The following is a 144179-nucleotide window of genomic DNA, read 5'->3' on the forward strand; positions in this document are numbered from 1 at the left end:
TTGCTGCTACAGCCAGTCCCACATACAATGGCCATTTGTCCACCCTTCCAGGGAGAAGGCAGTTTGCTGCAAAGGATTGCCCTGGGAAGACTGCTGGCTGCCCAGAAAACCCAGACAAATGGCCAAGTCTCTCTTTGCCCCCACCCCAGCAAAGTTTCCAGGAAATAAAAGTAAGATACTATGGACATTTTTCTCTGGTTGGGTATCTAATGCCCGTTTGTTCAGCTGTTTGATGCAGTGGCACAGATACTTGGTTTCATTAATCCTGAACCAGGCCATCTGTCACCCGTGGAACAGGTTTCAAGGATTTATAGCACAGAAACACAGTATGTGCAACTGCTCCCAGTCCATTAAATAGATCTACTCACAGGCTCAACAGAGACTCCTTCATATGTCCCTTCTGAAGTAGAGTGGTTCCTGATGTGAGAAAAAAATCAGTACCAGGCAGAAATACTACCAAAGAAGCCTAAAGGGGTTAACAGCAGGCAAAAGTGGGTGTTTCTTTCCTTTTTCTTTAATTTGGTCTTTTTACAATTCCTTTCAAAAACTAAGAGGCCTGCTGGGAGGAGCATCCTGTTTCCTCATACCTCCTTCCTAGCTCCAGATGGAACAAAGGTGGCAAAATACTCTCAGAGTGAGTGTGTCTCTGTGGCAGGTCCCTGCTACGCTTCCATGCCACAACTGGCTCCTGGAAGAATTCACTCTAAATGAAAAGAACCAGCACCAATGTACATGTATGCATGTTTATCTATCTGTCAATCTGTTGATCCTTCAATGGTTCAGATATTCTGCAATTCCTTGTCTAGTCTTGGCCATCAGCAGTGAAGTTCCTGGACCCTCCTGGATCTCGAGTTTTAGCTTCTGCGGTCAGCTTTTTCACAAAGTGACTCCCTCATTTGCAAAGCTGCAGACTCTATTAATTTTCTTGGTATTGGAAGGATTTAAGTACTTCACATTTATGGCTGACAGTGTTTATATACAATCTGACATAATGAAGCCTAGATCATTATGGAGGTCCTGCTGGGCTATATGGGGACATGGAGACAGAACCCAAGTTTCCTCTTGAACTCAGAAGCAGAATTCTCATTAACCAGTGTGGAAGCAACCTGATATATAGAACTGCAATCTTTGGCTCCTTTTATTACCATTGAGATACATTAGCAGATGGTATTAGAAATATAACCTTTAACGTGAACCTGGCTGTCTGAAACCACTTAGAAGGAAGGAAGATTGAAACACCAGAAGTGTCCCTGCTGAGCAGAAGCCCCACTTGACCGCCTGGTTTAACTGACCATTACAGAAGCCAAGGGCAGTTGTATTTTGAGCCACAGGACCACAGACAAACTACAGAGCCACAGCAATGCTGTTCTGCATGCTGGACCAGGCACAGCTAGTGCCACTAATTATATCTTGCATTTTGACTTTTGCAAACTTCCTGTCACTGTGTCCAGGAGGCTTTTATTATCTTTTTCTTAAGAAAGATGATAAAGTGCTATAATTACTGCAACCAAACCTGTGTTTTGAGTGCAAGTGTCACAAAGTTCTGGTTAAAAAACTTTATACAGCTTTATAAAGCTTTCCACTGTATAAAGGAAAAAGTTGTCTAGTCAGAGTTTTTGAAGAAAGTAAACAGTTCAAATTTAGGGAGTTCTCATTTTCATTCTCATTTCCCCTTGTTCAGTTCATCACTGTTCTGAATAATTCTTTGGGTCTAACAGGCTTTGTGTTCTCTGCAACCTGCACCCTCCCAGCCTGAGGAAAATTATATTCAACCCTTCTGAGCTGCAGCAGGAAAGAAGCTGCTGTGTGTCATACAGGTGGAGCAATGCCCTATTTGTTTTTGCAAATATTAAGAAAAAGGCTAAAACTGAAAACATGGCTAAGCAGAAGAATGCAAGTGTCCTTCCTTAAAGAGACAGAAGAGCATACATGTATTGGGTTTGCATGGCGAGGTTTTGGTATTGGGGGGGCTGCAGGGGGGGCTTCTGTGAGAGGCTGCTGGGAGCTTCCCCCATGTCCGATGGAGCCAAGGCCAGCTGGCTCTGGGATGGACCCAACGCTGGCCAGGGCCGAGCTCATCAGCGATGGTGCCTCTGGGATAACGTATTTAAGAACGGGAAAAAAACCCTGTGCAACTGCAGCCAGAGAGAGAAGTGAGACTACGTGAGAGCAACAGCCCTGCAGACACCCGGGTCAGTGCAGGAGGAGGGGGAGGAGGTGCCAGGGCCGGAGCAGAGGTTCCCCTGCAGCCCCTGGTGCAGCCCCTGGGGAGTCAGGCTGTGCCCTGCACCCAGGGAGCCCCACGGGGGAGCAGAGACCCACCTGCAGCCCGGGGAGGGTCCCAGGCCGGAGCAGGGGGTGCCCGAGGGAGGCTGTGCCCCCGTGGGAAGCCCACGCTGGAGCAGGCTCCCGGCAGGAGCTGTGTCCCCGTGGAGAGAGGAGCCCACGCTGGAGCAGGTTTGCTGGCAGCACTTGTGACCCCAGGGGGGACCCACGCTGGGGCAGTTTGTGAAGAGCTGCAGCCCTGTGGGAAGGACTCACGCTGGAGAAGTTCGTGGAGGACTCTCTGCTGTGGGAGGGACCCCACGCTGGTTCGGGGGAAGAGTGTGAGGAGCCCTCCCCTGAGGAGGAAGCAGCAGCAGAGACAACGGGTGATGAACTGGCCACAACCCTCATCCCCTGCCACCCTGTGCAGTTAAGAGGAAGGAAGTTGAGAAAATTGGGAGTGAAGTTAAGCCCAGGAAGAAGGGAGGGGTGGGAGGAAAGTGTTTTAAGATTTAGGTTTTATTTCTCATTACCCTACTCTGATTTCATTGGTAATAAATTAAACTAATTTCCCCAAGTCGAGTCTGTTTTGCCCGTGACGGTAACTGGTGAGTGATCTCTCCCTGTCTTTATCTCAACCCATGAGACTTTGATTACATTTTCTCTCCCCTGTCCAGCTGAGGAGTGATAGAGCAGCTTTGGTGGGCACTGGGCATCCAGCCAGGGCCAGCCCACCACAATACATTTAAAGGAGTGGAGACGGGTATTTGAGAACAGGTTTAGCTCCCATGGAATCAGCATAGAAATCAGCAGCTGAGACTCCTGCACAGCTATTCGAATCAGCAGATTTGCTCATCCCTTAGATCACTCCTTACTCCTTTCCCTTAGGACAGCCTGTCACCAGGTGAAGGCCATTGTGAGTCTCTAAAAAAAAAATCCCTAAAGAAAGTCTTCCAAGTCCTGGTCTGAAGAAGCTCCTGGCCTTTGTAAAAGAGGAGTGCTTTTACATGAGGTACGATGTCCTCTAGCTTACAGTACCTGACTCCAGGCAGTAACTACCCCTCTTCCAGAACTAAAATCAGTAAGAATATAGCTCCTGAGATTTAAAATAAACTTGCATTTAAGCTCAGTTTGAAGTGAATTCCTTATCTCCCGAAGTCAGTTTTACAGCCTCTGACTTCTGCTTTCCCACCTCACTCAGCTGCACACACACACAAACTGGCCATTCCCCCACCAATAGTCATGGTAAGGATGAGCCTCAGGAGGCTTCAGATATAGGCTCTCATTAAGGAATCTGAATGTTAATGAGCACCTCATGCATGCAGTGGTTTCACAAGCCTTGTTCCTTAGCCAGCTCTGCTTGTGAACAGGCTCCTTTGAATAACTTTGAAGAGGTTATGTTCCTATTGTAGCAGTCTTTCCCACAACAAGCTGTGTGGGAAGGCAGCAGGCAAGTGCCACCCAGCGATCAGATCTCTGAGGGGATAGAAATCTGTTCTTGTGCCCCTCAGGCCTGGGCCTGCCTGCCCTCCCCAGCCTAGGTGAGCTGTGATGCCAGGGTTCCTCTTGCATCAGCCTGGCTGGCAGTGACGACAGTCCAGGGAAAGCTCCCACTGATTTTAGGGAATAGGAAACTGTCCTCCAGCTATGGCTTGAAACTGTAGCTTCAGGGAGCGTGGGAAGTGGGAGACCCAATAACACCAGGAATTTAAAAAAAATGGTGAAGAATTGCTTTCAGTCTTTTAGGCGGGCAGTGGCTGCTTCAGTGAGAGAAGTGTTCCATGTATCACAGACTCAAACACAAATGAGCTTCCTTGAAAATCAGAACAGCAAACCCAGCGTGCACATCCTCTCCCTACACCGACCCACAGTGAGCTACTTCTGCATTAGGAGAGAACACAAACCCTGGGGGGTGGGGGGGCTCAGCAGTTGTCAGCAGGCTGTCCGGAAGCTGATCACAGACAAAAATAACCTTAAAAGATCTTTCCAAATATAGCTCCTCATTATTGGTGTTATATCAGTTTCAAGTTGTGCCTGTTCCCTTTAAAAGAACACCAACAGGTCCTGAGGCACCAGGGCCTTTATCTAGAAGGGGACAATGGAGGAAACATACTTTAAGGTCATGACAGACAAAAGGATGAAGAATTCTTGCTCTCAAATACTGAACCTTGAAGGGTACCTAGTTAATCAATCATAAGCAGGGTGAGCTTACCAGGGCATGGTGAAACACACAGGACACAGCTCTTTCAAGGCACCGCTGTACATATTTTAAGACCACTCTGCAGCTTGCTTTCAGCATGGAGAAAAAATGGGGAGAGAGAGATCTGAAATGTCTGATTTTCTTCCTTTTCGTGTCTTGAAATTTTTTACTAGCTTTCATACAATGCTGGCAAAATCCTGCCATTTCATAAAGAAAGTGAACAAATTTATCCAGTGCAGTGTCTGTGGTATCAGCAAAAAAAAGCACAAAGCTGTTGTCAGAATGCATCAGCTGATTGCTTGGAGATGCAAAATATGCCACAGGGGCAGGGCAAGCCTGGTTAGAGACTGAGAAATGGCCACAACTGCTTTTGAACCATCTAGGAAATTCATGAGACCTGCTAGCCAAAATATGCTATTTTAAGGGATCCAATACTGCCTTCAAGCAACTGAAGACAAATCTTGCTAACTTCAGAGGAAGACAAAGTCAGAGTTAGGCTGGTTTTTGGATGTGAAGGTAAGTTCTTATAATATGGCCCCTTCCTCTGTGGACAAGGAGGGGAGCCAAACCGGCCCAGAGAAGTGTGATCCACAGTGCCAGTCCCAGTAAGTGCACTTGCCCTGGAAAACAGCAGGGTGTGAACTAAGACATGAAATCTATGGTTAATCAACCTGGAGGGAATCACCCCCAACAAATCACAGGAGCTACCAATCTGACTTGCCACAGATGATCAGCTTGGAGCTGCAAGTTGTAGAGATCATAAGCAGACAGGTGCTACTTGTTGAGTTGAACCACAACTTAGACTTGGATGTGATGCTAATATTGCCCTTGTACAGGGTCACTGTTGGGTGGGGGTTGCTGATGAAAGCACAGCTCATGCAGAGTCATTGCCGTGACTCATGCTCTTGGGTTGGGGGATGAAACAGGAACCATAGTCCTTCCTGGGATACTCAAAGTCAAAACACTCTGCTGAGTGGACTGCTTTGCACTGCACTGTCTGTTGCACATGCAAACATGTAAACACAGAGCTGGCACCATCAAGATAGAGAGTCTTCTGCTGCACGAGTACAATCCAAAGAGCTCAGGTATGACATTTCATGACCTGGGCCGCCTTCTCCACCAGGGAAAACTAAGGGAGGAGGATGAATGAACAATACACCACATTACACTCAGTGTCTGATCAGCATACCTATCTCAACATGTAAACAAATACAAACTGAAAAGCAAGAGAGGAAGGAATCAGAAATCTCTTTCTCCCATTAATCTGCTATGCAACTGTAAGCAAGCAATTAATTTCTTTGTTTCTTGGTCTGTAAATAAGGTCTCAGGGTTTTGCTCCATGGGGATATATCGATGCCTTCTCTCACTAATGCCAATAAATTGTAAAGTGCTTTTGGATATTTGGCTCCCAAGGCACTTTAGAAATGCTTGATTAAATTACACTCAATTATAAACCAAAGCAGGTGATCTTGTAAAGGAAGGGATATTGTTCTGCTGGTGTTGCTCTGAGGCATTAATAGTCTACAGAATGCTCTAGGGGAAATCAAGGGGAACTACATGTGCAATTTAATCACCAGTGTCTGCTGTAAATCTTCCATTTTCAGCCTGTATTTAAACATATTTCTTGAAATCTTTATCATCTCCTTTTGCACTGACATGGGGTCCCATCAGGTAAATCCCCCGGCTCCTAAATGTAGCACTGTATGGCAAAGTTCTCTTATGAGACCTCACTCTCAGAAAGCAGCTTATCTCCTCAGAGTTTTTCTACCATCTCTCAGGTTTGTGCAAATAAACCTTGTGACTTGCCATTCATAATGAAGAATAGGAAATCCGTTAACATCTGCTCGTGTCCTGCTGTCCTGCCTGAAGACAGGCAGGCTGCTAGCAAGGGAATATTCAAGGGAATGCACTGCTCAAGGCACAACCAACCTCACTTTCCTCCATTTATTTTCCTCCTTTTATACTTGCTTATACAACCAGAAGTTACTGAAGCTATTTCAGACTCTGTAAAACCCAGGCCTAGATTACTTCCACACAAGAACACAACTACAGCCACGTAACTGGAAGTGCTCTTTCTCAGCTCCACAGGCAGCTGAAGTAACATACCTATGGCCTAGTTATACTGATCAAGGAAGGCTGATTGTTAAATACAAATACACAATTTGACACCTGATTACTCCTTTTAGTGTACCACTAATTCTGCTATTTTCATGTATTACTCATTACTCTTAATGGAATTACGACCTGTAGCAGCATATAGATAGGTTTCTGAAGAAATATATGCATCGTCCGATAATGTATGTTAATATATTAATATCTTGTAATAATACATTACATACATCTCACTATTCAGAGTAACTGCATTCTGCTTTGCCCCAGACTGGGCAGAAGGATCACTTACCATTCTGATTTGAGCTGGTGCATGTTTAGGTTTGTTTGGGAGTACTGCTAATGAGACACCCTTACCACTGATTAGGCCTGAGCAGGGAGCAACTGAACAAAGGAGAAGGTGCTTACCTGATGGGATGACCTCTGAGTGTTCAATGTGCTTTTAAGGACTTCCTATAGCTTCTGGCTCAGAAAGACTGTCACACAGTCTTCTACATGTGGCAGATTTTTTTTGCTTTTTGTCTAGGAAACAAATCCCAGTCAGACTGGAAATATGCTACAAGTCAAATGACTTGTAATTGCCAATCTTCTGTTATGTCAAGACATGATAATATCACTCTCCTTGTACATGGATAGCCCCTACTGTTTTGAATTTTAATTTAAACAGCATCTGTATGAACTGCTACGTAATGTGCTACACATATATGTAGTAAAGGGAAGCCTGATCCTGAAGAGATTGCCAGCAAATGGATGGGATAGGACGGGAGGCATCCTTGTGCCTATTCCCAGGGTGGGGACCTGAGGTGCAGAAATGGTTAGTGATATACCCAAGGCCACAAAGGGACGCTCAGCTTAGTCCACAGACTTGTGTACAAGAACACTCATTTTCCTCCAGCACTGTCTTGAATTTTTATGCTTACCTCTGCCTTTGGAGATGTACCACTGCTCTTATGAATCCAGAGGGTCAGTGTCCCCAGTGTCATTGCAGGCAATGACTCAGTAGAAGTATTTCCTCCCTGGCACCAGCCCTGTGACAGTGCAGTGATTGATGTAGACTTTCTCTGCAGCTGTGAACAACATGGCAGTAGTGACATCACATTTCAGGTCAGCATAATCAGTCTGCTAGTCATCTTCTACATCTGAGAATTAGGGTCACAGTGTTTGGGACTTCTTCAGCCAGCTGCAGATTAGTGGGTGGTCAGGGGAAATCTAAGAATTAATGAGCACATTTAAGTATTGGTCTCTTCTGTTTGGGACCGTCCCTCTATCCTTTACTGGGGCAAAAATTTTTTCACTTCAACTCCTCTCCTCCCATTCAAAGTCCCTCTGTGTCTAGGAAAGTACTTTCCTTAATTTCTTCTACCTTGAGCAACCTGAACATGAATTTGCCCTGTGTGTATAATTGCCTTCTGATGAAAAAGTAAGGCTGTTAGTTTTAAAAAGCACTCTTAAGAGATGACAAACACAAAATGCACTACAAAGGTCCCTAACCCCCAGCAGATCATTACAGTAATAGCAGTCTCTCCAAGGAGAAAGCCAGTCTGCCTCCACTTGGCTGTCACAGACCACCTGCAATGGAACTGATATCATCAGACTTCTGAGGGGACAGACAGCTGTGTTAGTACTGTTATAGGGATTTGCCCGATCAAATAATGGCCTGAAAAACAAGACAGCATTTGGGGATGGCTGGAGCAGTAACTGCTTCACCCTTTCCCTCCACATTGGACAGAGTGAGCAAAGCCCTAGTAGTACCTTCCTCATCCCTCAGCTCTGAACTGTGCTGCTCCCCTGCTTGACTCAGCTTGAAAGTGGAACTTGGGAAACACAGTGACAAGAGGTAGGAAAATCCTTTATGGCCAGGGACTCTTTCTCCTTTTGACTGTAAACATAAGATTTTGTCCCTCTCCTGTGGCATTTTTTGGATAAGATGTTTGTATGATTGGGATTGTTTGTTTTTTTCAAGGAAATTGTGTGACATTTCTGTCAGCAGAGGAATACCTCCTCTTGATACCCAGAAGTGACCAAGATGCTCAAGTTTGCTCTATACTGTACCTGCAACTTGCATTTGAATGTCGTAAAGGGCTTCTCCATAACTGTTCTTGAAAATGATCTGGTACAGATCAGAAACAAATTGCTTAGTGCTGTGGATAAGGACTGGGAATGGTTCTTGCCCTCCCTCTTGTTGATATGCCTTCTTTTTGCCAGGTGATGACGGGGAGCCCTGGCCAAGACAAACATGCAGCTATAATGTTCTGCTTCCTAACTTGGGTGGCAACAGAAACAAGTCATCCCTGAGCACAGAAGGGGTATCTGTGTCTACAGGAGCTACTTTTATATGATCTGCCTGATAGAAAAATATTTCAAGGACAACTAATCCTAGAGATTTGTTCAAGCTGTAAAAGCAACAGCAGGCTTTGTCCCCAGCAAAGTGCATAGAGCTTGGCTTGGCTTGGGAGATGCCACATAAACCTTATGCTCCAGTTCATTACTTTGATCATCTTGAAAGCTGAGGGAAAATAGCTGCTGTGATACAGATAAGTTTGTATAATTTAGACTGAGACATTCTTACACTGGGGCTGATTCTGCAAGGCACATCAGAGCCTCAGCTGATGCAGTAGTCTAGGCTTAAAAAAAAGGAAAGCAGAGAAACTGCCCTTAGCCTCTAAAGAAAAGAGCTCAACATCCATGTTAATAGAAATTGTACCTCAAAAAGGACAGTGCTGGGACCTCAAGCGTTGTCTTTACAACCCGATCACTCCCCTAGGTCACTCAAGGTTTAATCAAGAATGATTTCACTTCAGTTAGCACGAACTGTAGTTGCATGCTTGAAAAATTCTACTTCTCGTGATGAATCAGAGATGTTCCCCAATGTTTTATGGTTTGCTGAACACTGTTGTGCCAGCTGTAGAGGGCTGGGTTGTGCAGCTGACAAACCTGCGTGCACAGAAGTCCCTTACCACCACAGGGAGGCTTATAAAGATGAGCCATAAAAACTAGTGAGCAGTTATGCAAGACTTTGTGAACCTAAAGCACGGCATGAGTTTTCTCTAACAGTCAACTTCTTTTAAACCAAAGTGACAGCTCATGTGATAAAGGCCAAAGGACAACTACTGCCTCCGTAGCCCTGCAGTTGTATTTCACTGGATGACCAAGAAAACTAATTGCAGGATTTCTCCTCTGACAGGACACAACACAGAATCTCACAGGGAAAGCTGTATGAATGCATGGTGCTGTCCCAGCACAAACCACCATGTGGCTCTTCAGCCTCACAGTCGGATCAAACCTATGGGGGGAATAAAAGAAAAACAGACAGAGAGAAATTTAAAAAATTGAGAGTGAGAGACGGCACAGAAAAGTAAAGCAATTCTTCAGTCTGTTGAGTCATGCCTGGAGACTGGAAGAAAAAACCTTCAAACCATTTCAGCAGAAGGCAGTTAGTGTAAGGGTTGCAATGTTGCCAGCTCTTTTCCTAATGCCTGTACCACCAGAAGAGAAACATTAATGCCTCAGTGACCAACAGCTTAGTGATGAGCACCTATTAAGGACAACTTCAGGTGAGGCAGGTGGAACCATAACACTTAAAAATACTTCACGTAAAAAGCAAATAGGAACAAAGAAAAAGAAGAGGCAGCTTTAATGCCTCAGATTGTTTTACCGTCCACCTTCTGTCATGCACAATTTTGTATAATGCCCGTTTCCTATAAGACTTCTCGTCAGTACAGTACTGCATGTTGCCATTCCACACCAAAGAAGTTTGGAGTCTGCAGTCTCTCTGGAATTTTTTGGTGTTTCACTATTTGGAGATGTGGTAACAAAGCCATGCTGCACAGATGGGTTGTGTAATTACAAAGTGAAGACTGAGAAGAGAAGGAACCATTTTTTGTATCGGTCACCTAGATGTTGCTTTCTGAAACTTCCTCAGTCAAGCCTGAATGTCCTTCTACTCTATAGGAAACAGCGCTACATCACGACTCACGAATCATGCATCTTTTCTTGCTGGTGTTACTGCTACTGAGGGCAGTCAGCACCATGCTTTGTTACCTAAGAGTATCTTAGACATTAAAACTTTGAATTTCCTAATTAATAATTAAGCAATCTAAGTCCTAAATGATAAACATTCAAATACTTTAGTACCTCAGATAGTAAGCTCTCTAGAGAGGTCATGACACCTTCATTCTTAAGACATAATTACTGTCTTTGAAGCATGACTGACCTCTGATAATACCATTTCAACCTTAGCGTGCTGGCACCTCACTGTTCATCCCTTTCAAACCAAGCGCCTGAAAGAACTACAATCCTGCCTCAGTAGTACCATATTTACAACAAAATGGTGTTTCAAACACTATGATTTGCTGTAGTACCTACCCTCCTAACCCATACTCAAACCATAGTATCCATGACAGGAACCAGAGAATCTTCCAACAGTGACCTCTGTAATCACACGTAGGATGTGATGTGAGAGGTCAGACGGTGGAAGAAACAACCACCATTATACCTGACATTCAGGGGACAGCTCAGCAAGAAGGATGGCAGAATGATTTTAATTTGGCCCAAGGACTGCATAGTTTGTGCTGCTCTCCATCTCCTCTCAGCACCTCTGAAAACTCAGCAAAAAGAAGCAGAGCTGTGATGTTAAGAGTAATTTGATAACGCTTTACAAAACATGGTGTATGTTAAAAAAAAAAGAAAGAAACAGATGTTAGATGGGAGTTCCAGCTGGACAGATACTGCAGGTCTTACCGGAAGGTGGCACTGCTAGAATTCCTTCCTGTAACTCCACTGCTTCTCCCATACCAGCTTCATCCACAGCTCAGGTTCAGAAGTCGTATTTGTCTCTCCCGCAAGCCTCCCGCAGTTTAAATGGTACTAGAGGTAGTCATTATGGTGTGTTTTGTCCATTCTTTGGTGTCCTCAGTTCACATTCTAGTACATATCCTGACAGCACGTCTCCCTGGTCTGGTTCCTGCCAGGCTAATGATGTGCTGGAGTTGGAAAAATCCACCACCTTCAGCAGTCCCGGAGGCTCTGTGACAGCAGGAGAGCTGTGACACACCACTGTACCCGCAGGCCTGTGCTTGCATATGCGAATACAGAGCCGTTCCTATTTCAAGATGCCAAACCTGCAAGGTTTTAGTGTACAAGAAGACTTAATAAACATAGAGCAAATTCTGTCCAGCAAAACAATGCAGTTCCTAACATGGCACATATGTGTGAACCCTGTTCCAAGGTTGACTGTTTAATAAAAATCCTCCCAACGTTTGACATGGGACCATTTGAATTCAGCTTGGAAAGGGCACCTTCTATGAGCACTGACCATCACTCATTCTCCACACTTGTTTGGGAGAGGTGGCTATCATTAAAGATTTACTTCTGTCTCTTCCTAGCTAACGGGTGAGCTCTGTAGTACATTTCCTATGTGTCTTGTAGGGCTTTGACCGGCTTGTGTCTCTTATTGTTTAATAAATGTCTCTTAAGAGTCCTGTGTGAAGTGATCAGGTGCTATTTGGACTGCTTGGATTAGAGAATTTGCTTATTGGCTGAAATGCTGGGGCTTCAACCCCAAGCCCCAAATTAAGGTTGACATATGGGTGATTCCCACAGCCCTTCACAAAGGGGGGTGAGTTTGCCTTCAGGCTTCCCTCCAGGGTGGTGCCGGCCTGGCAGACAGAGCCATTGGGTAGATGAGCCCCGGGTGACTGCATTGAGTAACCCAAGGTCAGGTGTCCCACTGAGGGATAAAAGCTGGGAGCACTTGCAGGCAGGGGCAGTGTCTGTGTGTGACGTGGATGCCCTGTGCAGAGTTCCCCGTTGGGGAAGGACCTCCCGCCTCCCTGGGACTGGGCTCCAGTCAGGTCTGGCTTTTGTAAACGTGGGCCGTGTAGAGATTCAGTATGTGGCTTCCTTGGTCTTATGTGTTTGGCTTGTTGACCTGGTTGTCTCCTATCTGTCTCCCATCCCTTCTATGGGAGACTGCATTTCACCATTTATTCCACCCATTGTTGGTCGTGCAGTGTCGTTGTTGGGATCATTGGGATTGATGATGATTATGTATAACCTGATTGACTTGTTTGTACCCCCAGCACTCACCCATGTACTGACCCTTTTGTATCAAATACAATTTGGTTGTTGGTTCATCCTTATGCTGGCTGTGTCCTTTATGCTAGGCCTGATAATTGGCAAAACACTGGCTTGCAAGATCCTGTTAATGTTCTTCAAGTTTATTTGCCAAAGATTACAGTACCCCTAACTAATAGTAATTTTTGAAAATACAGATCTTGCTTTTTGCTTTTTAGTCCAACTTTCAGCAGTCTAGTTAGATCTCCATAATATGTAAGAAAAGCAAATGATATATTAAAAATCTGTATGTTTTTAATCAAATGAATAGCGAGTTGTGTATCCAAATCCATGTCCTGCTCTGAAAGTCTCAGCTGAAATGCAACGACCCTCCCCCTGCTGCCCCAAACCAAAAAAGTAAACCAGTGCAGCATGCCGTGACAAATTTGATGCTAATGGCTTTTATACAGAACACTCATATAAGCACACCAGGGTCATAAGGAATATGGTGCATATGGACAGTACATATCTGCCTAGGCCTGATGTGAAATAATGCAAAGTCTTCAAATAGGAGAAGAATCACAGCTTTGGGCTTTAAATTGGTTTTGTGTTGTCTTCTGATGTAAAGCAACATAAATGCTTTCCCATCTGAGTAACTATTTAACCTCAAGGCTCTTGTCTACTATATAGAATTCTCTCACTTTTAGCTATACTGCCTTTCACACTTGGCCTGTTTATTTTCTAAGTTATGTGCAGCTACTAAGGCCCACTCCTGTATCTATTACAAGATTCCATAGGTAGTTAAAGATACTTATTGATGGCCTCTGACAGCCTTTTTGGTTTTGGTCATATAGACTAAAAATTCTCTATAACTAGCACAAAGTAAGATCTGCCCATTTCAGCGTTTCTGAGGCTACTGTAATCCTTTGGAGTTTGTCTGTAATTTTGATCAGAATTAGGCATGGAATCTTTACTACTAAAAATCCAGTATTCAAATAAAAGGATGTAAGCAACTTTCATGAATTCCACAAGAGTTTTCTCTTCTTTTAAAAGGGCTGATGAGGGACTGATGAAAGAAGCATAGTAACATGTATGAGAAATTATTTTCTTTACCATATATTAGGGCCTTTGGCAACTTACATGTGTACATTAAATACTACATATAGTATATAGATATATATACATCTGTACCTCAGAGCACCTTTATCATGTTGATCTCTGCTGTTTGTATATATTCAATTCCCTATGGGTGGGAATCTCTTACTGTGTCCTTAACTTAATAGTAATGCATTTTAAGAGAATAATATCACACTTTCAGGCACTTAAAATGTAATTACATTTATAACCAACAGTATTAAGGCTTTAGTTAAGCTGGAAACATAATGCACTCCATTACATTGAGCCAGACTGGAACTGCCACATTCCATTAAACTCATAAATGCATAGAACTATCACATACATGTTTAGGAAAACTAGACATTAAACAGTGAAAGAAACATAGTGATGGGATCCTTTGCAACAAGAGGTTGAGGGCATGCTGAGAAGTCCAGGGCCTACATGGTTCACAGCCATCACATGGAACTCATTCTGTATCCTCCAGAAAACCACCCACTTTGAATCTGGTACCTAGAGACACACATGTTGCAATACCACAACTCTCTAATCACCCATAAAAATGTTCCCAAGTGGTCACTATTTTTTTTTAATTGCTTTTGGACTGAGATAAACCAAGAAGAAACTTCAGCTCACAGACTGCTGTAGAACAATATAAATTTCAGGGGTTCAGGGAACCCCTTAACTAGGTCTAAACCTTTACTTCGCCAGTGGTCTGCTCCCTTTTCACCTCTCTCATCCTAAGGAGGAGACGGAATTTTGATGCAAAATATGCTTTTTTTCTCTTATTATATGCTTTCCACTAGATTATGGTATATAGCCTGGTATAATCATACATGCTGGGAGAAATATCTTTGTGTCTTGCTCTACTGACTTCAGTGGGATTTCCCATGATGTAATGAACTCCATAGAGTGGCCAAGCCTTCCAAAATCTAGCCTTCAAGCAAGGTTAAACTTCCAATTTTGAAAAAAACATCAGGAATTGAATAATTTGCCTTAAGAAATGTTTCTATTATTTACCGTGAGTAATATTGGTGCTGTAAGAAGCATATTTTTGGATAGTGTCAACGATCGTAACTTAATTAATATGGAAGTCCAACATTTTGAATGAGACAGAGGAAAGACTCCAAAAAAGAACCAAAATATTAACAGAAGAGGAAAAGCAAAAGTCTCGTTAGTCAGATGCTGCTGCTGATAGGAACACTCCCATGTGTCATACAAGCTGTGCTAAGCATGGATCATATGGTTGCTATCTGATGGATACAACAAAATCAGCCACTTGTTCAATTCAGTTCTGGCCTAAGTCAGGGAAAAGCAGTCACATGTAGATAGAGGAAAGTAAAATATAGATGCTTGAAACTAGGCACCCAAATCCATAGGTGTGACTTTCAGAGGTGTTGAGTGTTCTGCCCTCTCATTGTTGCTCGTGGGTATCAAGCCCTTTCTATTGAGGGCTGAAAATATCACTTTGAACAGCATATGTCAAAATGTGTATCTTGATAGATGTCATGATGAAATTCTCCTTGATTAATCAATACTTTGTCAGGGGTTTTTTCCATTCAAAGCTTATCTAACTTTCCTTCAGCCTACACAAAACAGATAATCGTGCTCTGACCTTGGACTGGCTCCTTGGTGGTTAGGACACAAAGATTGCTGCCCTTCTTCCTTTTTTCTGTGAAGAACCTTGCACAGGGGAGCCTCCATTCTGGGCTGGGGAGTTCCAGGTGATGGTGACAGCTTCTTTAGTGATATCTACAACTTCAGGCTGGGGCACCTTGGAGGCCCTACACAGAAGAAAATCAAATTAGCACAGTACAATCATAATCCATTGACTTCAAAGTGTATGTGTTATATACGTGTGTATAAATATATATCTATGTATGTATAGCAAGAAGTCAAGGAGGGTAATTTGTATGTTTAGGTTTATTCGTGGCCAAAACCTTTTTCTACAGACTTGTTCTTTGCCATCTACTTCCCTTTGTCATTTTGAATGTTGAAACATTTCAATTCTTGCACTTACTCTGAAAATGAGCTCCTTCTGCAATGACATAACAGAGCAGCTCAGAAATGCCTTCCCTAATCCATAAGAAGTTTGGACAAAAATGCTGTTTCAGATGAAAAATGATGTGTTACTTCAAGTTGGTAATTTTCTTCCTGAAATGTTTCAATAGGCCAGACTTGATGTTTGCAGTATATCTTCTGTGAGGGTCTTGGGGAAAGGGGACTTCAAATCTCCTTTCATTGGGGATCCCAGTCCATAAAAGAAAAATAGAAACAAGAGGTACCTGAACTATAATTCCCAGAAGAAGTTCAGCAGTATTTTCTAAGCAAGTTAGGTTTTGGTTGATATATTTTCTTTTTTGGCCACAAAACAAAATGGTTTTAAGCATTCCCTTTTAAATTATCTTTTCTACTCCCCAACAATATTTTGCAAAGAAAGCCACTTTCCATTTCTGCCGTATCCCACTAAGCTTACGTAACTGACACCAGAACAGTGTGCTGGTCAGTCCTCTCTTGTGGCCAGTCCATGTCAAGGGGTTTCTGAGTCCACAAATACTTGCAGTAGGAGGACCTGAGTATTTGTTTGTTCCTGGTTATCAGCCAAAGCACAAGGCAGCTTCTAAGCTCTGTCCTTCGAGTTTCAGGGGACAGTGTTCTTTTGGGGACTGGCAAGGAGGAAGAGGACAAAATGATGGGAAGTGGGACTGTGAACCCACATTAAAAGCAGGTTTTCCAGCAAAAATTTCTTCTGTTTCTAGGGGCTTAATGAGGCCCTCAGAATTGATGGCATGCATGTTGAATTAGGTTTTCCCTTCCTCCACCTTCTCCATAGCAAATATGGCTTAGTTGCTCTCTGCCACCCCTGCTTTGATCAGCAATTTTTTTCTCCAACCATCCTCCTCTTGATGACAAAGTGAGTCACCTGCTTTCCTCCACTGCTTTTGGGTGCTTTTTATCTCATTTTACATTTTCCCTGTGTGTTGCAGGAACTCTGCTTTCCCCTGTGGGGGTTCTGGTTTGATTGCAGCATGAGCAGCTGACCAGAGTGACAGGGAGGGCTATTATTTAGAGGGTCACATCCACTCACAGTGTAAATCAGTGTAGATTACAGCAAACTAAACTGACTAGAATCACTTGATTTGATAACTCAGTCTGCCTCACTGCAAGATTTTTAAAGAGAAAGTCTGAATTACAGTGTCTGTAACCAAACATATGTACCAGTGATTGTCCTATTATAAAATGATTAATTTAGGACCTACCAAAAAAGTTGAGGTAAGGATTGTCAGAAGCTGAGCCACAGTGAATTTTCAGGTTTTGATGTAACACAGTCACTGGTTTTCTCCATCAACACTTTTTCTTCCTCTGCCACCTCAATACCATCTTTGAACCATGTGACTTTAGGCACTGGCTTTGCCTTGAAAGGCACCTTGATGCTTGCTGTATGCTTAGTCTTCACAGTAACGTTGTGTGCAGCAAAAAGCTCGAGGACAGATTCTTCAATAACAGGAGAATCTGGAAAGAACAGAAGACATTTGAAAGCTGCAGCTACAAATATAGCTTGACATCTTTCCCATGTCTGCGAGTTCCCAGAAAAGGTGGTCCAAAGCAGGGCCCTTCATACACTCCTTCATGTTTTTACTGTAAGAATTCTGTATTTTGTGAAAGACTTCAGGGACACTCAAAATATTCAGTGTGTTTTGATTCAGTTAATCTAGCTCTGTTTCTTGTACAGGGAGCTGGCTGCCCTCCTTTAGCGGTTCAGCTCAGCAGAAAAAGAGGGACCTCTGGGAAATAGCAAGCCCCAAAGCTCCTCATGTCCCTAGGGCCTGGAGATTTGATTCCAGGCAGTTTCTCAGTTTTGCAAGGCACAAGAAGGAGCCCTTTGTGCTGTTCTCCCTCGGCCACTCTATGATATGTATCTATGATCATGATAAAGATAGCAGAGTCAAATTAGGTACTGCTTGTAAAGAAAATGCTTGCTCAATTGTTACAGAGTGATATGGGAAAATGATAAGGATGTCTTGCACCACAGTAAAATAAATAACTAGGTACCTAAAGATATTTGGTGATTTTCCTTTTGTCACACAACATGTATATTTAGAAATTATTATCTCCTGCTGAAAGTCCTAAAAAGGCATTAAAAAAATGTATTCTTGAATGCAGGAAAATCAACCTTCCCTATACCAAAGCTTTGCTGTGGATGGGTTTTTACCGCAACACAGGTGTGATAAATACTCAGTGTTGCAGGCACAGCATCTTTACTGGTGTGTCTGCCCTGCTGTCGGGGCAGCGGTACCTACCCACCTTGCCTTGATGCAGCGGACAGGAAGGTTTAGTTCCATGCTGCAGACGCGTCCGAAAGCCCATCTGGCGCCATCTGGCTGCCAAGAGCCGAGTAATACACATATTTATATATTTCTATATTTCTATATATAATGTCAGAAAAGGTGTTTTTCTTGTTGCTCATGACAACGTTTGAAGTAAAGGCTCAGACCAAAATTCTTGATCACTGATTTATAAACAGAGGAACCTAAGCTTAGTCACTTACTGTCAATTTTCTCCCCTCACGGAACAAAGCAGCAGAAAGAAGAGGTTTTGCTCATGCACATAGATAAGCCTGTAAATGGTACAGGCCCAGGTGAGGAGACCTGGTGAAGCAGTGGTTCTGCAAGTGTTTGTGCACACCTGGTAAAGAGCAGTAAGTAAGGAGATGGGGTGGCTACTGCCAATGGCAACTGTTGCTCCAGTCTCTGCCCCCTTGGCACAGAACGTCCATCTCCCTTCACACTCCTCTCCCATTCTGTCATTGATGAGTTTGCGGATGACTCCCTGCTTCACAATCCAGATCCTTTTCATGTCCTTAATGTGCCAAGAAGATTGAGGCAGGAAACAACCCCCTTTGCAACAAACACCATCTCCAACCCTGTCTCTGAAATCCCTGACCAGAGTTTCCTGGTCTAAGATGACCAAGCTGTCAGTATTTCTAGCTCCCACTCTGGTACAATGCTCTGTGATCTGTGGACAAAATGAATTCAGTGTTATGTGGACAGAGTGATCTCTGCGTCTGCCTCGATGAGCCACATGGCATGTATCAAAGGGTGTGTATCAGCATGCAAAGGATATGTTTACTGATTACTCTGAAAATCAGAGACGGGGAGAAGGAGAAGGGTGAGTGGTGAGAAGCCAACCTTGTGGGAAAGAATGTGAATCTACAGGCTGAGAAAATGGTTTAGCAAACATGAAAGCATCTTTACAGAAGACTGGGAAGGAAAATTTTGAAAAAGCCAAGATCCAGAGCCAAAACTTAGCCAAAACTGAGACTGTACTACACTGGGAAAGATTAGATGTCCATCTGTCTGTGCATAGTCAGAAGCCCTTGTATCAACACCCGGCCAAGTCCCACAGCAGTTATTTGGAGAAACTTCCCACTAGGGTTTTGCAGTCTTTCATTATACTGATGACACCATGGGCATTTTATCTATTTACCATCCTTGAGCCATATTCCTTCCACCTTCACATCATTCACAACAGCACAGCATTGGGCAGGATCCCCAATTAGAGTATGAACATCACACACACACACACACACTCTTCATGATTGGAAGTGTCTCTGGAAGAAATCCCAGTGGAAGCATGTGAACAGAAAAACTGTGCAGAATGATTGTCAACTGAGCACTTCAAACACAAAGGAGGTATTTAACGGCAGGGAGACCTCCTAACAAAATGGACAGGCCCTCAGGATGAAAGCAGTTTAGTAAATTGGACATCTTGGGAAGAAAGTGGGATGGAGAAAGGCTGTTCCTAAGTAGTTTTTGTTCTTCTTTATGTGTGTTCACTGAAGGGAATACAGCTATAGGAATCCAAAAGCTGAAGCAGAAAACAGCCTCTTGGCACTGCTCCAGACCTTTAGCTGGTCCAGAGGAACTGTCAAACCAGCCAAACACTTCCTCTACTGCCTACATAATATTTGTATCCAAACTCCACATGGGGAATGATGCATCTGTAACTAAGGCACCAAAATGCAATTCCAGCGTGCACAGGAATCAGAGGCAGCTCAGCCACGGCTTTCCAGGTTACCTGTGCCACAGAAGTGGTTCCTGTCCCAGAGGAGTGCTCAGAGAAGGCGCCTGCCCCACACTGTCCCTTCAGGCCCTCCCGGCCCCAGCCCACAGAGGGCACTCACAGGCCTGGCACCCATCCTCCAGCAGCCAGGGCTTCCTTGCCCACCACCAGCCACTCTCAACCCTGGCCACAGAATTCTCACCTGGCTGCACAGCTGGGAAGCCCAGGGTTGGGGATGCCATTGAGAAACTGCTCCCTTCTGGCCTGTTTTGGGAAAACAAAATGAGAAATACATGGCCAACATGGAACTAATGGAGTGGCCTCCACCTGTCTGCACACCAGGAAAGGGTTTGTGGGGCATCATCTGACACGGAAAATGCAGAACTATTAGGAAGAGACCAGCCTCACAGAGACACCTGTCGGGGATGGGCGCGACGGCAGATCAATCCTCCACATGAGAAAATCTATCTGACCTCACAGCTGAGCCTCTTTTGGCCCCTGAAGTCTCCTTACTGTGCTACCAGCTGAATACTCAGTTGTTCCTGAACCTGTGACAGATGCACTAATATAATTTTATCCTCCTTCCATGCAGTTCATTTTACAATGGTCTTAAAATGCTGTACTTTATATGGAAGGCACCTGGGCATATCTCAAAGCTGGTCCACATCTAACAGAAGTAATCTAAAATACTAACAGCCACTAAAATCCATACTCTGAACTTGAAATTCTTCTCCAGCCTAATCTGAGAGCATGTAGCTGAGCTTTCCAATTCTTCCTCCTGCTCTTAGCCTTGTGTCTTTCTGTAAAGATCACAGACTTAACTTTACAGCATTAATAATGCTACTGCAATATTAATTCACAAATGTGATATTACATATTTACCAGCCTCATATTGTGCTGCTGGTCCTCAGCAGACTGCAGTCAAATGTCCCATGGGTTGCTTTAAAGAATCAGGATAAGAATTCATTAGGACATCTTTGATTAAAATAAAAAAAACATGGTACACTTTTTACTAGGCTGGTTTAGGTGACATGTACAAGGACTTAAATGGAAGATATACTGCTTTATGTTTCTACCGCTTTATACAGCAAAGGGAAGTCCTTTATTATTACCTTCATGCTACCAAGAGGGGGCACAGACTAGTGGCTTACTCCATGTTAAATAATAAATAGACTGCAGAGCAGTGTTATTTCTCAGCAGTTTCCTAGCTGTTATAGCAAAGCAGCACTGTTCCTCAGCAGAGTTCACTGAAGAACAGTGTGAAGACTACTATTCCTCCTCCTCCTCCCTCTCTTGAGCTATTCACACTTACCTGCCACAGTTGGGCTGGCACTGCTGCACTGCTCATTAGAGTCCCTGCCTGCCATCGCTGTGCAATCTCCTGAGTCGCTCAGCTCGGCAGCATTAATGATAGGCTCTCTGCTCTTCCTTTCATGCTTCGTGGTGTACTTAGGAGACCCCTCAATCACATGTCCATTCTTCATCCCCTTCAGGGTGACATCTTCAGAAGTCAGCACATACTTTGGCAGGCTTTTGTCTTCTTTCTCACTTGGGTGTTCTTAAGATTGACAAACTGAATTGGAACCCCGGGGAAAGGGTTGACAAGCAAAAATGGCACATGCCAGCAAGCACCTTATAAATCAAAACAAGTGGCTTTGCCTTTGCAGGATAGAACACCGGCTCCTCTGCAGTAGAGATTTCAGGCTTGGGACTTCACTTCCAGTGTGAAAAGGAGGTCTTGATGCTCCTCTGCTTGCCCATCCACAGACTAGCTTTACGAGACTGCAGCTCCCAGTTTTCTCAGCCCAGGTTCTGGGGTTTTGTGTTTTAGCTTTATGATTTTGCAGCTCAAACCCTGCTATCTTGCATTTGATACACCCACCGCCCAAAGAGGCTTACTTTGCATTACTTACGATCAATGAAGAGCAGAGTGTCCTGCACTAGATCTCCAGTCTGAACACTGAGTTCTTTAAAGTCACTGGACTGAATGCCTTTTGTTTTCACAGTGTGGGCCAATCCATCATCAGATGTGGTAATTTTATCCTTGACATGATGCTTCAACTCCTTCCCATTGAACTTCTAGGTGAAGTTTTGCATTTTCGTTGGCAGGTGGATTTCAAATGCTGCTGTCTGTCATTCAGTCATCTTCAGTGGTTTCAGTTCTGTCAGGAGTTAGGGGCCCACCTGTGAAAATATCAAAAAGACAAACATTCATTCTTTTATTTTTAGTTTCTGATCTCTAATTTCCTACACTAAATAGCAAAACGTCAGTGAAGTCATTTTGGTTTCTTTCTTGAGTGGCAGCAAAAAGATCAATTAATTCCTTCAGCTTCAGTAGAAATTAAGCTAACTAGGGTTCATAATGTTCAGTAAAAGTTGCATGTCATCCTATAAAGCTGATTACCAACAGACACACTGCTTTTCTTTTCAGTTCTTCTGTCTTAGCTCTGCTTTTTTTCCTCTCCTTTATTGTAGGTCATTGAAAAGTAAATGGTTTCAGGCAACTGCAGATAACATCTACCAGCATACCTAGAACCACGTGCCAAACTTAAGGAGGACTGGCATTTTCCTGTCTTATCTGTCAAGAATGCTGCAGTGCCTGGCACAGGATCACTATTTGGCTTAAGGTAATCTACCATGCTACCAAACAGCATGTGCCCAAGTCCTGCTAAGGCCCTTATCAAAAAGCTAAGTAGTATACTTAAAAAATGGTACTTATGGCAAAGCTTATCTTTAAGAGATGGTCCTAGTGCAATAAAAGGTAAGGCAGGTGGGCAGCATTGCTTTTACTGAGCACTGATTTAAAGAAAGTTTGCTGTATATAATGTGGTTGGATTTCTTTCAAACAGCAGACATACATTTGGCTGCCTGCAGGAAGCACAGGCAGATGAAAAAAGATCGTTCTCATTATGCCCAGGCCCATCCACTCACTCCCAAGCCCTGTAACATTGAGCAAAGTTCACTTCCACCAAAAGGACAGTGCCAAGGTGCATTTTATCATTTCCATCTTTTCCACTAAAACTGGTCCAAATTCAGTAGTGACTCACACCCCTGCCACACTGACGTCAGTGGAGAATTTGGCTTATTATGTGTAATAACTAGGCTTCAAACTGAAATCTCCTATCTCATGAAAGGTATTTTCACATGGGTGCTCTGGTAATTGTGGGTTGGTTTATGACTTCTACAATGTTAGATTTCTGTTTGAGCCGAAAAAGTCCAGTGATTGTTGCTAAGACGTGTAAGAAAATAAAGTAGGTCACAGTTTGGTCCACCAGTTTTGACCCTCAAATTTGTCTGCAAATGCTGACACTGTACACAGAACCTTGTGTATCTGAGAACAAAGACTCCCTATCCCTCTCAGCGAACAGGGAGTTTCTTGTTGGCCACAAGAGGACTGTAGGTGCCTAGGTCTTTCAAATTCACACTGCTGATGGACAGCAAATAGTTCATACCCATATGATTCACAGCATTTTTTCTCAGGGAATACAGGGAACACAAAGGCTTTTCCCCAAAACAAGCACAATGTTTGCACCTTTGGAAACATGTTTGCAGTTGACAGAGAGGGCAAGGCATAAAGTGCTCAGTATAAAGTCAGCAGGGGGTAGATTCTTTCATCCTGCTTCACCCCACTCGCAGCAAATCTGTTCTGCAAAGACTCCATATTTAACTTGAAAATTCTTCCAAGCTTAGTTGTTAGTAACTGGTCTAAGTCACTAGTCAAGCCATACCCCTAGAGTTGTGATCAAGGATAGTGTGTAGATGACATCAGTGTGGGTATTGGAAACTACACACCTGTAGTTACCTGTATCATCTCAGGAGAAGCATTCAGATTGGGGAAATAAAAAACACCATAGAGAAAGCAGTAAGAAAAAGCTCCACACAGGTTGGGGTAGTGGGGAGTGGATATGGCAAAAGTATTAGTGGATTCCTCTTTTTATTTGTGTTTAAAGTGTTTTGTTTTGTTTTAATCACTAACAGAATTGACCTGTTGAAAATGCAGAATCTCTGAGGGCAGAAATTTTGAGGCCAAATCCAATGCTTCCTCCTCCCCTAACGATCCCTCACAACCTTCCCAAAGCCCCAGAAACACACAGAAGTCTTCCCATTGACAGTGATGTAATTGGGATCAGGATCATTCTTGCCCTAAGAGAGCAAAATGAAGCAACATTTCTTCTGAGAGTCATCCTTTTATTCTGGTGCTCTGCGCTGGAAGTATTACCCCTGAACTGCATAAGCAATAGAGAGAGCAGAGGAAGGTGAATGGAAGCTGTTGGACTTCAGAGTACTGTAGGAAAAGACAAAGAGAGTTTGACCTGCCCCAGCTGGCAGACTTCTAAACAAGGACTGCCTGAGAGAAGAGGTGAATTAGAGTGGACTGAAAATTAAGGAAAGGGGAGAGAAAGGGACACAGCATGGGAAGCAAGGAAAAGAACAGAAGGGGCGAACTTCTGCAGCCATGGGACATCACAAATTAAACAGGCTTGAACTGGGACACATGGCCTGAATAATATTATGAATTATTAAGATTTAGCATTGGTTTTGCCTGAATGACACACTCTTGTGTCGTATTAGGGCCTCCCTATGCTAAATACAAAACTAAATAACAAAAATAATGGGTCCTGCTGAGATACTCTTTTTCTGTTGAACAAACACTGCCCTATAAACACACAGTAGCATCTGAAAATAGCACTACTGCAGTAGGTTGACTGCAAATGGAGACATTTTTATTGCTGCTATAGTGCATAAGTTTTTCCTTTTTACAGTTTTTATTGTGGGAATAGAAAAAAAAAGATAACGGCAAGAAAAAAAGGTGTTACCTTAGAACATACTTCTTAAAAATACTGTCAAAAACATTCTGGATCCTTCTATTGGTACCCACTCTCCCTTTTCCATGTTACATTAGGCTTTGGTTTACTTTTAACTTTAGCTCAGGATATTGCTTTGTCTCCCAAAATTCCAGAAGAAACACTGGAATTAATGAATGAATGAGTAAAGTGGGACAGGGGCCTGTTACCTACTTTCTCTGTTTGGGTTTATTTTAAATGCATGGTTTCTTTTCCTGTCTGCTTTATGGAGGAGACTAGATTAACCTTGTTTTACTTTACTCACTGTACTCATCACAACTTTATATCCATCACCATTCTGTGAATGAAATCTGTTCACCAGCAGTGCTCTGCACACTGACAGGATTGATTTCTGCTATATAATGAAAACTCATATGATCTTTCTGTCACTTTAGATAGTCACAGATCAGTCATATGGGAGAGATTATACATGACAGAAAGGCTTATTTACTTATGCATTAAAGGTCACAATCTTCCAGCCCCAGCCAAATCATTCCATCATGAGTTTTGCATAAACAAGAACTGCTGTATTTAAATCATTAAGGACAAATTTCCAGCAGCTAAAACGAACAGTGCCTTTCCCACCGATTTTGACTGAACCATGACAAATCTCTAAAAACAGTGAGGATGGGTATAGGTAACTGCAGTTTGCACCTGTTTTTGTTTACCACTCTTTCAGTTGTAGAAGATGATGGACTGTTATTTCCTTCCATGAGGTGGGCAAATACAACTAAGAGCACCTGAATATGCAGTCAATTGTTGCAGGTACTAGGTAAAGAACTGTCTTTCACCAGAATTTGTTGTTACTCACCATCAGGTGTTGTCAGTAGACAAGGTTTTTCCACAAATTCAGGAATGCTTTCTCCAGCAAGGATCTCAAAGGAGCACATCACCATGCTAAAAGACTCCAATAAGGCAGAAGACTTCCTAGAAACAACTTGTTTTGTTGGGGAAAAAATATGTTAATAAAGCAGAACAAAGAGGTACTGTTTGAAGTATTTATTTACTGGGAGTGCGAAAGAACAGATGTAACAAGAAGCCCTGAAACATAAAGTTACATGGAGAATTGCCCTAGTTAGTTAAAACCCTTGGGAGGGAGAGGTTTCTGCAGCAGGGAAGTGCCAGATGTCCATAGGAGAGTCCTTGCTTCTTTTGTCTTTCTGCAGGCTTTTGGGCAAGTAATTTGTGCTCTCTGTACCCATCTTGTCATCTACACAATGCGAAAACTGGTCTGCCTTGCTGCACAGGGGTTAGATATCATTCAAGAAAGGTATCAAAACTGGATGTATCAAAGGCCCAGTAGGACTTACTCTGTTCTGCAAGAGCTGTAGTAAGCTCCTGAGTGCTGCTTATGCTGTATGTCTTGACAAAGTGTAAGACTAATCCTCCTCATTTAAACTGTTCATTTCAGGAGGCTCCAAAGAGCTGCATTTTTCTATTAGAATGAAACCATTCAGTTTGCTTTTATAAGAACTAGTTCTTCAATTCAGGTAAAACTATTTTTTTTTCCAGCCAGACTAACTACTAAGAAGCTGGCCCTGAATACTCATTTCTAACAGCTTCATGCAAACACCTCACTGGAACCGAGATATTTTTCTGTCATTAAAAGGTCTCTGTTCTACACCAGGAATATCAGTGGAAACCCTACTAGCAGCTTGGATTATTCCAGTTTATTAGACTATTTCATTTCACTTTTACCTAACCAAGGACCACCCCAGCTCCCCAGCTCTCCTAAGTGTATCACATACAGTGGGATATGGGAATGCTACAAGGGCCTGTGCACACTGCGCATCACCGAGGGAAGCAACGTGACCATACTATGGGATAAAATTTGGTCACCATGTAGCCTGTTTCCAGTGGGGCCTCTGCTGCCTATAGCTACGCCAAGACTGGTCCGAGTATGGGAGGCAGTTTGGAGAAAAGGGACTATTCGATTCTAGTCCTTTAGGAATGGGTGCTGGCATCTAGAATTCTAGCTCCCTAGTTTTAAAAGGTTTTTCGTGGCAAGACAGATACAGTAAGGAATGGTAGTCTCTGACACAGTTGTGCGCTGATGAAGGATTTTGGGGCAGAAGGAAATCAACCTGAAACACAAGCCTTTCCAAGATTTGGGGGCACAAATGATAAAAGCTATAATTATGCACTGCAACCTAGAATATAGTGTCACAGGGACATATGACCTTGAGACTTTGCTTTGTTGCCAGCAGAAATTATAGCTATGCCAAAAGTGCTCTGTTTTGGGCATCCTCCCAAGGAGATCCTTTTCCTTATCAGAAAATATATACCCTGGTCTCCTTGCTGAGCTGGCCTTTGTCTCCAGTATGTGAGACAAATGTTCTTCAGCTCCTTATGCACAGAAGACAAGTGAAGAGTCTCTATCCTAGACTATGTATCTCCATATACCCTCCAAATTTTTACGGAGGTATCATACATCTCTAGACCCTGTTATGTCTTACCTCTTCTGCTCAGAAATTTTCTCCCAGAGGCACAATTTTTAAATGCTTTCCTACAAATCAAGAAGCCATGAGAAAGAGATTACTCTTGCTTTTGCCTGGTCTGCTCAAAGGTGTTCCCCCCACCACACACTTAACCACCCTCTCTCACTGCTCTGTTCTTACTCTCTGACTCTTGCACTGCTGTTGCTGATAGCAATGATAGGGGCTGCTTAGGAAGAGACCAGATGTTACTCTGTAATCCCAAATGCCCTAGAAAAGAGCCTATTTTGCCCTCAGTCATTATGGTGCAAATCCACACCAGTAGCACCAAGTGCTAAAATGAAAAGGCATATAGCATGCTGCTTTACTCACCTACTCCACTGCACAACTCTCTGCATACCTTTGGATTTATTTGCATTTTTAAATCCTGCAGAGCTCACAGTGATGCAGTTTAACAGCCATCTCACCATTTTAACAGTTCCTCCTTTCACCTTAAAAATGGAATTCCCTTTACTTATATTTCTTTTGCCTGATCAAAATTTTTATCTTTGGTCACAGATTTTCTAAACATGAAAATGTTACAGGCAGAGATCTAGCAGCCTGTGCCAGCTAAGGAGCAGAAATGGCTGGTAAGAAGCAGATTTTTTCTAAACTGCCAGGCTATTATCTTTTGTTATCCTTCAGTCAGGAGAGCAAGCACTCTCTTAGAAAAATTGCCCTTAATGATGAGCTTTTGGAAACCATGACAGATGACAAGATTTCCTGTTTCTTGATGAGACTGAAGCCAACTTCCAGAGCCCAAAAGGTTGCACTTGAAGGATGTGACATTGTCTGTTACTGTCCATCACCATGACTCAACTTGCCCATACCTTGACTGTGGGCAAGAAAAAACCCAAAATGATAATACAGACAACTCTCTGTGCTTAGGAACACAGATACACCATGAATCAACCCATGGGGGCTCTGCAGAGTGATTAATTCACTCATCACATATAGTGGGGTTATCACACTGTATTTACTATGGCTGCTATTAGCAGATTGAGCTCACATTTACAAGGCACACCAGATCAGGAAAAGACCTGTCAGTACCACTGAAGTACACACAACAAAGACTTGGTGCAAGTAAATGGTAATTTTAGTTTCCGTTACAGAAGACAAGAGTTAGACAAGTTCAACTAATTCTGTTGTAGACAAATGAGTCTTCCCTACTCCATACCTTCCCCAGCTCTTTTACTCCTGATTTTAAGTGTTTCAAGGAGTTATATATCAGAGCGGTACTTCACAAAGTTCCTTTCTTGAAAAGGAAAGAGAAGGAAAGGAAAAGCAGATATGAGACTGAAGCTACTGATCCCACACAGCCAATTTCCACCCTGCCTGCCCACAGCCACAGAATACAAAGGACGAGGATGTTACTGAGAATGTATGTTTATGTTTATTTTACCTTTTTTTCCCCAGCTGCTAAGGTCCTGATCATTCCTAGTAAGAGACAGGAGCTTTCAAGACCACCACGGAACCTTCTGTGTCACATGAAGTCCCGCAGATTGTTGCCTTCCTAGGGAGATGCCTGCATCCCTTTACACTGGAAAAATACGGCTTTGAGTAGTTCAAAATTTAAATAATACTGGCCTCTTGTGGGCTGTGGTGTTACATCCTTTACACTGGCTTCAGCAGTTTCTCATTTTTGGAATAACAGGATGATAAAACTTCAAGTATGAGGCTAAAAGGAGTAAACCTTCTGTAGGCCAAAAATACCTTTTTATTTAAAAACAACCATTACGTCCCCAATCCCAGGTTTTCTTATGATTGTGACACCATTTCAAAACTTTGATCAAAGCCAGACTATTAAAACAATTTACCAGTCTTGTTTTTTATGTTAAAAACAAAATAATGTAGGTCCAGGTTTCAAACAGTTACAACATTCCAGAAATCCTGCTTCGGTGTTTAGGTCAGGCTCCAGTGCTCCTTTCAGACCTCAGTGAAACAGCTAAGCTTTGGCTTTGGTTATTTTTAAGTTATACAGGCAGCACTTCCCACCATTTATTTCCAAGTCCAGCCAGTTCATTACTCAAACAGGGACTAGGCTCATTAGAAAAACAGTTATTTCTAACTTTAGATTACAGAGATCACTCTTTGATCAGTTTTCTACACCTTAGTCAGTCTGAGATTGTCACCCTTCTTCATATGGAGAAGGACTTCATTCCTCACGTGTAAGGTACTTTTCAAGAAGAGAATGAATTACAGATCTCAGCCTGTGTATTTAGCTCTCTTATTTTATTAGTGTTAACAGCATCAGAGCTGAAATAGTGCAGGTACAAGAGGCCATTTTACATGTATACGGATCTATCCATTCTGAAGGACACAATCTTGCTTGCAACAATGGCTGAACTAGTGGCAATAAACTGCTTAACTGACCACATTTGATTTCCATTTGGAACAGACTGCTGTTATCTAGTCTGTTGAATTCAAATGAAAAGGAAGTCTAGTGCAGGAGGCACCTGGGTTATGCTTTGCAAAACAAAGGCACTTAGAAAACCAAGAACATCAAAATCTAGCCAACTTCCAGAGACTGACATGAATAATTCTAGGCATAAACTCTGGAAAAAAGCAACAGCAAAACCTTGCAGGAATATGATACCTTTCCTGATGATTTTAAGATGATTTCTGCTAGTCTAGGAAAGAAAGAGGAAGGTAAAATTTTAACAAAAATCAAGAAAAACATGTGCAGAAGTTGAAACATTGTCAACTTTTCCAGTGAGCAAAACCCACCATATACAGACAGCCAAAATAAACACATGCTGTAGTTCGCAGGCTAAAGGATTCCAGCAAGTCAGAGGCTGTGTGCTCCCATCTCTTGAAGTTAGTGTTCTTATTAACACAGATGAATTTATCAAATCAGAAATGCGTGGAAATGGGATCAGTCATGCTGTAAAGTAGATAAAAGTATTATTTATTGCTTGACTAATAAATCTATCAAGGAACTAACCTCCACTTACCTCTTGAATATTCTAATTCAGGTACAAGAGCCCAAGACAGATACAGAGAAACCTAGTATCTGGGCTGGAAGTCACATTTTCCACAACAAAACCAAAACACTGCCAACCCAATCCAACCCCTCCCACCTACCCAAACTGACTCAAAAACCAGGCAGTCCCTTTCTGAGTTCATTCCACAGTGTTTGTGAATCCTCCCTCGTGCTTCTGTTCTTTCACCAGCTACTGTGGCCCAAGTGGGCACCTGCATATGCACAGACACTGCTGTGGGGGAAAACCAATGCATGTGAGTGAGAACTTTGAGTGTAGATCGTTAAATCTGGCCACTCTGCCAGACACAGGCCTCAACAAGGAGGTGAGTGACTGAATGATCTCTTCATTACCCTGACCTTTGTGATGCTTGAGTGTCTGCTCGCCATATTCCTCAAAACAGCCACAAAAGACCACAAAGACAGTGAATGTAGTGAACCGATTTCATCTGGTTTTCTTTTGAGACAAAAGGAGTCAAAGCTAATTTACAAGGGGAGGTTTGTGTTGTTCTATTTTTTTTTTTATTGTTAGTTTGACTTAATTCCTGACAGTCTTCCTTGTGTCCACTTCAGAGGCAAACAAGTTAAGCGTGCAAAGGAGAAAGAGCAAAAGGATCTATGCAGGATTTTTTTCCCTGGAGAAAAGTGTTGCCTTTGCTTTCTCAGAGGAAAGAAGATACCTTGCAGCTGCTGCTGGGACTAGAGGAGTTAAGGTCAGACATAGTAATAAGACTTTGACTCAGGCAAACACTACTGTTTCCCAAAGGAGAAATGCCTTTAGTAAGATGCACAGTACTGCAGACTACTCTGTCCCCAAAATTCTGAGATGTATTGAGATCAAAAGGTAGTCAGAAGGGTCTGATCCTTCTGAAGAGCATTTAGCAAGACAGGCTCTCTCCAAGGGAAGAGATGATCCCTGGAAAACAGTGGCTGTCAACATACTGGATTAAAACTAGTGCAATACAGTGACTCATTTAACTCTATTTTAAGCCTAAGAAGCAACAGGCAGATAAGAGATAAAGAAGCAATAGGAACACAGAAGTTGAGTAGCACAGTCCAGGGAAGAGAAGGGGGCAGGAATTGCAATACCCGAGTCATTGGCAGACTTTATCTTCTTAAATGCTCTGAGCCATATTGCCAGCTCCAGTGCCAACACGGCTTTTGAGTAAATAATTTAGCCTTTCTCTGCATTCAGCTTTGCTATCAACTGAATAACCCTGACACTGCTGCCCTGCTGGGGATTACATGGTGCAGAAGCTTGGGCAGGTCTTCTGCAGTGAAGTTAATCGTACCCCCTTCTGTGACTTTCACACCATGCCATGAGAATGTGGCATCTGTTTTTATCCGGGTGCTGGAGCCTGATCTGTATCAGTACTCAGGGGAGAGTGGACTCTTCTCTTTCCTTGTGTCTAACAGAAGGAATTAATCTCTTTTTGAGTATGTGAAATCTCTTCTGAGACATTAGAAATCAACGCTTGTGTTGAGAGCATGTAGTTCTTTTGACTGCCTGTCCCTTACGCACAAAGCTGCAAAGGGGGCTTTGATTCACATATTTCTTCTGTGGTTTTGAAAGGAGCAGTATTTTTTCTTGCAGAACTTCTGAGCTGCCCTACATTGTAAGTTGACAGTCACTCGCACTCTCACAGACATCGGCAAATAAACATCTGCAGACTCAGAAGAAGAAACAAGGATATCCCCAATGTATCTCAGAAAAAAAATGTTCTGTTTTTCTCTCCCTAGCAAATGTATAAAGTATGTTTCACATCAAAAATAGAGACACACAGTTATGATTAACAAATTGTAAATTTACCACTTCCCTTCGTTTAAAATGGTTTCCAGGGAAAGAACACACCAAAAATAATAGCACAGGTCCACTTCTAAAACCTGACAACTCACCAATCAACAGACACACACCTTCTAAGACCACCTGTGTGCACACCGCATGGTTTCTTCACTACAGAGACAGCAGGGAAGTGACAGGAACCAAGATGCCCTTTAGTGATCTCTTCAGTCTCAAGCCCTTCTGCAACTGCAAATTCACAGGTTAAGATTTTCCGAAGTGAACTAACTGTAGAGGAAAAACCTCGAATTGTTAACTACATTTGGAAGTCTTGTAAGTAAATGTGACTACTGGACATGACTGCTAGGTAGCTGATGTTTCAGAATAATTTGATCAAGTCATCTTTATCTCAGTCCTTCAGAGAGTCAGACATGTGCTTTACTTGGGGATAGCTCTCGCTCTGAAGTGCAATCTTAAGTTTTTATTGTACGTAACTGTGTATCTGCTGATCTCAGATTACCTACAAAAGGATAGAGTGTGTCATTAATATGTTACCATCACAGAAACATAAACAGGGTAACACTGCTTAAGTGTGATAGTCAATAACCAAATGACCAGCGAACAAGCGAGGCAATGAGCTAGGCCTTGCACTGTTCACTAAGTGTGAAAAAACTTGTGAAACAAAAAACATCAGAGTTGGTTCTAAATAAAATAATCTCAAGGTTGTTATATGCTAACCCACCTGGAGAGAGGGCTTCAGTCCTCTGGAAACAACTCTGTTGTAGGTATCAATGCTGTAGTCTCCAGTACAGAGGCCTGGGTGGTGAGCTGGAGAGAGCAGGTAAGTGTGCCAGGAATTTTCTTTAATAGAGAAAGAGTGTCCAGTAAAAAGAGAAGTCTAGTAAGTGACATAGCTGAGCTTAGTTCCTATTGTCAGCTCAGTTTCAAACCTACTGATTACAGAAGCAGCAGCCCCACTCATCTCAAGTGCTTCTGCATGGCCAGAGCTCCTTTCTGCTAATCCTAAGTATTTTTTAAGATTACCTCTGCCATCAGAAGAGATCAGAACAGGTGATATAAGGTCCTTCAGACCTCAAATTCTATTTTTTAAAAGAGAGAAAGAAAAAAAGTTAATTACAGTAAGGCCAAAGAGTAAATAGGAGGATTAGCTCCAAATCTCTTAGACAAAATAATGTTTCAAGAGGCATTTGAATATTTTGATCCTGACCAAATGGTATGCTCTTGCCTGGTGTGAGATGGCAGCAGTGCAGCCCTCATAACCAGACTCTGCAACTAGGCTGACGTTTGCTTTGTATTTGTGAACTGATGCAAAGCAGCCTGATTTTTACCAATGATCACTCTCTCAGGATATTTCACAGATGTAGAACGGAAGTGGACAGGCATGCTAGATTTCCTTCATTCACTTTTACTGAAGTCAGTGAAGCACTGACAACTAGTACCTGCTGAAGGTGTGCACAACGACCTTAAAGTCAGTATTTTAGAGCCCTTTTATACCTTGTTTGCCGTAAAACAATTCCCCTCTAGAAAGTCTCCTTGTACAGGAAGCAACTTGTACATTGAACTTCACTCCTATATGCACACTCCTATCAATAAACAGATATTCTTTAGCAGATGCACAGGAAGCTCATCACAGAACAAGTAGTTTTATTCACTGAGTCAGTTTTGACACTGAAGGGCACTGAACAGCTGAAAACATTTAAAGGGAGTTCCACTTACAATGTTATTCAGATCAGTGGTGCTTTTGTTATTTCTAAGGAGTGCTCAGATGGAATAGTGTTACCCCTATGAAAGAATCAGTAGCAGTGGGGAGAATACAGCTAGCAAGTTTACATAAAACTAACAGTCATGTTATGCTCAAAAGCTTAAGTTTATTGCTCTATTTAATGACTACCACCAGTATTTTTAAAAAGAATGCCAGTTCTTCCTGCTAGTTTCTCACTGAAGGAAATATTTTAAATACAGCAATAAAATCAAGTGGTTTAAAGATAACACATTTTGCCACACATTCATGCAAACCCTGCTGACAGGATTTTTTACAGGTTCAGGGATACAGAATAAACACAAAGGATGTGTACTGAAATACTGGGAAACTTTCCCCACAGTGATGAAGTTGTAGGCATAACATTTCAGGCCCTACCCTGCACCTACTGATGTCAATGGCAAAACCTCAGTGGGAGCAGGATCAGCCCTTACTGTTCCGAGAGCTGCTTTACCTTCTCCTGATTAGGAAGTGCAGTAAATTCTCAGAATCTCCTGCACTAATAAAAGCAGTGGGTTTTGGTTATTGTTACAAATAAAGAGAAGCAAAAATATTTTTAGTAGATCATTACAGCTTCTATTCACAAAATGCTCATCTTTCAAGTTAAGGGTCCTGTGTACCTCCATTTTTGTCTACTCAATAAAGCACTTAAACATGTGCTTACCTCTAAGCATCAAACACAAACTACAGTCTTCACAGCCTGATTAAAGTCTAAGAAGAACAGCACTGGCAGCAGTCTGTATTATTGAAACACTGCTGCCTGGACTAGTGATAAGAATGGGCTAATGATTGTCTAAATTTGATTTGAGGGCAAATTTATCAAAAGCAGTGAACACATTCAGACTTTTTTTTTTTTTTTTTTTTTTAAAGCTGCCTATAGGCTTTGTGTTAATTTTAACAAGCACTGGGCACCCAGTCCCCCTCAAAGCTTTGAAACAAGTTTAAATTCATAGAAGACAAGTGATTTCATTATTACATTTTTAATAAAGATGAACTCAACTCACAAAATTCCTCACCTGATTTTAAACCTCAAATTTCAGGGGAAATTGCATTCAGATTGTGGTCTGACTATGTAAAAAGAGAAAAATCAAATCTGGTTGCAGAGTAAGATGCCAAAATATTGACAAAGAAAAGGTAAAGCATGAAGAATTTGTGTTCAAATTAACTTCTACTATTCACCTCAGACTGACCCAGCTGTCATGATACTGGGATACACTGCTGGTTAGAACTGGAGGTATGAAGTTGACTCACATCATTGAAATATTTTTTCCCCTTAGTTCTGGTAACACTGGTGGTGACTGCTTTAGAAAAAATAAACAAGCAAACATGATGTGTGAAACATCATTTCAATGTGAATCTACTTGAATCTTTCAATGCAGAGGCTCAGAAGGTTTACGATATACACAGTATTCGGTAATTTTATATGTAAAAACAATCAGAAAGAGGCAAAAAGTTACTTTCAAAGCTCAGTCAACATACGGCACATTTCAGCATGACAATTCAAAAATTTTCACACTGTTATTTGGATATATTAGCAATGATCTTTTAAAAATAGCAAACTGAAGACAGTGGATTTTTTTCTGATTTTTTTCTTGCTTTTGTAACAAATGAAGCTACTATTCTTATTTACAGTATAAATAAGCCTTTTTTGGTGAAGATTATGTCCTGTCACGTATGTTTAAGACAAGGCGTACCTCAGCTCTTAAATGTCAATGCAAACAAGAGCATAAAAGCAATATCAAAGTAAAATAATATATCTTTCTTTCCAGCTAAGACAGCCAGGTTACCATGTATGTCTTATCAGATCTGAAATATATCTGAATGCAGTCAGAAGTTCTCTTGGTTTTAGCCTTTAGGAATGTCATGAACACTTATTCTTCTGCTGCTCTAGAAAGCTGTTTTCCGTACAAGCTCATGACATGATGGACAAATTGATACTGTTCACAAGTCTGGATCATTCCTCCCCTGAAAAGGAAAGAAAAAGAGGGGAGGGAAACAGCAGCCTTATTACATGCAAACATATGAAGAAATGGCACAGCTAACATAAAAGTTTGTGTTACACACAAAAGGTCTATTCAAAAGCTTCCTGAAATAAGTGAAAAGTGTTCAATGATTGCAACCAGCTCACAGTCTGACCTCGAGCTCCATTCTGAAAGCCTCCACTAAGGAACAGAGGCAGTCAGGACAGGAATGGGCCTTACCTTCATTTTTCTTGGCAGAGACCCTCATTCAGTAAGGCAACACCATCATTTACACTGGTATTACTGGAGTACCTCTACTCCAAGCAGCATTTTAATCACCACGAAAAGCAATCCCCACCCCAAAGCTCTAGACGGAGAGATGGGAGCAGGGGCAATAAAAAGGGGAAGCAGCTTATCCAAGATGTCACAGCTCTCCTAGGGACTGCATCCAGGGCTACAGAGTGCCCAGCCAGCCCAGCCCAGCCACCTGATGCAGCACACAACTTTCTCATCCTGGAATGAGGGTTCCTTCCTCTGTGCCATCCCATGTTGTGCTTTTGGCAAGTTCACCAGGGAACTAGGGGATGGCCAGCAGTTATTTTGGAACTCTAAGACAACCCAGATTTGAAACTGCCATGCACTTTGATCACTTAAAGACTCCCAGCACAGAAATCTGTTTTGGTTCAGCTTTTATTTCAGGTTTTGCTGTTCTGAAAGGAAACGCAAGCAGGAGCAGAAACTGTTTGCTTTTCCGTGTATCATTCACTTGAGTATTTCTGCAAGTAGCATATTAATCAACATGAGTACTACAACTGGAGACAGAAATGAACAAAAAGAACAAGAATGAATTTGTCCATTTTAAGCAGATTTTACTAACATTTAGAAGTCTGCTAAGAGTACCTCATCAACAGCGATACATTCTCTTGATAATCCATTATGAAAATAATTAAACCCCATGGCTCAGATTCACAGGTGTATGCAGAACTGTGCCAGCACTGGTGCTGGTGCACAGATCCCAGGAACACTGTGCCAAAAGGAAATGACAAGGGGGGGTTGAGGAACATGGGAACCCACAGGTGGCCAGAGCCAACCACACTGTTTCAGTCTGAGGAAACGTGGTGCATTCCCTCAGAAACCTTCATCAGAGGAAACTAATGAGAAGTTGCTTCCTCTCAGACAAACAGAGCAGCCTGCTAGTACCCTCCCTCTTCAGGGACTGCCCTCTTCTATGGGGTCCAGCTTAACAACTGTGGGTCGCACGGTAACCATACCAGTAAGGGGTATATGAGTGGGCAAGACTGCATTTGATTTCCATTTGGAACAGACCAGTGTTATCTCTTCTGTATTTATGTTAAATTAAAATGAAAGGGGAGTCTAGTGCAGGAGGCACCAGGGCAAGACAACCTCCCCCTTGAGTCTCTTGCAGTTATTTTGTTAAGTGACTGCTTGAAATAACACTTAACAATGAGCAGGGAAGGGCAGGGACCCATGCTCCAACCTCTCATCAATAAGCAAAGGTGGGAAACACACTGTGTTTCTAAAGAACCTACTTCCCAGCTGAGCATCTCCTACCCATCTGGTATACTTAATGCAGGCTCACGACCGACCTGTTTATGAGTCCTTCTGTGCTGCACACAGCATTGAAATGTATTTATGTCAATCCATGACACACAAGGAATGTTAGTCATATCTGGCAATTACTCTCTGTGCAATTCCATTAACAGTGAGGTTGCTCCCTGAAGTTGTAGCAACAGAAGCACTAAGGTGGCCATCAAGTTTCAGACCACAGGAAATTATTTTCTTTTTTATCTGGCTCCCTGCTATGTGGTGGCTTCCTCCTCTTCCCACACACATGCACACCATGACATGTGCTTGCTGTCCAGGCTTTGGCATAGAATAGAGACATTATGTTTTCACCCCTATTTGCCACAGAAAGCTTTCAAATCTCAGTTGCATTGTGGGAAAGGACAGCAAAGGTCTCTCAGCACTGTGGGAAGGATGCAGGAATGATCACTTCCTCTTCTTAGTCATACGAGGTTATTTTAGGAACAACTTCTGGCCACTGGTGCAAAGCCCAGTGCATAGGATTTTTCCAAGGGAAAACGTTTCTTCCCAATGAAGGGGAAGAAACATTTGTTCCCTTCACCTGCACAGCAACCTCAAATTGTTCTCACGGTTAATGTCCATCTCTCCATGGCTGTGAAGCAGTGAGGTGCATTATTTACATGTCTGCTCTGGCCTGCATCCAACCCTCTTCTCCCTAAGTGCCTAGTGACTCCCACCTGCCCCGTTTTCTCTAGCCAGTAACCACCAGACAGACAGGGTCTTCCTTCCTATAGCTGCTTGGACACTGTCTCATCCTCTCATGCTGCTTTTGAAGTCACTGAGAGCTCTTGTGGCAGTGCAGTGACAATGACAGTGGATGGCAGCATGACTTCCAAGAGACTACAAGACCCATTTTTCAGTCCTTGAAAAAACCATGCTCTTCTGTAGCAAGGATGTTGCTTTGACTGCTTTCCATCTTGAATATTTTCTCCCATGACATTTAAATGGCTTTTTCCTATCCCATCCCATCCCACTCCTAAGAGGTAGATGGCAGCTACAGAAGTCCCTGCAGTCTTTCTTTCCCTCCACGGCATCCTTGAAGTGTGATCTCCCTTCAGCCTCTGCAAATGACTGCCAGTTCCCCTCTCCCTGCAAAGCTAGCATTTTTAATTGGCCTTCTGTACCATACACATTTGTAAGCAGGTGTCTTCAACCTTCTATTGGCTATCTTCCTGTGTAACATTAGTCACAGAGACAAGATATTTCAGATCCAGCCAGATATTTCACTGGGCCATGGATAATCAGCACTCACTATTCATATTCTAGTTCTCTTTTTCTCAACAAGCCTTTCCTTGTCTGGCCTGAAATCCACTGAAATAGCAAAACCGCCAAGCCCCTGCAGGTCCCTGTCTATCAGAGCCTCAGCAGGGCAGCAAGTATTTTATTTTCTGCCTCCCACTGAGCATAATTTCTCCTCTGAAATAAAGTTCAGCGTGGGGTTGAGGTTCTTTTTTTTTTTCCTCAGAAAAATCTTTGGTATGTTTTTCGTGACATCTCTTCCCCCGACTACATTTATCATTATCATTAGAGAGAGCACTGAGACATGTTTTGATGGCACTTGAAACCAGTGGGAGAGGAAAAATAACATCTCTGGTGCAAAATTCAAGTCTGTTTACTTCATAATCAAACTCAAGGTGATGTGTTAAGAAATGCTTAACTGGAAACCATCGAATTTCTGGAGATTTTCACAGCTCCTTTTGTATGTCTGCAAACACTCCAGAGTGTGCATACTCTCCCTCTCCCCTCAACGTCCCAAGCAGCCATGCTCTCCCAACAGTGCTCCCAGCTCCAAGTATGCAAGGCCAGTTTTCCTTACTACTCCTGGAAGCAAAGTGCTGATCTGTGGCTCTGAACTTAAGTACAGCAGACCTTTAAGCCTCTGCTTCTGTATGAACATGGGGCCAACTCCTCCGCTGGTGAAAGATCATCCCTGTGCAGCTATGCAGATTTTGATGCCAGATGTGAATCTAGTTCTAGGGCTGTTCGTTAAGGTTTACTGCTCATAAAATAGGCAAAGATTACAAGTCAGAATGACTTAGAACATGACAACTTCCTTCAAAGCACGTTCTTCTCTTGGCCTGTGCCTTTGTTCCTCCTTTCTTCCCGTTTGTTTCTCCTTAAATAAAGGGAAATATTATGATTTTTATTTTTATTTTTCTGGAAAGGAAACAGGGTTTCTTACCTGTCTAACCGTAACTGGCAGGCTGTTCGCAATATGTCAACTATGCCCTCGCTCTTCAGCTGTTTACAGCAGACACTAGTTGCAATAAAGCAGCCAGTCCTCCCGATGCCTGCACTAAGGGAGGGAAAAGCAGAGAGAGGCAGTGGGGATGTTAGAATGGCTTTGGAACATTCTTGTTAAACGAACACCATTAAACCAGTAATCAAACCCCATTATCCCTTTCCTCCCTCCAACCCTTGCCAGGTGGGTGCTTCCGAATATAAAGGTGTAACTAGGAAAGATACTAACTTCAATGGGACAACACAATTAAGTGTGATCAACTCACAGCAAAAGTGTGAACATTGCACATATAGTGCTAAAAATGGTACCGTTTGGCCCAATATGTCACTGAACCTGTCACTGGACCATTGACAATAACCAGTTAAACAGTATTTCTTAGTTAGACTTGGTTTGAGGGAAACCCTTGCTTTGAAGGCAACCTTTGCTTTGAGATTCTTAAACCTAATAGCTTCTTTGCATATTTTCATTCATAGACACAGTAAAAATACCCCCCTGCTTAAATAATTAAAGCTAAAAGCAGTATGGTAAGTGTGATGCCATTTGCTGATCAGATCTACAATCTACTAATTCTCTGAATTAGTTCTGGATACAACAAATTCACTATTAAAGAAATTTCTTTGTCTTTCCTGAACACATTTCTATCTGATTCAATCTTTGCTTCACGACCAGAATTGATTTTATTCTCAAAGGTACAGTGCTATCGAAGCTGTGAATTCATCTTATCACCTAATAAAAAACTAGCAGCAAAAGCTGACAGCCCTTCTGATGTGTTAAATAATTAAGTGAGCATACTCAGGAATAATTACTTGACTACTGCAAGAAATCCTGCTTCCATTTAGACTGCACCAAAGTCGTAATACAAAACCACTGGCAACAAACGTACAAGCAACAATGGAGTTTGCAGTTAGCTGCTGCTCGCAAAGTCCAAATACTGTTTCTTTGACTAAACAGACAAGTTTCTTACTCTGAGTTTATGCTTGCTGAGGAAACAGCTACATATGAATCACTTTAACTTCTATTACGGAATAATCAAGGCAATTCGATAATTTGGGGGATGGTTTTACTCACTAAGAACTCATCTCAGTCTTCAAATAACTGTGATGGAGGTACCTACCTGACCTAAATTTTTTGTCCCTGGAGCTCTCTGTACCTCATTGGCCTGACTTCTCTTTTCTTGACTGTATCTAGTTTGTTCATCAAGACTTCAAATATATCATGGTTTCAGAGGACTCTTTGCTGCTTATGGATGGACATCAATGGTTAAAAAAAAGGCCCTTCGCCATCCAATTGGTGCCATAACCAAACAGGCCACAGTACACAGCTCTTGCATACTGTTTCCTATCCACAGACCTCAGTCTTTCACAAAGGGAGGAAACACCCATTTTTACATAAAGCAAACAGCACCACTAAGCCAGCACTTGTCCCAGGGCAAGCTGCAAGTCTCTCAGTGGTTGAGAAAAAGTCATAATCCCTCCAAAACTGCCCAAGAGTGGCACATTATCCATAGGACCTTAACAGGACTGCTAGCCTGCCTTTAACACGAAGCTGCTTTTAAGAATAGTTTCATGATTAGCTTTGTATCTATTTTTTCTTAAAGGTGCATTATTTTACGTCACTAGAGGCCAAAACCACAGTGATTATGTTCTACTGAGGATCTCCCATAAAGGTCAAAGGAGCTACAGTACTCAGCTAACACAGGCCTTGGCTAATGGGTTGCTACATCTAACACTCTCAAATAGAGGCAAGGTATTAAATTCCTTCTTCAGATAAAGTGACTGCAACTGGGAATAATCTGAAACAGTTATCACATAAAATACTTTGTAATCCTATCACCATGTCTCTTAGTAGTTATTTCAAATAAAAACGCCCCATTTCCCCCCAAATTATTACTGTGTCATGAGGATGACACTATACAAGAGGACAAAACAAGTATGCAAAGCAAGAGTGACATGGTGACCAGAATCTTTACCTGCAGTAAATACCATAATACTTCAAGAAGCTCTTAGAGAGTCACAGATTTCCAAGGACAAAGGGGACCTTCTTACAAACCATTTCTTATTTTTCTCTGAACTCTCCCCAATTTGTCAAAATCTGTTTTAAAACACAGGCAGAAAAACTGGACATGTGGCATCACACGAACATTTCACTAGTGATTACTCCATATTAGCTTATAGGTGGATCTTGATGACACCAGGCTACCAACCATTCATGCCAAGAGTCTCTTTAAAAAGATTCCCATTGTATAATAACCAATTTACTATGACTTCTGGATAGCAACCATCTGCCATTTCCTAGAAAATGTTATGCAAAACTAAGTGAAATCCCTCAAGAAAACCCCAAAGATCAATTTGGCAAAATGTATTTTATTGAAATTATAGAAGATTAACCTGGCAAGATTACTGCATTGCTTATCAGGCTTTCTGCTATTTACCTAGAATAATTGTTCTGAGAACTGACTTGTAGTTTTCAGGTAACCACATTTAACCTTTCTAAACACTGGCAAAACATGACTTGCTTTTAGACCTCTAGAATTTATCCAATTTTCCAAGAACTAGAATCCAGCTATACTAAACTTTAATGCTTTAGAGCCTATGGACCATTTTTTTTAAACACTCTTGGGTAAAAATCATCCAGTATAGCTGATATAATAATGGTTAGTAGTCGTTGCTTGACATGCTCCCTAGTTAGCAGTGCAAAGGAACGTACTTCATCATGCCTACAAGTGATAAGTACATCGTCCCACTTCTTTCTGAAGACAGAAGAGAAGTATCTACCCTTCACCTATTTATTCTGTTCTGTGATTGATAATTACAATTTTCTCATCAGGCTTCAAGCCACTGTCAAGATTTTGATTCTTCCATAAAAGAGTTTTTATCCTCGCCAGGGGCTTTTCACAGATACTTCAGGTTTACTATCAATTGTATACATTTCCTGTCTGTTAATTAGTACGTGCTGCAATCAGCACTGTTTCATTTGGGTTTATGTATTAAACTTAAATTATTGTCTTTGGCCTAATAAGGATTTTTTAAAATCAAAGAAGGAATCTACAAAATGGGAGCTTTTGAGGATTAAATTTGAATGTTCTTGTTTTCCTGCTTGCATGTGCCTTCCTACGCAATTTCACTCACGGTATGTTAATCTTTGGTAAACTGGACCTTTCACAATCATTAAAAGCATATATTACTGGTAAGACAAATTAAATGACTGTTCTTACAAGTAACTGAGCCACCACCAGCTTCTGTGTTCATCTCTGTATCTGAATGCAACACTTGGTAACAGAAAATTACTGTCATTAAAGTTTAGAAGTTCAAGCACATTTCAGAATCAGTTGGGCAAGATTTCCCACGTCTGACTGACAGCCAGTACAACAGTACCTGCACTATGCCACTGTATGTGAAGAAGCCCTTAGAAGTCAGATACAACATTTATTTACCTGCAGTGAACAATCACTGGTGCATTCTTCTCTTCTGCACTCTGCATGGCCTCTTCCACTTCCAGTACAAGCTGTAACAGAGGTGGGGCTTGATCTGGTGTCTTCTGGTCTGGCCAAGATGTGTACCAGTAATGTTTCAGGTTTCTGACTTCTTCTCCTTTCTGCAATTCATTTAAGACAAACACCGCAGTATTTTAAAAGAACTTCTGGTTGTAAACTGGTATTGAAACCTGGTCTTCCCTTTAAAAATGAGATGAGTAAATCAATGCTAAATGGAACATGAGATCCAAACGGCAAGCCACACAACACAGAAATCCGGATTTCAAATATTACATCTGCACTTCAGTAAACTGCCTTAAAAAAAAAATATCCCCCCCCAAGTATTCTGCTCTTTTAGTGCCAAGAGCTGTGTGCTAAACACTCCAGGCAGTCTGTTCCCTCCTGACAGATTCATTCAGCAAAGCCAGAGCTGTGCTTGTGACATAATTGCTTTCATAATCTATTTGACAGACAGAGAGCCAAGAGCCATATCTCTGTCTCAGATAAGATAGATAGATAGATAGATAGATAGATAGATAGATAGATAGATAGATAGATAGATGAGGGAGAGAGATAGAAGATTATTTTTCTATCTCCTCTGACAGAGAGACTGATATCAGTTTCCTGTCAACTCTACTTTTCTCTTAGACATGGCGGAAATTCAGAGACACTGTGGAAGGTGGGAATTGTATCTAGACTCAGTCCAGGGCTTTTTGAGAGACACAAATTCCAATTCTCTGTCTCAGCATGGCTATGAATATAGCAAGTGTGCCGTTACCTTCTCCGAGTGCCAAGTAGCACTGTGTGCTTCTGATTTTGTGTGTTCAAAGTGACATCCTTCTGCCTGATTTCTAAAGGTGCCAAATAGTAACATGGAGCTCAGGGAACTGGCCTTACCCTTTCAGCCATTACATAAGCCAGCTGGCAAGGGGCTAAGCAAACGTCTTCAAAAGGTCTGGGAACAGAAGTGTTAGCTTCCACAACCCTCCCTTAAACACATGTCTGTCTGACTTTAAGAGGAGAGGAAAAAAAAAGAACAAATTTGTCTCCTTCTAAAGAACCAGACACAAAAATCTGGAAATAGTTTCTAAACTCCTAAGTACCTATGACTGTCAGTCACTGGATGTTAAAAGTGCTTTGTGGTTGTGCCACTTTTCAACCTTCTCTTTGGTTGACAAAACTTTTGCATAGCTTTACAGTGAACTAGACTGGGGAAGTGATCTAGTTAAATCTTTTTTCTTTCTCATGCTGGATTAATTTTCAGATGGGTCAATCAGTTTCCCCCTTTGGCTTATCACACAGCCATATAAACACTTGTGTGGGCACATGGGAGATGGCACAAGGGTAGGAACAAAGGGAAGCTGGGCTTCACTGAGTGGCTTGTTCTAGCTTCTACTGTGTTTAAAGTGCTCATTGAAGCACAGCCATAGGAAACTTAAGGGCATATATCTAGCTCAGTTGAGGAAAAAAGTGTCTTATTATACTAGCATAGAGCCTGGCCATAGTTATTTTACCCTAGAAGATATTGTGGTTAAGAGAGCATAACTAGTTGTCATGAACAGTGAGCTCACTACAGTAAATCTGATCACCACTGCTCTGAAACATGAACATACACAGTTGCTTTTGAGTGTATGACTACGTGTGAGCCACAGAAGTTATGAACACTGAATTCTTAAGTGGGTTGTGAAAAATTATAATAAAAATGTCAGTAATACTGAGAGAAAAGCAAAAGATAAAGAGTCATCTGAAGAAAAACATGAATCACTCCATAAAGTCACTCATTTGACAGAAAAAGAAAACAGCCACAGTTCTAATTATGATCTTAGATTGTCTTTAGTTTTGTCTGTGTTGTTGTCAGTTTTATGCTTCTGCTTAGAGAACCCCGACTTCTGTGGTTTGACTTTTGCTTTGACTTTAACAAAATATTCTCTATTGGTTCTTCACTGAGAGCGAGAAGACTTGGGAACACCTAGGAGGAAGCAAGATTTAACTGATGGTTTGAAGTCTACCATCAGGTATGCTGTAGCTGAGGCTGAGATCATGAATCAGTGGCTAGAGACTGGCAAGTTCCTTTGAGAAAGGAAAACAAGCCTTGCCCTACTGCCTGAGTATTTTCTAAATTCCTAAAGCTTGCCAAATCCCATGTTCTGAGAGAAGTATGACAGTCCACCCTGTAACACATGCAGTAATGCTGCTCGTGGTGGTATCACATATTTCTGACCACTCCTGTTTTAGAGAAAAGAGGAGCCAATTCACTGCTTTTCTAGTTTTCACTCCCAAGTCATTTAACATACATAAGGTCTGGAGCTGCTACTCCACTACTGCTATTAAATGACAACTACGCAGCTCAAGGCAATGGTAACTTAACAAATGAAATATTTCAGCTCTCAAACTCAGCAATTCACCTTCTGACTTTGGGAGTGGGGGAAAAGAGACACTGCCGCACTAGTACAGAAAACAAAGACAGTGTTTAACTGAAAAACAAACTGGGATGAGCTTAAAGAAAACAGCCAAAATGATAAGTCATTTTGAGTAGCAAAGGAACTACATCCTTGGAGATGTTTATATCCAATAAAGGCTTCTGTATAATTTGTGATAGGAAAGCACTTGTCTTTCTTGGCTATGATTAGGGAAAATGTGTGGTATCTATACTTCTTTACTTATAACTCTGCCGTACTCTGCTATCCTAGCTATTCTTTTTTTCTTTCTGTGAGTGCCTGAATATACAGGATACACCAGACCTGACAAATAACTTAGCTTTCAGTCTGCTGCTGGTTGGGTTTTTTTTCCCTTGTGGGATCCACAGTTATATATACAGAAAAGATATATTCATATCTGGCTCTGAATTCTGAAGCCCCTTCTCTAATACTGAGAGCTTCACCTAAGGAATACCTGAGCAGGGACAAGAGAATTTGGGAAAACACTGAGAGGGTGGTGTTGGAAGAAAACATTCTGCAGGGATGAGTATTAGCATGAAAGGTGTTTGTGAGATGAGAGTATGGCTTATTATGCTTGAGTTGTTGTATATAAGCTCTTTGGGACTGTTTCTTTGTTTTGTGCAACGCCTGTTAGTGCAATGGGTTTTTGGATATGTGAAAGGAACTGGAGGAATGCCTCAAACATTCATCAACACAGAAAACCCCAAGGACAAGCTGTGGCCTCTGTGATTAGTCTAAGGAATGTCACCTGAGGAAGCACAGAGACTGTATCAAAGGGTGCACTACCCACACCCTTGCAGTTGCATTGACAAAGTCCTTAGATAAACCTCAAAGGGGGGAAACATGGACTGAGCGAAACCAAATGTTTCTCATCAAACACAAGGACCACTAATCACTGGCTCCACTGTGTAAGCCCAATACTCTGTGGCTCTATTGTATATAAGCCTGACACGATGCAGGCCTTGCTAATGACTTCACCATTGAAGAGGTGATGAGGCCTGATAAGAGGTGAGCATTTCTGCCCCAGAAGCCAGATGACTGCTCAAGAAACAGGAAGTCAGCAAAAACCTGTGGGAACTGGGGGAGAAGTAAAGGTGGCAGGGCAAGCACGACCACTGACAACTGGACAAGGGCATTGGTGCACCCCATTCCCCCTCACTGCATGCACAGAACCCATGCTCCATGGTTTTTCTTATCTCTCGTGGAATCAAATCTGTGGAATATTTGCCTCTCCTTGTCTAGTATGCTAATCAGCTGATAAAATGAACTTAAAAGGTGACAGAAAACTTTGCCGTGTGTGCACCTACGGCCCAAGATTACTGGACTTGACACAATGCTGCATCCAGGGGTGGTGACTGGATTTCTTTGACTCTCTCTCCTTTCTTTTTCTTTCTCATAGATGTGTAAGACACCACAGTGCTTATTATCCTTTCCAAAGTTTAAGTTGTTTCTACCAAAAGTTAAACATTTTAACTGGTCGTTTAGTGTTGTTTCACCTTAGTTTAATCCAAGGGGATCACAGAATCTTTATGACTCTCTGGGCTCCCAGTCCAGGTCATGACAATAAGCTACTGCAATATTGCTATTAAAAGCCACTCCCTTGTAATTCCCATCTGAAAATGGAACTAGCTATTACCTTCCTGAGAAGAATTTGAATAATCCTTCCCCAGGGAGAGAATCAAATTTCTTTCCATAAATACACAGGCAAAATGTTTTTTTACTGGGGGGCGGGCAAAAGAAAAAAAAGAACATTTCAACCTAAATGTCTAAAGTTTATGTTAAGCCTAAAAAAAAAAAAAAGCAATATTCACTAATACTAAAATCCTGTATTTAACAATTTAAAACAATTATGAAAAACTCTTCTGGCAGACAGTATAGTTTTTTATTGAAAAAATTTTGTTTTGTCACTGTAATGAAAAAATGACTGGTTCTGTTAGATATCAGCATTCCAGCAGAATTAATCTGTGTATTATTCTTGCTGCTGCACTGTACTGTTTAGGATAAGTTGTACTTAAGACGTCTGCAAGTCTGCAATATACTTGTAAATATTCTTTACTTCCCACTTGTCAGGGAGTGTGATTTTCTCCTTGCTGCCTTTGCCAAAAGCATGAGTGACAGACTTTCCACACTCTCAATCCAGACATGGGATTTCATATGCTGGCTTTCTGCCTATTAGCATATGGCTGAAAAGACTTGAAACTGGTTGGATAAAAGGAGAGTTTTTTCAGCTTGGAAAGAAACTGGTGTTATACTGAGGTCAGGGGTAGATCTGGTAGATGAAAGATGTATGAAGTTTATGTAAATAGACTGTTCTTATTAAAACGTAGCTTGAGATTCTAGAACCTAGCAATGAAAACAGTTGTAAAGTAGGAATCTGTTACTTTACACCAAGTACTTAAAAAATTAAACCTGTGTTTAAACTCTCTATCCACAAGATGATAGAATGGCTACTGGTATGTAAAACTACACATCCAGTTAGTCAGAAAGATACCAATGTTTAGAAATATAAGCATGAGAATGCTGTGGTGAAAGTGTTTTTAAAGGTCATCAACAGTTACAGTGTCTTGGAGTGGAACAATCCCTTAAAGCATCTCCAAAGTCAGCCACATAGCTCGAAGAATAAATTAGCATGGTGCCTATTAAAAGGGGTTCAGCCATGGTGAACAGAAGTGGTGCTACCACACCACTAACAAGTGCCAAGTAGATCAGTAGTACCACTGCTGAGAGAAATTGAAAACAGGTTAAGAAAAATTAAAATGCCTTTTGTTCAGTTCTCAACTCCCCAACTTCTTGTTAGTAGCAAGCAGCTGGTGGGTATCCAGCAGTCTGATAGAATTCTAATAATGATCATAAAAAGACAAGAAGCACAATCTGAATTATTTCCTAGAGGTGTCTGCATACTACAAAATATGTAAGACGCCATGCAGGTAAAAGTGCCCTGTTAGTAATCAGTAACCCTCTGCCTAAGCCCATGGCCCAAAGAATAAAAAAGCCTTTGAATTTTACAGAACATCATCACAGAGTCTAGTGGGTTATTCCACAACTGCTGTCTGTAGTATGACTTACAAAAGGCTGGTAAGAAGCTATCCGTGAGCTAACATGTCACTAAATGACCAGTGAACACAGAGGGGACAGGCACAGAATGAGTCACTGGTTTCTTCCACTGAGTGAACCCCGTACCACTACAACTGGCCTGGTAGCTTTCAGACTGTACACATGCAGTCTCAATCTCTGATTGCTTGCTTTACTGTAGGCTTTGTATGTTGATGAACTGGGCAAAGCTATAATGACTTCAGTAACGAGAAGTGGTATTCGTACAGCAGTGCAGATGATTTTTTACACAGCTCACCATGAACATCTCCATTTAAGGGTTCAGACAGCTAAACTACTGTAAGTACGCTGGAATGATTTACCTTTAGGGTGATGAGCCTTAAACGGTAATCGTCTGCTTGTATGACTCGGTTAACTGTGATTTCTATTCCTTCGTAGGTGACCTGTTCCTCTGGCCAATATTCTGTGCATTTCTGTATGCAATATAAAATAAATCTAGTTAAGCAGGTATCAAGGGAGGTTCATTTTTACTCCTCTGAAATTGGATATAGCACATGCATAGATGAATATGAATAAACTTTGTTTCTATAATAAGTACAAGTTTTCACTTTCTAAACAGGGACCACATTTCAGGTGATTTCTGTTGCATTCGTAATAGCCTGATTGCATGATTAAAAATGCACAAGTCAAGTAATGACTAACCAATGCTTTTAAATACACACATCCTTATTTATCTTTATGCAACAAATGTGCATTTTGAAGGTTCACTGAAAAGGCCAGTAGCAATGTGCTTGTGTTTTTAGATTAAGCCTTTTCTTAAGATAATAATGATTAGTATAATATACACTAGTAACCAATATCTCTGTGGTGTGTATACACTGATAGGGAACCACAAAATACATCTTTATTTTTTTATAAAAGGTCAAGACTCTCTGAATGCAAGATAATAATTTTCATAAGCTTTTGTACAAAAGAACATGACTGAGGATGTTTTAGGAATTAGATTATGTGCCAAAATCCACTTTAAATGGACACTGGGAATCTTTCAAAGCTGAGGAACTAGAAGGAAGCAATAGCTGTGAGAGCTATTAGACTACTACATTTGATTTTGCCAAAAAAAACCAGAAATTCAGCCAGCACAACCTGACAGTTAGAGAAACAGTAACTACAGTCCATTTGCAAATCTACATTGTGGTACTAATACACTAGAGATGAGTAGGCGAGATGAGAATTTGTAAGCACTCCTATTTTGGAAGGAGGACTGAAAGAGACTGGTTTTTTGTGTGTGGTGTCTCTTTAAACTAATCAATATGCAAAGGAAGAGACAGGCACTTCAACATGGTGCATGAACTAGTTCACCGACAAGGAATGACGTGAACAAGGCAGGGTCTGAGAAGAAGGCTCCCTTGTGATAATGCAATCTCATTATCGCTGGAGATAAGAATCTGATATTGGACAAACCCAGTTAAAGATGATGCTTGTAAGCTTCCTCTTTTACATAGCTGTACACAGTCTTGAAGGAAGCAAGTTAAATTATTTTGCTCTCCCCCACAGAAAGAACTCCACTTCAGGAGAAAGGCTAACAACAGAAAAGTATCTTGCAAAGTTTCTGAGTCAAAATTTTTGTGTGGGAGAATCAGTGTTGTTCCATCTGCGTAGTGCATCAGTTAATAACCCACTGGGAGTGTGGCCCACTGTGTCTCTGTAAAACTATTTACGCAGATTGCGTTTTTTCTTCCTCTACCCTTAAACTGCAGAATCCATTGTAAAAACTGTCAAGAGTGCTAGCAGCTATCAATAGCACAGACGTTGCTCTGCTTAAAGGAGTGGAGTAAGATTGCCCACTCATTTCTGTGGGCTGTCTGTCAGTTCAGATTAGATGTGACAGAGGGCTGAGATACAGAGCTTTTAATACTCACATTAGCAAAATCACTGCACTGAGGAGGAACACAAAGCCTCTGTTACTAACATCATTGCTGAACAAAGGTTTTGGTTTGGATCTATATACTTCTGAGTCCTGTTATTCATATATTAATATATGTGTTATGGAAGAAAGGGAATGAATGTAGAAGACATTTACATGAAAGGACTTACCCTATATTTACGAATGAGATCCCTGACACCATTTAATTTTTGACACAAAAGGTACCGGAAAAGACTCAGCAGCTCTGTTATGATATATAGACTGTAGCAAGCTCCAGTTATACAGTCTATCAGCACTGCAGTGCACTGCTTCCCAAGACTGGTATGATGGGTGAAACACTTGGTCAGCCAGGATAAGAGGAAGTTTAGATGTAATGATTATTTTACATTCCTGTTATACAATCTTGCTAGGAAAACTACAGTGGAAGAACTTATCACCAGATGTCATTCAAGACCAATATTTCCTCTGCATCTTCTTTAAACCTCAAAGTCCTTAAATGATTCTGGTACACTATGTACGACATTTTAATGTCTTATTTGCCATACACTGGCAACTCTGATCAACAAGAAAGTTATTACCTCAGTGGTGCCTCTCAGAGGCAGATGTGAGTTTAAAATGTTAGTGCAAATAAAACATTTAGACCAGCAGCATACTGTATTTTGCATCAGCAATGCCCTGACAGTATGTGTCCTAACAGCAGACTGGCTATTTTTAACTTGCAAAGCATGATAATTCTGTGTCTGTCTTGTTCATGTCTTTTTTCACTAAAGTTCAAGGTTAAATATATTTACTTCACAACTGGGGAAAGGTAAAGGTTTGTGCACATGCATAATTATGAGCACAAAGCTTCCACAGCTAGCAGTTAGGCCATTATAACTCTGTGTGTATGATGGAGGTACGCCTATACGCTTGGGCTTCTAAGTGTGTCTAAAGCCTCTTCTCCAAAGGAAACTCACCTAAATTACTAATAAGTTCTCAGGGACAAGCTTTGACAAATACTGCTGCTGCAGCTTACGAAACACCAGTTGGATCTCTCCACTACATCTTGCTGCTAGTGGTGAGGGGGTAATGCAGAGCCCAACACATGCCCAGACCACTTTCTTACATCTTACACTGCCAATAAAGGTCGATGTAAGCTCAGCTACCGGTCTCTGAATTGAAGCCCAGACACATGATTCTTGCAACTCTGCCATGGGGCAAATATTTCAGCAGATAAGTAATGAATAGCTGGAGGGCGGCAGTATTTTAAACTGTAAACAAAAATCACATTAGGTGGATTAGCAGAAACACAATGACAGTTTAATTTCTGAAAGTAGGTGGTGGGTAGTAAACTTCACGATTTTGATTTCAGTATTTCAAAAGCATTTCCTAGATGCATTCAAGAAAAGGTACTCTATATCCAAGTCAGCTCTAGTTGTTGATTATTTTAACTAGCATCTTTCATAAGTCATGTACAACCTCATGAAGTGTGGATATAGACACTGAATCATAATAAATGCAAAATGAAGCCACACCAGTTCTGTTGACTAAAGATACTCAACCTTAATAGTTATGGAATTGTTTTTGATTCTTTTAGAGAGAACTTGAAAAGAGAGAACTGCAAATGGAACTGGGTTTGGAGAGGTTTCAGGTCAGCTGGCAGAGGAAAAATGGCAAAACCAGCAGTAGGCTATCAGACAGCAAAACAAGACTTTCAGTAAACTGAACTGAAAGAGAAGCCCACATCTTCTCCAAGCCTGAAGAATTTAATGCTAGCTCTGACTGCTCAGGCCACCAAGCTAACTTCTGTTTGCTGGCTTAACATCTATGCTGAAAATATCTGCTAGAGTACAGACAAAAATACAGACTATATGTAACACCATTACCTCATTCATCTCTTCTATATTGGTAATCATGACAATGATGGGAGAACGCTCCTGCCACACCATTCTCCAGAAATCACTGACAGTATTAACTATCGGTCCCTGAGTAGCAATATATACCTTTTCCTCTCCTCCATAGCCCTGCCAACAAAACAAGAGATCAGTTTTAACAGGGATGTCCAACACAACCTTGAAGGTTCAGTTCTTAAAACAGAGAGCTACCACTGGTTGAAATGGTCATTCCATGGCATCACTTCTTCCCCTCTCTCTCCTGCACATATGTACATGGAGCAAAGGCACAGTATGGACTCACATAATTCCAGCAATCAGTGTCCAACAACCTTGAGGTGACTCTGCCTAAATCAAGAGCCTTATTCAGGCTTGCTTGTCCGCTGGCACTGGATAGTAATTTGCATCAAGAAGTAGAGAGGTATGGTTATGGTCTGAACCTGTACAGTTGCTCTCAGATTTGGTTTTCAGTTAATGTAAGCAGGAGAGAAGAGCAATCAGTTCAGCTAGGATGCCTTTAAAAGCCAGTGGATGCTGCAATTCTGTTTACGTTGACAGCGGCTGATAAAGGCTAGGCAGACACATTGGACTATTGCGTTCTTACCCTGATGTAATTAGCATTGATGTAAGAGCTGAGGGGGTCGTCCTGATCAGCTGAGGTAAGGCACACTCTGCTGTGAGGATCTGAAAGGTGTAAAGGGATAAGTAATAGTTTATGAGTTGCTCAGAAGAGAGAGACACAAGATTACTTTGTACAGCAAGACATTTACATGCATTCACGCCCAAAGAGATGTGTGGCCTTGGAGAGCTCCCATATTAAAATGTTATCATAAAAATGGGGCAAGAATGGTTGGGGTAATTTGGCTTCTTCTGATAGTTTTACCCACTCTCTGAAGCCTGCTTAAATGTTCTTGTTGCAGTCAGTGTCCCAGAGTGATTCTGGAAAAGCAGTTTTCTGCTCTAGGAAATTATTTCTCAATTTGTTAGGTCAACAGACTCATTCTGACTTGTAAGACATTACAATATTATTTGTGAAATGACAGCAAACACCTTTTCTCCCAAACCATAAACACACATTTCTTATACAAAGGCAAGCCAGATGACAATAACTCTTTCCCTGTTTTATCTTGCAGTGAACTAAACTCCAAGATGTGCTATTAACAAATATAATGGTTAAAAAGAAATTAAAGAATATTAACAATCTCTTGTACTTTGCATGAGTCTCTTCAGTACTTGAGTCTCCTTCATTGGGACTGTTTATGAAGCATGATTCTTGTTTTAATAAGACAACAAATGAAAACATTATTCCACCTGAGTAATTCAGTCCAGTTCCCACTGAAGTCAATGGGAGCTGTTCCACTGATTTTGATGCGAGCTGACACAGGCCTGTGTTCATCCACTTTCACCAGTATTACACAGTTTGTTATCACTGACAAGAAACATTCTCCTGACAGAGGCCTCAGCAAACAGCAACAGCATGTATCACCAGAAGAATATTAAAAACAAACCACAGATGACTTCTTCATAAAAAAAGCCAGCCTGCTTAGAAACCAGAACAAAGTAAAAAATATGCAAAAGTAGTGTGATATTGGGTAAAGGACTAAGCACGCAGTAATTTTTACACTACTACAGACTTCGCATGAAACTGTCCTCAGACAGAACAGATTCAAGTTATCTATTATGTGATAATATAATCAAAATAAAGATATTAACAAAGATACTGCTGTATAGCACAGAAGTACAGAAACCAGCGAGTGAGTTCCTCTCTAACAGCTCTCTCCTGTTCAACTTTGCTCATGTCTCTAGTACTGGGGAGATGGCGAGACAAGAGATAAAAATCTGCTTTTTAATCAGTAATTATGATAGCCTGCAACATGTCACACCATTATAAAGGAGACATCGGTTGCCAGATGTCTATTTAAAAGTCACCGGACTGGGTAGTTAGACCCCTTGCATGAAGTCCCTTTGTCTGGGTTTTATGCAGTCATCCATGGAGTCAACCAAAATTTCAGTAACGATTACATGTTTTTTCCCTACTAATAACAGCAATAATACTGCATTGTCCATCTCATGGTGGGTCTTTAGGGAGAAATAAAATGGATCTGAAGAACTCTATCAACAGGTGCGACAGACTTTTAAGCACAGGCTTCTTTTAGTATTCTTTAACTGTAGTAGAATATCAGTTACTATTCATTGTGGATTTTTTTATTGCTGTATCCACAGATATTAAAACATTACTCAAAATATGCTTTTACTTTATAATACTTGTCTTGAGATTTTTCTGTTAATGTAGTATTTTACATTTGTCAAGGTAGTATATTAGTGAACAGTTTCAACCTTATTTCATATAAGGAAGGCCTATTAATGCACTGCTGATACAGAAGCATGCACTGTTTTGCAGAATGCATAGCTGAAGCTCAATTGCATCTCAAAAATATATAAACAGGAATAACTCCTTCTTAAAAAAAAAAAAATCCTAAAAAGACTGTATTTAATGTAAAAGTTTGATGTATGAATTTCAAATTTTCAATAGAGAGGCATTCAAGCAAACCCAAATCCTACTCTCAATGAGAACATTTCTCCCAGGACAAAATAAGTGCACAGGCCAGGTTCAAGAAGACACCACGCCTTTAAAAAAGCAATGGTAGTCTGTATCAAATGATATGTCAGCTATTTTTTCCACAGTCTCTTTGATGGCCATTTTGGGTTAACACTATGTCTGACATTTTACAGAAACTTGCTAAACTGAAGTGTTCTGCATAACTTAAAATGGTGTAAAAGCAATAGAGTATGTAGAAATTTTAAGTCTGTTGTCTAGACATTCTCATGAGAAAAGAATTCTAAAAGATTGATATAAAACATGCTTCAGTAAGTTCTTGCCACCTCTGAAATTCTAGAACAAGAACATCCTTTTCTATGTATTCAAAAAGTGCCTCCAAATATCTTATAGAAAAGTTATCATTTTCCAGGAAATGCCATAGGAATCATCCCCAGAAGAGGACTGTCTGCAAACAAACAAATTCATAGTTAGGAGATATCCAAATCAACCTCCTTAGCTTGGCATTTTCCCAAAAACACCCTTCTGCCATCAAAAAGGCACCTCCTAAGCCATTTTACTACCAACAACAAAACTGGGAGAATCTGCAAGAAAAATTATTACAAAAGAAATATAAATGAAATTAATTACAGACTATTATCATGTCTCTCACTTACTAGAATCAACTGTAAGGTAACAAATAACTGATCGTTATGTTAAGTGCTTACCTTTTAATGATAACTGCCTAGATTGCTTCTGGCGATACAGCTGGTAAGGGAATTTTAGTTACTTTTTTAAATTCAGATTTTGGGTTTGACTCTAGTTTGGTAATCAAGCATTTCCTATTCCCTATGATAATCAGTCATTTGAGTCTGAAGTACTGCAGACTCTTCAGCAGTTCCTGCCATTACTGCTTTCTGCAGCTAGAACTTGGAGGAATGCTAGGGCGATACTCAAGGCAGCACAGACACCACTTGGTCAACTGAGAAACAATTCAGTGGATGATCATAGCCTGAAAAACACCAGACTCTCCCTCATCTTGCCTCTGGTTCCCCCTCCTGTTTTGAGCATGAATCGTTTTCTGGAACCCTTGGCTCTGAAGCATAAAGAGGATGTCTAGCTCTCCTTGCTAGCCTCTTTACTGTCAGCACCAAGCCCTTCAAAATGGAGGCACTTGGATAAAAGTGAACAGTCAGCCCTCTTCTTTCCTCAGCACATCAAGCCATCCTTTGGTCACATCCAGGGACAAAGCTGAACAGAAGTTACTAGTTTTGGAATTAATTCAGAAAAAATATCCATATCACAATGAGCTTGGAATAAGCTTGGTAACCCTTGGAGGCATGGAAGGGCAGAACCTAGTTATCTTACCTGGAAAGGTCAAAGTGACAACAATGGCTGCTAGAAGATATTCATATGGCTGAAATGAAGTTTCCAGCAAATAATTAACCCACTGAGTGATCTATCTTAAAAATACAGGATAGCGGGCCAACTGGCATTTGTTAGTCTTCAAAATGGCAGCAATTCTGATGTTTCAGTTTAAACATCCAATGTGATATATTTAAAATGGATCCAATTCTCAAAGTACACATTAGATCCCAAATTCAGAATATACAGATCACTTTAAAATCTAGCAGTTCGGGTATCTGAAATCACTAACAACTTTTGCAATCCTTCATTTCCGGCAAAAACAGTGAATTAAATTTTCCAGCAAAAACTTGAACGGTTCACCTCAGTCATTAGCACAGCAACAGTGAAATGTGGCTGAACGTTTCTACACTTCTAGTCTAAGGTGAAATACGAAGTCGTTAGAAGGGTTGTGCACACTGGATCATTGGCTGCAGCTGCTAGAGTTGTAAGTCTAGATAAAACAATCTCTTCTGGAACCATTTCCAACCCAGGTTCATTGACTAAAATGATAGGTATAGCTGAGGACATTTCTGCACTTATCTTTGCTAATGTGACACTGAACCTTCTGGGCTTTGCAAATAGAGCTACTGTGGCTAGTGGTGGCATCTTTCAGCAATGGCTTAGAGCTAAAAAAAGAGGCAAGACATCTAAACGTATCACTTTTCAAAGTAACTTTGGGTATGGCAGTGGGGAAAATGATGACACGTGTAAAAATTTGTGCCAAAATGTTTCTCAAAACTCCTACTCCTGGCTACAAATAAAGTAGTGTAATAGGAAAGGATTTTGATTTTCTGTACCATCTTAATGCCGTCAGGACAGTTCCCAATATTCTCAGTTTGCATTCAAGGCATGACTCCAAGAAAAACATTGGTCAGGAAAATAACATTGCTAGAATTTAGTCCTTCTAAAGGAGTTCAATCAAATAAACCACTAAGTATTATCTGAACAAATACATCAAGTTCTTCAGTAGAATTTTTAAGCAGCACCAAATGATGCAAATTCTAATGACTTAAGAACCTAAGTGCTGCTGATGTTTAGTGAATCCCAGGTTCTTCATACTCTGTACCTCTTTTGAAATTTAATCTACGCTGCATGGTGCTTCATCATATGGGCTTTGGACAATACACTGTGGCGACAGCACACTTCATGCATTCTGGAAAGGGAAGTGCAAAGCCCTTCAGCATGTGCAATAAACCACCCTGCCTCAGTGACTTAAAAAGCAGAAACTTACTTGGGAGAATTGTTTTGTAGCGATTCTTGCGCACTAAGCCTGGAATATCATATTCCTTTGGGTCAACAAAGTTCATTGGAATTTCCTGTTAAAAAAACCACAACCAAACAGAAAACACAGTAGGTAGCATTATTAGATTCACGAAAGGAATAAAAATCCCAAGCCCATGACGTCCTGCCTGTGAGTGAGGCAAAGTGATGAAGTCACCTGAGACATATGGCACAGTACTTCTAGCAATCTACCACCAGAATATGATTGATGTTTCCTTTTACTGTCACTGGCTTTCTTTTCTGAAATTCTTAATATGAAAATGCTCACAGTGACTAATTCGTTGAGTAATACACACGACGGTGTTATGTTAGCTCCTAATATTATCAGAACTGAATTGCAAGTGTAGGCTCAGAACTAAGCAAAAGGTGGTACGTAAGATACTCTGCTCCAAAAGCAATGGACCTCAGACACCATACTTTCTGACTCACACTCTCTCTTCCTCTCTAAGGGTGGAAGGAAATAATTTGCTACTGACTCTCACCAGCAACAAATTATGACACATGTTGTGACAGGTTGGCATGCTGACCTGCCTCTATGGAGCCGGGGAGCGTCACTCTCTTTGCTCACCACACTTCAAGGCTCCACGGGCAAGGATAGCAAAGAGGTCCTCAGGGATTACCTGCTCTCTACACTGTTGAGGCAAAGAAGACACAAAGATGGAGGGGCTGCTTCTCCACTACTCATCTCCTGCAAGTTAAGTGGCCAGGCAGGAACGAACAGAAACCTTTCACCACCTGGGGTCAACAGGCATGAGATGAGATGGGATGTGTTCACCAGGCTCAGCAGAGTAAGGACTCACAGCAGCTTGGGAGCACAGCTGGGATGGTCATCCCAGCTGCTGCACACTGGATCTGAGAGGCCAACACTGGACATACTGGTAACAGGAGTCAGGTTGAGTAAGACAAGTCTCACTTGAGGAAGAAATTAAGGTAAGCAGAGCTACGGACTATGTTAAATTCTAGAACTTTAGAATACTGACTACCTACTTCATCTGTCTCTTACACAGCGCTGAGCATACTGTCGGGCTTAACCAGAAGCAATTAATAAAAACATTTTGTTGAATTAGTTTTCTATCAATCTGAGGAACTGAATGGGAACAAAACCTTCATGTTTTCCTCAACTGATACTTGTATTTAGTCACCCAAAACTCCTTCTTGAGCCAAGCTCAAGACTAAAGTCATTCACCGGTCAAGCAAATTCTTGTCAACAGGACTTCTACCTGAGTGAAACCTCTGAATCTTGTTAAGAATTTCAGGACTTAGCCCTGCAAGTTACATACCCTCTGACTTTCCTTCCAAAATGAAATACATCATAGATCTGGACTTTGTAAACCAAGTATAATAGGTTAGACAGACTGAAAAGACATGATGCAGAGCTAGCTGGTGATAACCGTTTCATAAAAAGAACAAACTAGTTTACAATTTTTAATTATGGAAATGACATTTTGATTACACAGCATTTTTATCTATGCTTTTTCAGTTTTCATTAAAGAATGAAAATGGCTTGGGATAGTTTGGCTATTGAATGATCTTCTTAACACCAGGAAAACTAATTCAAAATCTCTCAGAGAAATTAAGCGTATTTTTTTTTTTACTTCTAACATTATTTTCTTTGCTTGAAAGCTACAGTGCACCACACCTCAGAGACTGATGAAACTGTATGTGGACTCGTTCATCAGTCAATTCAGACACTCAGTAAGTGAACATTTCCTCCCTAGAATGGCAACTGATGCTTTACTTTAAAAGAATCAGGGCTTGCCTACACAAAAGCTGCTTTTCTTCAACTTGCATAGCACTAAGTGAATTAAGGACCACAGATACCTGCAGTCTGTTTTAAAACAGTAGTCCAGACTATCTCATCTCCCCCTGTGCTTGTAAACTGAAAAAAAACCTAAAATTGCACGAGGGAGGACAGCAAGTGATAATCAAAGTGTTACTCCTGCCCTTTCAGACACTTACAGGTCATAAAGAGGAGAGGCTGAAAGGGCTGTTATGTTGCAATACATCATCTTCTTTCTCCTCTGCTGAGATTCCATGCTTACAAGAATATTTGACTTGGCAGCATTAACTTCATTATTAGCTCTTGATCATGTACTGTGTCCTGGTTACCTTGTCTTGTGCAGGAATTTACAATCCTGCCTAGCAGACATAATACTCCTAGCCACTCAGCATTTTGCATGTTTTTTTGTTAGGTATAATAAACGTGACAATGCTTATCACATGGACACTCAAGCAATAAGGGAAGAGACTCATAAAATGCAAAGATCTCAAAAGCCAGTGTACTCAATACATTGAAATGCATCTGGCCTTTATCCTACTACTTAGAAATCCAATTTTCAACTGCTTGCTTCATCTGTGTACGTATCTTTTTTCCCAAAATGAGGGGAAGAATTCTTTCTCCCAAAGCAACAGCAGATACAGTAAGCCAAGGAAACATACTTCAAATTCTTAAAAGCAACTGACAGAGCAGCTTACAACTAGTAAATAATTTTTGTGCAGAAAAAAACCTCAGTAAGACATATTTTCTATGGCTCCTGCTGAGTGACATAGCCATCCTGTGCTTCGGCTAACTGGAGAACATTCAGGCTTGGAAAGCAGCTCCATGCCAAGCATTCAACAGCAAAGACTATGCACTTGGAATAATTTCATCCCCAGGGCAACTCCAGACACATTTCAAGAAGTTATGCCTACAGCAAACTTGGCTTTTTTTTGTACTCTAGTGAAAAAGTGGGGGCTTTTTTGTGAAAAAGTAGCATGCAACAGGGGACAAAAAAAAAAAAAAAAAAAAAGACTTGTGAAAACAAAGCTTTTTTTCATTGCCAGAACCAATTATCTAGTTTTTAAGTGACAGTATCACTGAAAGCTTTCAGACACTGTCATTTCAAGGAATGACAAATTTAGCATTAAATGTTTTACTGAGTGGAGTTTGTCTTAATTTTAGACTTGCAGAAAATAATAGCAAGGTTCATAGAAGACAGACAACATTCCATTTTTCTGATGCTCCTCGAAGAGAGATCAGATACTCACAAAGAACTCTGCCTGAAGTATGAAAGGATCCAGTGCTTTCTTGTGCAATTCCTCTTCAGTAAGGATGTTTGATGCCGTCTGGAGGTATTCTCGGGCTGACTGTTCCCGTGGTGACATGACATAGCCAAAACCTTGCTCAGAACAGCCTGGGGTACACATATCCAGAGTGAGTGAAACATTTGAACCTCTCCTGTAAAACACAGCAATGGAAGTTTGCTTACAACAGAACAGACTGACCCATCGTGGTCATCAATGGACATGGTCCCAATGACAGATAAACAGCAACTTCAGAAAACACACAGCTGGTTCTGCTGTGTACATTTTGGTCACGAACTGTGACAATGGGTGATGCTTCCTGTGTCAACAAGACCAGAAGATGACTTTGTACAATGGAATATGAAGGCCAACACTTTCAAAGTGTTGGCTGTAGTGAGGTAACTATACTTCATCACCTAAACAGAAGCAACTTGCTTGTCAAAGGTGCTGAGCAGGCAACTGCAGGAAAGTTTTCATACTTGTGTAAATCACAATATATTTTTGGATGCCTAAATATGGACTGACACTTTAGACATGATAGGTGAATATCATGGTCTTAGTTTTAGTCAGGCCAGATCCTACTGAATAATGCTTCATTGGTAGCACAGACCACATCAGTGGGGTAAGATCTTAGGATAAACATCACCAATTCAACATTAATACAGACATGAGAAGCCAACCATTACAGTGAATAATTTCTCTGTCTGAAAAACTTTCTTTCCACAACAGTACATCATGAGAAGGGTAAAATGAAGGTCTAAACATTTTAACAGTTACATTAAAAACACAGATGTTGCTGAGTGTAGAATTTTTAGTGGCTTTATTGTAAGTCAGCCACAACACAAATCAAGTCAAAATGCCTGCACTGTTTATTGAATGCAGTTTTAAAGCATTTCCGAGCTTCTGTCAATCTCACAGATCACAGACAAAAGTAAGATTCAAATGCCATCAGTGAATCTATATTTAAATATCTTTAACATAATAATAGAATCACATAATATGATGATGATTAGGTGTAATGTTCTATGCATCCACACAGTAAACTTATTTTTGATGACTCTCAACTGGCAAAATCTAGTTAGGAGGTGTTTGCAGGAGCTGTTGAAAAACCATGTAAACATGCCGGCATGGCCAGCTCACTGAGAAGACAGTAGAAGTTGTTACTTGAATCGCAGCCCTTTTCTGGATTCAGGAGTTTTTCCAAAAGAATGTGCAGCCAGCCTCCTACTGTGATTCACAGTCATGGGGAAATGATTTTGGATGAAACATGACCACTAGTGGTAGAGACCGAATCTTTAGTGACACCTTTCAAAATATTTTGACCCTATGCTCCTGTGTGGTATTAAATAGCTACTACACTCCTCCTCAGAAACAGCTGTATTTGATAACGAATGCTTTGGGTTCTTTTAAGGTTAAAGAGGCTACATTCAGCATGAGGAAATGAGATTGTTTCTTCTTAAGAGTAACATTCAGTGCTGTTTGAATTTAACTAGTGACTACCCTTCTAATGGTGTAGGTGGTTAAAGAATGAGAGGGAAGTAAGATGGAGAAGCTGAATGGATGCAAAATAGGGACAGGTAAATAATTCAACATATCACCAAACAAATTAAGACCAATGCTTGGTGTAAATGAAATCTGTCAGAGCACAGCTCAAACCTGAAATGATGGCTTCTCAAGCACACACATATGTTGAAAGTTTATTTTACAGCTTGAGCGTACACATTCTACCTACTGCAAGAACTTCAAGCAATTGCTTTCTTTTTCTCATCTGTACCTCTTTGACAGCTTTTTTCACTGTAATTCATTATGTGAACCAACTGATATTCCCCAACTGATACTCCCCAATTCTCTTGAAACAGTGAATATCTTTCCTGCAGGCTAGCAGCCACCTAAGAAATGTCAGCATCTTTAAAATGAGAGAGATGGGACAAAATCAGAGGTAGTGAAAAGCACAAATAACTGATGCATTTCAAGCCCAATTTTGTTCATAGTGAAAAACAACAGCAAAACTCACCAACAGCAGAAGGTTCAGGGACAAGCCCCAGAGATTACCGCAATCTTATATTTAAAGTAGAATATAACAATAAATGGTAGGACATTTTAGGACAAATGTTGTAGCCAAGATTAAAGTGGCAAAAAACATTCAAAGCTCACAGAGTGCAAATTAAAAGCCTCTTCTGTAACATTTCCTTTTACTGTGTCATGTGGAGCTTTGGAAACTCAGCATCATACTTCTAAAAATCTAAGTTCTGCCCTTTGTTTTAAGTTTTAGATATGACAATTAACTATGGTTACCACTCCAATTAAGCTTGCAAACCTAGAAGTAAAGAAAGGTGATACTTCACTATGTTGGGCCCCTCAGTAACCTCATTCTTATTCGTAACATGACCACCTTTGTAGAATTTCTTCACTGGATTTCTATCATCAAGGTCTTTGTTCTATTTCACTAAGACAACTGAAAGAACACAAAGCAGAGAAAGATCTTCCTTTTATCATAAAACTGCCTTTTCCCAGCTGCCAATCTCTCTGAGAACCTCCACTGCACTGATGGTTCAAGCAGTGAACACCAGTTCACCTCAAAGTTTCATTACTGGATTAATTTCAAAAGGAATTAATTTACTTTTGGACTAATTTATATGACAATTATTGCAGGTTACCACTTGTCCTACGGTTTACTGTTGGAAAAAGGACTCCAGCATGAGTGACAGAAAAAAATTATCAAGATCCATCTCTTTCAGAGGTAAAAGCTTTCACCGCCTGCAGTGGATTACATGCTATGCAGGTGCCATCTTGGGGAATGGCAAGAGGGTGATCAAATACAAAGGGATATTTCAAAGGAAAGAAAATATGTTTATGAATAACACCCTCTGACAGCTGTCTAGAAACGGTATGTTTTTTGGCTAATAAGTTTATATTTATGACTGGACTAAAAAGAAGACAGGAAATAAAGCAGGCGCTTGACTTTAACACATTTTAAAGTGACATTCCTGAAGGCAATAAAGCTTCCTACCAGGCACAGAACTCCTAACCCATGAAATCTGGGACCAGACTTTGCCCTATTAGTCACATCTACCCTACCTTTCTTGCAAGCCCACGGATTTGACCGTTAGAGTAGCTGGATCTGTCTCCGCTTTAATGTCCATTACGCAGTCAAAGACCGGAGTCTCTGGTACAGGATCCAAATCTAGGAAGTCATCCTCATTTTTATCCTCTGTCCACTCCGAGTACGTGAACGAAGGCTGACGGCTCACAGATTGGCGTCTGTCCTCTTGTAGCGGAAAGGGGGGGTCTGGACGGGCTCTGAGTAGATGCCAAAACTGGAGGAAACAAACATTTAAAAAAGCTTTCTGCTTGTTGCCAGCCCTTCCACACAGCCTAGAGGATGGGTCTTTAGGGCAGCATCCCAGCTTACTATAATGTACTATTATTGGAGAGTACTGAAGAGGACAGGAATATTCCATGCAGGAGTAGCTTTGTGGTGCCTGTTACAAGGATTCACGTCTATCCATTCAAACCTGCTTTCAGCCACAGAGGTTTCCACAGAGCTGGCCAGGCTTAACTCAGGGATACAGTGGAAGCGGAATGTGCTTGTGACCATCATATGCAAGCCAACGTGATATCACTGTCCTTTTGTTCAGTTTCTTACCCTTCCTAGGCTTGTTTACAAAACAGAAATCTACTGTACTACTGTACAAATCATACCTCTTCTGACTTAATGGTTTGCCCTCTAAAATTTAGATATAGTTGAGTTAACAAAAGTAAATATGATTTTCCTGAACTGCACATCTCTGATAATCTGGCACTATAACCCAAATTCATATATAAATCAATGATTTTTTAAAGAGGTCTTGATTTTAGTGTACCTGGTTTGAGGACCAGAGTGCTCATATTAGTTTTTAGCCAGTGGCAAAGACTGTTTTGTAATCTAATTATCTAATTTAAACATGGTATAGACATTAAATAATAAATCTTGTGAAGCTATAGCACATAAATGTACTATCAAAGTTTATAATATAAATTAATGAAAGGCTTGAAATAGCATGAATCTAAAAGATTACTGTATTGTATTGGTTTGCACAGATGCTGTGGCAGACAAGATTTGGAGATTTTATCAGTAGACTCTTAATCCTCCACACAGGTCTCAGTTAAAAATTTCAAGACCACCTCTGAACTCCAGGATCTGGACCCTTACAGCTTCAACCAACCTTGGCAACTTCATCCCTCTAGCATTGAACCTGGAGCAGTATCACGCAGGCTAAATGTTACACAAACAATATTGAACCATCATACATTCTTTTGAGAATAAGAAGAACAGGTCGTATTTTCTGAAGTAAAGCCTCTTCCATCCTTTTCTTATATGGCTTTTAAAGGGACAGTTGAATTTAGAAAATGTACCATTAAAAAAGGTCAAATTTATCTTCCTAGGCTACTAAAGCACACTAGCTTTAGGATTTTAAACAACAGTTTTCTTGTGCCTGTGTGTCTTCATGTACTCTCATTTCTCTGAGCCTAAACAATGAAGTGAAGCAAGTTTTAATTTCTGTCCACAGACAGCTTTAGCAAATGTTAGACTCTCACAATCTTCAAACAAAATTGTCTTTTTTTCAGTTAATCAGAGTACACTGAAATTACAAAAGCAAACATACGAACATGATTACTAGACTTACTTTACACACATTTTGGGCCAAGTCTGAACTAAGCCTGTCCTAGATACTTGGACTGCCAGATGACAAGCAAGAAGCTTGAAGATCTGATTCTATTTTCATTCCCCAGGATGACTTCTAGAGCTTGGCAGTCCTACAGTACTAGCCATGGTTCTTTCACATACTGCAAGACTAACAGCTGAGCAGTTCACAGCATTAAGCATCCACTCAATAACTCTGTACTGCTGGAGAATGCTGTTGTTACTAAAAATCAACACTTGTGCTGAGGGCCAATGTCAGGTCTAGGTACCAATTATATGTTACAGATTCTAGAGCTGGTACGATGACACAGGACTGATTTTACTGGTGATTTAGAGCAGTGTAAATCCAAAGGAACAAAAAGTACACCATAGAAATTAAGCAGCTTTTTTCTATGTTGAAAGTGTGTGGAAAATAAGGAGCTGCCTAAGACACTGGAAGAAATGGTTATACTTAAAAGTGATGGGATTAAACTAAATAATAGAAGAACAGCTCTGAAAACCTATTTAGGAGGGCTAGACAGCTCAATGCTGGTTCTCTGCAGCTGCCTGGATCTTAACACACCATTGTATGAGACAGAAGACAGACAGCATCACTAATATAAGCCTCAAGCACTCTATCCAGCCCTTAATTTTCACTGTGATTGCTAACCTCCCAATGCATTCTGGTACCTGAGTGTTCTCAGAAAAGTACTTCAAATGTCAGCTGAGGTCTGCTCTCCTGAAAAATTTGCTCTGTGTGTAGAGTGACAGATTCCCTGATACAGGAATGAGCTGGACTTTAGCATGTGCACAGATCAGACAGGGCCTTTGTTCTCTCGGTATCACTTCTGAGAATCTGCCTGACCACCATTTCTCAGCCTTGTTATGTGGCCCAACAGTTACTGCTCTACATTAAAGCAACAAAGTACCTGTATAAACCACATTTTCTCCCTTCCCCAGGAAACTACTAAAGCATTACTCTAAGTTACCACAGTTGCTGAATAAAAAACCACATAAGCTGCTTTTCACTGGTATGCCACCTAGTATACACATCAGTGTGGGACTGATGTATCAGGTCCATCTATAAAGAGAGAAGGGTACATTTGGGAAAGAAAGATTTCATCATAAAGGCGCTCCTCGACGTAAAAAGACCCCTTCAAGGTCCCTTCTAGGCAGCACATCACTTAAAACCCATTGAGAGAAAGAAAGAGAGATCACTCAGCTGAGACAGAGGGAAAATAAAGTTGCATGAAGACGGCCTTCTATCTGTTGTCCACCAGGCTGGGATGCTAGAAACCCTGCTTAGCTCCATCACTACATTATTTTCAGTGTTCTGCTAATGACTATTGCATACCTTATTCCCTAAATACTGGTAGAAGCAGATGCTTTCAAATTGCGAAGCAGCATGCTGAGATATCAGAGTAAGGTAACCAGTAGGTAGGAAGGAACAAGGCTTAGATGCTCTCTCTGAACAGCCTCTCCCTTCCTAAGGCTACTATTAGAGAGAACATACTGGGCAAGGTGGACCACTGGTCTGAACTCATAGGACATTTCTTATATTCTGATACTCTGCAACTTACCCAGAGAACAGACTGTCACACAGTGACATATGTACCTCCACTCTAGCTATAAGACTGTTAGCACAGACCACTGGAATACGAAACAGAACAAGCTTGACTACACGGAAATCGTAATAAATCCATTTTCTGTACAAAAGTTTTAAGCAACACTTAAAAATGGGCCAAGTCTGCTCTAATCTACGCTGGTATAAGTGTTCATTTGCAAGGAGTTACTACATATGCAAAGCAGTTCAAACTGAGATCAGAATTTTTGTGCACAGAGAGCTTTCATTTAAAGTTACTTTCTGTGCTAAGAATGGGTCAGCGATGTTTCTATCCACAAAGAAATAGGCTAGATATGCAGAAAAATCACTACCTGCTATTCTGATTTCCAGCTAATTACCCCCTGCTATTCTGATTTCCCTGCTATTCAATCCAGAATTTTTGGGCACAGAGAGCTTTTATTTAAAGTTACTTTCTGTGCTAAGAACAGGTCAGCAATAAAATGTTTCCATCCACCAAGAAATAGGTTGGATATGCAGGGGGGGAAAAAAAAAAAAAGAAAAAAAAAAAAAAAAATCACACCTCTACTATTCTGATTTCCAGCTCAGAATGTTTTGCTGCAAAATTACCTGGAATTCACACAGTTCATCACAACTCTCAGATGTCTCATTTTGTTCTTTAATGTTTGTAATTACAAAATCACCAGAAGTTTATTTTTTGAGGACAAAATTCATCTGGATAAGGAACAGTGGCATCAAAAAAGCAGAAAATAGCATAAATCCACCTAACTTCCAGGCCGACATCAGTGATCACAATAATGGAGGCGTTAACACTAATTACTATGCCTTGGGAGGAGTTTTAAGAAGTACCTTCACCCAACACATTAAACAGAAGATTTTGCCACTGTGCTGCCTCTGAGTGAGCTTACCCATGGTATGTAACACAACAAACTTCCTGCTGGGGAGTGTGGCCAGCAAATCAAAGGAGGTATTGCTTTCTCCTTGGCACTGATGGAGCTGCACTTTCAATACTGTGTCCAATTTTAGGCCCTCCAGATTAAGACAGATAAGGACAAACTGGAGTGGGCCCAGTGGAAGGTTACATAGGAAGTCGGGGGTCTGGAGCACATGACCTCTGAAAAAGGTGGAGGGAATTGGGCTTGTTCAACCTGGCAAAGGGGAGGCTGTGGTGATCTAACAGCCACCTACAACTACCTGAAGGGCAGCTCCAGAGATGATGTTGCCAGACTCTTCTTGGTAGGGGCAGCTGATACCACAAAGGACAATGGCCACAGCCTGCAGAAATTCAACTCAGACATTAAGCTTTGGGAATTTCAGATCAGGCATTAGGAAAAAATTCTTCCCCAATAGTGCCATGCAGTCATGGCACAGGTACCCAGAGAGAAGATACACCTCCTTCCCTGGAGGTTTTCCAACCCTGTGTAGAAAAATGCAAGGCTGACCTTATCGAGTGTTGGCAACAGCCCTGCTTCAAGCAGATGTTAGACTAGCAATCCCTAGAGGTCCCTTCCCACGAACAGTCCTGTGATTCTATGATGTACTTCATTATACTGTGCATCACTCAAACGGCATGGATGCAGAACAGCTTCATCTTCCTGAGCTACCTGACGGTGCACTGCTGTAAGGACAGGAGATGATGTTCCCCCTGTATGTTCAGCAACTGCATTCTCATTCTGACAGAACAGTATACAGGGGCATGGAAAGCCATGTTCAATTAGAGCTCCCTAAAAAGAAAAAATTCTCCATAACCTTCCCATCTACCACATAACTTTGTGCCAGTTACACAATCAATGGAGAAACACAATACACTGCCTCTGCTCCCAAAGAGCTGACAGCTAACTAGATTAATCGTAGTCATGCCTCTAATCTTGTTCTGCAGCTGAGGCCTTGGCCTACATCTACAAGGGCATTACGTTCACAAGTACACTGGTGCTCTGGAACAGCATCTTCTGCCACTTAAGTCAATGGGTGTTCTGCAGGCAATTCATAAGGCAGCAATATTAGATGGTCCCATTACTGAACCATATCCCTTCTATTTACGTGAAAATGGTTTGCCCATCTGTGGATTCTAAGAATAAGAACCATCAGTGTAATCCCCAGTTCATCAAGAAATTGAATAAGGGTAAGTGTAGTCGTGACTCCTCTACAGAAAGCAAGCAGATAATTATATAGAAATAGCCCCAAGGATGCTGCTTTACAATCAACTTAGCCATAACATCAACAACTTTGGGCAAATTGGACATCTTATAAAACCTCACTGAAAAAGGGCATGAATATGATTTGCACAGTATCATAACTTACCAGAGATCCTACAAATAACAGTCCTAGAGAAGCTAAAGACAGCAGGATGTATGATACCACAATGCTCCCAATTCTAGTCAGGTCCTGTGAAACAAGAGAATTGACAATGATTCATAAAGTATTTAGGGGCACAGTATCGCATCTGCATGCATGTTCTTGGCAAACTGTGTATTCATTCTTGGATTTCCCATGCAGATTTAGTCATACCATACTCTAGTCTGTGGAAAAGCCACCACCACCAAGAAAAAATGCCAGGCTTCAGAGAAGACTGAAACTGAAACCCTCTTTAAGCCCCAGCATTTCAGAAGGTCTAAAAACCAGATTTCACTGTGAAGGCACACAGGAAATCAGCTCCCTACCCTCTTGCATTGCCAAAATTTAGATCTGGATCCACAACTCAATTTTGCAGCCTGGACCAGTGTAATTTTATACTGTGGCAAAGGGCTTCGACAAAAGTTTGGTACTGCTCCCAAGTGTGGGGGTCCTTCCATAAAACCCAGTCACAGAGGACTTTTCTATGCTTTCTACATGTTCTGTGAAATACCATCAGGTTCATTCACACACTGGCAGTGAAATTTACTCCAACATCTTAGTCATGGTTAAGTAGTTTAGAGCTCAGCCTATTCTCAGTAGTAGGTGCAAAATTCAATTCTAATGGACTTCAGTGGGCATGGAATTTTATTTTGTTTCTGACCCATTAGTACAGCTCAAGAGAAATTCAAAGTTAAGAACTTTCATTTGCTTATTTTCACATCAGAAGATTTCTTTGCCTTTACCGTTTTCAAGTCTAAATTTGCACGGTAAATAGTGCTATTATAAACAGTCCCCAAATATATGCATGAACATCTGCACAGAGCCATAGTTGGGGTGTTCTTGTGGTGCATTCTAGGAATTGGTTTCCTCCACACAGAACACTTTAAGTCAAAATCCTATAAATAAGGGATTTTCTGTAAGGAACAATTTGTTAACAATTGACCCACTGCAAATAAGACACAGGCAATACTCTACGAAGAGTTCTGATTGTGCATAATAAATCCAATGGAGAAAGGTCAAAGAAAAGGTGCTTCTTTCAAATAACAAAAGAGCAGGTGACATGCAGCTCAAAGATTGTTATGAAAACACAAAAAACAGTCTCCACTGTACTTCAGTCACAAGAGGCACTGAGTCACATCTCCTTTTTGTACTGCATAGCCTATGCTACAAAGATTACATACAATTAATCTAAGCATTCTGATAGCAAATATATTTCACCTCATTTTTGAAAGTAACTGCTCAACATTTAATTAAGGTTCTGTCCACACTACAGAAATCTGCACTGGGTATAATTACCCCAGTAATTTATCAGATGAATCATACCGGTATGTGTGTCATTACGTCATGGTGAGAAGCAAAGCAATTTTACTGGGGTAGCTTTGTAGATATAATTGAATCTGTAAACCCAGTACACCTGAAATACTTTTACTGCACATAGATATCCTCTAAACACTCAACAAAAATAGACTTTTGTGACTGAGTATCTTGTGATTCGCACCCTTTATGTGGGTTGATCCATTCTTCCATAATTTAAGCTTCTATCCATCCTAATAAATTAAGTTCCAGCTCTCCCTTTACAGTGGGCTAAACCTTAGTGGGCTGATTCCTTATTGCTTTGTTTCATTTGCAATCATTTGCACGTTATGAAAAATCTGCTGTGCTGATCTAACATCATAGCCAAAAATTCATCCCTGTACCCTGAAGATAAAATCTGGATCTTTTATCAGAAAATTCTTTTCACTGTTTCAGGACACACACACAATCGCAGCAGTCACTGTATTATATGAAGTACATGTATGTTATATTTTTAATCAGAAGGGATATTAGAAGCACCACCCAAGGCGACTGATATCAACTATATAGAGAGGAGTACAGTGACTTACCTCCCCTTGATCTGACAAAAACCGTTTAAATGGGGTAAGCAAGTAAGACAGCAGGTCAAAGGTATTCTGAGATGCTGGGATGGTCCCGTAAGTGCTATACCACAGCATCATGCAGAGAAGCTGTGCAATCAATCAGAAAATACATAATAAGCATCTCTCATTATACAAACATTCATTTTCATTTCAAGACTGCATAATTAACTAATTTAGTTCTCATTGATTTCATGTTGATCATCATTTTTGCTTTAAGAAGTCAGGTATTTTCTAGGCTGTAGCTTGACAAGAATAAAAAGACTGAAGGCTAAATGCTCAGCTACCATTAACTAGATGCATATCACTGAGTTAAGCAAGCTTACTCTGCTCTACACTAGCAAAAGAACTGCCCACGGTAGCCTGTACATCAAAAAAGCAACAGATTCTTCCGACTTCTGAACTTTCAGCATCATTATGTTTAGCTCAAAACTGGTAATTCAGTGAACTCTGTATGTTATTAAAAGACTATTAAGGCCTATCTCATACTGTGCAAAGCTCTCACCAATAGCCATATTCACACAGGCATCCCTATAAACAGATACAAACACACACATGTTGAAACATTTCGTCTAAACCACTTAAGGTTGCTGCACGCACCACAATTAAGATAGAACTGCAAAGGCAACAACGCTCTATTTAACACCCTCACAGAGAGGTATATCCTCATCCCCAACCACAAAGGGCACACTGCAACTTCAAAGGATACACCTCCCAGTCCACTTGCTAACGAGATGGTTATTAACCCCCATACGTATCAGTTACAGAAAACAGATTTGTTGGGAGATGGGTCATTTGGCAAAGAAGGCTTTTGCAGAGGGGCAGGGAATGGGATGGGAGTCAGAGACAGCAAAAGGCTGTCTGCAGAGCAAGGCTGGGAGAGGTGCCTGCAGAAACGAGAGGACTGCAGCTATGTCCATCGCTACATCTACAGTGAATGAGGAGGACACCACCCAAACCAAACCAACAAAGTTAAAAGAAGGGTCCCAGCATTTCAAAGTGATGACAAGATGCCTTACCAGTATCTGTGAGAGGACAAACAGATACATGTTGCCTCCAGGCATTAATCCATTCCACTGGTCAGCCCAACCACGCAGTGCCGTTTTCTGGGAGGTTTTCAGGGACTGCTCCTTCCTGTTCAGCTGTCCTTGTTGCGTTTCGGCTTCATCCATTGACTCCATAACAGCTGGATTGGAAAGACCTTCACATGAAAATGACATGTGCAGGGAATGAATAGTATGTAACCCTGCAGCCCCCGCAGAGGCTGCAAGGGCTATTGTTTTCCTAGAGACGATGGTTACCTCTCAGTTCTGCATCAGTAAGCGCGGCTCAGGATTCTGAGCGTCACACTCTATTAGTGCAGCTGTATTCACCTGCCTTCGTCAGAAAAAAGTGAGTGTGGGCGGATAAATTATTTTCCCTTTCTTTCCGGAGGTGCAGATTCTGGGCTTTGTTGTTAATAAATTCTCATTTACATCGCTGCACCTTTCCGTTTCTACTTTTTAAAAGAAACCATCTGTGCTATTTCCTAGCTCCACACTTCCCAGCTACATGGTGGCAGAGAACCCATTTTGTCCCTCCCATGCCTCAATTTCTCTATTTCCCCTTATTTGTATGCTTTGTCTAATTTGATTATAAATTTCTGAGGTAGAGGCTGTTTCAAGTTATGCGTCTGAAAAGCGCTCAAGGGCTCTGGGTTTTGGCTGAGTGTCCTAAAGGCACTAATAAAACAGATTTCATTCTAATAACCTACTTCTTGGATAAATTCATACTCAAGAGCTATTTAATAATGTTGTAATGCTATTCTATTCAATGGAAATATGCACTGGAGTGGCTAATCCCTCAGTAACACTATTCTGAACACAGTCTGTGTAGACATAAATTAATTTACAAGCTAAAAGGAGGGAAAGATCAGACCCATTTGATGTAAGTACTATTGAATAACTTCTTCCTGCGTGAGGAAAGCCCCAAGGCTGCCCTATGTACAACACAGTAGCCTTAAGCCTAAGCCAGCCACCTGTGCCACATCGCTGGCCCTTCCATGGTTTGCTGAGGTCAGGTTTCTACAAAATGTTCCTCTCATCAGACGTTTCTCGAAATGTCTCACAATAGCAACTCTAAGTCAGATATGCATCCATAAACTAGCCACAGCTCTAATTACGCAAGTGAAACACAGGATCCATGTAGCAGCTGAGGGTTTGGCCATTGGTACAGCAAAGTTTTATTAAAATATCCTGTTCTGATTTCAAAAATACAAAAATGTGTGAGTGGACAGGAACACGAGATGTTTACTCCCACTCTCCTCTCACTGAAAAAGACCTTAGGACATCCATCCCTGCACAAGAGAACAAGATCTTTGGGAAACACTGATGGCTTCCTCTCCAAGGTTCTCCATTCCCACAGCTACTCAGGAACAAAAGGGTCATGTGTAATGACTGGGGAGACCCAGAGATGTAAGGAGGAGCACCTGCAAGGTACTACGAGCTACCTTCTCAGGAGCTCAGGTTACTGGTTTCTCATTTTCAAAGTATCTCCAGTCAGTTTATGATGGGTAGTGGTCTCAACAGAGTATTAGTTATATGTGGCTATTTTAATTATCTTTACATGGGTATTTCTCAGGAAGTGTAGAGAATGTGCATCTAGTCAGACATACACGCATGTATGTAACACCATAGGTATATACTGAAATTAACTATTTGCCAGGAAGGACTCAGTACAGGTCAATAAAACATGGAAAAATACAGAACTAAAGAGGTACAGTCAGAAGTCTCAACAAAACCAACCTGTATTTCTCACAGTGGTAAAACTTCCTTCAGTTTCACCTGTATCTCTTTAATGCTAGAAGACAACTGCTTGAAAACAGCACTTTTCAAAGAAAAGCAGACAATTTCTGGAATATAGCTCAAGAGGTCATGGGAGCTCTATCTCTCTGTCCTTCAGGCTCCAGCTGGTAATCTACAGCTCGTGAAACCCCCCCCAAAGAAACACTGAGAGCCGAGATGCAGTCCTTGGTGTCCAGGGACACTGACCATATGCTTAACACCTCACTTTTAATACCATGCTCCACAGAACTGGACTCAAAGTTCTCCAGGAGCACAATACAGTGGCCACATTAAGCAGCCACAGTTAAGGCTGCCTAAGTACTTCCAATACTGACCTCTGTTTTCCTTTCCTGTGATGTGCTAAAACTTAACAGTTAAAGTGAAAAATTTTCAAGCTTCCAAACTGCTTTATGTCTCACTGGATTTGGACAAGAACCGAGGGGAAAACCCTTGTTAATGATTGCCAACTTTTTCCTGCTATTTTTGTGGGATGTTTATGCTCTGTGATTTGGAACAGGAATTTGAAATTTAGCAGGGACAGAATCTTGATGTCAGAAATTATTTTTGCCATCCATGCAAAAAGACATGCACCTGTGGCTGAGATACAAACCTTAAAAAAAAATGATCTATTTACATACAGTCTATTATGGCTTGTTCCTAAACTCTCTTTCTGTTCTCACTAAGCATGTTTTAAGTTCTACTCTTCCTTTATCTGCATTAAATAATGTGTCTCTGTCCCTAAGAATGGCTAATGAACCTACCGTTTTTCCAAATTTTAGTGATTTCATTTCTTGGATACTCCTCCCCAAAGCTCAAGATAAAATATACACAGAGCAGAACTAGAACATCTTTGGAAAGACAACCAGAACAATGAACCAGGGAATGCAGATTTCAAGCTCAGCTTTCAACTGTTTTTTAATAAGTCATAATATTTCATATTTCAGAACTCATTTTAACTGACCAAAAGCTCATTCACCTGCCTTGTGCAGCAGGTAAACAGAATTAGTTTGATATCTGTACAGCCTGAGATTTTACAAGGTCACTTCTGTCTAGGTTGGAAACAAAACCCTGACTCCAGTACGATGATGTGAAGGTCCCTTAACCACATGCCTTCTGGAACAAAGACGTCAAAGTTAGGGGACCACTCTGTGTCTGTAACCATGGGGATCTATGCTTCTCCACAGCCCAGAAGCCCAATTCCTGCTATTTCAGTGTTGTCTAGCAACAGCTGTACAATTGTAGGAGTCACATTCTCCTTCTTATGACTGGCCTGTATGAAGGACAATAGACTACTTCTACTTTCAATTATTTTCACTGCGTAACGTAGAGATCTGGTCTATGGACCCAGGAACCCAGGATTCCAGCTCTGCTGAATTGATACTGTTATCAACAGGCATTTTCACTAATATAGTAAATAGTGGGGATAAGAACTAAAATAATGAGGAACTGTCTGAATTCAAAGATATAGGTTGTATAGATTAAGATTCATGTCTTGGGTATACAAAGAAATGCCTTGGATTAATTAAAGTCCACTCAAAAATTTGCTACTCCAAATCACAAAAGATTAGATTATTACTTTACATAATGATGCCCACCTAGGGCTCTGTATTGATTTAACTACGTCAGCTTTAAACAATACTTCAATTACCATTCATGCTTCATCTTGCAACCCTATATTCCTGTATTATTTGTCCTAAGAGGGCCTGGGTTCTTTCAGTGCACAGATTAGGTAATAAGTGAGACATCAGTAAAGTTTTCTTGTGTCAAGGTCAGCGTGAAGGTCTTGAGACAGCTGACAAGGATGACTACACCCAGGAAGAGTAAATTAAGCCACTCCTCTGCTAGCAATTTGACTGACAGTGAAATATAACATGGATGTTATATCCTCCTGAATTTCTGCAGCATGGAAATTGGGATTCAAGTTCCATTACTACTAGTGCTTTAACACAGGACTATGCCCACTAGATAAAACCTTTTGGCATAAGAATTAAAAGGTCTTTGACATCTGCAACAGCCATATGGCTTGTTAAAGCAACTTGAAATTTTGAAACAGTACCATAAACTTTACCTCATCCATGCTGTTAAGGAAAGGAACTTTCTGGATCAAGCCAGTGATCCACTCATCCTGGTTTTTTTCCTTAAATGTAGCCACCAGTACAAGCTGCCAAAAATAAATGGCACAACACTTTGCTACGGAATAGTCTATAAAGGGAAACATCTTTGTCCACTCACAAGGTAACAGCTGGCTTCTATAACTCAGACAATGCCATTTTAAAACCCGTGCCTCTATCTCTTTCTTTTTCTGACTTCGTATGTGGATAATAAAAGGCAGAAGAATGAAACAATACCTATATACTCTCTGAAAAAAACACGTGCGTATAGTACAAGACTTAACCGAAACACTGAAAGGCACTATAGTAACAACAAGTAAGTCAACAGTGCCTTGCAATAACAAACATGCCATGATCCAATCAAATGCTGCTGTGGGAGAGGCATCAGCAGCTCTGTAACTCAACTGATTCATACTTAGAGCCTTCAAACAAAACCAAAACTGAACTAAAACAAGCCCCCAGGACCACATATCCTGGCTGTTATTTCCTAATGAAGTTATCACTTTAAAAGAAACTTGTGTCCTCTTGCACATGGGTGTTAACTGACACAGCTCCATTGGCACACTTAATTTAACAATGTATTTTTGAGATGAAAAAAGACATGTTCCTTACCAAAATGATTTTTATAATAGAAATAAAATGTATCCCAGCAATGAAAATATAGTGCTCATACAGTTATTTGACTTTTAGTTACATCCATCACACTGTGGTTGTGGGAATTACGCTTCTGGGGAATTGGATGTTACTGCCTTTTCACTGGGAAATAAAAATGTTGTTAATGGTCACTGCTTCTTCATTTGTGGTGAAGTCCCCAAGCTCTGTGGAATGACCTGCCAGACACACAAGACAAGAGGGAAAACTGGGCCTTACCTGTTCTGCCAACTCTCAGGCTGCAGCAGTCATCACACCACAGCAGCTCAGCTCCACTGTCCCATGTTTGGTTTACATGTGTAGAGATCCATATCCCTCTGACCCTGTATCTTCATGATGGCTGTGCATGGCAAGAATTTACTTTATAGAAAGGGACCACACTGTAGAAGCATTGCAGAGTGTGAACATGCCAGCTGTCCTTCACATCCATCAAGATTACCAACACCAGAGTCCTAAATCCACATATACCCTCTGCATCTTCAGACATCAAAATACAACTGCCTACCGAAATCACTGTCTCCCAATTTCCAGCTAACTACTAGGGAGACCTGCTATTGATTACAGAACAGTAGATGAATGTACACTACTGATATGGGTCTGCAAATCAATCACTTATTTTCACATGCACATAAACTGCATATGCAGGACACAGCCCTGGCATTGTACTTCATGTATCTGGTCAAGCACTCGTTAAATTTGCAGGTTGTAAGACATGCAGATTGCAGGCAAGTCCAGACACTGGCAAAACACATCAAAGCTGAATGAGCTGCCTCAGAGTGCACATGAGACATAGTTTGTGCTGGAGGGTAAAAAGACAGCTCATCTAATCAAAGAATGGAGCTTTAGGAGAAAGGTATTGGCTAAGAAGACACATTATCTTTCTTGCTTGCCACTGCAGTATTAGAAGGATGATAACAGAATAATTAGCTTTTGGACCAAAAGTCAATTTTTCTTTTGTACTGCAGCGGCATGGGAGGAAGCAGGTAAGAGGAAGGGGGCCTTTCATACTTGCCTGGCAAACACAACTCTTCTATACTTAGAGTCCTCTCTCCACAGGAAACCAACCGATGGGTCACTATTCTGCAACTCAGAAACTTTTACTGAACTTTATAAATAGCCAATCTCAGATATTAAAGAGCTAAGTATAATGACAGAAGCTGCATCATTACTGTTTACAGATGGATACAACTTGCTACCTGTGAAAGCCTGTTCTTTCTTGATGCTCTCTGCACTTCTAACTCATCTGACAAATTATGTTAAAATTACACCCAAGATCTAATGAGCTGTGTTGAAAGCTGGAAATGTTATTTCCAACATTTGCTGTAATCCTCAGAATGCATGTCTTTCTCTGGCTCCTGCATTATCCATTTTTTTTACCTTCCCAGTCATGACATGATACTGACTACTTCTACTCTACTTGATCCCTGACCCACTCTGTTCACAACAGTTTGATACATTTACCTTTTCTAAGTGGATGAATAAAACTCTGACTAGGAGGAGAGCATCTAGTCCTTAAAAGTATCCAGATTAAGAGTTGCAAAGAAAAACATTCCCAAATGCACCCTACAGCTACCTACTACTGCCCTGACTGGAGATAGAAGGGATTTACAGCAACGTAATTGTCTCAATACTTCTAATTCCACTTTGGAAAAAGTTGAAGCTTTATCTGCCAAGAACTTGTGGTTGGGAGCTCTTACATTTGTATTGCAAAACCACACAGAGAGCTACTTCAGAAGATACCAGACAGCTTAATTCAAACACTAGCAACAATCCAGACAGATCTACATACCCCACTAGGTTTATCACTAAACACTGCAAGGCACCAAAGCAATTCTAAAATTACTTTGGGATCTAACTGGAAGCCTGTTAGATTTATCCAGTGGCCCTTTGTAGGACTGCAAACTGTAACTGCAGATTTCATTCTCCTTTATGTGTACCAGAGCTTAAAGAAGAAATAACCCTGACATACCATTAATGCAAGTAAGAGGTCCAAGCAATTTTAACTACCATCTCTGACACAATACAAAGGAATGGAAAACTCTTCACCAACACTCAGTCTACATACGAGCAACCTGGTTGTCAGTCTCCTATGTTACTTATTCTAAGATGAAATTCAGTTTATGATTTCTAATGCTTTCAGTTTGCACTAAGTATATCTACTCCAGATCATAAGAATTAGATGGGCCAAGCTACCAGGATTCATAGCTGTGTGGAGAAAAACTGAAATGTGTAACATTCATGGCTTGTATTTGCAATGTTTTTGCTAAAATGATCGCACTGGAAGTAGCCAAGAATATTGGTATGTAATTCACCCTGATTCCTGGATTGATATGCCCATCAAGAGGAATTCAGCAGCAAAAGAGCTCTCAAATGACACTGTTTCAGCCTCTCTGCAGACTGAAGAAAACACCACCCCATGCATTTCATTGCGGGGGAGCGGAACGGGGGCTGTATGTTGGCTTTTTTTGCCTATCTACATCAGCTGAAAGGTAAAAAGTTCATCTGAGAGATTGAAGTCTGGAACACAAGTCTGGAAAATTCTGCAAGAATGATGCACACTACAGCTTTAAAACAGCTTTTAGTAGTACAACCACTGATACAAAATGTCTACCTGCTGTTGCTTAGTCTATAGAAAAAAAAATCTGCTTCAGTCCTTTTTGAAAGAAAACTACAGAAACTGATAATAAAATACCACAACTTTTATTATCATTACAAAACTGTTTAGAAAGACACCTCCCTAATACTGAGTGAGAAAAAGGTTAATTTACACTTGTTTGACAGGACAACCCACAAATATAATCAATTTTTCTTTGCACTCACTTGTCCATGAGTGGCAGCTAGCACACTTCAAGCCAGCAGCCTCATTTTGAGTAAGTCAAACCTTCTCGGTGCAGAGTTCTTGAAACAACAGTACAGAGGGGAATGTGTACCATCTACTAGCCACAAAAGGCACTGGAGTCTTGCACTTTTCAAGCTCAGCTGGTAGAGTTTGGCTGCTGCTTAAGCCAAACTCTGATTTCCAAAATGGAAAGACGCATCAAGAAAAAAAGAAAGAAAAGAAGATGGAAAGTCACGCAGAAAATCTGTGGGCAAGCAAGACAGCAAAATGAGGTCTACATATTTCTGGTCCAATGTTTCTGCCCTTTTCCTGGCAACATTTTTAATGAACTTGGAGAAGAAACTTTGCTCTCAAGTAAATTCTGCTGAAAAGAATATGCAGCCCCTTCTCCCTGCTGGTGGGCTGCACAGCTCCATCCATAAATGGCCTATTCTCATCTCTGAGGGAACAGGAACCCAATGCCAGAGTGTGCGAGGAGAATAGTTGCCTTTCCACTCAGCAGCTCCCCGCTGAACTGCTGAGTCACACATTTTCTCTGCATTCATTTTCACACTGCTCCCACTCAGTCCACCTGCCACTTCATCTGGGATGGGTGGGAGGAGAGAAAAAGAGGTGAAGACAGAAAAAATGTTCATGTTCACCCAGGACCATTATTATGATACTGCAGGGTCGCATATAAAAGCAAGCCTGCAAGCTGCTAGAGAGGAATGGAGAAAAGAAATACCACATTGCAAGACAAACTGCCTCCCCTTCTTCAACAAGAGTGGACTGGCCAGGGAACAAGTTGCAAACCTCATCTGACTCCCAATCAGTCACTGATGTTATGTGCTTGCTGGTATGTTCTGCAAATTTCAGGCTTCAGATTAGGCCTTGACGTTTTCCCTCTTTTCAGTCATTTAGAAGAACTTTCAAGCTGCTGTGATTTTTTTTTTCAACAGTCCAACAGGTACTGCGTAGCAACTGACTGGCTGCCACAAAGAAGTGCCACAACACTAAGTGCCAGTGCCATCTGGATAGATTCCAGTTCTTAAGGGCATCTTCAGCTGAGTTGCTGCAGTGGAATAGTTCACCAGCCCCAACTTTCATTGTTGAAGCAGACGAATAGAAAATTCTTGCAGTTTCCATAAAACCCAAGCATAACAGGAGCTGACATCTCCTACTACCTATTAAATTCTTACGTAGAAAAGGGACTCTGCTATCAGTGGTGGGATACATGTTTATCATGGTTATAGAGGGTCCAGATTGCTTTTAGGTTGGGCTGTACATATGGAAACACAGGAAACATATTTAACTAAATTATCAAGGTAGTAAATTTTTTCTTAAGATTTCTGGACAGTACAGCTTATAGGTCATGAAAAAAGAAAATGCTGATAAGCCTCCTAGTTTATTAAATCAATGATCTGAAAAAGTGCTTCTGGAACTGACTTTCAGACTAAACCAGGACAACTGTGATTAATTTTCAGACTAATTCTTAAATCTACTGCTACTGTTAGTATTCAGTAGAAAAACTAAGGGCTTGTTAGGAATTAAATAAGAATTTTGTTTCATTAAGCAGAATTAGCAATTCAAAAAGTAAGCCTGTTTCTCCCTGTGAGAGTCTGTTCTTAGGTAATGTTCAGCCTCGCTTCTCACTAATTTTTCTGGTGCAAGTTTGTTCACTTGAAAACGTGCTTGTGCTCTACAGGCCTGAAATGCACACAAACCCCAGCCTCAGAAGAGTTTAATGACATGTCTATCAGCTTCCACTCCCCACTCCCTTGAGTGTTGCTCAAGAAATAGTTAATGAAAAAATATGATAACTGCAGTGAAAAAAATGGGAAAAAGAAAAGCAAAACTCAAAACCCTCTCAAATTTCCCTGCCTCCATACAGCTTTTTTTTTGTTCCAAGTAGCAAAAAGAACTTGGAAACCACAATTTTACAAGACAGCACTCTGGTCTATGAAGTCATCCCTGAAGAGGGAAGGACACAGCCTGTTACCAGAGACTGCTTCATTGAAGGGTGAGACTGGGAAACTTCGTTTGAGCTGCCATCAAACTCTTGTTCCTGGAAGAAACCAGATGCTCAAGACAGCACTCCTCCCAGACCTGGAATCCTACACAGTGCTACTGGCTGCTTAATATACCTAGCTCATCTAGTGTCAGAGAAAGTAACTTATTTGATCATCTCACCAAATCTCTAGTCCATAATAATTCATATGAAACAGAGTTCTCAGCTGACACTACTCCAAATCAGGTGTAAGCCTCAATTAACAGAAAATCATCAGGCTCTCTGCTCTAGAAAGACAGGCCTCCAGGTTCAGCAAAGATGAACCACCAGGAGCCATCAGAAGCATTAAAGGACTGTCAGATAAAGCAACCATGTAGGAAGTATATGAGAGCTACTGTCCCATCTGCTGGGGTCTGATTCTCCTCCAACACTTGTTATAAACTGCTATGTCTCTACTAATAATGGGGGAGTTCCTCTTAATTTCCAGTGCAAGATTAGTTATGCCTTTGTCCACATATAAGTCATACTCCCGCTACTAAATCAAACACACAAGAGGTTTTTCTTAATGGCTCTACTAATGCTTACAGGTCTTAAACACAAAATGTGTTGTTAAGCATTGTCCTTTTTCCTTTTCTCCTGTAAAATGTGTCAAGTTAAAGGATATGTTATTTCTTATGGCAGCTAGGGCCCCTAGAGCAGTGTTTGCTTCAAAACAATTAAAATATTAAATATGGTGTCAAATTACAGCTCTTAAGTGAATGCAGACCCTCGGCAGGCAGAGACTGTGAATATTAACTTCTATCACACCCACACATAATTAGCATTTGCCATCTTTCAATCAGGGCTCTGTTCAAAGCTTCTTTTGTTTTCTGCATAAGGCTCTTTTCTCCTTTCCTATTAGACCCCTTACAGAAGGTCCATCTGATTACTGCTTAACAATTAGATGCATTTTTATTTTTTTTTTAAATTAAGAATACATTTCTTTGTTATGCTGTTTTCTTCAGTGAAAGTTCTCAAGTGCCTGGTGATAATTTTGGAGGTGCCTTCAACTTTTGTAAACAAGTTGACTTTCAGTGGAGTTGGTTGTCCCAAATTATTCTCAAGCCTGCAAACTGCCTTTAACACTGAAAATGGAAACCCACAAAGCAGCTCTGTAATTCCACAGTTAAAAAACTATGGCTTTGACTGCTCATGAATCAGCTTTGCACAGACAACATAGCCAGGGAGAACTGTCAACAGCACAACAATGATGCAGATAGAGAATTCAACCCTGTACCTCTCATTCTGAAACAGGATAACCAACTCTCCCCTCCCAAACCCAAATTATAATTTTTGTGCCTTTAGCCTTTAACTACAGGACATACTTAAATGTGTCTGAATGCATAATCAAAAAATAGCAGCAATAATTTAAAACCAGTCAAACAGTCTCTGTGATACAAGAGTGAATCTGACAATTAAACAAGCACATTCTGTTTTCATGCACTGTTGAAAGTATTTACTATTCATACTACTATTATCTGAATTGGTGTTAGCACACTTATATTGCTTGAAAACAGCGTATTTCTTCTCTTAAATGAATAACTTCCACAGTTCTCATGCTAATACCAATGTGTATTTCCGATTTCTCTTCAGTGACTCACTAGCCTGGTGTCCTGTAGGTATTAAATCTGCCTGGTGAATGAGAGGGTTTGCACCTTGAAGCAGATGGGTGATATGCTGGCTTCCTGCCAGGTTCAAATGGGAACACTTTGATGACATTCATTTGGGGATAACCAGCTTTACTGAGTGACTAAAAATCTTATGCCCTGAAGCCTTCTGCAAAAACATTTAGGAAAGCCACTATCACATTCAACATTTATTTCAAAGACATTGTCTTTCCTGAGCAAAGTAAATTATATCAAGACTGGTCTCAACAATCATCTTCAGCCACAAACCTGATACATGTCTCAAGGGTACTACCCCAAGTATCAGCATTTCACTTTCTTTCATGCATTTAAAAAAGCTATGCTTGCACTGCTTGGCTTCCTCAGAAGGCAATGGTATCATTCAGATACTGTAAAAAGCACTTGTATAGGTAAGGGTGTGGACATAGCAAAACAGGATGTCCACACTCAATTTTACCTCTGTACTAGAGTGTTATTTCCACCAGGGCTACTCTGTTATGGGCCCAAATAGAAAGCCTGCACAATTAAATATCACTGCTTCCAGTTCAGTGCTCTGTTACATCTGTAACTGCAGTGCCTTCATGTCAGGGGCATGCTTAGGTTATTAAAACCAGGATATGTATAACGGTCTCATTAATCTCTCCTTCTCCCTAGCTAACCACATAGCAACAGGAAAAGTGAATAGTACACATAGAAAGAGGTAACAGTCCACTTTGTTTACTTGTGTCTCATCTATAGGGGTTCCTATGCTGTGCTTATCAACATGGATACACAGCCTTAATAGCAAACTAAAAAAATACAACAGCTTGTCTTCTCATCCTCTTCCCAGTGAGGAAACATGCACAGAGCAATGTTTTGTCTAGATAGATAAGCAGACATGCACAAGTTGTTACAGATCTATGTCAGAGAAGGTGAGACAAAAAAAGCACACGCTGATGATGAGCTTTGCAATTATTCTGGGAGGATTTTGCACCACTTGCCTGTAGTCAGGAGCTTCACTCTAGAAAACAATCCACAGAAACAAGCCTCTCACAGATGCATGCATCCCAAGGCTCCATTTCGTCTGGGGTGACTGTACCTCACACCACACAGCCTCATGCTGAGTTACCTTAGCAAGAGCTGACATTAATCAGCAGGTCTGCAAGGTGGCAAGCAAAAATTCTGTGGAGACCCATTTTGGATCCTGCATCAGCACAGCACTTCTAGCTCCAGGGCCAGCTTGGTATCAGCTAGCCTAGGGATTTTTGTTCTGTACTCCAGTAAACAGTGCAGAAATGCTCTTCGATATCTTAAACTGAGACCATGATCTGATGTTACATGGAAGCAGGTGGCGGGTATGCTGCATTTGTGGGAGGCATGGCTGCCAAGGAGGTACACTGAAAACCTCCCATTGCTACAGGTATAAAGTATCTCCTATTCTGAAGATGAAAAAACAGCAAGTTATTTTCCCACCTCATCTATGCAACACAAACTGGGGCTATTTAAAAATGTTTCCTCAGGCCTTGATTAAAGCATTTCTTCCTTTTCAAAAGCTCCTGATTTCATAACATTTATAACTCAGGTCACCACAAAGGCACCGAACATATCCTTATGGACTCCCAGCTGCCCCACTGTTCTGTCTCCATGTTGAAACACTGCTGTATACAGAACGTATTCTGAAATACAGTCAGCCACCTTCCATAGCTTGTTCTTATGAAGTGTGGGTGACAGTACATGTCAATGGGAAGCAAGATTTCATCCACACAGCTATATTCCTGCTATGCTATCCAGAACACTTCATCTGCATTAACAGGAGATGCCAAACACCTCATACCAAGCCTCTTCCCACACTGAGGTATACACTTGATTTCAATATGAAGAAATTAAACCTGCACTGAGTAATCCTGTAAATCTCATTCTTACCTTCTAAGGACCAATACAGTGCTTTCAAACCCACATCATCTCTGTCTTCCTCCACCTGAGACAGATTCTACTAGAAGATTTTTTTCCTTGCACCCCTCAACTCCTAGTGACAATTATCTGCAACACACTCTCTTCGTTCTTTCTCCTGAAAATAGCATTAATTATGCTGGAAGATCACAAGCAGAATGGACAAGAGCGAGCTACGTTTTATGCACCACCCAGGAAAAAGTACTGTGATCTATTTCAGATATGCTGAGCAGAGCCACAAAAGATGAATCAAGGAAATATCAAGTCCTACTTTTGCGGGATAATTATAACATTATAGTCCATCTTTTCATCTCTACAGGTCTTGAAATGGTCTTACCAACTGAAAAGACATAGCATCACTGAACCCATACGTGCACCCAACAGAAATAGTACTTCAGTAGCATGCAGAAAAACCTCAAGAACAAAGGAAGCTTCACCTAAGAGCTGTTGCACAAGCATCTTCCTCTATGGAAAATAGCACGGGCTCTTCAATGTCCTGGCAAAATATATTCAGAACCTGCCAGTATCAGTGAGCACACAGGGTGCTAAAAGGGGCCATTTTGAGAGCCCCTGCATGAACATGACAGAAAGAAAAATGACCTATTCTGAAAAAGCTTTCTGTATTTATCTTTGTCTCCCACAGAAGGCATACAAAACGGGAGGCATTTAGAGTCTTTCAGGAGTGCTATCCCTCTTCCTGAAAGCCTGCAAAATTGGTCAGATGAAACTTTTACCTATTTCAGCAGGAACATTGCCTATGCAAGAAGTTGGGGCCAAGCCTTGCAGCCTAACCACCTCCTCTCCTATTTCTGGGCTCAGAAGAGATCTTTTTAACATACATGTAGTGAAGACAAAGGCATTCAAACTGCTAAAGACTTTGCAAAGCGGCAACTTTGGACTGTCATCTGAAGGTCAGTCTCCAACATACAGTATTTATCTGCCTATTGTCAAACAACTACTGGAGCAGAAAGGCGTTTTAATAGAATATGTTAGTTAATTAAATCTGGAACGTTAATGGGTTTTTCATAACACTGTGGCATTCTATCTATGAAAAGCAATGAAAAAATGGTTCTATTTAAAAGTCGTAATAGCTGTAGTCTTTGAACATATGCTTAATGAATAAATCTGTTAAGAAAAAAGGCCTGTGTGTATTGGAGGGGGGTAGGATGTTTGTTCTCACTTAAAGCATGCCATGATGGCAATCATCAACAGCAAATGGCCTCCATTGTTGGGACTAAACAAAATTCCATTTGGCCATTTACTTTCAGGTGAAATTGCTTTTTTTCTTTTAAATGACACATTCTTTCAGCTAAAAGGCTGAGTTGAAAATAAAGCAATGCCAGATTCATGTTATTAAGGACACCTGATAAGCATTCATGCTCTTTGGTTGGTGCAAAGAACCACAATATAGTAATATCCAGGCAGCTTGCTACCACAGCATGGGGTACAGCACGCAAGAAGCCAAACAGACTACAGTGAAGAGGCATTCAGATCCCATGGTGAGAACAGTCTAACAACCCAGTGTTAGCACATATCGTAGTGGTGGGCGCAATTTCAGGGATGAATTATATAGTATACAGCGCAACATAAAACCTGAAGATAATAGACTATGTAAAGGTTAGATGACAGCTATGATGGCAAAGCACATGAGAACAAACTCAATCTACTGGGTTTCCATTTCCCTGAGCAAGTGGCTGAATCTAGTAAGATGCTAGATTGGTTTGTGAAATCAAAAATGCCAGTTCCTTACGCTGGGAAGCAATAATGAAAAATATCCTGTTATGCCATAGCTGGCTGGGTATTTTTAAAAGAAGCTTGACAGACACTGCTAAAATGCACCCCAAAAAAGTCAAACACATCAATATTTACTCTACTCCTCTTGTTCTCCCAAAAGCTCTTCTCACAAGTGCCAGAATCTCACCTTTCTCTACTAAATCTGAGAGTTTAAGCTCCTCAGTTCCACTCTGAATCTCCTAAGGAAGGTTCACCAAGACAGACTCCCCTTCCCGTTCTTTCCTTCAGTAACATGGTTGAGTATGACTCTTTTTTCACAACATCGCCAGATCTCAATTAGAAGGCGCATTTTGTGGTCAAAGGGCCCGGGGAACTCCCAGGATGCATTCAACCAGATTTCCTAGTGCAACACACTGCAGCTGGAAATCTAACAGCCAGGTGAGACCATGCTACTATCACCTCTGCTTTGACAACTCTTCTCAGGCAGCAGGGTTGGGAGACTGCTCCTCGCTGCTTTCAGACAGTTGAGCGTGACTCAACACCTGCTCTCCATCAGCTTTTCTAAGTTCTCGGTCCTTACAGTCCCTCCTCTTTAAGAACTTCTCCTTGTGAACATGCAGAGCAGATCCAGATTAACAAATATCAGAGATCATGAGTAGGTGGAAAGAGATAAGAAGATGCACAAAGATAAAGCAAGCCTCAGGTTCCCAAGACTTCTTTTCTGAGAGAGAACTGCAATACAATGAAGAAAACATTCCAACATTAAAACCTGTAATTCTTGGGGATGGTATTCCCCTCCCACTCTCTTCTTAATGCTATCCTTATTGAAATACTTTTCTCATTGAGGTTTCTTGCATTTTTCCATGGTGACAGAGATGTCACCAAAAGGCATAAGGAAAGCATGAAACCTCAATCTGCAAATTGGTAAGGCAGAGGTCTAGAAAGCATGATTTCCAAAAGCAGTAGAGGTTTGAGATACTGTGACAACAGACATTAGACTTCCAAAGAGTGGTCTGCTTCAGCTAAAATAGCATTTATAATACTGTTGCAGGCACACACATGTCAGAAAGGTTCTGTTCTCAAAAATTACTACCACTTTTACCAGGCTGATTTTCAGCTTATTTCAGCATGTAGTTATACGATTAGTTTGTCCATTAATCAATCAATAAATCAATCAATCAATCCATCCACCAACCCAAACAGTGACCACGAGGCATGCATAAACTTGGCTTGTAGCTATGTGCCCAATTCACTGGTTTGGATCCCTGAAACAGGCCCTTTGGTATTTATGACCTCTAAAATGCTGTTCTGTGACATTAAACCAGGTCCTACAAAAAACACTCTCCTCAGGTAACATGAAAGATGAAAGTTAAGCTAGACAACGGAGTAACAGCAACAAACAGAGAAAGGAGAAAATAAAATAAAGATGACAAAAGTGACAAAAGATGTGAGTTTGAGAATAATGGAAATGAGAATATCTGATGAGAAGAGGTGAAAGAAGGAAGATAAATACAAAGCCACAGAGAAACCCACAGGAGGAGGAGGAGTGTGAAAGCCTGGCAGAAGGACTGAGCAGAGACTAAAAACAGCATCTGGCAGTAGCTCAAATCAAACAAGGCAGCATATGCAAGAAGTGCAGTACACTGAAAACTTCCTTCCTCTTGGGGATTAAGTAACCTCTGAGTTAGGGTAGAGAGTCTTCTCTCCCTCTCCTCTGGAATACCTTGCTATAAACTCTGAAGCAGGAAAAAAATCTAGTTAAACTTTTCTGTGATCTTCATTTCCCAGTTGTCACTGTGAGTCCTTAATGAAAATTTTCAAAAGCAAAGCTGCAGAAATCAGACACTGATTTTGATTAATTTTTCTAATGGGAAACATGATGGTGGATACCTCCCCCCTAAATGATTTAGCATCAAGAGGCCAGATCTTCAAAAGGTCTAGGAATTTTCAAAATCCCCAATCCAGCCAGTCAGGACCTAGTTCTGCTGAAAAAATTTTTTTCAAAAGATGGGCCTAAATTCCATTTTCAAAAGCGGATTAAAATTATGGAGTCTATTTCACAGCGAAGGACAATGAGACAATACCGCACAGTTGCTTTCTAAACTGAGACTGGCATGCTTTTCAACTGCTGTCTACCATATGCTTTTGCTTCCTTTAATTGTGTGACTGCAAATACAGCATACGAATGCTGTCCATTTGTCAACTCACGATTAAGAAAACACGGGTGCAGTTGTGAGAACATCAAATACTACAGACCGGGCAGCCTGAGGACAGGCCAGCATCGCACATCTTCAACTGCAGCAGTGTTTATGATATTTGCACCTGCCCAAAACCTGAGAAAAGTCCATGTGGGGAAGTACTACAGCACTAGCAAGGGCCTAACGTAACCTCAGTTCTCCCAACACACACAGGGGTGAAACAAGGGGGGGCCAAGGGGCCAAGCCAAGCAGCGCCATTTCTGGGAATAAATACCCCACCGTGCCCCACCTGTTTTGTGTCGTTGTGTGTGTCCACAGGCTGTTACATCTAACTGCACAGCAGGAACAAGCTACAACTGTGATTATTCCCCGCTATGACTATCCAGAGCAGGGTTGTAACCGGAGTTTGCTGTTGCTCTCCTCAGGTCCACGTGCCCCCATTTCCTTCATCAGAAACCAGGAAGAAAGACAAAGATGATGCCACCCAGATCTCACTCTAACACAGATAAAGCACATAGTCAGATTTATCTTCTGTAATAGTCCCTATTGATGAAGATCAAACTTAAAAGGTGAGAACTACATACAGAGAGGCAAGAGCACGCGAGGGGAAGGCTCTCCTAATAGGAATAGTGAAAGAAGGACTGACAGAACAGTCCTAAATAATCCTTGGAGGAGAGTGATAGCCCAGAGATCCTATCTTCCTGCCTGTGTAGTAATGGAAACACAGTAAAATTTACTTTTACCTTACACTTAGAATCCCAATCTCCTAAGGACTGACAGAAATTGTTTTAAAAACCAAACTCTGTGATCTAAATACAACTGTGTACTTCTGTTAGCACTCCTGGGTCATACCATATTAAGTATATCTCAGTGTCCTGTCAAGATATGCTCATGATTCTTGATGAATCTTTAAAGTTTTCAAGTTACATTCTTGTATTAAGGTCCAAAGACAGAACCAAAAATTGGTGTGGTCAAATAAATATGAATATGTGAACCCAAACTCAGGTGCATTCCACTTCATTTGGTTATTTTTTTCATTGCAAGCACAGTACAGCATTATCAAGCAAACAAGAGGCAGCTTCATCTCATCAGTTTGGAAAGAAACCCAAACCATTCTGTCACTGCAACTGGAATTGTAGTGTTTATCTGAGAAAGACAGAGGCAGGGTGGAATGCATCTGGAGGAAAACAGATGTACATCCTTCAGGAAACCAGGGAAAAACTCACACCTGCTGGGGAAGCAGCAGTGTAGTGGTTAGAACACCTTGCTGTGGAAACCCCAAATCACGAACTGGAGCTTTGCACCAAAACACTGTGCTAGATTAGTCTGTGTATATCTTTTACTTGGGGTCCTAGACTGAAAATGACACCACACCACTACAAACTGCTGTCTGCAGAAACCTGCATGCTCTAATCCAGTTGATGTGGCCTCCTAGGCCTTTTGAAGTTCAAGATAAACCTTTGTAGTGGTTCAAAATTCGAAAATGCATACTCCACCAATACCAAACTGCCAGCATTGCCAGAGACCAGCCAGCTTCACAGTTTTCTAGTTACAGTGACGTGATGACTGGCAATCTCTCCACAGTGACCTAGAAGGTCATTCAGCAATACAGACCAAGGTACGCACCAGGAAATGGATTCTGTTGTGTTTTCATGTATGATCCCCAAAAGGTGACCAAAGGGTTCCAACTTTCACTGGAACTTCAGTGGAAGACAAATAATCAGTTTCCTTAAATGCCTCATTAAATTCCAGTCTGAATAAGAGTATTATCTTTGTTATTAAACAAAAAGATATCCTTGATACTGTAACTGCTATGCTGGGCTAGTGGAGCTGGCGGAGGAATAAGCATCCATCAGGGGACAGTGTCAACAGGTTCAAGTCTCTGTGAGTTACAAATGCCAGTTTACCAGAGTTATAACCCTTACTTGGTATGAGGCAAGAAAACTATTTTATGCACAGGATAGAAGGAGAAGGAAGAGCATCAAGTCAACTCACTTGCCACCTGTCCAGCTTGAGAAAAGATCAAGTACAAGAAGAATTTTTTAAAAATAAATGTGTACGAACTTGGCCAGCTCTCCATAAAGGTATGCCAAACAAAAAACATCTTCCAAACACTACCTTCCAAGTCACTGATTATCCTTTAAGATCTTGACAGAGACAAAATTTTGCTGTGAGTATTTACTCAAGTTACCCATATAGCATATAACACACGGTAAATACAGGTTAAGCACATATTTAATCCATTGGTAAATGCTAAAATTTTCAGCCATAGTTACATTTCTTTTGATTCTCCTTGTTGTTGCAATTGACATTTTCACCACTTTTACCTAGAGTGCTGTGAATGCCACTTTATGATTTGTAATGGAACAGGAAGAAAAACAACCTTAGAAGAAAATGGGTGGGATTTTTCAAGCCAAAGTCAGAGTGGCTTTTTTCATGGTTCTATTTGCATTCCACATGCAAGCATATGGTTAGCCAAACTCTGTTCATGTTACTATACAAACATTTCATAAACACAAATCTTTCTGAATCAAGCATTCGTTAGAAATGCTGACTACTGTTTATAAATACTATAGTGAAATCATGGAATGTCCATGTAATGAAAGCTCAGTGTTAAATGAACGGTCTCTCAACTATTATTTGTCAAACCATTAAGAAAACAATCTCTTCTTCCTTCCACTATGTTCCCAGAGAAGCCTTCTTTCCACTGAGAGCATATTGCTGTATTTTATTTCTCAAACAGAAGCAGTATAAACCACAGAGCCAGACTAAGGCTTCCTTATTCACTTCTTTGCTCTTCTTTTTGTGAGAAATCTCCCTGAAGTCATCTGGATTATTTGTGCAACACCCTCAGATGAAAGAGGGATTACAGTCTGGCCCACAAGAAACATCAACTACTCTCTCATGTATTGCAGATCGACAATACCTTTCTTTAAGTAAAGTTCCTTGAAGGCAAACTACTGTCCTAAAGCGGTAAGGACCACAGAACTAAAACTGGCACATGATATTACCAAATAAATACATGTCAAAAAGAATAGGCTGATTTTTAATTTAACTCTCTGTTGAAATCAGGGTCCCTGTAGATGCAGTGTACTTTGACATTGTATACTGCCTCATTTTTATTATCTCTGATTCTCAGATACTCTTCAGAGATGGACTGAGATTTTCATCAGTTTAATTTTCTGCAGTGTTTTGTGTACAAATGCAAAAGAAACTTGCTTCAGCAAAGATTTAACTGAAAGACTTCAAACCGTCAACCCAAATGCACACTCCTTTAAAAATAGCACATTCATTTTGCTCATCCCCACAGACTCATGTGACCTCTTTTATCTGTATCCTGTTTTCCACCCGCACCACAGCAGCTCATGGCTATGTCACACAGCTACAGCAAAACTCTTCACGCCTCCAGGAACACCATCCAGTTTTATTTCACTCTGCACACTTTTTGCTTCATGCGCTAAACTAGATGCAAGCATATGCAAAATCTAACATGAGGCAGTTCTGTGAAACAAACAGCCTTCTGGTTATTTAAAATGACCATTTTTTCAATCTAGACCATTATTTCATGGTTTCACCATCCCTTTTCAGTGGGTGGCACAAACACATCCTATGTTTCTCAAGGTATTTTTTAAAATTTGAAAGTGAACACTGGTTTAAAATTTGCCCTCCAACCTACCCTAACCAAGCAATACATCAGAAGTTTCTCATTAGGTCACATGCCCTGCAATAAAACAAGAGTATTTTCTTTGTATGTGTTTTATTGATTGCTCAACTTAGGGACTAAACACTGGAAACCATTGGCCACATTCATCATAGCATTTTCCGTGATACTGAAGTTTATTAGTGACAGCTAAAAAGAATGACACCCAAATTTGAAACAAGGGCCAGTCTACAGTCCTATGACAACGCCTGGACAATGACTTTTACTTCACATGTTTACTGGAGCATCTTCCATCAACTTTAAAGACATGAATTTGCATTTCATACACCATTTCCTGAGCCTTCACTCAAATTAGTATCACTGATATTTTCCAATTGTCTTTGCCTCTTGTGCCAAACCAGTCTGTTCAGACACCTCAGACTGAGGCCTTTTCAGGGTACCTTTTCAGCAAGCATGCTTGCCAGAGGCAGCCTATACAATCAGACCTTCTTCCACAGTACTTTACCAATGCTTCCGTGCTGATGCTGTTAGGTTAACACGAAGGCAAGTGCATGACCTTCAGCTCACATTCAACTGGAAAGCTTTACCACAAGTTTTTCTGTTGGAACTATTCCACTTTGATGTCACATGATAAATGACTGTCGATCTTTTCTTTCTCCCCTCCCACATCAGGTTTTCCCAGGCTAAGCTTTTCTGCAAGGCAGATCTACCCACGCCCTATTCTTCAATAAAAACAAAACTGTTTGAAAAACTTCCCTTTGTATTGCCCACATATAAAGAGTAAGCCAGTATCACTGCTGAATTGAAGATCTTTTTGATGAACAATCTGCAGGCTATGTGCATGAACACATGAGTATTTTGGCCAAGCAGAATTCAGTGGTGATGAAGTGAATAGAGGGGAACACTTCTCTTACAGCAGTGTCAAAGCCTAGGTGAAAATACAAGGGAAAGAAGTGAAATCCCATATAAACCAAGAGAGAAAAAAGTAAAAAAAAAACCCCAAGCATTACTCTACCAGAACCATTCTCACATTTCCCGCAAAGCAGTCCTATTGGTGGACAGGAAAGAGGAAAAGAAATGTCAAAGACCCCTGAACATACTCAGTATCCGTAAGAATCATATACAGCATTTATAGCACAGAGATATATTTTTTTTTAAAACTACCCAGTTAAAAATAGGATGTGTGTGTGTGGTTTCTATGTTGGTGGATGGATCAAATTCACTCATGGTTTAACTCCATACTTTTAACTGCATTTTACAACTGATTTCAGTGCAGGGTTTAAATTTGATAAACTCTGCAAAGTGATTTCTGAATTATTTTGTATAACCAGCAGAATTGCATTTACACCTTGCTCTGAAATGAGTACAGACTATGATTATAAAGATCAGGTAACATACAATATCATGTCTTTACTCATGCTAAACTATCAAGAGTGCTCTGAGTCAAACAGTGCATGTTTGCCATTTACTGCATGTCCTAACTTAATGAGGCTTCCAATTATTTGGCACACCTACATGTCACCTCAATACAGAAGTAAGTAATACTGGTGTATTCTGGCCGAGGTTTAGCACTGTCCTAAAACAATCTGGAAAAGACCATGTAACACAAAGGCTGTGGAGAACACTAATGTGATGCTCTGAGCTTACAGAAAGGAAAGCACACCCCTTCTGACATCAAATGAGTGGCAAGCATCGACTAGTAGGTGGCCAAAGCTGACCAATTACATCTGATCTGTAAAGAGAACATGAACATGCAAGAGAAATATCTGTAGGTTACCTGAAGTTTCTATGGATTCTTATTTAAGTAATAAACGGTCACGACTCATAAAGGGCTTTTCAGAAATGAAGCATAAAATGTGGAATGAACCCATTCGCCTTACAGCTTATTTGCATACAGAACATGTTTTGCCTTCCAAACACTCCCTAATAAAGTCTTGCAGCATCCTCTTTTCATAAGCTGGGCCTCCTTCACAGTGTGGAGTTGATTCCAAAGGCACACCTGCATCAGCTGAACTGGCTTCTGTACCTTAACAACAACCACAGACTGCAATGGTCTGCAAGACATCTATACCTGCAAAATGGAATGAAAGGCTGCTGCAGTGCAGCATTAAGGCATACTTAGGCTGTAACCAGAAAGTAAACAGATCAGTTAACCAATAAGAACTAAAAATCTTAATCCACATTAGATGTATGATTGAAAATCTGAAGTCCAGTACCTTTAAGAGCTCTCATCACACAGATAGGAAATGCTTTCTGGTAAGAGCCAGAATATGCTTAGAACCAAGTCCAGAATGACTTGAAAACACCCACTTCCTTGATGATTAAACAAAACTGATTTACTTACTGCTTACCACAAATAAATAAAAACATGTTTGAGACAGATATGGACTGGATTTAAAAGGACCTTCTAAGGAGCTTTTAGAAGACAACGGCTCAATCCTTTAGGCTTCCTTAGAAATCCTAGTTAAAACGAACTTCATAGACATCTAGTAAGTAAAGGAGGTTAAATGGACTCTTTGCATGATGCGAGAACCACAACTAGATTAAAAGGTACCCTCCACTACAAAAAGATCCAGCGAGAAGTACCTTCCATGCTAACTGGGCTTTGCAAAACATTTACAACATGCTATGAATTTTTCTTTTTTTTTTTTCTCCTTATTCCTTGCATTCTCCAAGAAGATTAGGACAAGTTCTGAAAGAGCGTATGACTGTTTTTCATCTGTACTGAAGTGACAGTATCATATATCTGATCTTCCTTTTCTTACTTACCATCTGACATGCACTCAGTCCTTTCAGTCACATAGTAGCTCACTTCCAATGTCTGCTCCAGGACAGATGGTCCTCTGGGATTATCATTTATGTCCTTTATGCACTAGAATCCTAAAAAATAAGTGAAAAATCTAAGTTTTAACACTATCAGACGTCCAAGAATCATTCAGGGCTTTTACATATAATTTTTCTTGAAAATAAGTTCTAAAAGACCATGATGATACTCCTTTATGAAACAGCATCACAAGCAACTGATCTGTGGGGCACGGGGTGAAGTGGAAAGGAGATGGAAACATATTCCTGTGTTGATCCACTTGCCTTTGCTTATTGCCTGCATGCAGGAACTAGGATCTACCTAAAGCCTTCCAGGTATCCAAAGGGTATGTACCATAAAGTCTTTTAGTATTTAAGGAAGATGGGGCAATCCACAAGCTAAGCTCCCTTAGGAGCCATCTGCTCCATACAGAAAAAGCCTTCTGCTGAAATCGTAATGGCCAACTTCATTAAAATCACAGAGAGTGCTTAAAGGTCTGTGAGTACAACACAGAAACCCTTACTCCTATTTGTGAAGGACTATTGAATGTGTCATACATACCACATAGTGGGGCTACAGGAATACATAATTAAGAAACACACAGTTCATCACAGCCTCAGAGACTGTGGGTCCGACATGCCACAAAAGAGGGTAAAGAGGGTCATGCAGGCATGTAGAAAGAAATTCACCTCTAACAAACTGCAAGGACTTTTTCCTTCTTTACCAATTCTGCTAAGGGAGGGGCCACAGATGTATTCTTTGTCCAGATTACAAAGTGCTCTGCCTCCAAGCCTTTTATGATTTGTCATCTACTTCTAAAGCACCTCGCACTGTGGACATCAGGCCAGTTCATTGACAGTCTCATTCAAAGCGCACAGAAACCAATACACTCACTCTATTGATGCCAACACACTTTGCATCACAAAACCAATCAAGAGGTCTTCTGAAGAGTAAGAGTATAAAGTGATAAATCCTGAAAGTGCCCTCTCCTACAGAGGTCATATTGAAATCACAGAGTTCATTTCATTAGAAACTAATCTTTCCAGTTTTGAACAGGCTAATAAATTGAAGACCACCTAGATATCCAGACTTCACCCCTGACACTAGGACATGAGGTGACCACTGCATACAGATAAGCACATCTGCATGTTAAAGAAAAACATATTTAAAAGCAAGTCACATTTTTAGAAGTCACCAGGACACAAGAAGACGGCATCCAGGTAAAAGCAAGTCAGGAGAGTCATGTGTGAGGCACTCCTCAAAAAATCACCTCAATTATTATTGTGTATCTTAGCATTAAGCAATCCTCTGCTACCCAGGACAAGGGACTACTAAGTCAAGGGAGGAAACGTGATGTAAAGGCCTGGATACATGCCGTGTCTTTCACTTGTAATACAAACATAGTATGGAGGAACTATGCAGGTCCAAGAATAAGAAAGACTGTCTGTCTATACTGTGCGTCAAAACATAATGCAAAAGTTATTCTTAAAACCAGAAAAATCAGGCATAAAGCATACAGATGGTATTTATACTTTTATAGCCACTTGGAAACACCTCTCCCTCCCTCGCAGGGAAAGATGACAACCAATTATCTTCAGCTAGATGTTTTTATTAAGTTTGTTTCCTGATGTGTTTTCTCAAGTCAAAGCTCAAACACAGAAAAGGTGTCTTGCAGGCAAGTCCCAAGGGGAGTCAACTGTCTTCTACAGAACAGGTACCATTCAAAACTAATAAGCACCATAAAAAGATGGTGTGGATAGTTCCGAGTCCATCATCAGCACCCCCATTGCTCCTCTGAAACTTCTGTCGATGACATCATCGTCACCTCAGTGCACTCATTCTACTCCAGCACCATGTTCATGAGGTGCAGAACGAAGAAATAACTGGATTTTGTGATTGCCACCAGAAAAAGGGAATTGGTGCCTCTTGACTGACGACTGAAGGCCAAATTATATCCCTAAACTAGATCAAGTGGTCTAAGAGCTTCTCTATACAGCTCTCCTTATGCTACCTTGTCTTTACATGAAGGGCTCAGGTATATGAACAGCTTGCCCCAGTACATGAAGTTACTCCTTCTGTTAAGTGGAAGCGTAATTGACTTTGCATGCTCTCAGTCCAATGCAAACAGAAAACAATACTGCTAAAATTCAAGCAAGAAGTGCTTAGTGCTTTTACAGTATCAGCCTAAAAATGTGTACACATAGGTACTGTGGTTCAGCTGACACAAGGGAACTTGATCTTAGTTTTTAGCACAAAGTTGCTTGCAATGACAGCAGCCCAAATGCTGTTCTTTGACCTTCTTCAGTGTCTGCAGTCCACCACAATATTCAGATGTTGGTATAAAAGTGTTTCTTTACACACACTGCTGTGCAAGGAACTTAGTATCATGACAGTTCCAGAGAGGCCAAATGAACAAGAACTAATGCTTAAGCTGTAGACACAAGGCCTATATCTCTAGGTTTTTAAACTTCTAGAAAGAAAGAGTAACCTCTTCTTAAGCTATATGCAACTGCTATAGTCTGCCTTCAGTACAGTCCCTTGCCAGCCTCCACGCTTAAGCCCCTTCTATACACTGCCTCTAAATTCAAGCATTCCTCCTCTGCTTCCTACTTCCCCCACCACGTAACTTCAGACAAGTGTAGTTTTAAACGGCTGAAGGAAATAAGCCCATCTATTGCCTAACATGCCCCATCTTTCTGTCTCTCCAAAAGCACGTGAATGATCAGGAGAGAATACCACTAAAGCAAGGACAGTGAGGAATCACTCTTTCTGAAAACACATACAGTTGTATTCTCAGTTACATCTTGCAGTTATTATCAGTGCAAAACTGATGTGAAAACAACATTCAGATTTGGTAGCATTTTACATCAACTTTACACTGATGTAGAAGAAATATGTTGCCATGTGCTCATGACTATGAGGGAAACCTTGAAGGCAGAGTAGTTTTACAGAAAGCCAGTCACCTTAAACAATAAAGGCAATACAGCTGCATGACCTTGCTTTTAAAACTCATGTGTCCTTCATTATACTGACATGAGCAGCTAAAACTAGTCACAGGAGCACTTACTCATGTGCATAAGTGCCAGCAAAATCAGGCTCCAAGTTAAGAGAAGATCTCAGCACTTCATTTTGCTTTGTGTGAAACCTCTAGAGGATGCGTCACAGAGGGCTGATAAGCAACTGCAAAACTTCTGTTAGCAAGTACTCAACAGCACATTCAGACTACTTCATGGAAGCAAGAGTGACTTAATCTTGTGCTCTGTATGAGCAAAACTCCATGTTTTTAAGCTACCAGGTTAATTTTTGCTGAAAACCCTGGCATAGTCTGTCCAGATGCAAGCAAAAATTCTGCACACAATTACATGGATATACACCCTGACACTGACAGAGCAGCAAAGCAGGTTAATGTGCAGGAGCATCATCAGAGAACAGTAACACAAATCCAGCGGGTGGAACACAAAACAATAAAATGCTTTATTGCTACTGTTCACTTTTTCCCTGTTCTGGGAAGGACGTAGAATGTATTCTAAAGAATACATGATCCAGGCAATCTGTAGCAATGTTGTAAAATGCTCCCTCACTTCATCTACAACCAAAAATCAGAAAAGAGTATTTGCCTGAAAAGAGATTACACAGAGCCACACATTCTCCTTTTCTCCATCTTAAGAATGGACAAACCTGAAGACAAGGCCAAATCTCCTGGGGCAAAGGAACAGAAGCATGTTATTAAAATAAAGTGTGCACATAAGTGGTTTCTGTCTTGGGATCTGAAAACCAAGTTTAATTAACCAGCTGAGCGGAAAGCAAGTTTATATAACACAGACTATCTGTGGACTCTCACCCCAGTCATTCCACACAACCCCCTTTAACTGCTAGTCCACATAATAGCAATTTTTGCTGGTAAAAAGTAACTGGGATGAGGGACCTAGATGCCAACTTTGAGAGATCAAGAAAGAAGAAACAGGTGTTTAAAATAGAGGAAGTTGAGACTGATCCATATTACACAAGCTACTAAGTAGTTCTGTAAGGGAAAAATGTAGCTTTGTTGCTTCTTGAACTCCTAGAAATTAGTTTCTCATCACATAGAAAGTTACTCAGTGCTAAAAGGATATTGACAGATTCTGCCACGGCCAGTGAAATAGATTCCTGGAAAGAGTTTGAAGACTTCTGCTTTTCTCTACCTGTACTCTGGAAGTCTGATTTCTGAAATACAGTATGCTTATAAGCCAATGAACAGATGATAAACCTGGAAAAATTTTAGCTCTGGGAACAACTGAGGTCTGTCCATTGATTACTTGATCAACCAGTTGTCAGGCCACAAAACTGTAACGGTGGTTTGTGATTCTGTCTTTGGTTTCCCATGTCTCCATTTTTTTTTAAGATTCAGCTCAAGAGACTGTCTCCCATTATGTGTTTGCACAGTTCTTAGCTCAGTGGGTCCTTAATATTTCTTGGGGAATTTAAATGAGGCTACCAGCCAAACAACCAACACTTAAGGTTAGCTTCATGTTGCATTTAAGATGATCTAACCTTACACTGCTGCAGAAAGAGAGGGGTTTGTTTCATCCTGTTCACTCTCATCTATTGCATCATACCCATCTATCTTACCTATCTATTCAGCAACAAGGCTGCTGCTTCAGCTTGCAGAACTGATGGAGAACTAATTAATTTGTGCAGGGTGGATTAGTCATCATTGGAGGAGTGAAAAGGGGACCATTTTCAGTGGAAGCTCACTGCTAGACTGAATGCAAAGGTGAATGCACTCTGCTTGCAGGGATTTACAGAACTTCCCTGAGTGTTTGGCTCAGTTCTATCTGCATGTGTATTTTAAAACTATGGCTAAGCAGGTATCAAATGGAATTCAACTCCTTTGTTACAGCATACAAATTTCTGTGAAAACCTCACACCAACTTTATCAAAGAAAAAGAGAATAAACCTCAATCAGGGCAGTTAAATACAAAACCATTCAATAACATTCCCACTGGAAAAAAACAGAAGGGTTTTTCCAGCCATTAAAAAAAAAAAAAGGCAAACTCAGATAATTACATATGATATGCGCAGATATCCTAGTGAACATTTATAGCAATTACTTGAAATTCTGATGTCACTCACAATAGATGTATCAGCTGGTAGTTTTAAAAACTTGATCGTATATCAAAAACTATGACCAATATTGTTTTCTGTGCATAGAGATAAACATCCTGCTCAAGGATCTGAACTCCTATTTAAAAACAAAACCAAACATTAAGAATAAAAAGCACTCAGTATGGTTCTGAGACACATATGTGGCTGCATTGCATATTCCCTGCCTACACTGACAGTGTGGGAGCTCTGTTAGTCATCTAATGCGCATATTTGCTTGGCACAATGCCTTTACTTTCTTATGCAGGCAAGAAAGATGATCACCAGTTTATTGTATTCTTACATCTTCACTGCATGTTCACCAGTCAGCATGACCAGGCCTTCCCAATTCAAACTACAAGCCGCTAGGAGACAGAGCAGTTCAAAGTGAAGCCCAAGGAAAGGGAGGTTGTTAAGCACATCTGTAAAGACAAGGGTGACTTTCAGATTCATGCTGCTTAGACACATTTTTTGGTGGGAACTAACAGAATGTTTATTTTAAGAATAAGGACCTTTTATTGAATAGAAGCCTAATTTAGTTTTGCTTCCAACCCTGAACCAGATCCTTTTACTATCTTCAATGGCATTAGAGGTTCTCAGTCAGCTTGCTTTAACTGTCCTTCTCTGCCTCTGTTCTGAAGAAAGCTGGAGCAGAACCTGAATTTAGTTTTCACGTAAGGCTGTTGTAAGACTTCCTTGCCCAGCAAGATCCCATCCTTCTGGCATCTCAATTTCATTTAAACCATACAAAACACATACAAGAAAGGTGTGCCTTTTTAGTGTAATGTTGATAATGCAATCTGAAGAGGAAGGGAGGAAAGCAGAATTGCCAGGTGCCTCAGTCCTGTGAGACCTTGAAGGAGCGACTGGCTATTTCTCCTCCCAATGGCCTTGGACGCTGCAAATTAGTATTTTACTATGAGATACTTCATGTTACAACCTGCTTTGTATAGAATTAACAAAGCACCAGTTCTATTGATGACACACAAGGAAAGAAGTGTTTCAAGGGGCGGTAGCTCAGCTGTTACTTAGATATCTCAGTGGTGAACCCACTTAACACTGACTATTGTATTTATGTCAAGAAGTCTTATGCTGCCCAGCTCCACTGTGAAAACTGGCAAGGCCAGCCTTCAAAGGCAATCTGGGACTGCCTTGCAGGACCTCTTCTAACCCATTTCTTATTTTAAGTGTCTTTGGCAATACGGGCTGCCATGTCTCTGCATTTTTTGCCCCAGATGTGCACAAGTTTGAGGACTGCAGTGCTTTGGTGTGATGTCTGCTGACTACGCCCAGTGTGTTAGTATCTAGCCAAAGGGAACAGCTTTTGACAAGCAGGAGTTCAGAACAGGTAAGATCTGGTCTGATCTAGTGGAGCTCTGTCTTTAAATTCTATGATGGTACGACAGAAGAAATACGTGGGAAGCATCCACAATAATCAACCATCTCAAGTTAATTAGCAATTAATTTAGTGAGCTACTAAAGTCTAACAAAGATGAATCCTGAGAGATTCTGGTCACATTTACCCTGATGTAAATCTAGATTAACTCCTAGAGAGAACATCAATCTCCATGACAGTTACTTCAGATTTACACCCAGCTACTCTGAATTTGTGCACTTGTTTTCACAGCCGTGTGGGAGATCTGTCTCAACACAAATCAGCTCTGCTCTCCTGCAGATCCTGCAAGGTACACAGAGTTACATTTCTGTAAAAATCCAACCTCAGTGAAACGGGGAAATTAAATTCTCCACTCTGATGAAACCTAAGCCTCCCACGTAACAGACAAAACCCCTGCTACAGCCAGCCACTACAAGTGGTCACAATACCCTCCTCAGCTCTGCGTCTTAGGGCAGTAAGGATAATTCCCTCTTACTGGATTTCACAAAGCACAACAGGAAGCATCAAAATTACTACATTCTTCTGCCTAGGACTCTTATGAGTATTAAGAATACCAGATCCACAGAGTGAGTAGTTTTGACCCCAGTCTCACAACCTTACCAAAATCCACATAAGTCTTTCAAGGTCATCTTTCTGAGAGGGTAAAGAGGAGGTAGATACTTTCGGACCATTAGCACTGCCCCACATGATATACACTGCAGCTGTGTCAAAGACATTTGATAGGAAAAAGGAGTTACTGTCATGCCACACAGCCCTTCGCCCTTCTACCAACTCTACTCAGCTCTGCATCCCCATCTCTGCACAGCCATCACCTCCCCCATCCTTTATCCCTTAAACTAAACTCTGGATTAAAATGATATCATGCCCCTTCCCACCCACATGAATCTCAGTCCAAGTAAAGCAGTACTGCTCATGAAATTCTAAATTGCTTCAGGTAAGGAAATGTTTGTATGCTTCTGGGTGAGCCAGAGTACAGGTCATAAGTAACAAAGAGCAGAAACAGATCACAGGCAACATACAAATGCAGGTGCTGTAATTCTGAATTCAACATATGTCCAGAGAGCTTGTCAAATGGTTTGTGGAAACATTATGGAGTCATTTTTGCTAGATGGTTCACATTAAGAACTCGCATCAAATTCATTCATGTGAGGATTTTTTTTTAAGCAAACTATAAATCTCCCCATACCAGCATAACTTTGAAAGAACTGAACACATTCCTACTCCCATTCCACTGACAATTATGTCTTGCACTGCAGATCCTAACTGTCTCACCTAGTTTTATCCTGTGCAGGAACTGGCTATCTGGAGGAGCCCAGAATCTGCTTGCTATTCTCTTGTTTCATGCTGTAAATGGGGTTGACAGGGTTACTCAAGATAATCCAGCAAGCTCAGAGCATAGTCTTCATGCATTCGTAAGGATGTTTCAGAGCTGTAGTTCATTTTGGAGTATTTTTTTCTGCTCTCACGTGCACTATAATTATGAAGACTGTTTTGCCATTAAGTATTAGTGTGGATTCATGATCTCTCAGCATCGAATCTCTATCAAAACAGCCTGATCAGCTTATGAGCAAGCATCATACTAGCAAAGCATATGGCATAAGCAAAGGTAGCCAAAATTTTCATAGTCCCCAGCACTTACAGAGTTCAAACAGCAAAAGTCAAATACATCCACAAATCAGTCAGCCCACAGTAGAACACACAGAATAATACGTCATCACTAAATAAGCCTTTGTCTTCAGTAATTTTTTTATTTTTTAAAAAAAATTAAGCTATTTTCATGGTTAATGCTAGATTGGAGGGGGCATGTTTTTCACCTATAAAATTGCTAGAAAAGGGACAGTCATTTTAGACTGAAGCATTTTAAAGGACTTTTTTTTAGGAGAAAGATTAGTTCTCACTTAAGTATTTAAATGCAGTGGCTGGAAACTATTTAGCAATCAACATCAAGAAAACAAAATGGTAATTTTTAAGGTGGCACACTTTGAAAGGCAGTATATAATAGCTAAATAAATGCTGAGCTTTACAAAAGATGTCATTTTGGCTAAGCAACTTTGCACAAAACAATTTCTTCTACATAGGCCAGTTTGGTTCTTATAATTAGACCTCCCCAAAACCATTAAACTTTTAAGAACTTGTCTACAGATGCAAGTTATGTCACAGTACAGGATAAGTATTTTAACAATAGCTATTCCAGAATGACTATGGCTGTACATGAAGTTGTGCAGAAAGTTACTGCACAGTGATGTTATATGGATAACCTGTAAATAGTACAGAATATTGTAGAAACCCACAAGTATAAACAATTCAACGTTATTCCGAGATGAAGCAAAATCATCTAGCCTTCAGATACACCAAGAACTAAGTAAATACCGCAGCACCCTATAATGCTTATCTCAACCTCCATAAAATTACTGTTCAGAAATAAAGTTAGAATTACACATAAATCTCGGCTTCCTTTTCTGAATTTAACTGAGCTTCACCAACATGCGAGAGAGGAATTCAACTGCTTACTGAAGGCTGGGCATGAATATCCTGCTTAATTTCTAGAAGACTAACTGGACACAAAGCAATTTGTCTTTGTACCGTTTCTCCAGGATCTCCCCAGCTGACTCATCCTTGTGCCTAAAGTATAGCATGAAAGTAAAACAAAGTAAAACAGAATCTCTCACATTATCAGAATCAAAACTGCCTTGTATAGTGGCAAGAGATAGACTAAAAACAAAGTGGATGCCAATTTGCAAACTGCCATTAAATTTCCAGGAAGCTAATCCACCAAGGACTATACTGCACCCTAGAGAGTCCTTAATGAATAGTGTCACACTTGCAATATGCTAGTTAAGGTTGTGTCAGCATTTACATTATAAATCCCAAATTATATGTCAGCAAAACAATCCTGAAACTTAGTGAAAGATGATATACAGGGTTCTAGTCCAGGAAGATAGACTCTGGGAGAGAGGTAGGGAGAAAGTGTTAGTGTCAAGGTAGACTGAATTTCATGTTTTAATTTGAAAATACAAAAAAAAAAAAAAAGCTTGGAAAAAAAGCAGAGAACATTTTGGCAGGCATTTAAGGCCGAATCTTGGAGGCAGTAAATGCCCTTGACTCTAATCTTAGTGGGACATATGGGTGGTTAGCATCCCCCCAAAGAATGAGGGATTACCAGTGTGTAAGTACACATTTATATCAATGAACGTTAAAGCATGTTAAAGGACGGAGCCATTTCTGCGGTCTAGATCACAGTCCATCTGTACTTGCTCTGTTATTCTTGGTTTAGACAGCTTGATCCTGCTTCCATCACAGGGCTGATGATGTCTACAGTCCATGGTCGGGAAGATAAGCACTATAAACTTCCAAACTTGATGAAATATACGGGATATACAAGAGCTTTATGCACAGAATACCCTTTGCATTAGATGGAGCATTTCTGTCCCCTTGTTGGTTTTATGTGGTGTATTTCACACTATCTTGGCATCGTTTCTTTAATTAGAAAATACATAGTACCAAATTTGGAGCTCCTACAGCTTCCACCCCATCAGCTGGAGCAGAGTGCATGTCTCTGACTTCTAATTCTTGGAAATGAACTGCAGTAGTGGGAAGGGGAAGCAGCATTAGACAGTGTTTAGAGAATGGATGGAGCAGACAGAGGCACTTCATGACCATCCAAGTCTGTAGTAACTGGTCTCAGTACTAAAGTAAGGCCAGTAAGGTTAAAAGTGAGGATGGCAAGGTCAAAGTAAAGCCAGAAAGTAGTTTCAGTTCCAAATGGAGGCCCATCTGCTAAAAGCTTTCATCCTTCATTGTCCTGAGGTCCTGGCACTGGTGCCCCTAAATGTCCTGTGATACCCCACTCTGTATCTTTCAATACTTCTGTTACCTTGACAGAGGGGCACATGTGCCCCAGAACTGCCTTCAGAGTGCCTCAGGCCTTGGCTGCAGCCACGTCTGTCCCACTTGCGAACTCTAGCCAACTGGCAGGGGGGCACAGGAGGATCCCCCTTTTATCCTGCGCCCCTGCATTGTGGTTGTGTGTCCAGGTGACAACAAAACGGTATCAGGGCCACAGACCTATGCCACAGGCTCTCCTGCTTGGGCTTTGCCAGCTCAGCATTGATGACTGCCCCTTCAAAGCACCCACCCATGGAAAAAATACTACATTTCTACTAGAGTCCCGGGCTGTAGCTCTAAAGGCAGTGGCAGTCTTGTTATGACTTTTAAGAGAGGAAGGTGGGTAAAACAAGCCAGGTCCTAGGTCTGGACTCAGGATCTTTCCACCCTGTCTGATACGAGACTTCTCGCATTAAGACAGTATTGTCTTAATTTTACTCAATTGTATTACATATCTGGATATTACAAAGGGGCTATACAATCATGTACATGAAAGACAACCACTCTTAATGTACCCAGGTTTGAAAAGCTTATCCATTCACAACATTAAGACCCTGTAAGTCAACAATCAAAACACTCAATCATACTGTAGAAATCATACTGTAGAAATCATACTGTAGAAATCATACTGTAGAAATCATACTGTAGAAATCATACTGTAGAAATCATACTGTAGAAATCATACTGTAGAAATCATACTGTAACACTGAACCTTGCCTTTTACATGCTGTTGTCTCCCCAGCATAAATGGTGGCGAGCCTGACCTTCTTGCATAATTCCTTTCTACAAACAGGCTCAGTCTATTAGCATGGTAAGTCAATCTTAAGAAGGATTCAGAGAGCAATGTTGTAGAAAAGAGTTCTCTTGCTTCCACCACTGTACCAAATAGCATCTTCCTGTCTGCTAAAGAGTCACCTTGTCAGGTTAAATTGCCCCATTGATCCTGGGGTGCCACATACCACTGAAGGGAGCAGAACTGGTTATCCCAAAAGGATGCAGCACCTCAGATCATCAGTGTATCACTTCTGTATCCATTTAGCCTACTGCTGCCACAGCCTTAAGAATTAATGAGTTCTCTAGGTAGTATACAGACATAATGCTTAAAGCAAAAGAAGCTGCTGCCAATACTGTTTTCCTCTCCCTAGACATCACTTCAAGTCAAAACAGAATATCAGCTTTTGCCCCCCAGCAGAGTATCAGGATCCTTTCAGACAGAAAAAATACATATGCTTGTGTGGACAGGCCTTGGAATTTCACAACCTTCAAGCCACCACCAGGTAGTCTGATCTCGTTCCTTCCACCATCCTGGGGTATTTCTGCCATCAAGTTCAAGATGAAGAGAAATTAAGCTTCGGGGTAACTTCTGAAGTTATCTTGGTTCAAGTTTTGTGAAGATGCTAAACATTGCTTAGAAATAATGACCTGCATACAACTAATGGGGGTGTTGAGTTTCTCCAGCTCTAGCACTGACTTCATTTCTCACTTTTCCTTTTCTGTGCAGCAGTTAACACCACACCCACAGCTATGAAATGGCATATACACAGAAACACAGGTCAGCAGAGCCATTTATGTAAGACCCTTTCTTTAAGGAACTATCTCACGCAAAGGGGAACATCAGCAGATGGGGCTCTGCTTCTGCATCATCTTCTTCAAATGTGAATGCCTGGCAGGTGCAGAGGAGGATAGGAACAATCATTCTATCACCATTTTCAGCCCTTGCTTTTCATGGCATCACTGCACACAAAAGACGCAAAAGAGAAACAGCTTCTTTTGCTTTCCAATCCCTTTGCTTCCCCCAAAACACTCCCCACATCAACCAGTGTCACTGAGAAATAGTCTGCCAGAAAAAGGTTTAGAAATCCTCCAAATGGGCGAAGCATTCGGAATTATCATCAATTAACAGCTCCAAAATGATGCAATAGGAAATTAGCACAGCAGAGGAGCTTTAAAATTTACACTGATTGAAGATCTGAGATCAATTCTTAAACGAGGGAAAAAACCTGCTGCTCTATGACAAAGGACCAGTGTCATGTAAATCACTACGACTAGCAAGCAAGGCCTGACATGTTAGTGGGATCTCAGATTTCTGTTCATCTCCAGCTCTGGTATCTTATGAAGCAACCAAAGAAGCAAGTTTGCAATCACAAGCAAGTAGATGCAATGCTTAAGTTCAGTATTTCAAGAAATGGCCTAGAAAAGGCTGGCCGTATTAATGTGGCATTTTCCAGGACCAATACTGGTTTCAAGATGATTATTTCCAAATACCCGTGTTCTCAGAATCAAAGAACATGATGTCCACTGCAATCAGTTGCAAAAGAGGAATATAACCCAGAAGCAAATGATTCTTTCATGTATCCTGTAGGGGTAACCATCAGCTCACTTCAGTCCATGATAAAGTCCCTTACAAACAAGGGATTCTACAGCTTCCGCAGAAAAGCTGCTTCTTTCATACTTGGACAACATCAAACAGAAGCTGCTAATCTGAGAGGATGTAAGGGACAAAGAGGGCAGTTTGTACTTACTTGGTTTGAAGCCTTTGTGGCAGAAGGTTACTCAGCTCTTTGTGAGAGAAACAGAGCAAAATACACAGCTACGGGAGATGACACTTGGGCTGGAGAGGTGACAGACACAGATGGAAAGGATGAAAGCCATGCACAGAGCAGGAGAGCTTGGTATCGGCTGAAAAAATGAAGGAAGAAAAGCTCATAGAAACAGACAGGAACTGGAATAAACATCCGGTTTCAAGGACCGTAAATTGGCTTAGAGATCTGCTCTCAATTTCTACTTCTGTTCAGTATCAACAACCAAGGGAGTAAGTAGGATGCCTTAATAAAGCAAATTCCCAAATGACAGCAGACGCTACTCCAGCTAGCTTTGGACTGCCTTCTCTTCCCACTGTAATCAGCAATCTCATAGGCAGAGCTTTACAAATCCCAGGCCACCAGATAAATGCCAGTAGGCTGTGACAGAACACAGTAAAGCCAGAGACAGTGTTAGCAGGACTTAGTGTTAGCAAGCTTGCCAAGTAGAAGAGAATTTTTTTCTAAATCCTGGGTGCACAGGTAATGGTCTCCTCTGTCCAAACACAGGAACCAGCACCATGCCTGAATCAGTATCTTACCACTGGCACAATTTTTGGGTTAAAAAAACCTTTATGTAACATTAAAGTCATGCCCAGGATTAACACAAAGCAACGGTTCTCAATTTAATCTAATGCAAGCTAATATAATGTAATCTAATCCACTCAAGGATAACAGACTGAAAACTGATGTTCTAAGCTGCACAGAATACACTGCAGATAAAACATATTGTGGCTTAATTGATGGTTCTCTCATTATCTAGCATCACTACAAAACTTTAGAGCACTGAATCTACTTTTGTGATCTGCTGCTCACTGGCAACATGCAGAACTGCGGCAAATGGCCAAAACTATATTCAGTAGCAAGATCTACAGTGTTTCCAGTCAAGTGTTTGAGGGGTTAGGTTGCCAGAGAGCACATACAAAATTCAAAGGGACACAATGCTTTTTTCTATAAAATTCAGGACATACGCTGTTGTACATGATGCTTAAAGCTCAGAAGAGGTAAAAGTTAAGAACAAATGGCAGCGCCTACTTCAGTGAAAAAAATACGTAATTAGAAAACTAGAGATGTTATAAAATGTACATAGCACAGAAAATGTTACATATGCTTGCAGTAATTTACCAAAGAATAGAGCACTTAAGGGCCTGAAAACCTGGTTTAAGACAATAAATAACAGGCTAACATACACAGAGCATTTGGGCACTTAACTCTTTCTTGTCTGTCAGCACAAGTTCAGCATCACATAGGTATGTAAGAAGTCACCCTCTAATTTAAAAGAAAATGTTAACTATTTTAATTATGTGGCCATTCTAAATGGGCTCTGAAGTGCAGAAGCAATCACCAGCAGAATAAAATAGCCATTACATGCTTTTTAGTCACAGTGTTTGTTACAGTAATTCATGAAGCTCCCAGCAGTTTCACAACAAAGTAGTCACATCTACAGTTTCACAGAAATGATCATGTCCCTGCCAATGTTTCACCTTACCAATGTTTGCAGGCTCTGATTCCCATGTTTAGAAGAGGACTGAAACAAGCCAACTACTTAAATTATTCCACCTCTCTGGCTTGCTATTCTCAAACTTAAGGAGCAAATGGTCAGCGTAATGGAATGGTGGCAGCGATCTGTACTGGCAAGGGAGGTTCTGCTCCTAAAGGAGACTGCTACAGCCAAGCCCCAGGCTGGTAATATGCACTGTTACTGAGACTGAAAATGAAGGAACAGCTGCTGTTGGGAGTACCAAATGGGAGATGTTCTGTAAAAGAAAATAAACAAATCTAGCCATATTCAACAAGTCAAGGTACAGGAAGGAAGCAGCAAGTCTCTGCTCCCAAAAGTAAAAAGAGCTCTGCAGAACTATCAGAAAAAAAATCTACTGCCTGATGAATAAAATGGATTCCCTTTCCCAGAATCTCTGGATGAGGCTACAAAAAATATTAAGCATATTTTATTTACCGGTATTAAAAAAAAAAAAAAGGCAAAAAAATCTGAACCTCAAAAAACCAAACAGGCAAGTGGAATTCAGTAAATTCAAAAGTTGTATCATATATCCAAGGGAATGCTTTAAATACCATCTCTAGCAAAACAAGTGCTCTCTTAAAGAAGCTGAATCAAGATGCCTAGCTTGCTTCTAAGTGTCCTGACCTAAACAGTATGATCTAAATCTTGCAAGAGAGGAGAAAAATGAAACCTGAAGTCCATAAGGATTCTTACTGCCATTAGCAGGACTGCAATAATCTGCCTTCCTTATTATTTTATAGGAGTATATGCCTGTATTTTAAATAGCCCAAATTCTGGTCAAGTCCAAGACACCACTATGAGATCTAAAATTTCATTATTGATTGAGAAACACATGGAATGCATCCAGGGAGATCCAGCTGCCTGCCTTTTGAGCAGGCAGCTACTCAGTAGCTGAACTATAAGAACAGGTCTCCAGAGCCACTGTGTGGAAAAGCTTCTAGAGTTTGTGTGCTGTCACCACAGCCGCACAACAGCTGTCAACCTACAACCCATGGACTGCTTGTGACAACCCCATTTTCAAAGACCAGCTGGGATCAGTGAGCAGATTCAATGGACTGTTCTGCTTCCCTGTACTTTTCTCTCAACCAAAGAAGTAATTTCTCAACTCCTCCTCTCCCTGTCCCCCCACTGTTCATTTCCAACTGTCGTTCTACACATGTGAAGCAAAGCCGTGGTCCTGGCAAGCTGGTGGGAGACAGGAACAGGGCTAAAAAAAACAACCCTTCTTTAAGACTGAAATTAGGTAAGTATCTGCCTAAAAAAAAAAAAAAAAAAAAAAAGGACTACTGTTTTAGCCCACCTCAGCTTTTTGAATCCTGTCTTAGAAAAGGATCCACAGCTTGACATACTCCAGTGCAGCCTTCCCCTCATCTCACATTCATAAACTAGCCATCTCCACCTATAAAAGCCTGCAATGCTGTTGGTTGCTAGAAGCCTCCTGTTACTGAAGCAGCAGGAAGAGAAAGAAGGTAGTAATTGGAATGACCTGCTTTTATAGACTGCAAGTCATCTATTATGAAAATAGTTATTATTTATAGGACCCGAGAGATACAGTTCAGAATAAATACCCTCACCGTGCAAAATTCTGAGCTTTTTTTCAGTAGTTTTGGCTATTCCATAATATCTGAAAAAGCTCTCTGCATCTTTACAAAATGTGAGCATTTGTATTTACTAACAAACTCTTAAGATACCATTAGAGGCTCATGATATTGCTGGTGTTACAAAACAGAGTATGTTCTCCCACTGAAGAGGAGTAGCAACTATCTGCAGGGAAAAAGGGAATGTTTGCGTCTCAGAGTAGAAACCACAAGGATTTCTACTTTCTGGGGAGTGGAACTAGGGAAAAAATGAGATACAACATCATTTTGAAAGCAAGGTATACATTCATCCAAATGAATTCATCATCTAAATTTATCTAAGCCTCCCCTGCTAAGAAGTGAAGTCAGTAGAGAATTAAACTACACATTAAATGATATCATAAGTACTATGCTGTAGTTTCAGTAAGGAAAGAAGGTATGCACAAATGTAATATGAGTAAATACAAATGTTCTTGTAAGCTTTGATTGAGTCTTTAAGCCTTGAAAGTTTCAAGTTTCTGCTTCTAAGAATGTCAGAAACAATATAGGTAGGTTACAAAAAATGACCCGAAAGGAAGTATAGATGAAATAACTGAAGGCAATCAAAGCCTTCGTAATTGTATCTCCTCACTACAAATATTTTTTTCTAAAATATTTTCAATTTAAATTTAAGTTCAATCATAATTTTAGAATATGTTTTAACTCACAGGCCAACACTGAATTTGTTGTAATACTTCTTTGGACTCTCATTTGCAATGACTTCACAGGCTGATGTGGTCCCACACTGCAAATACTCCACTGTCAAATGGTTAATTTGACATGAAAAACGTTAACTTACAGCTTGTGTATTGCAAAGAAAATCTAAAATACTTATCCAAAACAACACTTTACCAAAATTCCTGAAAATAATTTACTTTTGTTTTTTTAAAGGACAATTTCCTTCAAGCATCTTGTTTGCTGCTTTGCATGCATCAACAGCCCCTGCTGTTCCATGTCCGCTCCTTTGCCACTTATTTCAAACAATTTTATACCTTACTGACTGAAGCTTACAGACTAGTGCTATTCTTACACCAATTTTGAACATCTAATTCTTAATGACACGTAACACAAGTTACCTTTACCTGTACTCCTTGCATTTGGGTAAAGGGTATGCATCTCCAGATGCACAGAATGCAGAGGATCTAAGGAGAATGTGATTTCCAGGTGTAATTGATTTCAATAGACATGCACTTGAAGAAGTAACAAATGTCAGAGTCTCTTCTCTGCTGCACTAGTAATACAAGATGCATCATTACCTGAATAAACAGCTACAGCTGTAAATAGAAAGTATTTGTCTAAATAGAAAGTATTCTGTTCACTGTACAGACACAGAACAAAAGAGTGGATATGTAAGATGACATTTAACCTTAACTTTCATACTGAATTTACAGATATACAGAAAATATATTATCTTTATCAGAGCACACGTACTTTGAAGATCTTTGTGCTTTTGTTACACTTCAACTTGCATTATTATTGGGCTCCTTTTGTTGTTTTATTCTCCTTTAAGTTTACTTCTGCAATAGTGACTTAAATCTAAGAGTCTGCCTACAAAGGGCTACCTACCATAATAGTCATTCTGAATATTTAGGCATATACATTTCCATGTTCACAGTCTGCTTCAGAAAGAAGTGTGCACGTGTGGAAAATAAGCTTTGTGTGCTACTGTCAGCATATTTCCATATGTAAATTAAACCTCATCTTCCCCATGAAATACATCCATCTCATGCTTCTCTCAGGGTCACACAGGAATGAAAGATAGGATTTGATCACTGCCTACTTACAAACAGAAACACACTTTGCAAGACTGCTTTCTCCATTTAGTGTTTCTTACAAGAACTGTGTAATGAAGGTGAAAGGAAATGGAAGCCAGGGATAAGGTTCTTCCACTTCCTGAAATGGAAAAATAGAAATCCACTACACTTGTCCACTAAAATATTCACTGACATTGATTTTTTTTTTTTTCCCCAGGAGCAGTTATCAATCTTACATCTGCCAAGTATAGTGTTATTTTTGTATTTAATATTGGAGTTACAAAGGTGCAATGTATTTCAAGGCATAATATGCAGTGTTAGTGTCCTAACCTCCTGACTTGTAACCCGTTCCCTACTGACAGGACCCTATACTACAAAAAGCCTCAGTGAGAAAAAAAGACTTCACAAGGGTATGGATATCGTTCATATGAAATATTCTGCATATTTCATGATGTCAAGGATTTAATGACCTTTGTGAACTGCAGGTTTCAAACAGCCTTCTGCAGATGAACTAACATCTTTGGAACACACAGCTTTCAAAATGTAGATTCCTCTGGAACCAGCAGTTTCAGTCATGCTGTAAAGCTCACACCATCCATTTCCTACACTTCCTAGCAGCTTTAGAAACAGAGTAGTTCAGATATGATGGGGGCAGATCTCAGGTTCACCAGGGTAAATAAAATGACTTCCTTTATGTAAAGCAATTCAATTCACACTCGCATGTAGAGAAAACCTAGTTGCTCCACAGTCATATTAGTGTAACTGAACAAATGCATTTACACAGGGCCTGAAAGAAGACTCTAGCCCACTATTAAGTTTCTTCAGTAACTTCTTGTAAAGTTAAGGACATCTAGTCCTCCTTAAGACTTACAATTTCAGGCTAGACTACGGTGCCATCTTATGCTGTCAGTGTCTGCCAGGCACCCTGGAGCTCTATCCTCCATCAGCTTCTTTAAGGAACATTCTTATCTTGCACAAAACTGCTGTCTTCAGTGTCCTGGGTGCTCATCAGCACTTTTAATGAAACATGATCTGTGGACAAATGAGTGGTAGAACAATTCTAGTGATATATGAATTACAACATTTGAATGATTTAAAAAAGCAGCGTAATTAAGACTAGCTGTGTCATAGCTTATGCAGTTTGACAAAGTGGTGTATGCACACAGACATCAGTTTGGATAGTGATATGTTAGCTGTGTGCTAACATGTCACATTTTAACCACTGTGTGACAGTGGGTAAAACTAGTGAGCAGGCTCTGCACACTGCAGCTATTAGTAACTTTTCACTGAAGCTTTCAAAATCTGTCTGAACCTCTGGCACATCAAGTACCAACTTCGCACACACAGGATTATGAAGATAGGTATCATCCTAAACAAATTCATGCACATAAGAGATATTACATGCAGTTGTCACTCTTTCTAGCACTCATTGCTATTTGAGCCCAGCATCACATATTCAATTATTTTCTAGAAGATGGCTAAATGGTTTTATTATACTGCAGTGATTGACAAAGCTAGTCTGAAGGTGTTTATCTGATGATAGGTAAGGGAGATCACAGTCTCCCTGTAACTTAAGCAGGTTTGTGTCATGAACAAGAGTTCCCATTAACACATGCAGTTGTGTCCACAGGTCATCACTGCTATAAAAACACAGGTCTCATGCTATCTAGCTGTTACACCTATACCCATAAACACAGCAGCAAAACACAGAATGAAACTAGTCACAATAAGCAATGACAAAGAAAACAAGGAACAATTTTTTTTTTTTTAATGTTAGAAGTCCACCTCTTAAAAATACTAAATATTTTGGACAGCTACCCTTGACCTTAAACCAGGGTCAGACTGTTACTTTCTATTACACCAGTCTCTTAGAGCTGCAAACAAGGATTTGAGCCAAACTGAAACAAGTTATGAAAGGCTGCTCCTGCCCCAAACAGGTTAGGAGTCAGGTTACATGCAGCAGATCACGAAGCAAGGAAAGGCTGAGAGGAAAAAAGACACAAACCAAGAACATACAGAATCACTTACTGTAACTCTAGCTGGTCACAAATCGGGAGTCTTACAACGCAGGAGCTCGAATCTGACTTCTAACATGCAAATTATTACCATACTAGTTCTTTAAAATGTTGCCCAAAATCACAGGTCAAGTTGGTTCCGTATCATTAAGGGAGGAGTCTGAAAAGAGCCAAAAAAGAATTACTGTGCCTGAACTCCATAGTAAGATAAAAAAAATCCTGCCACCTTCCAGAGGCATTCAAGACTCTTGCCTTTCTTCAGTATCATGGCTTGTTCACCATGCAGTAGCACACATACATAGAGCATAGCACACATGTACTCTGCATCTCTTCTGGCCTTATTCTGCTAAAGATGCTTTAGTACAAATCAACTCTTTAGTTCTTAACTTTCACTGGCATATTTTCTTCGCAGGGAGTCTCAAATACCCTCTAACGTAGAAACATTTTATATCTGAAAACTAAAAATAAACTTTAACCCATAAGCTTAAACCAAAACCCCATGCCCTATCATAGGTTGAATCTTGGGTCCCATCAGTCAGTCACACTTTGTTGTGGTCTACACAGCATTAAGCAGCAAACCGAAAGAACTGCGATAGCAAAATTCTCAGTGATTTGAGTGAAGATGGAATTCTGACATGCACTTTCAAAAAAGCTTCAACTCAGCCTCTTCTACAGAAGCCTACAGGGCTCTACTCTCCACTGTCTCTTTTGTCTTCTGACTCAACATCCCACAGGACAGAGTCATCTGGTTGAACAACTAACAACCAACAAAACCTAGGAAAAAATCTGATTTTTGGCAAGGGTTTGTTTGTGGACAATTGTGCGGGAAAGTGAAGCAAGTTGGCTTCTTGAACTTCTCTGTTAGGCAAATTTAGTCATTTTACTCTGGAATCAGAGATTTCCCAATTTGTTCAACAAAGGGAGTGAAGTTAATGTACAAACTTAACTTCCCTATCTCATCTCTTCTATTGACAAGCCCAAAACAGTGCTAAATGGCTGATCTTTTCAGGCAGAGGCAGAAAGTCGGAATTCTATTTTTTTCTCTCCTGTGCTGCAAATCAGTGTAATTGCTCCTGCTGCAGCAACATCTGCCTTTCCAGATACTGAGAAAGCAGATACTGGAAAGCATCCTACTACATAATGGAATTCTGAGATCCAGAAAACAAAATAAATGCTCGTAAATAACTTTACTGCCCCCCCCCCCTTTTTAATCATAAACTGCGTACAGAAAACAGCTCTTCCATTTCAAACCAGCGCAGGTACTTAAAAGCTGAATGCATATATCTGCTTTTCTGCTTTGTACTTTTATCAATATTAATATCAAAGGATGCATGCTATAATCACTCAGATATGCATTCTTGTTGTGTATTCTACCATTTATCACACTAAATTGTTACTAAATTGATGGTCTTGCTATTTAAAGGCCCTTGTTCTAGTTTTACATGCATGACATCCAGTTGGCAACTCTCCCTGCAGTGGAGTGACAAACATTTTAGAGCTTATCCCTTAAACCACAACGATAGTGCTAAATGAGAAATTACAAAATAACCACAACAAAACAACAACAAAATACTACCTACCAGAATAATGCCTATTCAATTATAACAAAATGAATTAAATAATCAAACATGATGTGCTTACCTTCCTGCACGTAACTACTGAAAATGTTGGGACTCATTATATGAGAATGTAAAATAAAGAGTTCTGGTGTCCATTTTATTCACGTTCAAGTCAACAGGCTAAATTTTCTCTCTCTCAGTGGGTGCCTATTGAGCCCCTGAGCTATCCTTGGCTTCAGATGCACAACCCTAATTCAAATATATCAATGAAAGCACTGGCAAAAGCACTACATTCTGCTACTCCAAAGGATCAAATTGGAAAACAAGTGTAGGGCAAGCAGAGAAAATTTTTTACTTCAGTTATTTCACACAGTAAAATCCAGCACTCTTGTCGTGTACCACACAACTTCTCCTGGAAAGAGAGTGAGCTCTGGGTCTATCCAACATTTGAACTTAATCCATTCACTTCTTGGTTGTCTAAGTTACACAGTCACCTCAAACTGCCGAACAAAACGCTGTGATCAAACCAAAAAACCTGCTTCCTCAGTATATATGGCGCTCATGAAATAAAAAGGGGGTAATGCAGCCACATTTCTTTTGAATCAGTAATTTATTGCTCTATCACAAGCACAGAATCTGATCCTCAGCTGTAAATCTTTGCCAGGCAGTGGAACCGGATCCAAGCCTCAGAAACTTTGCAAATAACGCTGTAATACAAAGGCTTAACCTACTAAATTTGTTTTTCCTTTCCAGATTTAATGTAAAAATCACAGTCTCGCTAAAACGTAACTGCATAACCAGATAACCATATGCAAAGTTTGAAAAAAAAAAACCATCTTAATGGCAAATAAGCTCACAGGGCATATGTGAAGCCTCTTCTGTTCCACCCCTAACTCCACCAAAATCCAGCTGCATGTAAGTCTCCAGCTTCCCAACACTTCATTACCTACAGCGCCAAGTGTCCTGCTCTCAGCACTGCCATCTAGTCGGAAGCGGCAGCTACACGGGCTGCCTGTCACACCAGCTCACAGGCAGCGGTATTCCCGGAAAGCATCGCAAAGCTGTTGCTGCTGCTGCTGCTGAAATTTTAACTGCAGCCAGTAGTTAACTACCGACCGTGCCGGTCTGAAAGCAGCCTCCCCCAAATCCCCCCGGCCTTCCCAAGCGAGATCCGCGCTATGCGCATCTACCGGCGCCTGCTTCGCGTATCCTGGCGGGGGAAACCGGGGGAAATTCACGTTGCGCGCACCCAGCGCTGTGCGCGCCGCCACCGCGCCCGGGCCCGGCTCCGGGGTGCAGGGAGGGGAGCGGGCGCCGGCGGAGCCGGGCTGGCGGCCGCCCATGGCGCCCCTCGCCGCTTCCCGGAGCACGGCGGGAGCGGGGCAGGCACCGCCGGCTACCGCCCCCCCCCCCCCCCCCCCCGGCCCGGCAGCCCCTCCGTGCATCGGCCGGGTTGATGCGGCTCGCCCACCTCCGAGCACCGTCTGTCCCCGGGGCACCGGGCTGCTGCTGTTGCATCTCTCTCTGTGCAGCAGGACGAGACGGGAAGCAGCTGCAGGAAGAACCGGGCGAGGGACCGGACCAGTCCTGCCCTGCCCGCCGCCGGCCGAAGGCGCAGCCGCCCCCCGCAGCCCCGGGAGCGGCCGCCGCAGCGCGGCAGAGCCTTACCTCCCCTCCCAGGCTCCGGGGATCCGCCGCCGCTGCCCACCGTGCCCGCCCCCACCTGCGCCGTTCCTTCCCGGCCCCGCACTCAGGTGCGGAGGGAGCACAAAGGCAGAGCCGTCCGCTGCGGTGCGGCGAGGCGCGGCGCGGCGGGGGGCAGCGCGCCCTCACACGCCGCGCCTCTCCCCCGCCGAGCCCCCGGCCCTGCTGCGCGATGCACCGGCACCGGCGCCCCCGCTCCCGCCGGCAGCCGCCCGCACCCTCCCCGCTGCCGAGCGCCCAGCCCGCCTCAGCCCGCTGCGGGCCGCCCCCCCTCACACTCCCCTCGCCCCCCCCTCACCGACCGATAAAACCGTTACAATTCGCCCCGCGCCTCTCCTCACCCCCCCTGCCGCCCCCCCAAGCGACGCAGCACCCCTCAGCCTCAGGAAGTTCCCCCGCCCCGGGGAGAGCTGAGGGGGACCCGTCGCCCCACGTACCCCCCCCGCCACTGACACACAGCGGGGCCGCCCCCCGCCGAGCGGCGGGGCCAGGCGGTCCGGTCCCGTTCCGTGTGTGTGTGTGTGTCTGTGTGTGTGTCCCCGCCGGCGCGGCGCCCCCGCAGCCCCCGGCAGACACGTACTCGCCTCCCCGCCGCCGGGGGCGCGGACCCCCCGCTCCGCGCTGCCGCCAGACAGAGCGGCCGCCGCGCCCCCCGCCCGCGTGTGGAGGGGGCACACAGGTGATGAGCGGGAGGAGAGGAGCCGCTCCCCCCCCGCCGAGGCGGGAAGGTCTGTAGCGCAAAACCGCTCCCGCCTTCCCCCCCGCACCCCGTCTCTGCAGATGCCCCCGGGAAGGGCTGCGAGGCTGGCAGCGACAACAGCCGCCCCCTCCCCCGGGAAAGCTGTTCTCCCTCCTTCTCCCTCGCTCGCCTTCTTCGCAGCGCGGCCGCCTGACTGACAGGGAGCCTTCCAGCGGCCGCCCACGCGCGCTCCCGTTTCCCCTCAGTCGGAGAGGGAGATGGCGAAGGAGAAAGCATGAATGAAACAGCCAGGCAGCGAGCGGGAGCGGCCCCGGGGGGGTCGGCTGGGCACCCCCCGCCTCTGCTAGGGCTGCTGCTTCCTCGGGGGGGGGGGCCCGAACCCGGCGGCCGCAGCCTGCCAGCGGCACCCCCCCCACACTCCCCCCCATCCATCCGTCTTCTCCGAGGGGGCCGAGAGGCCATTTTAAGAGGCAGCTGCCCCTCCTCAGGGGTTCCTTCTGCCACTCGGCCCCCCGATGCCCGGAGCCGCGCCTGAAGGGTGCCCGGAGCACGTGGCGTGGTGCAAACGTGTTGTGGTTTGTTTTTTTTTCCAAACTACTGCGGTTGACTTTGTGCTGAATGAATGGAGAGCGTGCCTCTCCTCAGCCCCGGTTTGGGTGAAAAAGCTCGGGGCAGAAGGTGAAAGGCTGACGCCTTCTCAAACCAGAGCCATGGCCTTATATGTAGGGACTGTGGCTGATCCCTCATCTCCTATAAACCTGCTTTGCTCCATCCACCCAAGGCAACCCATTTTATACTGATGAAAACCCAGCACCTACTACGTGAACCAGGACTCTTATCCAGAAGTAATAGGAGGGAGGAGAGGACCTCAAAGGTTGCTTTAAACCTTCTTGGTTTCTCCAGTGATTGCTTGGTACTGTGGGCAGGCCTGGTAAAGGTAACCCTTCTGTTCCTCTGATCAGCTGTCCCTAAAAAGGTTGTAACTTGTTGAACACATACTTCACAAACGCTTTGGCACTGAATTTTATTTGTGATGTTAGTTTTACTAGCCTAACTTACTGGAGAGTCAAAGGATTAAATGTTCAGGTAATGGGGGCCTACTAAGTCATGACACTGCCTCAGTATCCATTCACTGAAGGCCAGCAATGCCTCTAAGTTACTTAATATTTTATATATTTTCTAAATTTCATTTATTGGAATCCTTGATTGGAAAACCCAATACTATTAATCTATCTAAACCTCTCCTATAATTTAAATTGAGCAGGTCATTTTCCACTTCTGCATATGCATGGAATATTCTGCTATACACTGTTAAATACATTGCATGCTGCACTTGAGACATATCTGCATTTGCAGTTACATAATCAATAAACATGGGTTTTCATCCCATGAATCTAGAATCAGATTCTGAGCTGTTTTAAATCAGTATGCCTCCACAAATTTAATGCCTGCCAGAAAATTTATATCAGCTAAAATTTTACCCTCTGAATTTATAAAGCTGTTTGGGATTCATATGATGAGAAGTGTCTTAGTAACTTTATTTTTTAAATTTTGCCTTCCTGAAAACTGAGTGCGCAATAAAAAAATTGTCCAGTCCTTTGCTGTAGAACAAGAAATGTAAGATTGTAATTTAGATGGGTCAGTGCAATTCTTTATGTATTTGTTTTATAAGGTTCTTATGTTTGTGCTAATAGTTCAACATGACTCACCTACAGTACATATCACTGCCACAGCTGTTGTAAACCTTCTTCTGAGTCAGAGAATGACTTTATGACCTGGAATTCTGGCAGTGAGTACTATCCTAGTGATTTTCCCAATTAAGAGAGAATTGCGAGTTGGTATCAGTGCAGGGTGAGTCAGAGTTGGATGTTAGAGGCAAAACTGGACTCATCGGTTACTACTGGACTAGCTCCGTATTCTCTTCCCTTCCAAAATCAGTGACATGAAAACCTGGAATGAGCCTGTGATGGGAACTCCTGTGAAGAGTTCAGAAGGTCTGCAGTGGACCAGGGAATTAGCTCTCCCTGGTCTCGGATGCTCCTAGCTGTTGTACCAGCCATCCACCACTCCTTGTTGTGGGGTGTGCAGTAGCTTTGCAAGGGGGACAGGTCCAACAGCAGTAAATAGTTGAGAGGCAGCAGGGCTTCTCTGCTTTGCTCTGAGAAACCATTCTGCTTCTTGGGCTTACCAAAGTGCAGGATGTATGACAGTAAAATCACATGTGCTGCTGCATGTGATTCACTGCATTTTTGTTTGAAAAACAGCCCGAATCTGCCCCAACTGATTTTGAACAGCAAAATTTGGGTACCCTGTACTCTCCCAACTGCTTATGGCAGAGAACATGCTGGAATCAGTCAACTAGCTACTTCCTGCTAAAATTATGTCAGAAGAAAAGGGGTCAACATTTAAGGTTGGGTGTATGCCTGAGCCATGAGAACATGAGGAGCTTGAATTTAAGCTGGTTGCAGTCTGGCATTAGGGTTTGTTCTGGTGTTTGTCACCCTGCCAGTCAGGGTCTAGCAGGGTTAGGGCCTGTCTTGAGTCTGTGGAGAGCAGTGAGAGGGAATCTGCTGGGCAAGCTGGAAATCACTAGCCTACTGCAATTAGTAAGGGTTTAGGTGTGAGATTAGGGTGAGGTTAACATCAGACATGAGGCTGAGGGTGAAGGCTAGAGATTCAGTGGCTGCTCCCTAGGTTTATTTCCAGCTATGCTGGGGACTTCAGTGTTGACTCTGGCAGCAGCTTTCTGCAAGGCAGGCAGAGGCTGACTTAGGGTGACAGCTGGGATCAGGGTTGAACTTTGGGTGAAGCCCAGCTGATGAGCCAGGTTTGAAGTAGCATTCAGAAGGTCCTACTCAAATAATTTTGGGCCATCCACTGATAACGGTTGTGAAGCAGAAGCTGTAGTTGAAATTTGGGTTAAAGTTTGATCTTGCTGAGAGTGAAGCATTTATATTAAGCTGGGTCTGAGGCAGCTGTTGGAGCAGGTAAAGGATCCTGGGTAAGGCTTAAGGTGGGAATAGCTTGGAATTTGTAATATGTGAAGTTGGTACGCTGCCATATTTGTGTCCTTGTTAATACTATACGTCCATTTGATTTTGTGGCTCAGGAAGTCATTAAAAAATCTAGTCCAGCTGGTTTCTAAATGACTTTGTTCTTTATTTCCCTTTTGACCATCCAGCTGCTTGCAGCAAGGAGCAGTCAGGCCCGCACGACATGCTTCTTTCGGTGAAATTCCTGTTAGTGTCTGAGGGATGTGGGTTGAGACAGCTCTTTGGGGCTGTCTTTTATACAGAGATATATATATTTTTAAACCTCAGGTTCATAAATGCAAATCAGCCTTCTGGAAGCAGAAAGTCAGTGAAGGTTTTAATTTTATGACAAGATGGACACACTGAGGTCAAAATGTTTCCTGAGGTGCACTGGTGAGGTTGCTTTCATTCCCTGCATTTCATCTGCAGCAAAAGAGCTGACCTGCACTAGTAACCGTGACTTAACACCAGCCCACTTTTCCTTAGACGTAAGAGCAAGCCTTGTGGAATCACAGGCACCATTGTGAGTAATCTTTGTAGGGTTTTTTGAGGATTTGTGGATCTGTGGCTGAGAGAGTAGGAGCAGGTTTTTGCAGTGAAAGCCCACTCCAGACATCAAGGTGATGCCCTCAGAAGAATGATGAGCTGTTCAGCTGTAGCTCCGATTCTTCTTGTTGCCACACAGATGTTCTTTTTAAAAAGAGGAGGGTCCCACTGACGACATAGCAGATGAAACAACACACTCCCTAGTGGACTTCTGTTGTCTTGGGGGAAAGTAGCAAAGGAGCAGTTAATAAATAATGCAACAGCTCTGCACCTCACTCCGGAATGGCTCAGTTCTTTCAAATTAGCCAAACCTGCTGCATTTATCTGGCCATGTAGATACATATGGGCTACATCGTTTTTCCCACACCCCCCCACTTTGCATTGTAAGGAAAGGATTGATTCTACTTCTGGTGGGAAGTGTCCAGTGGAACCTGGCAGGCTTTTATATTTATTTTCCTTCTCTTGGTTACTTCAGCCTATGTTTTCTTTTAATCAGGACAGCTTTCATGCAGATATGGTGGAATAAAAGAGCCAGAAGGCTAACCAGAGACAGCAGAGAGAGCTGATGAAGTCCATTGTACACTGATGTGAGAAACGTTTCCAGCCCAACTCAGTAGTTCTGCATCAGGTATGTGAGGTCATACAAAACGAACATATCCACATTTCCTTAAGGGTTCTCCAACAATATTAGGGCCAGCTTGCATTTGGCCTCAAAGTCAGGTCATATCTCCCCGTCTCTTTCCTGTCTTGAGGTAAGGCAAGGAAGAAGTGATGGAGATGAACTTACTCTGTCCAAATATCCTCAAACTAACAAGAGCAGGTCCTTCAGTAATGGAGGGTTAGTTATTGTTTTTCTTCTACAAAAGGTTATTCAAAAAAATGTGAACTATTGCATATATAGTTATGTTTATTTTGACTTTGAGCTATGCCCTACTGTGTCTATTGTACTTTTTACAAGTTCACCTTTGATTAAAAAAAAAAATAATCTATAAATAAATGTCCATGGGACCACACCAGATGCATCTAAGGGTGCTAAGGGAGTGGTTTATGTCAGTACAAAGCTGCTTTCTCCTGTCTTTGAAAGGTTGTGGCATCTGGAGGAGGTCCCTGATGGCTGGAGAAAGGCAAATGCAATGCCCATCTTCAAAAAGGGCAAGGAGGAAGATTTGTGTTACTGCAGGCTGGTCAGTCCCACCTCAGTCCCTGGGGAGGTTATGAAGGAGATTTGCCTGGAAGCAATTTCTAGGCACATGAAGGAGAAGATGGTGATTGAGAACATCAAGAATGGGCTTACCAAAGACAAACCATTCCTGACCAGTCTGATTGTCTTGTATGATGAAAAGTTTAGTTTGGGGAACAAGAGGAAAGCAGTTGCTGTTGTTCACCTTGACATTAGCAAGGCTTTTGACTTAGTTCTCCTATACCGTCCTTGTAGACAGCTGGGGAGGTATGGAATGATAGGTGAGCTGCAAGGTCAGTGAAAAATTGGCTGAGCCCCAGGGCTTGAAGGGTAGCGGTCAACAATTCAAAATTTATCTGGTGACTGGTTATTAAGGATGTTCCTCCGGGGCTGTTGCTATTTATCAATGCATTATCCATGACCTACCGGAGGGGACAGACTATACCCTCATTTCAAACCAGATTGGGGCTGCTGTTCAGAGGGATATCAAGAAGCTGAGGAATGGGCTGACAGAAACTTCATGATGTTCTGAGGCAAATGTAAAGTTTTGTGATTTGTGCAAAGTCTTGTATTTTTGTTCTGCATTGTTTGTCTTGATGGAGTAATCACATGTGATGGTGCAAGCTGGGGGACCATCTGACCAGAGAGCAGCTTTGCAGGAAAGGATGTTGGAGTCTCAGTGTGTGACAAGTTGAACCTGAATCAGCAGTGTGCCCTTGCAGCAATGAAGGCCAACTGCATACCAGGTTATATTACCAAAAGCGTAGACAGCAGTTGAAGGACATTATTTCTTCTTCTGTGAGGTACTTGTGAGGCTGCACCTGGACTTCTGAGTCTCCCTGTACAAGAGAGAGATTAACAAACTGGAGTCTAGTAGAGCAGTTCCTAAGATAGGAGCTGGAACACGCTGCTGCAAAGAGAGGTTGAGAGAGCTGAGGAGTTTTTTTAACCTGGATAAGAGGAGGCAGAGGGAGGATCATAGTGCTGTCTTCACCTACCTAACAGTGAGTAATAAAGACAGAATCAGACTCTGCATAGCAAAAGAGCAGGAGGCCAGTGCTCTTAAGTTGTAGCAAGAGCTACATTCTGACCAGATATAAGGAAATTGTGACTCCTTTTGCTTTCACAGTGAGCATGATTAAAAACTGGCACAGACTGCCCAGAGAGACTGTGGTATCTCCACACTCGGTGGTACTCAGAACTCAGCTGGACAACGCCATGAGCAACCTCTAACTTCCAAGCTGGTCCTGCTTAGGAAGGACCTGCTAGGAATCAGACCAGATGACCTCCAGAGGTCCCTTCCAGCCTGAATTAGTCTGTGGTTTTAGAGGGAATCTTTGCAGCTAGCCTTTGACAATGACTCTGTATCCTGATTTTCCAAGGAGGGAGTGTAAGGTTAAGTCAAGGAAACAGGAAGAGCTGTGTGAAACAGTGGGGTAAAAAATTCAGGTAGCAAGTACAAAAAAAAGGAGCTACAATAGAAACTTTATGTCCAAAAGCTTTAGGAAGGGTTTATGTAGTGGATTCTGGTTAGAGGAGAAAGGAAATGTATTGTGAACCATCTGCAGGAACTGACTTGGATTGGTGTGAAAACGTTTTGTTAGGCAGAATGCAGGGAGCTTTGTATGAAATGCTGCCTGCTTAGCTGGCCCCTTTGTTTTGTAGTACCCTCCATGTCTTCCCCTCTGACCACTTTTCTGATATCTGTATGCATGATATAAATCAAGATAGCTTTATTGAAGTGAACAGAGCCGCGCCACATTTGTTTTGGTTAAATATGAAATTAAAATTAGAGGGTTGTTTTCGTGCAGTAAACTTGGTAGAAGCGTAAGGGAGAAATGCGACTTAAAATAGCATTTGGGAAATATATATAGCAAAATGAACAAACAATATGCAGTGAGTCATGTCCAGCGGTTCTTGCAATAAAAGAAAGAGGAGCTTCTCTGAGGAAACTAACTGGGAATAGCTTCTGCTTATCTGAAGCTACCCTCTGGGTAGAGTGCATTGGCAGTGCCCTTTTGCCCTGTAGCATTGCTACACTGGGGTGTGCTGGCCCCAGGGGAGGGGAGCACTTGGTGTTAACAGCAGTCAGACTGATGGTAACAGAGAATCTGTACTAATTTCTGAATTGCCAGCACTCAGGAGTGTTCATAAAGACAAATCGTGTGCAAGTTGGGTCACAGTGTGGTCCTGAGTCTTCGTGCCTGCTTCAGCACTCTTGTCCTGTAACAGGCTGGGTGTGATGCATCTCTGCACTCAGCTGGTAGCCCCTGAAGCCAGTGGATCCTTCTGTGGGTACAAAGCACTCTTTGGGCAGAGGTTGTTGCAGGACTGGACCACAGACAGTCATGCATTGAGAGACCCTGCATAGGTTAGCAAAGAAATATTCTAGCACAGTTAAGTAAACATGATTTTAAATCTGGTTTGTCTGGCAAGTGAAGACCAGGAACTGCCATTTTACATATGGCCGAAGGCTATACTGGAGTATGTCCTAGGGACATGACAAATGCCACTGTCTTAGGGGAATCTGCTACAACACAGTTATCCTCTTACCTGTCTCCTATGCAGATTTATAAACTAGTGGCACTGCTGCCCTGAAGCAAAACTAACTGTGCTAAGGTGGAAAGCAGCAGCACAGGGCAGCTTTGCTTTTACAAGCTTTGAAACCCAGGTGAAACAGGATAGAATTGGCCAGGCTGGGTGGCAGCAGTTTGGCCATCTCTATTAAATATAAAACTCAACGCACAGCAGAGAGAAGGGGCTCTGATGACACTATTTCAGCTTTGTTCTCATGGTAACCATTATGTCATCAGGATACCATGGTTACTATAATACTCCTTATATTTCAAATGTTAAAAAAGGCAGAAGGAGAAAAAAAAACTTTTCTTGAAGTTGAGAAAGAGAGCGTTTATTCAGAATTAAGTAGTCATAAGGAAGGATTAACCAGCAATTGTTAATACTTCATGGAAAAGCCATTTTGAAACCAGGGAGAACTGTTTTAATTAGTGATGGCTGTTTCTGCTGCTGTACCTGTCACCATATGGTGCATGTCCTGGGGTTTCCCCTCTCAGCTTGTGTCACCAGCAGCTATTTTGATAAATGCACACTGCAGAAGGCAAACGTGGTCATATTCAAAACTTTGGAAGCATAATTTCTGCTTGAGGTAAAATCCGCAATTTGTACAAAAGTCAGAAATAAAAAAATCCAAAAGTTTAAGATTGGGGTTGTGAGGTTATCTCACTTTAGAGGTTCAAGAAAAGCAAAAGAAGTCTTGGCTTGGATGCTTTCAAGATGCTGAAGCATATGGCTAGGAGGAAATCAGAATGGCAGCTTGCTATTCCTTGTTTGAGGACAGAGAGTATGCTGATGGCAGTGTGCTTTCAGGGGATCATGCCTGCACACCTCTACAGCTACTGTGTGAAAGATACCTTTACTGAAGGAGAGAACGTGTGCTCTGATACCACGAGAATTTAGTTTTGAATATGGCCTGATAATGAGAAGTAAAAGAGCTTCAATCCATTTTATGTATGAACATGGGAAGGAACAAAAATAAAATAGATAATGCATATGTTTTCAAAAGCAGCTCGTGTTTTGGGGACCTTTAGTATTAGTAACTGCTCAACTTAAGACTGCTTAAGGAAATTGGTGGGCATTCTGCGGATTGTCAGTATCGGTCCTGGGAGATAGTTCAAGACAAAATCCACAAATGGAGCACATAATAAAATTTCAAATTTTGGAACTCTTGTGAGTTCCAGATTGCTCAGTTGGTTCAAGGCTGATTTTGAAACAGTAAAAAAGATTAATGAAATATTAGATATTGAGATTTGATGGGGAAATTCTAAAATTAAAAAAAATTTGCAATTGCTTGATATTATCACCTGTATTGTTCTTCCTCCATTTTCCCCTGATACTTGTTATCACTGATTAAAGTATATTTTTCTAAATTGGATATTTAATTCCTGAGGCCAGGATTGTAGTTTCTTATACCAGCTCAACAGGGCTCAATCATTACAAAGCAGGCAAGACTCTTACAAAAGCATGAAACTACATGGGCTGGATTTTAGGTGCTAAAAGACATCTCTTTTTTCAAACAGAAATGCAATCCATTGAGAAATACAGTATGTCACGTATATACATACTCACAGACCATGAAAATTTGTTGTATTAGCCAACAAGAAAAAGGACTAATGGCTTCTGTGCAAACTTAACCCTAATGGAATCAATGAGATGTATAAAGTTGACTCTAAAATGTTGCCCTTTAATATATGTCAAATTTCCTAAAGCATTAAAGTATCCCAGTTATTCCTAGATTCATCTGACCTCTGCAGGATCCCTTTTGGCCACATCTAGCATTCAAAACATTTGCTCTGCATGCTTTTTGCATTCTTGCTGTTGCATATTTTACATACAAATAGTCAAATCACAAAAGTTTTGGCAAAACCCACAGCGATCACCAGCCAGATCTCCCTGTACATAAAAATCCATAGTCTAGCTTCAGCTGCTATGATTTCAGGGGGAATGAAGGGGGGCAAAAGCACAAAATCTGAAAGGAAAAGCTGTTACTATAGAGAATATTGCCTCTTGACTATAAAAATTTCCATGCCAGCAAACAGCTAGCGGTGTTTCTAACAAACTCTCTCTCTCTAGATTAAGCAATCAGCTGCCCTTTCTTAATGTTCACTGTAGCCTAGCTGATTTTGTACATCTGTTGTAGTCTTGCAAATATTAGTAAACAAGCATTTCACAGCAAGCGCTGCTGCTAAGCAGAATTGATAGACATGAGGTAGCTGAAGTCTATATAGCTGGGTATGGCTAAAGGCCTCTTTATTTCTCTGATTTAATAGTTCTCTTGCTCCAGATTGAAGAAAATAAATGTCAGAAATCATCCTTGGGAACAGAAATACAAGCTCTGGTAGAAAGTGACTGCATGTACATTTGGTTCAAGAGTCCCATAGGAAAATGTTCCATGGAGAGTATCTACTGAGTTGTAACAGTCGTACCAAGGTCAGAAATATTTTAAAACATGAGATTTCAGATAACTCATTCAGAAAATAATCATTTCAGTGATATTTCCTAAGCTTTCCCTGTGTCTGGGATAAATAAATACCTTTTGCTACTGAAGTTCATTCATTGACAGTATATACCAGCAGTATGGCTGTGCAGAGACGCGTGTATGAATACGTATATGATGTATGTGAATAAAGGTGTCCCCAAGGGATCACCATGTGGCAAGTCAAAATACTAAACTGATTAGGGCCTTATGATCAATACCTTCAGCAGAGCTAAGTTCAGTATCATATTTCTAAGAGATCACCGCCATAGAAAATAACTTTTTTAATGGTATCTTGATGTCTTAAAAAATACCTTCAGTATATTGGAAAAAGACAAGGTTTGTCTCTGGTTTAATTAGGTTTCAGGGCATATAATCAGCTAAGAATTTTACCTTAGATGTCATGGCAGGTAACATAAAGACAAGATATGTATTCCTTTGCTGAAAATAACTTGATTAAGAAACCAAGGACCTGCATATTGTATGTAGTCATCAGAAGTTGGCATATGCTCTGCAAGACTGCTTTGTCTGGCACCTGAAGCTGTTTTCAAGCTTTTTCTTTGAATTCTTCTAGTTGGTATTCATTCCCAGTCTCGTCACTTAGCATTACTGAACTGCCAGCAGCAGCAGCACCCTTTCTTTCTTCCTGTTGTGACAAAGCCTAGTTCATCAGGCAGTGCTCAAAAGTTACTCCAAATTCTCGCATATGGGAGCTTATGAATTAAGTTTTCCCTGTTTGAAAATATTAGTAGTGAAGAATGACAGTTAAAAAACCTGAATAGCAGCGGCCTATGTCAGGTGAAAATTTTCTAGTGCAACTTTGGCATTTTTCTTGTGTAGATACTACTTTTATAGTAGATGAAACCAGCTGTTTTTCTAGAATGCTATTTACAGATTATTTACAGGAACCCATTGTTAATTACATCAGTCTTCTTACTGCATACATGTATCTTTTATTCTTAGCCTGTTTTTGTGGTTACACAAACAGTTTCTGCACAGATAACCATAACATGGTCTGACTTACTTTTGGTTGGGAAAAAAATATAGAGAGTATAAATACACAATTTTAAGAATACTTGATTTGAGCCTTCTTTACTAAAACTAACCAGTTGGGAGTAACTGTCTTTGAAAAACCTTATTGCTATTGCTTAACAGTACTGTAATTTAGTACTTCTCTACATGCAAAATAAGAATGCTGTTAAAGTTAATACACTGCAAGAAACACAGAACTTTAATTTTCTGTAATAACCATTTGAGAAAGTAATAAGCAATTTCCATTATTTAGTGCTGGGTAATGCACACCAGTTGATGTGTATGATACTCACAGTAGGAGTAACTGAGATAGGACCCATATGGCACTGGAGCATAGAGTCCCCATCCCACTCCCCATCCCACTGGGGGGGAGTGAGTGAGTGGCTGTGTGGGGCTGAGTTGCTGGCTGGGGTTGAACCATGACACTGGTCTTCACATTTCATGATACCAGCTCATGACCAAGTGAGGTCAGGTAAAGAGTTTTCTAAGAGAAGTTGCTAAGGCTATGGCACTGAAGAGAATAAGAAGGTGGATTTTTTCCCCCCCCCCTCCTTTCTTTCATGTTCTCTTTTTAAGTATTCTGTGTAAGCCAGATACAGAGGCAGGATTCAGAGCAAACTGGACTATTACTCTGTTCCTGAATGGCAACAGTTACATTTCATCTTTCCATCTACTTCCTATATAAAATAATGTCATCAGAATAAAGCAATAAACAGACTTGAGAACTGTGAGTAGTGGTCATTAGGGCCTATTGCAAAGTGCTACTTTGTGAGGGAAAGGGACCCTGGTTAATTGAAAGTGTTGAAAACTGTTTTGGTTTTACCTGGCTTGTTAATGCCCACTGATAGCTTGGTACTGCAGGAGAAAAGGGAGGGATTCATTTCAGCAGTGTACCTCTTAGCTATTACTTGTTGAGAAAAGTCTCCCCCTGACTGGAGTTCTCAGAGGGACAAGCTACAGATCTAGCAGACTGTCTCTGGAGATGTAGCTTGACTTACCTGTAGTGCCACCAATTCCCTGTGAAGACTCAGACAAATAGCAAAGGGTGCTTAATGACTCAGTGTGCTCTCAGGCTTTACCAGGGAGGGTCCCAGACAGGGGACCTGACCGGAAACCCCTCTGTCAGTCTTCAAACTTGACTACCTATTTTTTTCATCCACATAAATCCTGTTGTCAGGTAAGATAGTGGGAAAATAGCACCTGCCCAGATAACAACTCAGCCTGGAGCTGGGAGATTGCCGACATTTGCATCTGATGCATGGAGAGAGGGAATGATCTTGAATCTTAATCTCTCAGCATATCATTCTTTTATCTATGGAATACTGATGAAGTTTTACCCCAGAAAAGTGTTGCATTGATTAGATGTTGATGTGAGAGGAATCTTTGTGCGAAGGTTGTTGCCCTGCAGGAACTGTCTGGGAGAGAGGCATTTCCATGAGTCGATACTTGTGATGTGACAGCGTCAAAGGCAGTGTCAAGAAGCTGCAACATTTCACTGCAGGTCTGGCAGCATTTGATGCTGTTATGGCTAAACCGTAGTTACGATTATAAGAATCTTCACTGTTAAAGTAAAAATAAGTTTTTCTCCTGGTCTGAGTCTTCAGGGACCACAAACCAGAAGGAGAAAAAAAAAAAAAAAGAACCACAGTTCAATGATTTTAAATATTTAGTGGGGTTTTTTCTGCCATTATCATGGTTTGGGATTTCTTGGCTGCAGTGAAACATGAGACCAACCCTGAAGTAGGACAGAAAACTATAGTATCAGATGCAACTTTCATCGTATTAATTTAAGTTGTGCTGACTCTTCTTTTAATTGAATACTTTCAATCCTGCTAACTTCAGTAGGGTTCTACAGGTGTAACAAACAGCAGCATTTACCCATGGATCCTCTAGTCCGGGGAAGGAGTATTAGCAGAAGCAAGAGGAGGTAGTTGGTTAACAGTAAATGGTGGGAATTCAGTATCCTGAATCTAAATGTGTGTGATTTTAAACAGTACCACAAGGACAAAGTGACAGCACTTCTTAAGTACTGCAGCATTCTTGTATTGTGTTCTGCATGACCCGGATTGATCCTACTCTGACTGAACCTTTACAGACTCTCTTGCTTTTACCTCCCCATAATTCCTTCTCTCCAGACCTCAGGTCATGCTCTGGACCATCCAATAGAGCCATTTGGCCTCTCAGCTCTAGCAACAAGGTGGTGAAGGAACTGGAAATGGCTGTTTTTCTTGGAATGCATCTTCATCTTCTCAGTGAAGTTTCAGAGCTTCCATACTTATTGGGGCAGTGGCTACCTGTGGATGCCAGGGTGTCACAAATGAAGGAAAGGTGGAGGGTTGTGGTGAAGCACAACATCTAAGGAAGCAGGAGCTCCAATGCAGTCCTTGTGCTGAAGTCCTGGATGAGGACATTTCAGCTTCCATCCAGAAAGATCGATTCTCTGTTGAGTGAATGGTATACGAGGGAAGAAAAAGTCCTCACAGCCTGGAGACTCTGTCTCATTCCTGGTCTGGAGGGCCAAGATAGGGCATTGTGTGATGAGTCTGCAGTACTCTTTTGTGTATTAGTGTCATTGAAGATTGAAATATATCAGCAATCTTAGCTGAAGTAATAGGAAAATCTCTTCTAAAATGAAATGATGTGTCAAAACTATTAAGTACTGGAGTTTCTTTCTTGAATTCTTCAGAGCTTTCTTTACTTTGAACTTTTGTAATTTATTAAGATGGTATGGCTGTGGACAAAGCCTGCCTTACAGCCTCCTTAACCTCTTGCCCCCAGGCCCTAACTTCAAAGGTGCTATTTTGAGCTCATACCTGCATATATATGACTTAGTATATAAAACAAATATGTTCTAAGGTCACACTCATCCATGGCATAAACCAGTTCTTTTTGAAGCTGATGCAAGTTTTGTCTGCTTATATCCAGAGTGGACTAAGTCTTAAAAGGCCTAAAGCATGATTTTTCTCTTTCTATGTTCTTTGTGTGAGTGGCTAGAGCTGTTTGAATATAAGTAGCTATTGGAACAGTTCAACAACTGGGAAACAAAAGAGTTAAGAATAAGTTTTTGTTTATTTGCTAAAGTATCAACTGAAAGCTCCCTTCACAGTTTTCATGGCTGTGTGATGGTGAGACTCACCTAAAGCAGTACTGAGACATGCCTGGATCCATATTTCAAGGTAAATTCTATCTGAGATCCATTTTGCTTGTTATATTTACAGCATTTTAATCCATTCATTTAAATGTCAGTTCTCTGGACACTAGCTCTTCTACAACATGGAAGTCCTGTTTATATTTATTGATGCAATGTCCCAGAGAACAGGAGAGCAACAAAAGAGTGACCTTCAGTTTCAATTTAATGCCACCCAGGAATGAAGCAATCTAGTATCTCTCTTGTTGATTCAGAGTAGTGACACATATCACTAATATATTGCATGCACACACACAAGTAACTTGCTTGCGTTATTACTCACTTCCTATTTCTATCTTAAGAATGTGTTAGTAAGAGTGTTACACAAACTGTTGATACAGTTTTAACAAGAAGAAATATAGTACAATGCATCGTAGGAGTGTGGAGTGATACAGTTTTCCTGTGTGGGTTGGAGAAAGTATTTTTTTAAGTGTTCGTATTACACAGACTATATATGATTAGCCTAGCTGTTGCCAATTACAGGTGTTCTAACGCCCACCTTCTCCTGTTATATGGTTTTTATCATGACTGGCATCATCATTTAATCATTACAGCAGTGGACAAAGAGTCAGGATTCCTGGCTCCTGAGAGTAATTTGGGTGATTTACTGGGGTTTTGCCCTTGGATCAGTCATAGTTCAGTCTCTTTATGCCTCAATCTTTCCATCTGAAAGCAGAAATAATCTGGAGGTTGATATATTTATGCTTCAGATTCTTTCCCACTCTCTGCAGTAAAAGACCAAATAAATATAAACATTTTGTCCCACATGAAATTCTGGTATTTGAAAATTTGTGTTTATCAGGAATTGGGCCAAACATGATAATATTGATATGTTTTCCTTTCTGTGGGTTGAAAAGTTCCAATAAATGCTGGTTAGGAAATGGAGGCCTCAGATATTTCTGTAGTCCCAAAGTGGATTGGTTGTATTATGTTTCCTGAACAGAAAAGGAACATTTTGATTTGAATTCAGTTTGACTTGTCTCTGTGTCACCTAAATAATTTGTCACTGTCATGCCAACCTACTGGGTTTCTCTAAATTGCCTAGGGTGAGGTGAGTCGGTTGGACTAGATGTTCTCCAGGGTCCTTTCCAACCTAGATGATTCTGTGTGAGTCCCAGGGCATACTGCGTTAGACGCCCTACCTTGGGCCCATTCGCTATAAGCAGGAGATCGCAGGTAGCTGGGACTGAAGGGAAAAGGAGCACAAGGCAGCTGTACTGCAGTTCACATGAGGCACCACAGCAGCAGGCACACATGCAAATTAACATTGATGTGACTTGGAGCCAGTCCAGTTCGGCTCAACAATCTGAAGTTTATTGGCAAGAGGGAGCAAAGGCTGGGGCTTGTGGCATCAGAAGACTGAAGCAATCCCTTTGTCTACCATGTTAACATAAACACTAGTGATACCAAGGTGGAATCCAAGAGAACGCATGGCAGAACAAATGTCAGAATGCAAAATATGAAACAACAGTGCTAATATGAGTTTGGAAACCTGGATGGGGTGAAATGGTTTTGCCTTGTGAGGGAAAGAATGGTTAACATAAATGTCCAGAAGCCTGCAATTCTGTCACAGGCTCTGGTACAGACCTGTAGCATAAGTGATTCATGATGCCTGAAGCTAGTCTATATTCTTACCAGGAATCTGCCCTTCAAAACCTAAATCAGTGACTTTAGCAAACCGTCCCCATCCTCCTAAGGGGGAGTTGGTCATCAGCTGAGAGATCTTTATATAGATCTAATAAGAGTAAATTCAGTGAACCTTTATGCTGTCCCAATATTTTCCAACATGTCAAATGCAGAGAATTTCAAAAAACTTGTATTCTGATAAACTGAACCTACAGAATTCAATCTGAGCCTCTTAGAAAATGAACATCTAAGGAGAATATGAACCAGGACATGATTCTTGAAGAAAATAATAGCATATTTTCTTGCAGTACAAGGTTTGGCTGCCAACTTGGCTGCAGGAAGGAAAAGAATTGCAACTGGAGTGGCTGGTATTTCACTGGGATGTATTTGAAAATGGGTTCTCAATTCCTGCCTCCTATCTGAGGAGGGCTGTAATTCTATGTTCTGAGGCACTCTGTGTGCGCCTAGCGCTCAGCTACCTGCCAGTGGGGTGTTCTCAACCTCCTGGTTTGTTCTGCCTGCATCTAAATGTCACAGCTTCCTCTGAAAGCCACTTAAGGTACTTCAGGAATACTCCCTCAAGGCAGCTGTCACCTCCTGAGAGAAAACAACAACCTCCAGTGAATGGCACTGAATGATTAGAAAAGCCTCAGAAGGAGAGGGAGGGGGAAAGACATTTGTCAATGTTTTTTTGTTGGTTTTGGTGTTGGTTTTTTTTCTTTCCAGAGTGACATTAAAGTAAATGGTTGCATCCTGTGTTTGAATGCTGTTGTACTGGATCAGAACAGAGGCTATGAAGTTGCTATATTTTATCCCTGGTACCTTTAGGAGCATGAGCAAGAGAGGAGTCACAGAGGGATTTTTATACAGAGTTGTTGATACTTGTGACCAATCATGTGCAGATTTCTTGAGCTTTTCAGGTCAGAATTTCTGAGAAGCTCTTCAGTGGTCAAGAAGAATTACTGGTGGGTTGGTTTTTTTTATTTGCATAGATAAACCACATTCTAGGTGTTCCAGGGACATGCTCTGTGATGGTTATACTGCTTGACCTGGGTACTTCTACCCTTCTCTGTGCAGAATTCCCCGATCTGTTGTGATTCAGTCCCAAACTAGGAGTTGGCAGATTCCAGGGCTTTTGGAAACATGGTTGTTTCTTAGTGTGTGGTGTGGGGTTTTTTTCATGCTAGAGGTCTGGATATTCTTCCTCTTTCATATTACTCTCTCACTTTTGATGTAGGCTCTAAGCAAAGGTTGCTTCTGTGTGTGTCTACTGGTTTTGTCTTTCTGTTATGCTGTGCTTTTAAATAATCATCAGGAGTGCCTAGGGCACAGGATGGGCACCTTTCCTATCTGGTTTTATAAGCATAAATAAATACTTATAGAAAAGACAGCTGTGGCGGTTCCCCCTCTTCTCTGATAGATGTCTCTTCAAAGCTGTGGATCAAAGGAGCATTGCAAATATTCGGCAGCAGGGACCATGAGTCTGAGGACTCGCACAGAAGAGTCACACGTGAACTTCTAAGCCTGCATAAGTAACCTTCCAAAATGCAGGTTGAGAAAATAATAAACACACTTATCTTGCCAGCAGGGAAAGAAAGTGCCTCCTGTCACTCAGAGCAACTCTCTGAGGCACATTGCAGTCATGTATGGAAGCTGAAGGAGGCCTGTTTGAGGCCTGCTGCCTCAGAAATGTGACAGAAATTCAAGTCTGCTTTCACTGAGACATTAGAAATGGCACTGCAGAGACTCAAGAGATCTAAATTAAAATTCCAGCTCTGACACAGACTTTTGGAGTGTATGAGCAAATTAGCATGTGCCTCAGTTCCTACGGGTAAAAAAATGGATGATAATATTCCTTCTCTCCAACTTTGTCTCCTATCAGAGCATCAGACCAAGGCCTTTCTTCACTAAATATATGTATTTGAACCCCAGACCTCCTGGGGCAGTTAAGCACTAAAAACAGAAGTAAAAATAGTAGTAAGTAGGTAAATAAGTGACTTTTAGTATCTTGGAATTAATGTGGGATGTCCTGGTATTGATTTTATATACTAAATAAGTAAGATTTATCTGTTTACGAAGACAGGTGAGCTTTTATTGAACAGTATAAAACTTACCTGAGAGACATGCAAGTAAATAGATTTGACTGTAGACAACTATTTTCTTCATATAAAACCAATGAGGCAAGAGATAATTGTATAACTGCATACGCTCTCAAAAGAGCTCATCCACTCTTCTGTCTTTAGGCCTAGTGGAAGATCAGTACAGGGGAATGATCCCAAACTCCCAGATTTTACTACTGTGCTCCAAATTTTGTTCTTTTCCTTTCAGTAGCTCATTCCAGCATGACTTTGGATGTCAGAGGTTGATGACAACAAGACATCTACTGCTGTCTGAAAATACATCTCTGGTTTAACTTTGTTTTCTTAAATGTGGTATTTTACAGTAGAGAATATATCTCCTTCCAACTAATGCTCACCACTGATTTGGACTAAACAAGCCTGGTTCTTCACTGTCGGGCTATCCACCTGCAAAGAGCGTTTCTTAAAAAACAGTAATCTGCTTAGGCAGGATTTTGCAGTGACATAAATAAATGTGTGAGGCAGTACAGAACAATAAATAACCAAACTGGTGTTTTAAGTGTGGAATCCCACACTGAGTTGTCGTTTCTCGGTCTGAATGGCTGAGGAAAGTGAAGGGCAAAGGAAACTGCAGTAACTCCACAGCTCTATAGATGTCACCAGCCCTTCGCTCCAGCCTTCCCAGCCGTTCTCTGGTTGGTACCTAACTCCCTCCAGCCATTTATTTTGAGGCCCCAGAGGGACTGTTGTTTGGATGATGAAATACTGCATAGTACAAACTAAGAGCTGCCAGCAGTGAGCTGTGCCTGGACAGGAGATGATACAAAATGGAAAATGTAAATGGTAACACAGTACTTTTTCAATTACATCTTAAGCAAACATACTTACTTACCAGGAGTCAGAGAACAGTGTGAACTTCTTTTTAGATATTTCTAGCTAAATCATTATGGCATTTCCTGAGCTTTGTTTAAAATGATTTATGGAGGTTATTTGCAACATTTTGTCTTCTGGAATTCTCACGTAAAAATCCAAACCACATAATTTCCGTTCACATAACACCCACAGCAGGCATGCACTGTTCTCTTGGAGCTGGAAACTTGTCTGCAAAATGGCAAGAACAGTTCCAAAAAGAAAAAAAAAAACAGAACAAAACAAACAAAAAAAAGTACAGAAGGAAAATGACCCAGTGACTCCCTTACATCCTCGCAGAGGATGACTTAGGTGCTAACTTCACATAAGGAGCCAAAGGTGTGAAGACAGAGCAAAGTGGGAGGGGAACAGAGAAGAAGGAGATGGGTTTGCTTGTTGAGGTGGAATTTTGGAGAATAATGCAGCTTCTTTAATTAACAACTCAATTTGAATGTTCTACAGCAACACTGCAGAGATTTCAGGTTTGAGTCCCAAGTGGAGCAGCTGCAGCTGCACTGGAGAGCATGGCTGTGCATTGGCTGTGCCGCTGTCCCACCACACATATCCCTCTACTTGGTGGTACTGGTGGGGCTATTGCCTCCTGTAATCAGGCCCCTGTTTGGGGCTCTGAGCACAACTGATCTCTGTCACATCAGTGGGGGAAAGCTGGAACCGATTTCTGTGTGTTCATGGGAAGAAGCAGATAGATTGAGGTCAGGTTTGTACTACAGTATTTGGCTAGTGTAGTTGCTAGCTGGAGGCGTGAGGAGAAAGGGAGGAAGGCACCCCGATGTAGCAATGCTTTCAGAGAAACTCCTTGTTGTATGACAAGTATCTGCAGGGGGCTTTGCCAGCACAGCTAGAGCTTGGCCGTGACTCCTGGAAGCAAGCTCTGGCCAAAGAGACTGTAACGAACACTCATCAGTCCCAGGAAAGTGTTTCAACACAAGCTTCGTTCAATCCCTTCTTGAGACTTATTTTCGAGGCTGCCCCAAACAGTGGTACTTTCCCAGCTTGCAGTTTAGTCGCAGGGAGTAGAATGGAGATATCAGAGACTGAGGTTAGGAGAAGGGCAGGTCATGGCGGGGGGGCAGTAGGGTCTGGCTGCTGGGATCCTCAGGCCAGCGGTTTGTCCATGAGATCACACAGTTGGCTAGCCCATAGTAGTGCATCTATGGGGATACAGAGCAGGGCAGTGTTTTATCTTGTATTTTGAGCAAATTTCTCATAGTAGTGAGGAGAAATACTAAAAAACAGGATTTCATCAGGATTTCCATTTTTTAAAGGCACATCTTAAAGTACATTTGAAAGCTTTGTTGGTAAAGGATCCTCAAAAATTTGAAAGTATGTATTAGGTCAGCTGGTAATGACACTGCAGGCACGCCGCTATTAATAAGTAATTGACATTTTGCATACTGTGTCTTTCAGCTTTGGATGGAGGGCCATACCCTAATTTGATATACAAGGGTGTTTCAATGCAAGACCACTGTCAGTGCTATCGCTATGACTTTACATTGGTGTAATATGAAGTAGAATTTGTCCCTAAAAGAGAGGCAGTGAAAAATAAACATATACTATAATTCCCTGAGTGGTAGATTTTCCTATTATCTATGTTCATTCAGGATTTGAATCTTGGAGATTGAATTAATTTCAGATCTTCTACCACCTGACCCAAAACAAAAACCAGACAGCTGTGTTTGTTACTGCTTGGTAATATATTTTTCCAGAAAAAACACAGCTTAAGCTTGGCTCTACTAAAATAGCTGGCTGTTGTTTGGGCTTTACAAAGTGCACCACTAGCTGAAGAGAGAACAAGTATCTTCCTACCCCAGGGAAATACTATTTAACTTTTGTGCATTGGAAGAGTGTGTCAAAAATGGGTTTGAAACAATGTTTTAAAATCGTGTTCAGTGCAAAAGAGATAAAAATGAGAAGAGGGGAAGTGCTTAGTTTGGTTTATTGTTTGATGCAGAACAAAACACACTGTTCAAGAAAAGGGGCAACGACTCAAGAGACTGCGAATGTGCTGGCAAGATTAGAAATCATGAGAACAGAAGAAGAGTCCATTTTCTGCAGCACTGTGTAAAATAGGGACCAAAAAAATAGGCTCATTCGCCATATTGACCATGACTCATGACTTAATCCCTGGAAGACATCTATTATGTAGATTATGGCTGATCTCAAAACTTGAAAAAGCACTAATACCTTGGGACCCAAAGCTGAGGTTTTAGGACTCAGCTTTACCTGAACACCTGTACTGACAGGCTGGGCCCGGTGGCAGCAGGGGGAAGCTTTTTGGTCTGCTCCACTGCAGTCAGACCTTTTGGGATTCAGGCTTTTCTGCCTGGGAGCAGCAAAGATTTTGTCTTTTATGCTGAACTCTGAAGTTGGAGGGCACCAGAAATCCCAAATAGTTTCAGTGGTTTTACACAGAGGGCAGAATGGCACAGTGACTGAATATGGAGCTTGTTGATGGACAGCCAGCCACAAAAGGCTAGTTCACTGTGTTCTCTTGCATACGTTCCAATGAGGTGTCTTGGGACTATTCTGGACCACTGCTTTCTGAACAGGATAGTTCCCTTTTTTATGTGCAGTGATGTTTGGAGATGGACACGGGCACATGTGTGTACAGGTAATTCACACACTATTCACAGCCATGTGAACATTCTACATGTTTAAACGACAGAAGAAAATAAGCTTTTCACCTCCTTTATCTCAAGAAACAGAGTTCTGATCTGTTCTTTTTGTGCACTTTACTAATGAGCAGACAAAAAGACTGTTATATACTTTTGTAATGTGTAGATTAAGTGATTGAAAAAGAAAGCAATTTCAATTAGTTGTGCCAGTCGTGAATTATAGCAGTTTTAATTGAAGTAAAGAGAGATCCACATGAATATCCACTCCATTAATCAAGATGAGATGCATGGCAATGAGTACTGAATGAATAATAATGAAACACCAAGAGTAAAATGTCACCATTTAGAGATACTATATCTTTGCTCTTCCATGTACTAGACTATCAGAATTAACGGAACTAGTACAAAACTTTATGGCTGGTGTTATGTTCATTGTTGCTTAAAAGGAATGAAAGCATAGGCACAATCTAGCCCATTTATCAAAAGCTGGCTCATCTAGAACTTGTGAAAAACTCAGCTGATTAAGTTTTCCTAATCAGTTTTGCTCACCGCTAGTTACAGTAGCATGGATCCATCTTCATTACATACTCTTGTACCACAGTTCATTAGAGCTAAATGTATGTGAGGACACACGGACAAACATTTGCAAACTATATTAATTGTTTGGAGAGAAATATATGTCTTTTTGATGAGAAATCATTTTAAACTAGCTCATAGGCTTTGCTATCTGGAAGAGATTAAGGGCAAATGAATCTTTGGTATGACTATTATTTATGTTGAACTTCCAAGGTCACATTTTATTGCCCAGAGAGGCAGATTCTACCTGAATGATTTGTATCCATCTCTTGCAAGTTGGCTGGAATCTTAAGTGAGATTAACCAGCAGAGATGCAATAGTAAAACAAAAGTGTTGGGGTCACAGATTTTGTCTGTAAATTAGGCTTGATCTTGGTTATCTAAAATCATAAAGCAGCGCAAAGGTACTAATTCCAAAAAGGAAGTTAATTCACTTGTATTATAACCAATTTAGATGAGCTAATGTGAATTTCAAATGATGTAATTATGCCAGCAGATGAGTTATGAAAAAAAAAGAACGTTGAATCCTGCATTGCAAGTATTTACACCAGAAGCTTGGTTCATGCACCCACTTGAGAAACAATAATGCAGGGCCCAATTCTCTCTTCATTTGTTCTGGCTATTACGGATCAGTAAAACTAAGAGCCAGGTTGAATAGTATGTTCTAATCACAGACCATAGACTGCTATCCTTGCAGTGAGCTTTGTGTGTTTCACTAAAACACAGCCCGCACAAAGCAGGCATCCAGTTTAGGCCCAGAAAATGGAGAATCTGCTGCATCCCCTGCTAGTCTGTTCCAATGGTTAGTCATTCTCACTCTTAGAAATGTGTTACTTATTTCCCATCTGGCATCCAGATATGGGAATGTATGTCAGAATAGCTCTGCTGACTTTAATGTGCTACTCCTGATGAGAGGAGAAACAGGCCTGAGGTCTGTTTGCTCCTGATGCTGAATTGGAGAGCCTGATACTGCTACAGGTCGGAGCACTTGGTGCCAGCTATTGCAGTCAGCAAGCTGGGATGTTCGTTATTGTCTCTTCTGTTTGTTCCACTAAGTGAACATTTGTTCACTGAGTCTGCCCTTACATGCCTGTTCTTCCTGCTCCTTTTTTCCCTTCTTCCACAGTGGAGAATTGTTGCAAAGTAGTGATGCACAGTGTCTGCTGTTTCCATGAGCAGGGCAGGAGTTCATTCTGCCCATTCACAAGTTATTCCTACTCTTTAAAACACAGGCACATGCGCACACTAAAACATGAGCAAACCCACTCAGAATCTGTCTCAAAAACTCCTGCTGACAGCTGTCAGTTATCCCACACTGAGGTAACCTTCCTTTTAGTCTTTTAAATGTCAAATCTATCCTGTTACAGAGGATCAGAAAGTTAGTCCATGTCAGATCATGCAATTGCTAGAGCATGATAAAATTTTCATTTTGGATCAGTAATGATACATGAAAGTGTCTAGATAATAATTTTAACACTTCTACTACATGATCTTGTGATATGACTGCTAATCTTGTAATTACATCGCCACCTGGTGCCTGATCGCATCATATACCAAGCTGCAGAAAATGCAGTTTCTATGACAATGTCTGTAGCAAATGCTTGGATTTGATGTAAAATATTGGGCTTGAAAGGTTTCTTATGAGAGGGGCAGGACGGACACAGTTGATACCAAAATTCTGGAGCCCATGTGTCTGATGGTTTTGGAATGTGCTGGGTGCCGGAGTCCTCACTGCCATTTGTAAGCCCAGTATAAAACTCCATAGTTTACTGCAGTGGTGGGTCTCCTGGGGGACACTGAGGTGGTGGCTGCATCCCTTCTTAGCGCTGTGCAGTACAACATATGCTGCAGATCAGCTCATAGGCAGTACCTCTTGACCCTCTTCGTCCCAGTGTCCAAGAAAACTCCTGATTTTTGAATACTCTTCAAATGCAGAAGAGTTCCTTTTTCTTTATTTTGCTTGGGTGTTGGAGGGAAAGTGAATCAGTAGTTAAGAGCCAGTTTCTGCTTCCCTTAAAGTGAATTTGTTGTTGGTCGTGGGAGAAGTCCCACAAGGTTCCAGAGCTAGGATTTACCTTTTGCTATACTGCATACATAATGAAGGAAGCAGGAGGCAGACTTTCAGGACAGGAGGTAGTAGAGCATTGTCATTCTCTAGATATACTGGACAGATCACACTTACTGATCTGATTTTATTCTATAATTTAATTTCATGGTTAAGGATCACCTCCTTGCAGGCTGAGTACAGAGAACACTCCATTTCCATGCCCTAATATGCTGTGAAACCTGCATCCACACCAACTTGACCGAAGAGGTCTGTGCTGCTGTGACAAACAGCTCCGTTTCCTCTGAGTCAAGAGAGTCCTGGAACAGCCTCTTCCTAACATCCCCTCTGCACACTGTCTTGTAGGGAATACTTTTGGACACCACCTGGACACCATCCCATGCTGTGCTGTGCTACAGAGAGTTTCACAATTGCCTTACTGTGCAGAAGGGAACCGGGAACTTGGCCACGACCATTTCCTAAGCTCCTTACACTGCTGTGGTTTCAAGAGCTTTTGTGTCCTGGGCCAAGCGGAGGTGCCAGCTCACCCTTCTACCCTAAAATGCATGCTCAGGCAAGAGAAGTGTTCCTCTGTGTCTTGCTGCCTGCTGCTGCTACCAAAAGCATGGGTAGTATGAGGCCATATGATATCATGAGAGGGATGAGCAGGGCAATGGCAGGGGTTGGTTGCTAGCAGCAGGGAAAGTTAGGGCAGCTAGGAAGCCTGGAAGAGCAAGAAGTCCTAGAGCCCTATGACTTTTTCCAGTGGGCTTTCTCCTGCCAGAGAAGAATGAATCAAGCTAAAATGTAGAAGGCGGCTAATCAGAGCAGCGGAGGCTGGAGTGGAGGGATTAAGTTGGGGCAGTTCAGTGCTCAGGGGTCACCTCAGAAAGAATATGCTCCTGAAAACAGTGCTTGGTTCTTCACATCCTACATTCCCCTTTCCCTCCCAGAGTATGCCATGGGGAAAGGGAGTAGCACCATCTACCCCCACCAAGACCTTTTCAGGATCTCTGTTGCCTGGCATAC

At 41.4% G+C, this 144179-nt stretch overlaps 2 protein-coding genes across 14 annotated transcripts; both read right to left on the reverse strand.

The window, feature by feature from the left end:
- Nucleotides 1-5169: 5169 nt before the first annotated feature.
- Nucleotides 5170-25850, reverse strand: IGSF22 (immunoglobulin superfamily member 22). The gene is given in 30 exon segments (XM_074918642.1): nucleotides 5170-5338; nucleotides 6867-6870; nucleotides 7495-7718; nucleotides 7720-7783; nucleotides 8627-8795; nucleotides 9779-9857; nucleotides 10295-10367; nucleotides 11315-11406; nucleotides 11408-11492; nucleotides 11495-11675; nucleotides 14114-14213; nucleotides 14215-14254; nucleotides 15357-15422; nucleotides 15425-15525; nucleotides 16448-16626; nucleotides 16629-16721; nucleotides 16723-16778; nucleotides 17075-17254; nucleotides 18466-18607; nucleotides 19221-19330; nucleotides 21117-21329; nucleotides 21332-21436; nucleotides 21718-21967; nucleotides 23171-23305; nucleotides 23533-23615; nucleotides 24436-24461; nucleotides 24622-24663; nucleotides 24665-24754; nucleotides 25462-25585; nucleotides 25847-25850. Coding segments are annotated over 30 exon segments (3279 nt in total).
- A 7718-nt stretch (nucleotides 25851-33568) lies between these two features.
- Nucleotides 33569-119201, reverse strand: PTPN5 (protein tyrosine phosphatase non-receptor type 5). Of its 13 annotated transcripts, none has more exons than XM_074917933.1 (17): nucleotides 119136-119201; nucleotides 115306-115452; nucleotides 114149-114309; nucleotides 108329-108485; nucleotides 95371-95481; nucleotides 72025-72206; nucleotides 70976-71095; nucleotides 69060-69143; nucleotides 63592-63830; nucleotides 60478-60667; nucleotides 57401-57485; nucleotides 52831-52910; nucleotides 52221-52358; nucleotides 48794-48904; nucleotides 42904-43064; nucleotides 39411-39524; nucleotides 33569-35627 (listed from the first exon to the last, which is right to left on the reverse strand). In XM_074917933.1, exons 5-17 carry the CDS (start codon nucleotides 95378-95380, stop codon nucleotides 35534-35536), a joined length of 1608 nt encoding a protein of 535 aa, XP_074774034.1. In that variant the 5' UTR covers nucleotides 95381-95481; nucleotides 108329-108485; nucleotides 114149-114309; nucleotides 115306-115452; nucleotides 119136-119201; the 3' UTR covers nucleotides 33569-35533. The 13 variants fall into 13 exon arrangements, with proteins under 13 accessions (XP_074774034.1, XP_074774042.1, XP_074774031.1 ...); XM_074917941.1 differs by lacking the exon at nucleotides 119136-119201 and adding an exon at nucleotides 118520-118740 and having other exon boundaries at nucleotides 72025-72191; XM_074917930.1 differs by lacking the exon at nucleotides 119136-119201 and adding an exon at nucleotides 118520-118740.
- Nucleotides 119202-144179: the final 24978 nt, after the last annotated feature.

The sequence above is a fragment of the Athene noctua genome, chromosome 14 (assembly GCF_965140245.1).
Source record: "Athene noctua chromosome 14, bAthNoc1.hap1.1, whole genome shotgun sequence".
NCBI lineage: Eukaryota > Metazoa > Chordata > Aves > Strigiformes > Strigidae > Athene > Athene noctua.

Excerpts from the sequence above, each read along its gene's own strand:
- PTPN5 (XM_074917933.1), bottom strand. Across the intron at positions 60,668-63,591 it reads TCCGTGGGCTTGCAAGAAAG|GAGAGGTTCAAATGTTTCAC; the intron begins GTAGGGTAGATG and ends TGTGTTTTACAG. Across the intron at positions 43,065-48,793 it reads TAAGGCTCATCACCCTAAAG|AAAGGAGAAGAAGTCAGAAA; the intron begins GTAAATCATTCC and ends AATGAATTGCAG.